The 144,179-nt window shown below is 30.3% G+C and overlaps 12 protein-coding genes and 2 long non-coding RNA genes across 29 annotated transcripts; 11 read left to right on the top strand and 3 right to left on the bottom strand.

Annotated features, from left to right (window-relative positions):
* The first annotated feature begins 11,245 nt into the window (after window positions 1-11,245).
* Window positions 11,246-12,831, top strand: LOC137805921 (uncharacterized). The gene is made up of 2 exons (XR_011080278.2): window positions 11,246-12,105; window positions 12,303-12,831. It is a non-coding gene; the product is annotated as an uncharacterized LOC137805921 (long non-coding RNA).
* An 8,530-nt stretch (window positions 12,832-21,361) lies between these two features.
* LOC137805920 (uncharacterized) lies at window positions 21,362-22,548 on the top strand. The gene is made up of 3 exons (XM_090300149.1): window positions 21,362-21,382; window positions 21,705-21,927; window positions 22,106-22,548. The coding sequence occupies exons 1-3, from the start codon at window positions 21,362-21,364 to the stop codon at window positions 22,423-22,425; spliced, it is 564 nt and encodes a 187-aa protein (XP_090156275.1). The 3' UTR covers window positions 22,426-22,548.
* A 13,737-nt stretch (window positions 22,549-36,285) lies between these two features.
* Window positions 36,286-39,621, top strand: MGD2 (monogalactosyldiacylglycerol synthase 2). Its single transcript, XM_068608312.2, has 8 exons — window positions 36,286-36,902; window positions 37,643-37,815; window positions 38,056-38,217; window positions 38,315-38,456; window positions 38,525-38,749; window positions 38,833-38,895; window positions 38,975-39,049; window positions 39,136-39,621. The coding sequence occupies exons 1-8, from the start codon at window positions 36,639-36,641 to the stop codon at window positions 39,391-39,393; spliced, it is 1,362 nt and encodes a 453-aa protein (XP_068464413.1). The 5' UTR covers window positions 36,286-36,638; the 3' UTR covers window positions 39,394-39,621.
* A 6,286-nt stretch (window positions 39,622-45,907) lies between these two features.
* On the top strand, window positions 45,908-48,445 carry ARPC3 (actin-related protein C3). Of its 2 annotated transcripts, none has more exons than XM_068608311.2 (5): window positions 45,908-46,020; window positions 46,105-46,172; window positions 46,283-46,391; window positions 46,474-46,743; window positions 48,055-48,445. In XM_068608311.2, exons 2-5 carry the CDS (start codon window positions 46,170-46,172, stop codon window positions 48,195-48,197), a joined length of 525 nt encoding a protein of 174 aa, XP_068464412.1. In that variant the 5' UTR covers window positions 45,908-46,020; window positions 46,105-46,169; the 3' UTR covers window positions 48,198-48,445. The 2 variants fall into 2 exon arrangements, with proteins under 2 accessions (XP_068464412.1, XP_090157013.1); XM_090300887.1 differs by having other exon boundaries at window positions 48,033-48,328.
* A 2,975-nt stretch (window positions 48,446-51,420) lies between these two features.
* On the top strand, window positions 51,421-53,401 carry LOC137807592 (uncharacterized). Its single transcript, XM_068608309.1, has 3 exons — window positions 51,421-51,696; window positions 52,700-52,764; window positions 52,901-53,401. Exons 1-3 carry the CDS (start codon window positions 51,595-51,597, stop codon window positions 53,241-53,243), a joined length of 510 nt encoding a protein of 169 aa, XP_068464410.1. The 5' UTR covers window positions 51,421-51,594; the 3' UTR covers window positions 53,244-53,401.
* Window positions 53,402-57,080: 3,679 nt separating this feature from the next.
* Window positions 57,081-61,602, top strand: LOC137807591 (ubiquitin C-terminal hydrolase 22). Of its 9 annotated transcripts, none has more exons than XR_016519848.1 (5): window positions 57,150-58,212; window positions 58,357-58,481; window positions 59,379-59,442; window positions 59,538-60,037; window positions 60,457-61,602. XR_016519848.1 is itself a non-coding variant. In XM_090300886.1 (4 exons), the coding sequence occupies exons 1-3, from the start codon at window positions 57,332-57,334 to the stop codon at window positions 59,408-59,410; spliced, it is 1,038 nt and encodes a 345-aa protein (XP_090157012.1). In that variant the 5' UTR covers window positions 57,150-57,331; the 3' UTR covers window positions 59,411-59,442; window positions 60,457-61,602. The 9 variants fall into 9 exon arrangements, 2 of the variants coding, with proteins under 2 accessions (XP_068464409.1, XP_090157012.1); XR_016519852.1 differs by having other exon boundaries at window positions 59,320-59,442; XR_016519853.1 differs by having other exon boundaries at window positions 59,320-59,442; window positions 59,538-59,603; window positions 60,457-61,293.
* Window positions 61,603-63,984: 2,382 nt separating this feature from the next.
* TOC90 (Avirulence induced gene (AIG1) family protein) lies at window positions 63,985-69,753 on the top strand. 3 transcript variants are annotated; one of them, XM_068608305.2, is made up of 3 exons: window positions 63,985-64,331; window positions 64,891-65,027; window positions 67,105-69,753. In XM_068608305.2, exons 2-3 carry the CDS (start codon window positions 64,895-64,897, stop codon window positions 69,354-69,356), a joined length of 2,385 nt encoding a protein of 794 aa, XP_068464406.2. In that variant the 5' UTR covers window positions 63,985-64,331; window positions 64,891-64,894; the 3' UTR covers window positions 69,357-69,753. The 3 variants fall into 3 exon arrangements, with proteins under 3 accessions (XP_068464406.2, XP_068464407.2, XP_068464408.2); XM_068608306.2 differs by having other exon boundaries at window positions 64,007-64,331; window positions 64,894-65,027; XM_068608307.2 differs by having other exon boundaries at window positions 64,011-64,331; window positions 67,111-69,753.
* Window positions 69,754-72,547: 2,794 nt separating this feature from the next.
* Window positions 72,548-73,947, bottom strand: LOC137807589 (uncharacterized). The gene has a single exon (XM_068608304.2). It carries the CDS (start codon window positions 73,916-73,918, stop codon window positions 72,818-72,820), a length of 1,101 nt encoding a protein of 366 aa, XP_068464405.1. The 5' UTR covers window positions 73,919-73,947; the 3' UTR covers window positions 72,548-72,817.
* A 10,766-nt stretch (window positions 73,948-84,713) lies between these two features.
* Window positions 84,714-89,626, top strand: LOC137807588 (bifunctional purple acid phosphatase 26-like). The gene is made up of 10 exons (XM_068608303.2): window positions 84,714-84,831; window positions 86,802-87,035; window positions 87,169-87,369; window positions 87,467-87,578; window positions 87,654-87,880; window positions 87,983-88,121; window positions 88,250-88,470; window positions 88,605-88,726; window positions 88,803-88,964; window positions 89,416-89,626. The coding sequence occupies exons 2-10, from the start codon at window positions 86,862-86,864 to the stop codon at window positions 89,450-89,452; spliced, it is 1,395 nt and encodes a 464-aa protein (XP_068464404.2). The 5' UTR covers window positions 84,714-84,831; window positions 86,802-86,861; the 3' UTR covers window positions 89,453-89,626.
* Window positions 89,627-91,147: 1,521 nt separating this feature from the next.
* On the top strand, window positions 91,148-98,004 carry LOC137807587 (bifunctional purple acid phosphatase 26). 3 transcript variants are annotated; one of them, XM_068608300.1, is made up of 10 exons: window positions 91,148-91,371; window positions 91,812-92,040; window positions 92,174-92,374; window positions 92,581-92,692; window positions 92,868-93,094; window positions 93,715-93,853; window positions 95,649-95,869; window positions 95,967-96,088; window positions 96,260-96,421; window positions 97,763-98,004. In XM_068608300.1, the coding sequence occupies exons 2-10, from the start codon at window positions 91,855-91,857 to the stop codon at window positions 97,833-97,835; spliced, it is 1,443 nt and encodes a 480-aa protein (XP_068464401.1). In that variant the 5' UTR covers window positions 91,148-91,371; window positions 91,812-91,854; the 3' UTR covers window positions 97,836-98,004. The 3 variants fall into 3 exon arrangements, with proteins under 3 accessions (XP_068464401.1, XP_068464403.1, XP_068464402.1); XM_068608302.1 differs by having other exon boundaries at window positions 91,152-91,371; window positions 97,740-98,004; XM_068608301.1 differs by having other exon boundaries at window positions 91,369-91,553.
* A 1,259-nt stretch (window positions 98,005-99,263) lies between these two features.
* LOC137807584 (synaptotagmin-5) lies at window positions 99,264-109,708 on the bottom strand. The gene is made up of 13 exons (XM_068608299.2): window positions 109,617-109,708; window positions 109,198-109,493; window positions 109,064-109,109; window positions 108,856-108,976; window positions 107,931-108,052; window positions 107,321-107,422; window positions 106,764-106,838; window positions 104,944-105,023; window positions 104,380-104,530; window positions 104,055-104,285; window positions 102,518-102,814; window positions 102,330-102,443; window positions 99,264-99,533 (listed from the first exon to the last, which is right to left on the bottom strand). The coding sequence occupies exons 2-13, from the start codon at window positions 109,410-109,412 to the stop codon at window positions 99,387-99,389; spliced, it is 1,701 nt and encodes a 566-aa protein (XP_068464400.1). The 5' UTR covers window positions 109,413-109,493; window positions 109,617-109,708; the 3' UTR covers window positions 99,264-99,386.
* On the top strand, window positions 108,976-109,428 carry LOC137807586 (uncharacterized). The gene is made up of 2 exons (XR_011080558.2): window positions 108,976-109,109; window positions 109,198-109,428. It is a non-coding gene; the product is annotated as an uncharacterized LOC137807586 (long non-coding RNA).
* Window positions 109,709-127,088: 17,380 nt separating the features above from the next.
* On the top strand, window positions 127,089-133,693 carry LOC137807582 (Voltage-gated chloride channel family protein). 3 transcript variants are annotated; one of them, XM_068608297.2, is made up of 7 exons: window positions 127,089-127,465; window positions 127,576-127,776; window positions 127,879-128,056; window positions 129,388-129,650; window positions 130,383-130,652; window positions 130,757-131,888; window positions 133,237-133,693. In XM_068608297.2, exons 1-7 carry the CDS (start codon window positions 127,215-127,217, stop codon window positions 133,342-133,344), a joined length of 2,403 nt encoding a protein of 800 aa, XP_068464398.1. In that variant the 5' UTR covers window positions 127,089-127,214; the 3' UTR covers window positions 133,345-133,693. The 3 variants fall into 3 exon arrangements, with proteins under 3 accessions (XP_068464398.1, XP_068464397.1, XP_090157010.1); XM_068608296.2 differs by having other exon boundaries at window positions 127,159-127,465; window positions 127,576-128,056; XM_090300884.1 differs by lacking the exons at window positions 127,089-127,465; window positions 127,576-127,776; window positions 127,879-128,056; window positions 129,388-129,650 and adding an exon at window positions 129,926-130,064.
* A 299-nt stretch (window positions 133,694-133,992) lies between these two features.
* On the bottom strand, window positions 133,993-138,866 carry CRCK3 (calmodulin-binding receptor-like cytoplasmic kinase 3). Its single transcript, XM_068608298.2, has 7 exons — window positions 137,493-138,866; window positions 137,135-137,347; window positions 136,612-136,871; window positions 136,261-136,426; window positions 136,091-136,180; window positions 135,083-135,381; window positions 133,993-134,588 (listed from the first exon to the last, which is right to left on the bottom strand). The coding sequence occupies exons 1-7, from the start codon at window positions 137,752-137,754 to the stop codon at window positions 134,379-134,381; spliced, it is 1,500 nt and encodes a 499-aa protein (XP_068464399.2). The 5' UTR covers window positions 137,755-138,866; the 3' UTR covers window positions 133,993-134,378.
* Between the last annotated feature and the right edge of the window lie 5,313 nt (window positions 138,867-144,179).

Raw genomic sequence — 144,179 nt, 5'->3', positions numbered from 1 at the left:
TTTTGGATTATACAATCTAGAATAGAAACACAAATTTTAACTTAAGTATTTTTTTTTTAAGTATGGGGTGCAGGAAGAAACTTTCATCAATCCATAATTTATAACACTTTAATGAAATTGTATAAGATTTGATGTCTTTTTACATTTAATTTTGTTTTGTTGTCTTTTTGAAATGCATATATTGTTTAAGTTTCAATAGTCATCAAATCTAATGTAATTATCAGACATAAGTCATTTTTATAATAGAAATTAAATATAATATTATGTATATTATAGATATTATTTGATACTGTTTTTTAATTAGAATAGGAATCATGTGTATACATGTATTATTTTAAAAAATTGTATATATTTAATGAAATATTTTATTAGTACAGTTAAATTCAAATTTCATCGAAAATCAAAACATCATAATAAGTTTTTTTATCTCAAAATTTTACTTTTATTAATTTTAAAAATACATTTTTTTAGGCCAATTCTTGTACAATGCGGACTAATTAAATAAACTTTCATAGAATTACGTAGATTATGGTTTTCAATGAATGTAAATACATATAAACTTTCATAGAATTACGTAGATTATGGTTTTCAATGAATGTAAATACATAGGAGTAAGGTCAACTACATGTAACTGATTTTCGAACCCTAAATTCGATTTCACAAATATTTTTCTTCTAAGTATAATTTGAGTTACATTAAAAATATTATGTATAAGAGATTTGAAAATGTATAATATTAAAGTATGATGATAAATCACAAATAAATGTTTAAAAAATTATTGTTATTACATTGTATTTATATCAAATAATATAATTTGTGAAGAGAAAAAGTACTCTGATAATTAAATTTTGAGTACGAAACAAATATTAGTAATTCAAAATAACCAATCATTATATATTTTTGACCAAATATATAACCTAATTAATGTATTAACTTTAATTATTATACGTGTAACTGAATAGTTAGTCTATTTTTTTATTATGTGCATTTATGATTGTTTATAATGGTGTATTAACACATGAACATGTAAAAAAGCATATAGAACAATAAAAAAATATTTTATTTTATTTACATGTTTAGATTGTGTTTCAGATATATCTATACTTACAATATGTAACATAAGTATATACTAAATATTCAATTTAATTAATAAGATATGTGGTTTTAATGTATTTAAATGTGCATATTTTGAGGTGTTATAATTATAATATTAATCATGTTAAGAATGTTTACATATTGTTGTACAATTTTAGCAATTAAAATGTTATAATTGTATTGGAAGTTAAATTTCAGTACACTAATATAAAAATTTAGAATTTTAACTAATAGAACTTTGATGTATAAATTAATTAGTGATTGGAGTTAAGTTACGCAATGCAAATGTTCTATTAAGATTAAAAAAAAAAACTTTGATAAAGAAAAATAAGTTTGACTTTGTCCACCTTAACCCAAATAGAGGATCAAACTTTAACTATTGAAAATGTCATTCATATATTCTAATTAAAAAAAAAGTGTTACATCATATTTTGAAAGAAAACTTATTTATGTCACTCATATTTCTATTTTTTATTTTTAAAATAATAATTGTAGCCATGTTATTGACTGAGAAAGGAAAAATACATTCAGAGATAATGAAGCTCGTGTGTGATAATGCATAGTGATTGCAAACACATAAGCCACTAGAATTAGGTTAAAGATGGGAATTTAGATTTTTTTTTTCTATCACCACTCTGCAATGTGTGAACTTATTTGTATTTTCCAAAAATGGCAATGATGTTATAAATAATTTTGAAACTGAGAATTGTAGGATTATATTAATTAGTATTACTACAACTCAAGATGCTAACACAATTTTCCAAACACCTATTAACTTCCTCGGTATTATCCTTGTATCCATAAGTTCACATAATCACCATATTTTGTTCAATTTTTTTATTTTTATTTTGTTGTGTTCCCAATATATTTTCTCATTTTTCTTGTTTCAAAGTATTTGCAGAGATTTTATGCATTGATGATTATATTTCAAATGAAGAATTAAAACAGGTGAAATTATGTTGAGAAAAGACTACTAGATAATTTCATAAAACGTAATGAATTTAGTTAATAAAAATCCAAATCACATATATATAAAAAATATTGGAAACAAATTATAAACACTCTTAGTTAACAAAGACTAATCCTAAAGCTAAAAGAGACACAGACATGAACTTATATCGAAACAGACCTACAAATTCAAAATTTGATTAAAAAAATAGTAAAATTGAACTTACTCTATCATAGATTATGATATAAGAGTTTTGTAGTCTTCACAGTGAGGAGTCTAATGTCAGTAGTCAAACTAATGAGCGAGGATGTTATAATTTTAGAGAGAAGGAGAAAAAAATGAAAATGAAACTTTTAGAGAGATGTTGGTTTTTTAAAATGAAATAAGAATAACTGAATTTTCTATTTATATATTATTTTCATTTTAATAATAAAATATTTAGGTGTCATTTAAAATATATCACTTTTACTGTAATATTATTTTCTAAATCTTTACAAATTATATTAAATATTTTTTTAAATAATACTTCACTAACAATCTTTGTAATTTTTTTTTTTAAAAATGATATTTTTATTAACAATCTATTTCAAGAAATATCATATTAACCTATATTTTAAAAATTAAATGAAGTGAAGTTGAATAAATAATAAATACTTATACTAATGCTTCTTAAATTTGAAGAGTGCTATATAATATTTAATATATACATATATATATATATATATGTTACTGGTAGATTAGTTTTTATATTATAATAGTTATATATTTATATTTTTAACTATTTATTTTATAGTTTATATAAAATATCTGGTTTCTCTTTCTCTACATGTCTCCTTATTCTGTTGTTTTATTTTTTTATCAAGATATTGAATATTTTAAACAACAATACTTTACTATCAATTTTGTATGCTCTTTCAAAAAAAAAAATTGAATAAATTATGTTACTCTTAAAATTATATTTTTAAACAACTATAACTGAAATACACGTGTTCTGCATTTGTCCGTATTTTTATATGCACAAAAGTAATATAAATAATTTTGTCAGAATCAAAATTGAAAAGTTATATAATTATTTTATAGTTGAGGGATTGTAGTTATTTTGTAGAAAAAAAATATTTAAAAATAATACAATTATTTTAACTTAATAAAAATAACTTTTCAATTAAAATGAAAAAACAATTATACAAATTGTATTCTTTTATACAGTTATATAGATCATAGTTAACAAATATTGCAGAATAGTTTGTTTTATGATAGTTGGATTTTTATATCTTAACAAAGAAGCTTTTAATATGTAAATTATTCTTAAAATTTACATAAAACAAGATTTGTATTTCATTTAATATAAAAATATATTGAAATATTAAAAACAAAAATAATGCAACAAAATATAAAAACTGGTGCTAGAAAGAAAAACAAAATTAATTGTTAAGTTTTTTTTAAGTTTTTAATTAAGTATATAATCTTTATCAATTTGACCCATTAACAAATATCAATAAATCTTTATTCCTCGAATTAAAATAAAAGTTATAATAAAATTATTTAATTAGCCATTCTAATATCTTACATTCAAGAACATAAACACAATTATAATAATAAAAACATAATACTTTATTAAAAATAGGTGATATTATTTAAACTCCTAAATAAATAAATAAAAGAAGGTAGAAACCTTATAAATGTTCCATGTAACCATTTATTTAATTTTTTATTTGTATTTTTTAAGTATAATATGGTATAGAGTTTAAGATTTAAAGTTTAAAATTTTGAGTTTATAACTTAAGATTTAGAGTTTAAGATTAATATTCATAAAAGAAAATAAAGAATGTTGAAACACTCATTTCTCTTTCTATTACTATTGTAATTGTAAATAATAATAACTAACCTAATGAAAGTGGATTATTAATAAGATTGATTTCATTTGACACTCAAATGTCAAAATAAAATTGGGTAGAGATTTTCAATTTTAAATAAAAATCATACTTTAAGATAGTTATAGAATAGGTTTGTGAGAATGGATGAGTGTTTTGATGGTTCAAACGCACCAAACATATATATTCCACATAAGGCAAAAGCACCTTTTACTTTTTTATTTTTTCATGTAAAAACATATATTGCTTTTTCTATGTTTGTTTTGAAGTTTATTTTTGTTATATATGTGTAGACACATGCTTTGGTGTATTTCAAAAGAAGCATTGGGTACCCGAATAAACTTTTTCCCATTCCCCACTTTTTCCTTTAATTTTTACAAAGTAATTCAAACTTTGTGAATTATAATTATATTCCTTGTTGATGATACTTCGCTGTCATTCAGTTCCAATGAACCAAATCATGCAATTACTTTCTGACCCACCATTCTTATATTTTTATTCTCACTCAAATTATAGTTAACACCTTGTGCTTGATTTTGACCCTTAAATAGATTCTCTTAAAATCACCCTTTTTTTTTCAAATACATAAATACATTCAAATGTTAGACCAAATCATTTATTTGATTTCAACAATTATAAGAGATATTTTATGCACAACAACAGGAAAAAAACAACTTATACCAACCTTTTCCACATTCATGATTCCCTGGTTCCCAAAACATAATCCTTATAATTCCAATTTTTTGTTATATTCTCTATTAGTTCTAGAAAACTCAATAACACACATCACCAAAAACTAACTATAACTCCCAAATAATTAAAATATTAGTCACATCCAAATGTGAAATAATGTTTTAAGAATAAATGCTGATTAAATCTAAAATTCTAATATAAATGATTTCCTAGAGAATATAACAATAATAATAATATACGGTCACATTATTATTTTTAAATAATTATTATAAAAATTATAAATTTTAAATGACATACTTATTCTTTGGTGCCAAATCAAAGAAAATATCAGAGAAATAAGATCTACCACAATAAATATCAAAACCACAAATTTTAACAGGTTAACGTAAACCTTATCTAATTCACTTTATAGCAAATAAATTAGATAATCCAAATTTCAATATTAGATAGTTAAGTTGAATTGATTCCCATTAATTTTTAAATAAAAATTAATAAAAGAGTGACTTTAATTAGGCTAAAACATCTTAATAGTTGAAACATACTTTCTTACTAAAAACGACATTATAAACATTAATACTTTAATTCATTAACATCAATAGCTTCACAAGCCAACAAACAAGTACTGATAGGTTAGCAGCACAACACAGATACACTGTCTTGAAATCGGATTTCATTAAAGTCATTTTAAAACCATAGGTTAAAATTCTAGCCAATTCAAATAATTTATTAAAAAGTTAAACGAGTATAATCAATGAAATTAGTCATCCAACTAAAAAGGTTTCTACATGTATTGAGTATTACTCTTCAGACATTTTTCAATTATTGTTAATCAAAGTTCATTAAAAATATAAATTACGAGTATAATGAACGAAATAGAATGTGAATATACCAAATACGAATTTATTTAAATAAGAGAGTTTTGGGAGTTAATTTATATGAGTTGACATATTGGTGGAACAGTAAGATGACAGTGACGGTGAATCTATTGTCCAAATGACGAGTGAGAGACATTTCACTAGTATCATGTGCAGACATTCACCAGTTCCAATTTGTTCACAAATCACAAGCTTGCAAAGACAGCTTAACCACACGTAAATTATGTATCTTCATCAAACCCCTATTAAACCCTCTTTGTTTGCTGTCACTTTGTACTTTGCAGTGTGCCATACGAAACTAACAGTATTTCATTATTCAAATGAAACTAAATGCTTAAAGTCTCAGCAATATTAACAACTTAAAATATTATTATACCTACCAGCAGGCACACAAGGAGAAAGGGTTCAGTGAGTGAAGCTAAGAATGCGCTGTCATGGATGGTGGAGGGTCCGAATGGGACCAGACACAGGTTGCTATCCATTTTCAAACCCACACATCTATCTCTGTTACTGTTACCTCTCCTTCACCATTTCTAAAGGTAGATCCAAATTATTTTATTATATCATATTCTTTAATTAATGTCAATACATTTTGTAATATGATTTAATAGTTTAATAAAATGATTTTTTTTTTAAAAATAAAAATTTTCATGTTAGACATTACTATGTAACTTAAATCTCAACTGGGCTGACACCTCAAATAACAACAATCATTTACCATCACATGAAAAAATATTATTAAATAAAAGAAAAAAAAAGAAAATACAAAGGGATTAGACCAAAACTCATATAACAAAAACGATACATAGGTAGACTATATTTATTCATAAAGAATTCTAAGAACAGACAAGGTGGAAGCATATTATATCAAAAAAAAAGTTATCTATAAAAAAATCATAAATTAGCCAATTTATCAGGACACGCATTTCCTTCATGAAAAATATGAGTAACGTAAATGTAATTTTTCCACGTAATTATCATAAAATGAAATCTTTTAAGTTTCATTGCAGTCTCTTTTAAGCTTTTGGAAGAAGTTTTCATTGGATTGGATAACCATAATGAATCACTACATAAGAAAAACTATAGAATGTGATAAAGCGAGATGAAAATGATTAAATTGTGAACGAAAATGGTGAGAATGTAACGTAAAAATAACGTCATTAATTGTTTATTGTTTTGGTATTTGCATTTGGAAACTAGTTAGGTTGGGAAGGTCCGGCATTGAAGAGTTACGCAGATCTCACCGACAATTGTACGTAAGCTACAGTTTTCTGCCGGTGACTCCATCCTAAGTGGCACCTTTTCACAATCAAATTTTTTAAGTGTGAGCAATTATTTTTCAAACTTATAATTGTTTTATATTTTTCTTATTTAGTAAGTTACTTAGTAATTCCACACGTGTAGCATGCTTATTGATTTCATGATGATAATTTTATACACACTCTTTTCTCTTAATTTAAAAAAAAAATTATGATAGAATTTAAATAAATGTGCATGGAGTGATGGTGTTTGTTGTGCTTGAAGAGCTACATTTACCTTTTTAGCATCACTTTCTTGATTATTTTGGTCAATGACTCCTAGTGGTTCGGCTGGGTTCGGGGTCAAGCTAGGAGCGCAAAAGGTGGTCAAGTTGACCAACGCTTATCATGTGAATCCAACACAAGGAACCAGGTTTTTCTTTTCTGTTTTATTTTCCTCACTTTCACACTTTCAATATGTATAATTAAAATATAATGTTTTTTTAAAGTTTCTTTTTCTTTAGATTGTTCTATTCTGTTTTTTTTTTCTTTTTCTTACTTTAACCCTTTTCATATGTAGAATCAAAATTCAATGCTTTTTAAACAAGTTCAAATTTTCCCAAAGCTACATTACATCAAGAGTTTGTGTATAACAAAATCCTTTGAGTAGCAATTTATGTTGTTTTGCTCTTTTAAAAAAAAAATATTTTCAAGGAATCAAAGTGTGTAAAATGAGTATTTGATAATATATTACACTTTCAAGGATAAACGAGTCAATGTAGTGATTTGGTGAAATCTACAATGATTCATCACCCTCCAAATCATTCAAAGTGAATAGGTAATAGTAGCCAACCTGGTGTGCTTGACTAAAGGGTTGTCAAGAGACTTAAGAAGAGAGATTAACATAGTGGTAGAGGTATGGGTAAAATCAGTGAAAATTTGATGGAGCCAAAATCATATTATATTAGTAGAAGGATAATAAAAAAAATGTGAAATGGTTTCCTCATGACTCCTACAAAGAGTACACATGGAGCACAAAGAAACCCCACTTTTTTTAACAACAATATCATTAGGAAATCTTCCAAAAAAAAAGTTTCCAATAACTAAAGATTTAGAAGGAGGGATAAAATTACTCAAAACTAAAGGACCCCAATCACAAGAAGAAGGAAGAGGAGTGAAAAAAACTAGCATTTTTTTTATTGAACACACATTTTTTCTCCAACATCCAATTAAGGAAATTAGGATCATGAGTAAGCACAAGATCACCATATCTTGATCAATACCTGGTAACCTATAAAGCTCTGAAGACAAAGTCCAAGAAGTACCATCCTAAGCATTAGCCAATTTAGAGGAAAGCCTGATCCTATCATGGTAATGAACTCCTGCAGTAAAAGAAATACATCTAGAAGAGTATCATAAGTCATTCCAACAAATAATTTGATTACCTCTCCTAATAGATAAAAAAAAAACATTTTCCAAGACAAAATTATAGAAATCATTAATTTCTGACCAAATAGAGAGAAAGTGAGAAGTATGGATTTTATGATATTTAGATTTCTTAAACCTGGATCTCATTAAAGCCTAATACTATATTTATTAATTAAAAATATTCGTTAATTATCAATGTTCTGGTATGGGCAAGACTGAAGATTCGGTCACTCTGACCGTGACTCGGATTTGTTGATCGAGACCGAAGAAACCTGGTCGAGACCATGAAACTTGGTCGAGATGAGGGAAATCACCACGGTCGGCTTAGCTGGCCGACCCATAAATCCATTAACATGCAAATCAAGGTCAGTGAAGCTAATCCGTCATTAAGGATTAGGTAATACACCCAAGTGAGATTCATTCCACTAATCGGGCCCAATAAGGTAAGCCTATTAAAATAATATAAATAACACACATCTCAAGGAGAAAGGTACGCCATTTATTATGGTGCACCTACCCGAATACTGATCACCCGCTTTACTGACTTGAGTGTAGGAGTGCCTTACGCAGGTACCGAGAGCTGAAGGAGAAGCACAAAGATGAGAAGGACCTCAGTCAAGCACCCAGCAACCTGCCCGACCGAAGGATAAAGACCAAGATTTCAATTGTTCTATAGGTCTCATCTCCTTAGCAGAAACAATTAAAATACTAATAAAAATAATAATACTTTATATTTTCAATTAGAAAATATTTCTATTGTAATTTTAATGTTTTAGAGAATTATTAAAAAACTATATTTTGATTAAAATTTAATTTTAAATTAATATTTAAATATGGTTGTATTATTCAGAATGCATATTGAATATATATTAAAATAATAATTTTAATAAACTTATAACATTAAGTTGAAATTTATTATATATATATATAATCTTTAATGAAAATGATATTTTTAGAGTGTGGATATCTTATTAGGAAAAAAAATTAATATGATTTTTTAGGAGAGATTTAATTGCACTCATCATCTAGTTCTAATCAATTTCAACAATAAATTTAAAATTAAATGAAAATTTAAAATTAAGAACAAATACTGGTAACTGTGGCATCGTTTTTTTTCTCTCATTCAAAGCAAACATAATGGTTCATAATTACAGTAGTGACTAATAATTATGAAGAGTAGATGGATTATAGACGGTTCTAAATTTGGTCCCTGAAACTCATAATACTTAATATATTTAATTCACAGATTCATAGGCTTATTAAATTTAGTTTCATGTGCATGTATTTGCGGTGACAACTTGATTTTTATTTTAGAAGATTTATATTTGGATATATTTTCACTATAAACACGAGTAACATGATAATTTAGTTTAATAAATTTTAACTAAAAAGTAAAAATAACAACAGATCTTCTTATAACAATATACAGTGATTAAAAAACTGCAGAAAAACAACAGGGAACAATTTTTATCAGTAAATTTGTTTAATTTTGTGGCAGTTAGTAAAAAACCACTAACCTTTTTTTCATTAATAATCTAAGCATGAAATTATTAAAAAAAACAGTTTTATTACTATCAGATGAAAATTTACCACATATATCATATATAAAAAAATACATTAGATTAAATTTAATAAATGCTATAAATGCATGTTTAGACTATATAATGCAGTTTACAGATTTAATTATACTATATAATACACTCTCAGTTCATACATGAACTACTTTTTCATAAATGTATTAATCAGTAAAATGTTTTTATGCACTTAAATATACTTTTGATTCATGCTTTCATAAATATGTAATTTTGATATTTGTAAAAAAATAATTATACATTTTAAATCTTTAAAATTAAGTAATTTTAATAAATTATTAGCATACCATTTAATTGCTAACAAAAGGTACTTATTAAGTAATAATAAAATTAATTACATTTATATAAGGTAAATTAATAAAATTTCTGATAGATAAATTAATATTTTTTATTAACAATTAATGATATATTAATATGAAAACCAAAATCTTTAATTTCCTAATAATTTTATATTCGCATAATTGTTAGATATCATATTTTATAAGTCAGTGGACTTAGTTTAACCGATAATAACTACATAACTCTTATCTGTACGGTTTATGTTGAATCCACGTGTTATCTAATTCGAAACATGCTATTAAATTAATTACTAGATAAAAATCATGTTATTTGTTATAATGAAAAGCATATCCACATTTAGTTTCCACTTTCTTCTAAACCTAATTATGCTTCTATGGCTATAAACAATGAATTAATTTATTTTAATTTCATTTTCTCTTTATTTATTCAGTTGCATGTTTACCTTTTGTACCTGCAATAACTATCTCTCACTCTCTGGCACTTGAAATCCTATAATTGTGGTATGATTGTCATTTTCGAAGAACATGTTTTTCAAAAGGAAAGAAGCAGATTGATCTAGAAAGGGTACCCACAGGATTGTGATTTGCAGGAAAAAGTTAATGAGATTAATTCCACACATAATAATAGTAGTTAAGAATTTTGCATTACCACTTTATCACAATTATATTCTGAACCCTTCGTTAATGATAATGCTAATATATTAAAACACTTTTGTTAGGAACAATAGATATTCCACACGTTATGCTCCTCCCAAACATGTGTACTCGAATTGACGCCACCAACTTGACGTTCAAAATCAAATTAAAATATCTCCCAAATGCTATGCCAAAGCCATTTAAAACATGCTAAGTGTATTTTTAATCAAACGGTTGTTAATTAATTAACAAAGAAACATCTTCCACGCAAGTTTACGATATCTTAGTATAATCGAAGAGATAAAAACCACATCGTATTGTTGTAAAAAAACATTTTCACATAAGACTGGTTTTATTAATTTGGTCCGAGAAAAAGTAAACGGTGGAAGTGAATGATATCTTTAGTTGCAGTTGGGGAATTTTTTCATTATCGCGTTATAAAATAATGAGTAGATGATGGCACTTTGCGTTGCTTAGGTGCTGGCACGAAATTCGGGGATAAGATTTGGTTTTGAGAGAACCAACCACAGACTTTGCGTCAGAAAACTGCTTCTTCCAAAACAATTTATTTATGAAAAATGAGATGAATAGTAATTATTATTTATTTTGAAATTGTGAAAGGGTTATCGGTTGTCTGTATGTTGCAAATTGAGTGGGTAGTGAGGATTTTGAAGAATACGTGTGGACATGGTGCATTCCCCCTTGAAAGGTTCTTGAGTTTTTTTGGGTATGTAACCCTTATCTACTCAGAATGATTCCATTCATTCATGCTAGTTACTTGTTTTTATTGATCACATCAAAATCAAAACATGTCACTACGCCTTCAATGCAATTTTTGAGACAATTCTTACACAATTCAATTCCCATTTTGATTATGAATGGTTCGTTTGGATTAACTTTGGAGTGTAAATTCATGTGTGAAAATGACCTGAGTTGGATTGGATTAGGCTTATACAAATTCAATTCAAAGATGATTCAAGAGATCACTGTAGTCAACGTTTGACAAATGAAAAAACAAAGAAATATGTTGTTTTGGTATATGGTTCGTGTAAGAAAAGGCAACTTTATGTGCACACTATTAGCGGTAGTGGTAATCTTGAATGTGTCAGAGTTCTCGCATATTTTGAAGATAAACCCAGTAAATTATTATATGGTATGGAAATTGATTACGATAGGTAGTTCTAGAAGATTCGTTGTGCAAATTATTGAGGAATGGTGATATGGTGATAAAATCCAGAGTGTTAAGAGCGTAATGAAAACTGTTTTGTTGTACAAGTTGAGATTGAGAAACGCCTGGCACAGGGAAATTGCTTTCAATCTGTGATCATAATTGTGGAAAATTGGATATTCTCTTTTGTACCTTTTGGATCCTTCCTTTGGACCCTACTTCTTCAAAGCATATTTTGGATCATCACTCCTCCTATGCTGTGTAAGGCTATTCAGTTTCTAGGGTTTACCCTTTTTTCTTCCTTCCTTCCTTCCCTTCTCTTTGTCACTTCTTTACATTAAATTACCAGATCTTACCCATTCTGTGTTTTATATTTTCATTTAGTTACATTAGCTTTTATTATTATAATCATCATCATTAGGTATATAACCTCATATGACTATTTTCTTCCTTTTTAGGATATGAAAAAATCATTCAAAATTTTCCGCCACTTTTCAATCTCTTCTTAGGGTGACTGCCAAGAAGCTTTGGTGTAGACTTAAATTTGATACTGAACTGTTTTTCATAGATACTGAAAGTGGAGGGTTGTGTTTTTCTATGGGCCTGTAGTATACCAAATAAACATTGAGATTTGGTCTGGACTGGTGAGAAGAGAATTTTGCTATTAAATAGGGCTTTTTATACTGCACCCCATGATTACTAACTACAACCCATACTATAAGCAAAAATATTATAATACCCTCCTTTATTGCATAACCATTGGATTGAGAAGAAGATTTGAGAAAGTGAATTTGGAGTGATTTTAGAGGAAAGTGTAAAGAAAGTGAGGTTGTTTGGATTATGGTATATCAAAGTGAATTTGTGAAGAAAGTTTATTGAAGTTTGTGAGTGATATGATGGTTGTAAAGAGAATTTTATTTTGTTTAAATGTGTAAAATAGAAGTTTATAAATTTATCTTTTTCTTAAAAAATATTTAAATAATAAAATATGTGACTTTTTTTTATAAACTTTAGTTAATTAAAATTTTATAAATATATATAAAAATATTTTCATAAAATCAAACCAAATTAGAATTTTATAAATATATATAAAAATATTTCATAATGCTGTTATTATATAAATTATCTTTTATTATAAATAATTATATTTATTATTATTATAACTAATTATTATTATTATTAAATAAGTTTATAACATCAAAAATAATATTAATAATTAACACTTTCTATGTGATTTTCTTCGTATCTTCAGGTTTTCTTGGCTGATAAATGTCTGGTAAACAATAAAAACAAACGAGAATAATCTATGCATTTCTTTCTTCGTGTAGAGTGAATAAGAAAGAAACAAACCATAGGAGGAAGAAAAAGAAGGTAGAAATAAAAGAGCAATTTTAATCCTTTAACTTTTGTAACACTGTCTCAAACATTCATAATTAATTATATTAATATTTTTATATTCTTTTTTTTTTTGTTATAACCGATTAAGGAAAATTTAATGGTAAAATAACTGTTATTGCAAAGATAGTGCCGTTCCAGAGGAATCAAACACAGCATTATAATCTTTATAGTTAAGGACCAATTTTGCTTAATATACAATTTATTGGATATAGTTAACTTTGAAGTAGTAAAGGAGGAAATAAAATATTGTATTTTTTAAAAGTTTTTGAAAGTAGGATAATATTATTTTATGGAAAGCATTGCTAGATTTTTATCTTAATTTGATTATTACAAACTTAATTTTAAATTTATAAAATTATACAAATAAGTGTTTTATTTTTTTAAATAAATTAATATTTGATTAAAAAATTAATATGATTAAATAAATGATCAAATTTAAATGAAATGCTAGCCTGTTATTTGATAAAACTTAAAATATAATTAATATAAGGATAAAGTTATAGCTATTATATGATAGCAACGAAGGACCAAAAACTTTTTTATATATTTAAATGCAAAATATATTGTAATTTTTTTATTCTTAACAGTAATATATAGCAAATGTTATCATATATATATATATATATTTTTTTTTTTATAAAGTTTTCGTGTTAGGCATCACTATGCAACTTGACATCTCAGCTAAGCTGACACCTCAAATAACAACAATCATATGCCATCACATGAAAAAAAAAATTATTAAAAAGAAAGAAAAAAGAAAGAAAATACAAAAATATGGGGGGACGAGACCAAAACCCATATGTTAACACAAACGATATATAGGTAGATTATACCTATTCATAAAGAATGAACATACTAGCTGGGAGTCTATTATACCAATGAAATGATTCTCTATGAATAAATCATAAATTAGCCAACTTATCAACACACACATTCCCTTCACGAAAAATATGAGTTACCCTAAACCTGATTGTCCCACAAAAATTAAGACAAGTATTCCATCGATTCTGAAGCATCCACGGAACATTAGTCCTAGCAGTAAACGCAGCACAAACCAAGACAGAATCACTTTCAAGCCAGACATTAGTAAGCCCCATTTTTTGAGCTTCCTCCATAGCATGTATAACTTCATAAAACTCAGCAACCAAAGCAGTTTGAACTTCAAGAAACGCTGAAAAAACACCAATAAATTCTCCCATACTTCCACGAAAAATACCTCCACAAGTAGCAAGACCAGGATACCCCCTAGCAGCCCCATCAGTATTAATTTTGACCCAGCCTAGTGAAGGAAATTCCCATCTAATAGGAAGAGGACGAAGAACTTTACCACTACGAGTCTTAATACCGAAAAACTTAATCACGTTGAAGTCCAACATATCATTCTTCATTGAAGCTTTAGACGAATTTCCCACTAGACAAGTTAAATCTTTAATTATCGAAATAGCCTTAGAAACCCCAATCTTATCATGAAATCTAGCATAATTCCTCATACGCCATATCATCCATATAGAAAAGGTTATCACCGCAAGCTTAATCAATTTAACCAAAGGACTACCATCACTCTTAATAAAAGAAAGTAGATCATCCTTATTAGAGAAAAGAGAAGTAAGAAAAATTTGTTGAACCCAACTCCAAATATGCAATGTGTTAGAACATTCAAAAAATAGATGTTGAATAGATTCCTCTTGCTTTTCACAAAGCGAACACATAGAACATATATGCAAACCCTTATTCTGAATATGTTGATCTGTAGGAAGTCGCCCATGAAATTTTTTCCAGAGTACTAGAGTTTTGGAAGGCGGAATAGATGAAGACCAAATGAATTTACCCCAACCACCTGGAACTCCTGGTTCCAAGAAAAAAGTCCTAGCCGAGTTAAGAGTGAAACGACCAGACTCATTTAGAATCCAATTAGGAATATCCTGTTCCTCTCTAATTATGATATGATTAAAAAAATGAGGCATCTGCTGTAAAGATAAGGGAATATTCCAATCACAACTTGTCCAAAATTGAGAGACTGTATCCGGAATGCTAACACCATCAGATAACCCTGCAATATTCGCTAAAGAAGTAGTAGAGCACCATTTATCATTTAAGAAATTAATAAAAGAACCTGTACCAACAGTCCAAGAAGTATAGTCAAGTATGGTAGAATAAAATTGCTTAATTCCAGGCCAGAGAGAGGAAGATCTATAAACCGTTCTAAATTCATATTTTGATTTAAGAACCCTGGCTTTCAAGAGTAAAGACCAAGGTTGGTCGCTATAAGCAAAGTTCCAAGCAAGCTTAAGAAGATATGCATTATTTTCATGATGAAGATTAATAATATTCAAGCCTCCATCCTCAAGAGGTGAACAAATTTTCCCCCAATTAACGGTAGCAATACCTTTTTTCAAAATATCACCAGTCCAAATAAAATTCCGACACCACTGCTCAACTTGCTTAATAAGTGAAACAGGCCACTTATACATATTAAAACTATAAGCTAGAGATCCAGTAATCACCGTATTGACCAGCTGAATTCGACCCATCATGCTAAGAGATTTACCTTTCCAAGATGCTAGCTTCAATTTAACTTTATCAGCCAAAGGTTGAAGAAACCGACACTTTGAAGCACCAACAAAGATAGACACTCCTAAATAAATGAAAGGCAAACAACCATGACTACAGGAAAGAATATTTTGAATTTTGGTGACAAATCTTGGAGAATTATCCATGGTGAAGAAACTACTTTTAGAGTTATTAATATATTGACTAGAAAAATCACCATATGTTTTAAGAAAAGAACTCAAATTTCTAAGAGACTTAATATCCCCCCTACAAAAAATAAATATGTCATCAGCATACAAAATATGAGAGGGAGTGAGATAACCTTGCGGACTGACCATATTTAAAACCTTCTTATCATTCACAAGCTTAGAGAGACCTCTACTAAGAACTTCCTCTGCAAGACAAAAAAGTAAAGGAGACAATGGATCACCTTGTCTTACCCCTCGACTGCAAGGAAAAAAACCCACCAAACTACCACTTATTCTTATAGAAAGCATAGCTGAACGGAAAATTGTACTAATCCAACCGACAAAAGAGGGGTGAAAACCAAAGCGTTTTAAAACTAATAATAAGAACTTCCAACTCATAGTGTCAAAAGCTTTATGAATATCAACTTTGTAAGCCACATTACCTCCTTTAACCTTTTTAGAAAGCATGTTAATAGCTTCAGAAGCAATACCAATGCAATCCTGAATCTGTCTACCCTGCACAAATCCATATTGATTAGGAGAAATGATTCTAGCAGCCACAAGTGCAAGCCTATCCGCCAGTATCTTGGAAATAATCTTAAACTTGAAATTAGCAACAACAATTGGCCTATAATCTTTAATGGAATCAGCACCCTGAACCTTTGGAATAAGAGATACCACATTACGGTTCATTCCAGGGAGAACCCAGTTTTGTTTAAAAAACTGTTGAACATCATTGCAAACATCTGTCCCAATAATTTCTCAGCAAGAATGATAGAAAACACCACCAAAACCATCAGGTCCAGGAGAACTATTACCGTTAAGATTAAAAACAACATTTTTAATTTCAGAAAAATCTGGACATTTAGTCAACATCATATTCTCCTCATAGGAAACCATCGCAGGAATATAAGTACCAATAAAATCTTCCATATTATCAGTATCCAGAACATTAGAAATAGACTCAGCATAAAGATTTTTATAAAAGTCCAAAATATGATCCTCAATGATTTTAGGATCCTCCGTAACCTCATCATCAATCCGGAGACGATGAATCCCACTAGAATTATTTCTCCTTTTGACCACTGCATGGAAAAAAGCAGTATTTCGATCTTCATCCTTAAACCATAACATCCTAGCCTTTTCTTTCCAAAACAAATATTGACAGTGAAGAGCATGATCAAACTCCTCCTTAGCAATCTTTTCTTGACAGAGAAGTCCATCACTATCAGACAAACTAACAATCTCTAAGCTTTTTTGAATACCAAGAAGGATGCCCTGCTTAAGAAGAACTCCATTATAAACATTACTAAAAGAATTTTTATTTCAGTCTCGGAACTCAAGTTTCAACCTTTAATGTTATCATATATTTAGATACAAAATATATTGTAATTTTATGATTATGATTTGTTACACACAAAAGATTGTTATATTTTAGTTACAAAATATTGTGATTATGAAAATTAATTTTCTTTATAATTTTATAAAAGTAACCTAGGATACATGTGTAATACACACCTGTTACTCTATCTTCTTTCGCTCGTAGAATATGAATATTAAAATATTTTATCGTTTTATTATTACTATTTCATCAAAATAGTGAATTAGTACATAAAGTTTTTACAATATTAAAGAAATTTTATATTTTAAAAGTTGATGAAGAAGTATGTATCGATATGTATTTTATTTTATTTATATATTTCAGATATATAATAGATGCGTTATAAATCCCATTTTTTTTGTTTGTTTGTAATGAAGCTAATATGGTGTTCAATAAATGGAGACTAAGAACAATGGTAACTGTATTTGAGGAGCTAAATTTGTAAAAGAAGTAAATTAAGTAAAAGTTAATTTGGTGAAAATATGACATATTAAAACTAATAAAAAAGATGTTGAGAGAATAAACATGATTTTTTTTAAGAAGTAAGCGATTAAAAATATAGTTTATCCATCAGTATAAATGAATGTCATGTACAAAAATTAACCTGACTTCCACATTGTTAGTTAAGAGTGATAAGTAAATGCTCAAAACTAAAATATTAATTTTAGTTAAGAGTTAATTTTAGTTTATGAAATTTATTTTTTTTTGTTCTAAAAAATGTTTATATAGAAGCTCATCCAAAAAAATCCGAATTAATTTGTTCTAAGTTAATCTTAGCTTCAAAGGAATTCATATATTTTAAAATACTTGTGGAAAAACTTATTCATATAAATCCTAAGATAAAGATGAGCGTTTTGAAGAAGTTTATACGCAAAACTTTTTATTAATATTTTAAAGCTAATTTCAGTTTATGAGTTTTTTATTCTTTCCTTAAAATGTTCATATGAAAAAGGTTTTTAATAAGATAACAAAAGACTAGTTTATGTTGTGTAGCTTATCTTGATCACACTATCGAAACTAATTGCTCCCAAAAATACACAGAAGGCGTGAGGAGAAAGACAATATAAGTATTACCTAAAATTTCACAAAAAAAAGTGGGTGAAAAGAGTAAAAGGAGAGTTTGCAAGTAAGACTCTTTTATTCCTCCACCTCCATATTCAGAAATAGTTTACAGATAATCTGAAATATATTTTTAAAAAATGGTATTTTGGATTATATAATCCGAAAGTCTGGATTTGAGAGTAGCTTTTAGATTAGGTAATCCGGACACACATTTAAAAAAAAACTTTCAAATTATGTAATCTAGAAGCTAATATTATATTAGAAAAGACTTTCAGATTATGTAATCCGGAAACTAATCATGCATCTGAAAAACGGTTTCTGGATTATGTAATCTAAAAACTAATTACGAATTTTAAAAAAGACTTTCGGATTACATAATTTGAAATATTGCAGAGGGGCATTTTTGAAAATTCAAAAGTTTATTGAGGTGAAAGAAGAAAGGTGCAGGAAGAAACAGTGCACGTAGTAAGCCCTTTGTTGAGTTATAAATCATTTTTAGCACAATAAGATTTGGGCAATTTCTCCCTCCACCATATCAATTTCAGCATGCACCCAATCAGCTCTAGAAGATGACAAAAATATCCCTCCTAAATGATGAAAATAATCTTACACAAAAATAAAAAAAATTATTTTTAAAACTTTTATCTAAAATATTTTGGATTTCAATTTTCGGAACATATTTTTGAATTCTGAAATTTTTTTATCCAGAATGTATTTTTAGTTTTGTGTTCAGAATTTTTTTTCCAACATGTATTTTTTTTATTTCTCAATTATAATTATTATTTTGAATTTTTTAATTTGGAATAAGGATAGTTTTGAAAATTTTAAAAATTGATATGGTGGAGGTTAAAATTGATATGGTGCAGAAGGATAATTTTGAAAATTTAAAAAATTGATATGGTGGAGGTTAAAATTGATATGGTGCAGGAAGAATTTGCCTAAGATTTGGTCTCAAAGCCCAATCTCTATTGGGTCAATTCTTTCTGTACGTAGCATAGATTTTTTCTGCAACTTCAGAAACATAAAAATTTCTATTTTATCTTTTGCACAATGGAAGTTATTCTTTTTATAGATTATAATTCGGAAGTATTTTTTTTTGAAAAAAAACCTTTCCAATTACATAATCTAAAGGTCATTTTACTTTCAGAAATGGTTTAATATAATTTTTTTTAAAAGAAAAAATAACTTCTAATTTACACAATAGAAAGAATAAAATAGAAACTTTATATTTATGAGAGTAAAAAAAATGTATGGAGGAGGTGTAGGAATTCGCTTCTCTGTTGTTCTATCAGCACATCCAGCTTAAGTAATTTTCAATTTGTCACAGTTGAACATGCATGAGCTTTATCTTCCAAAGTTAAAGTTAAAGAGGGGGGAAAATAGGTTACTTAATATAGATAATTACACTTATACATAAATTCATTTAATTTATTTATACATTATATTATTAAAAAATACATACATCTTATTTTATGTATTATTCCTATTTTTTTATGTTGAATAATATTTTTTTATAAATTACAAATTTTGATAATAATTAATAGGCTGGATCACATTAAAGACAAGTTTATATGTAAGTTTTTTTTTATAAAAAAAAAGTAAATCAATTTTCAAATTTTGTAGAGACGTTAACACAAATTTCCCACATATTGCAACATGCTTGCTTAATTTTAAAGAGTAATTAAAGTTGGATTGATATGAACAGAACTAGAAAATGTGCACAAGGCACACTACCATTCATATAAGTGTAGAAAAAAACTATTACACCATAAACCAAAATTTTGTATATAAGAACTAATATTTGGACAAAGTTTTACGTTACATTTAAAATAAAATAAAGATTATTTATTTTGGGGTCATAGCCCCTTTGATATATAACGTAGCTTCATCCTCGTTTATCTCTCTTTTCATTGATTCAGAAATAAAGTTAGAAACTAGTCCACACACATGCACTTTCTATAAAAAAAAAACATTTTAAATCGTTCTTTTTTTTTCATCCCACACAAAACCTTTTATTTTGCTTTAACATCGTAAAACCACATATGCACTTCATAAACTTTAAACCCATCTATAATTGGTGAGGTCTTTTAAGCCATGAACTCCATTTAGATAATTTGCTTTTACTATTTTTACAAGATTAATAATTATTATGAAAAAAATAAAAACAGTTTTATGAGTCTAGCCAGACTCAAAGGGATTAACATCCTTATTCGTGTTCTTCTTCTATGGGTATGTTTTTTTTTCATTCCTTCCTTTTTCCTTTTCTTTTTTCTTTTTTGTTTTGAATTGTTGCTAGCATAGTATTGTAATGTAATGTATTGTGAAATTGAAGTGGAAAAATCAAAATTCTTTTATTTTCTTTGCTTGTTTTTGGAGTTTCTTGAAAAGGTTCCTTTGATGAACACCTGAGAAAATGTGATGTATCTGCTAAGCTTATTTTTAATGGAATTTCCATTTTTACTATCTCATATTAATTTGTTGTCCTTGAAAAATAAACAAATAAGGAAAACTAATTAACTTGCATGGGCAATATGTTAACAATTGTTTTTAGCTAGTTTAAATTTTAGTTTTTTAAATTTCTTGATTTCTTTAGATGCATTTAATTTAAAGGATGTTATATGGTAATTGTTCTTCATTTCAAAAATAATTTTTTCTTTAAATCTTAAAAGAATGAATGCAAGACAGAAAAAAGATCAATGAGTTTATTTTGCTATTTTTTTCTTCTCTTGGATTTTTTTTTTCCACTTTTTTGAACAAATGTTATGTTTTACTTCTTCCTTGTAAACTGCATTAGAAAATTATCTCTTTATATATTTTTTTCCTTCTTGAATTTGTGTGTGTTAGTTTGTAATCCTTGATGTATGTAAGAGTACTAACGATTGTTGTTGTCACTTTTTTAAAGCCAATATTATAAAAATAGCTTGATGCATTTTCCAACATGGAGCTATTGTCAAATGAGGTAATATGTTATTCCCATTCCTTTAATTATAAATTAATATTTCGAAAAAACTCCACGAACATACTTCCTTCATTAATTTCTTTTATCTCGTTTTACATAATTGATAATATATATATGTTCTCTAGCACATTTTTAAAATAAACGCATTTTATTATTGATTGGTTCAATTAGTTTAAAAATCACAGGTTTTTTAGGTTTCACGTTTTATTCTATAAGTTGTGTTTATGATTAATATTATTAGAGAATGTGTTTGACGAAATGTGTTAAAAAGTATGTGATTAAAAATCTTATTTGTTCACTGTCTTTTTGTTTTTTTCAAAAGCCTTCACATTCAGATGATCATGGCTTACTCCATTTGCCACCTGCATTGGATATAGCAGATAGATCGGTGAAGCTACTTAATACCCATCCAACAATGACAAATCATCATCATGGTCTTGGTCGTTCAATATTTTTGAAACAAACACGACATTATTATGGGCATCAATATTTTCGACGTAACTCTACCAACAATCATGCGAATGCATCGTCTTCACGTGGCAAGGGTATTTCTTCACATTCTAAACAACATGCAAATGTCTGTTTAATGATTATTTTTAAGATGCACAAAGTTAATAATAACATTCTTAGTATTGTTAAGGTTAGTTAAAAACAGTGTTTTTATGATTCATTCTGTATTTGCACTTTAGAAAATTGATTATTCAAGCTTTTTTTTTTCTTCAGAATATAGAGAGAAAGTGTTTTCAAGGCCAGAGAGAATTCCATCAAGCTCCTTGGGGATGGATGAAACATCATCAAATAAAACAGAGATGGTTTGTGGAATCTGTGAGAAACTTCTAAGTCAAAAAATAAATTTTTTGGGGAATTCAATCTCTTCTAGTGAGCTTTCAGTTGTGGCAGTTTTAGTATGTGGTCATGTTTACCATGCAAACTGTTTGGAGCAAAGAACTAGATTTGAAGATCTACGTGATCCACCATGCCCCCTGTGTGCAGGTTTACTCTTACAAGACCATGACAATAATAGTTCCAACAAGATCATATGATGTTACAACTTTATGTCGATGACACTGTTTATGGAACATATATATAACAAAATGTAAGATGAGTCATTTTGTTGTTAAGTGAATTATGGTGTAGCTTGTAAACTAATTCTTAGAATTTGTCAATTAAGAGTAGTATGTGTGATTTCTTTTAAAATTCTTTTGTTTCAAAAAGAATACACAGTATATATACAAGAACTTAATACTTTTACGATTTGAGTCACGATGTAGAAATTGTAAATATTCTAGAAATTTGAACATATAATGGATGAAACACTTCTTTGATTTCCCTTATTCACGCCACCTGGTAAAGTTTTTTTAAAGTGTATTTTGAAAAACTGTCTAAAAGGAAAAAGATATCCTTAAATTAAAATTAACTTATGGATATTAAAAAATAAAAATAAAGAGTTTCTACAAAATAACATACACATAAATTAATTTTAATTAACTTATAGAAATAATTCTTTAATTTTTTTATGAAAAATTATATGAAAAAATTTATGATGTATTTTCAATGAATAAGTGTTCTGACCAAATTGTGATTTACTCAACCTCGCCCAACACTCAATTCTTTTCTCTAAACTCTTTCCTGTTTACACTCTGCCTTCTCCAAAGTGTCGTCCCATTCTCCTCTGTTTTCATTCCCTTTTATCCTCTCCTCTGGCGTCCCTTGGATCCTACATGTTCTCGTCGAGGACTTCACGTTCTCTTCCACATTTCTCACTTCCTCTCTTGAAGTATCTTTATGCTATCCTGATACAGTTCATGATCTAACTTTGACTGGTCAGCCCGACGTAGCCTGTCAAGTCAGCAATCGAACCCTAATCCTTTAGTTGACCCTTAAGGTCGGTAATTAATCCAACTTGACCGAAGGAAGTTTTAAAATATCTTTAAAAAAATATATAATAAAGAAATTTGTAGAAATTTAAAAGATTTTATAATATGCTCTAGTTAATTTAAAGCAAGTAATAATACTTAAAAAAGACAAATAATCCCTTAATGAATTGATATCTCAATGTTTGGAAGAGGAAAAAATGTTTGAAGGAACCAGAGTGAAAATGGTTACATTATTTTACTTTAAGGTTGAGTAAAAAATTTCAAATAGTGAAACTTCATGATTATTCAAATTCATATTACTATATGTTTATTTAAATGAATTTATTTTAAATTCAAATTTATACTTTTTAGATTTTAAATTGTATTCATTTAATCAGATTTGGATTCAACATAAATTGAATAGTTTTTTGAATTTTGAAAATCTAACTTTTAAGTTATTTTAAGTTATAAAATGTTAGGTCGGGTTAGACCTAAGTAAAATAGTTTAAGTCAAGTTGATCAAGTCTTTAAGTTATGTCGGATCAAATCCAGATATAACTAAATCGGTCTAAACTTAGATCGAGTCAAGTTGAGTTGATCCACTTCGAGTCGAGATTTAGATTAAGTCAAGTCAATTCGGATCCAAATGAAGACAAATCAAGTTAAGTGTGGTCAAGTCAAATTGGACCCATGTTGGATCAAAATATTGAGCCTACATTGAGTTAGAGTCATTTCAAATTGAATTAGTTTGATGCTCCATTAAGTGATTAGCTCGATCTGATATCACATTTAATCTAGTTAACAAAATAAATTTAATTTAAATTTAATTCAATTTAAATTTAATTCATTTAGATTAATCCCACCTCGAATTTAATCTAATTGGCAAAATATATTTCATTTACATTTAATGTAGTTTAAATGGAATAGAAAAAAAGTTCAAATCAATTTGATTTAATTAAAATAAATCTAAATTTTAGATCCAATCAGAATTTTGAAAAATCTAATCACCCATACTTTTCTTGAAGCATGAAAACAATAAAGTACTTATTATTTTATTACATCACAGAGATTACATTCTTATCTCATCTTTTTGTATCAATCAATCTTTCTAAAATGAGAAAACAAAATATGTTAGTATCATATCCTACATTCATTCAATATTTCAACACAATATCTACATTCATTCCAGACAGTAACAACTAATGAAAACTCACGAAGAAGAAAGGATAAGAGAAAAAAAAATCATAAAGAAGGAAAAATAAGCTAAAATCTTCACATCTTCTCATAATTTATTTTTGTCAAATTGACCGATGAATCTACATTGTTATTTTAACTATTAGTGATTAATAAAAGATTTCGAGTGTATTTTGTATGCTTGTACATTTTTTTCCCCATACCCTGTAAATCCATGTATCATTCTCTCAATAATTTGACATAATACATTTTAGTGTTTATTTAATATTTTATATAAATTAAATTAAAATATATCCAGTAATATTTGTAGATTAATTTCTAACAGTTCCACTCGTGCAACTTGATATATAACTAGCAATTATCAAACCCAATACAATAATAATGGTCACCTTTAAATGCTGCTTTTGCTAATTTTTATGTATCAATTTAAATTATCTAAACCTAATCAATTATTATTAATTTTCTCTTCCTTTTTTCATTTCAAACAACCTTAAAATAAGGACGAAGGTTTTCATTAAGGTGAAAAGGAAGGTAATAGCAAAATATTCAATCTAAATCTAAATAAATGAATTGAATTTAAAATTCATATCCATTTTAATTACATATATAATTTTTTTAAATTTATTTAAAGTAAATTAAATTTATATTAAATTCATTTTATTAATTAGATTAAATTTATTTTATTAATTATATTAAATCTATTTTGATATAAATACAAACTAATTTAATTTAAACTGAACCTAAATCAATTTAACATGAACGCGAACCAACTCCGTTCAAGATCCAGTTCAGCTCGACGGGTCCGGAGCGAAGAGGTATTAAATAGTACAGCGATTGATTGGTCATGGGAATTGCTTCCAAACATGAATGAGTGTATCACGTCGACTTTTTTGCTTTCATAAAGCAATCACAGGCTGGAAGCCAACGCGGCGTTTGCGAGCAAAAAATCATTATACATTATAATAATTTAATTGTTCTTTTTTAATTTAATATGTATTATTGTTGATTACATTAATCAGTTGAAAAAAATACATGTTTATAATATAATTATAGTAATTAACTAAACATTTTTATCCTCTTTATGTGATGACAATTAATGCTTAATACTGTGTATTTGTTTTTAGTAGTTGAAGTGCACTCATGGTCAAATCACTCCACTAAAGAGTTAGGGGAACCAATTCTGTCAAACCTAAAATAGATTCTCCACTACTATCAGTGTTTTTTTGGGAATTTATAAATTATAATAACATTTGCACTACAATTTTAGCAGAATCCATGGCATATTCCCTGCAACTTTAAATTTCAAAAGTTTAAGGATTTTTTCTTTTACTTATATTGTTAGTTAAATTTGATTGTAATTCTTGTAATTTTAAATTAAGGAATTAATGATCAAATTTAAAGAAATGCGTAAATTTAATATTTCTCTCAGATTTACGAATAGAACAAATTGTACTACATATTAATTTTATGACATTCTCATTAATTTTATCTAAATAATATATATTTATCTTATCTAAATAATATATTTAGATAATATATCATGTAGTTAATGTATATATAATAAATAAGATAAGAAGATTTTCCAAATTTCTGTATTAATTTCTTAGTTTTTTTTCTCTAGAGATTTATCATTTGTAGTTTCTTCTTTTGTGTAACACACATTATTATCACATATTATAAAAATAATCACAAACAAAAACAAAAATAAAAAAATTAGGATAAACTAATACCTTTAAAACATTCAATATAATTATATAGATGGTAAACATTCAACAATCATCTCATGTCTCATAATTTACACTAGAACATATTAATCAACGATCAAATGTCTATTACAAATTCCCACATTCATGTCAGAAATTCATTAACATACAACAATAGACACTTGAAACTCTTGAAAAACTCTTGTGTTGAAATTAGACTTAGAGATCTATGTCTCTCATACCACTAAATTATCCCCACAACAAAGTCTCAACATAAGGAAATACATCCTCATATGACATGGTAAATTCCTTATGACCTACTTGATGCAATTCTTGACACCTGAACATCTTTATCTATGTAATTTTAGTGTGTTAGGAGAGTTAGGATCATCTCTTAGTCCCAAAACCAATACACCCTCATAACATCTCAACATAAAACTTCCTCTCTAGGAATAATCATGTCTACATCATTACACAAGCTATATCACCACCAACCCATCAATGATTTTTATTCATACACATATATCCAACTCAAATTAAATACTAATAAATTGAAATTTATCAATCATAACATCATACAAATGTTCAAACACAATATATTAGTCAAAGATAACAATAAAGTGAAAAATAAACTCATTTTAGCATTTAAAGATGTTTAAAAACATGTTTGATCAAAGTTCATAAAACACCTTTTGTCCAACAAGCAATTGGATCGTCCAATGAATTGATTACACACTGCAATTTGCTCAACTGTCATTCTGCTTGCTCAGCCAAAGACATCATCACAACCAATTATTTTTGGTCGTCCAACGAACAAAATGTTTGCCCTACGACTACTCCACTCCACTGTAAGTTTTTCATAAAAACACTACGGCTATTGTGAATTAGCTAACTCAACAGCCAAAGCAATCAAAGTTTTCTTTTAAAAGGCTCATCCTACAACTAAAGCTCTTGAGTTTTAATTTAAAATAATTTTGCCCAATGACCAAACCCTTGGGATCAAATTTGCGCAATGAGAATGACTCGTTGATAAATGTCATAATTTAGTAATATTTCATATAAAAAGATAGAAATTTATCAATATTAATTGATAAAATAGTTATATTTCAACCTCTAATTTAGGAATTTGAACCTTTTTACATATTTTTGGATTATGAGATGAATAAGAACACTTTATTCCCAATTTTGTGATATTTTTAGAAATTTAATAAGAGGTGAAGTGAACAAATATATTATGAATAAATATGTCACTTAGCCCAAGTCTAATTAGGTTAAATAAAAGGCGTGAGACATAACCCAATACATCATTGAGATCATTGGGAGGAACCAAAGGAAGAAAACCCTAAAGAAGGCAGTCGTCAAGGAGAAACACTCTGGATCTTCTTTTCTTGTTGTCCATGTTTGTAATGGCCACCATGAGTGACTAATTCTTTTATTTGGGATTAAGAGTAATTTGTTCAAACTCTTATGTATTAAGGTGATATTTGTCTATAATATTTGTTCTTGATTGATGATTGGTATTATCATTTATTCTCAAAGATCGAATTATTCATGATTTTGATTCTTAAATTTGATTGAAAAGTACTTATTAGAATATGACCATAAATGATAAAGCTTAACATATTTGAATGCTAGGAATAGATTTGAAATGTTAAATTTTTTATAACATCTGATCTGTTCGTCGTAATGATAAGAAGTTTTTATAAATATGTGAGGAATCGAAATTTAGGAGACTCTCTTAATAGAATCTTTAGGAATGATTTTTATATATGCATCAATATCAATCAAGATTGAATATTATAATGTTTTAAAAAATATAGAAGAGTGAGATGGATGAACGTCAATCCCAATTTTCCCAATTGACTCATACAAATCTTTTACTTGGCTTTATTTAATTTAACAAACTTTTACATATTCTTTTATATGTAGTGAATATTATACTTGAGAGAATTTAAATGTTCTTTATGAGTTCGATATTTATCTTTAGAAACAAATTATTACTTCCGACTCAGTATACATGCCGTGAAAAAGAGTCATCAAGTTTTTGGTTCCGTGACCAGAATAATTTTGTTTAAAATTTGAAAGTATAATTTGCTATAAATATTGTGAATATTTTTAATGTTTTTGTATTTTTAAGATGTCAATATTTTTTAAAGTTTTTTTTATGTGAATATTTTAAAAAAAATTATTTTTTTAATTTTTAATTTTGGTTAGTGTATATATTTTATTTAGTTTTTTATTTTTATTTTTATTTTTACTGTATTTATTATTTTATTTTATTTAGGTTTTGTTTAGTGTATGTATTTATTTAGTTTTTGTTTTTATTTTATTTAATTTTAATGTATTTATTATTTTATTTTATTTAGTTTTTGTTTAGTGTATTTATTTTATTTATTTTTTTAGTGTATTTATTATTTTATTTTATTTTATTTATTGTTTAGTGTGTTTATTTATTTATTGTTTAGTTTTGAATATTTTTCTTATTTTGTTGTTATATGTTTTAGTTTATTATTTTCTTTTACTTTATTTTTTAGTTTTTATTTTAAGTAAGATTTTGTTTTTTCATATATTTCTTATACGTTTATTGTTTTGTTTTTATTTATTTTAAATAGTTTGTTTATCTTTTATTTTTAAAACTTAGATATTTTTTCTTTATATTAAGTTTTTTTTCCTTTATTTATTTATTTTTAAAAAAATATAGTTAATTTTTTTTCTTTATTTTATTTTTTTTGTTTTCTTTTTTTAAAAAAATAAAATTAATTTTATTATTATTTGCTTTTTCTGTTAGTCCTAACATTGATTGTTCTATGATTTCTGATATTAAGAGGACATGTTCCTAGAGAAAACAACTCGGAAGATTAGAAATTAGAAAAGAAAATAAGTAAAGAAAAGTTAGAAAAGAATCTTCAACCACGTCTACTACTCATATTGAGATAATTCAAGAAGAAAGTAACATGATTGAGGAATGACAACCACCACCTAGGAGAACACCTGTTAAATCCTATGGAGTAGGGGAGTTGGAGGATCTAATGTCACACAAAAGCTGGGTAGTCAATGGTCAAAGGTTGAAGCCTTATTTGGTGGTGAAATTGGAAGGATCATAACAATGGTTTGTTGAAGGAGCTATAAAGAAACCGACGTCAAGCTATATGATGTTAAACAAACACTTGTTGGGAGACAACCCAATATTTTAATTATTATGTTTAGTTTTTTTGTTTAAGTTGTGTGTTGTGTGGTGAAACCATGTTTGATGATTCCATAATAATTTGGATAGTATGTTGCATGACCTACAACGGTAGATGAGGATTTTAATTGTGGGGCAATTATTAATTAGACTTTGTGTTTAAAGATTAGAACATGAACTGATATAGACAGTGGTTGAAAAAAAATGTGATGAATCCATATTCAAATTTAGTTGAGTCTGTGGTACATAAAAATTACACAAATTAAACTAATTAAGTCAAGTGAGTGCGTGTGAATCTTAAAATTTTTGAGAGTTTCAGTGATGAATATTGACCGTTATGGTTGCTTATTTTATTTTATTTTATGTTACATCATAAAAGAACATGAAAATGATTAAGGCATTTGTACTAATTTGAAATCCAGGACCAAATAATCAACCTTTATTTAAATTGATTATATATTTATGATAACCCTTTTTGAGCTAAGAATGTTTTTATTATTATTATTGCACCCTGAATCTTAACTGATATATTTTCATACCTACTGACATGTTTAAGGAAGGAGAACATAGATGAAATTTGATATATAGAAAAGGGATAGTTGGTTTTAATTGTTTTAAAGTTTAAATATTTTATTTGGTTGGAAATAGAAATAATATATTTCTATTATCATTGATTGAAAAAAGAAGAAAGAAAAAAAAAGAAAAAAAAGGAAAAAAAAGTTATGTTCAAATCAGGAATAAGTAAAAAAAAAATGGGAAAAAGTATTAAAGTCAAAGAAATTGATAATTAGATAGCAATATGTATTGTATTTGAATTGTATGTATGTTCTTCTTATTTTAAATGTGCATTTTGTTATTTGGAATTCAAAACCCAATTTTGGATATGCACATCCGGAATACAAAACCCAATTCCAGATATGTACATCCAGAATATAAAACCCAATTTCGGATAACGATATCCGTAACACATTTCTCTACTACGGACATAGGCGTCCGGGAGTTTCAACTGCAAATGTTAATTACTTACAGATTGTTTATATCCGGAGTGTTTAACAATGACTTCTAGACGCTTGCATCCGTAAGGTTAAAATTAGGCTTCCGGAGATCGGTATCCGTGACCACCTCAGCTTGAATAAAATGTGAAAAACCATCTTAAATGTCTTCTTACCTCACAATAATGTCAAATGACGGACCTTACACTGCAAACGGCCTGTCCACCACCACCTCTGCAGCTCAAACCACCACCAAAGAGGAAAAGCAAGTTTCTCTACACCATACACTGTTTTTCAAAATAAAGAAGAAAACGACATAATTGGGTTTTAAAAAGTTTGTCGGGTGCAAGAAGCAATTGATTGGGTGCAGGGAGTAATTGCCCAATTTTCAACTTATATGATTTCACATTTCTTGAGGCCCAACACTCTCCCAGAAGCCCAACACTTTCTCATAAATCCTAAACCCTAAAGCCCAACACTTTTTCCTTCACCACAATCCTAACTATTTAAGAAGTTATTATTATTATAATTCTTATAATCAAAACTTTTTTTCGATCTAACATCTTCTCACGTTTCTCCCAACCATCTCTCCTTTGCCACAACCCTAACCCTCTCCCTCTCACACCTCCCCAAACCACCGTCCTTCACCGTCTCCGTGCCGAACCAGAAACCACCGCTCGCGTCGTTCCTACATCAACTATCGCGACGCTAAGGTCTCACCCTTGCTTTCTTTCGTTTATTTGTTTCTTTTCGTTTATCTGTTTTGTTTCGTTTATCTATTTCTTTTCGTTTATATGTTTCTTTTTATTTTTCTGTTTCTTTTCGATTATCTGTTTTTTTGATTATCTGTTTCTTTTCGATTATCGGTTTCTTTTTGATTATCTGTTTTAGATGTTTACTGTTTAATATTTGAGTGTTCGTTTATACTGTATTATTCCAAAATACAGATTATTGAAATAGACTTAAATTCAATCCCAAGTATCATTTTCTATATTTGATAAGTTAGTTTTGGTTTTGGTTGAATCAAACCTAAATCTCTGAGTTTCTTGTGAAATATTTAATTTAGTTATGAACAAATTCTCAACATTATTTTCTATACTTAATGAGTTTTATAACAAATTATCTTAATTAGAATTGTTATTTGTGAGTTCGACATTCGTACTCTACAGTTGATTCGGTATAGTTGCCGAGAGAAATCAACAATTATATGTTATATGTTATGTTTTTATAAGCTATGTTATGTTTTATGTTATGTTATATATGTTATGTATATAATTATATATAATAATATAAGAAAATCATAACTATTAATGAATAAATTTATAACACAATAAAAGTATTAGACTTTTAAATATTTTATATAAAAACATATAAGTTATATTCAGATTTATTTTACGTAATTATTGTTATTGTACTATATTATAAGTAATTATATGCAATTAATTTAATAATGATAGAATCTCATGACATGATTAGTGGATCTAGATAATTTGTTTATAATTTGGAGAGAGAAAGTCATCCTACACTTGTACATGAAGTTTACATAGAAGAATAAAGATATTAGATATTTTCATTTACTTTGCTTGAGGACAAAGATTCTAGGCGTGAGAGAGTGGATAAATATTTATGGACTTTAATTGATAAAATAATTATAATTCAACCTTTAATTTAGGAATTTGAACATTTTTACACATTGTTGTCTTTTTACATATCGTTGGATTATGAGATGAACCAGAACAATTTATTCACAATTTTTGTGTTATTTTCAATAGCTTAAGGAGTGATGAAGCAAAATGAATAAATATGTCATGTACCCAAGCCCAATTACCTTAAATAGAAGGTGTGAACGCTATATCATTAGGAGGAAGGAAACCCTAAAGGAGATAGTAGTCAAAGAGAAACACTCTGAATCTTCTTTTCTTGTTGTCCATGCTTGTAATAACACCATGAGTGACCAATTCTTTTATTTGGGATTAGGATTAATTTGTTCAAAATCTTATGTATTGCGGTGATATTATCTATAATATTTCAGTTCCAGATTGATGATTCTCAGGTTTTTAATTCTCAAAAATTCATCGAGCAAGTCTGCATAATTTCCATAATTCTTAATTTGTCAAAGTGACTCAAATTGCTTTTTTAGAACATTTTTTACTTGTTTTTTAAAACTTACTACTCTAGTTTGAATCACTTACTCCAAATTCAAAATTTTACTATCTTACACAGAAAAATATACATCAATGGTCAAACAACCATCATTTTCTTAAATTAGTGTTAAATCAACTTATGCATATACACTTCAGGAACAATGACCATTTCATCAATCACTCAAATTATACTTTAGCATTCGCAACCAACCATCAAAACATGCTCACTCAATTTTAAACACAAAATAATTTTCTAGTATCTACTCATTTAAGTAACAATTTATTTCACACAACAAAACAACCTTGCAAGAGGAAATGGAGCATGTGACCATGTCTCCTTCACACCCATATAATCTAACCTAAGGTGCTTTTGAATGGTAAAACTAACTTCCATTACTTAATTAGATGATTAGGTACCCAAAACAAGCTTCAACTTCAAAAGACACATAAATGACCTAACATGCAACACAAAATCCTAATCAACAATCAAACCACATCACTTAACCTTGAACTAATATTGACTAATCCTAAAGTCAATCACATCACATGCAATATACATGTATATAGGTACAGGGAAAGACGCACAACTGATTCAAAGGAAAAAATGAGTAAAAAGAAACTTACTCTAAATAAAATTTTGATAAAATAGTTTTAGTTCAATCACTCTCTGAAGTCCAAAATTGAAGTATGATTGTCAATCTGATAAATAATGCAATCATAAATCTAAAGAGAAGAAAATAAAACACTTTTCTAGAAAAATAGTAGTTATATTAAAAAAAATTAATAACTTTTTTTTTCTATTTATAATAATTTTTTATTTTAATAATAAAATATTGATGTGTAAGTTTAATTATATCATTTATACTCTAAAGCTGTTTTTTAGGTTTAAAAAAAATTTAAAAAAATATTTACATATTTTCAAAAGGTTGGAAATTAAATCATTAATATGAAAACTTAAAAAAAAAAGTTAAAAAATATACCAAAAATACATTTTCCCCGTTTTTATACCAAATTAATTAATTATTTCTCAATATATCTTTTTTTTATATAAAGTTTTCGTGTTAGGCATCACTATGCAACTTGACATCTTAGCTAAGCTGACACATCAAGTAACAACAATCATCTGTCATCACATGAAAAAAAAATATTATTAAAAAAAAGAAAAAAGAAAGAAAATACAAAAATATGGGAGGACTAGACCAAAACCCATATGTTAACAAAAACGATACATAGGTAGATTATACCTATTCATAAAGAATTCTAAGAACATATTAGCTGGGAGTCTATTATACCAATGAAATGATTATCTATGAATAAATCCTAAATTAGCCAACTTATCAGCACACGCATTCCCTTCACGAAAAATATGGGTTACCCTAAACCTGATTGTCCCACAAAAATTAAGACAAGTATTCCATCGATTCTGAAGCATCCACGGAACATTAGTCCTAGCAGTAAACGCAGCACAAACCAAGGCAGAATCACATTCAAGTCAGACATTAGTAAGTCCCATTTTTTGAGCTTCATCCATAGCATGTATAACTCCATAAAACTCAGCAACCAAAGCAGTTTGAACTTCAAGAAACGCTGAAAAAGCACCAATAAATTCTCCCATACTCCCACGAAAAATACCTCCACAAGTAGCAAGACCAGGATACCCCCTAGCAGCCCCATGAGTATTAATTTTGACCCAGCCTAGTGAAGGAAATTCCCATCTAATAGGAAGAGGAAGAAGAACTTTACCACTACGAGTCTTAATACCGAAAAACTTAATCACGTTGAAGTCCAACATATCATTCTTCATTGAAACTTTAGACGAATTTCCCACTAGACAAGTTAAATCTTTAATTATCGAAATAGCCTTAGAAACCTCAATCTTATCCTGAAATCTAGCATAATTCTTCATACGCCATATCATCCATATAGAAAAGGTTATCACCGCAAGCTTAATCAATTTAACCAAAGGACTACCATCACTCTTAATAAAAGAAAGTAGATCATCCTTATTAGAGAAATGAGAAGTAAGAAAAATTTGTCGAACCCAACTCCAAATATGCAATGCGTTAGAACATTCAAAAAATAGATGTTGAATAGATTCCTCTTGTTTTTCACAAAGCGAACACATAGAACATATATGCAAACCCTTATTCTGAATATGTTGATCTGTAGGAAGTCGCCCATGAAAATTTTTCCAGAGTACTAGAGTTTTGAAAGGCGGAATAGATGAAGACCAAATGAATTTATCCCAACCATCTGGAACTCCTGGTTCCAAGAAAAAATCCTAGCCGATTTAAGATTCTCAATATATCTTTTACATCAAGAATGCACGTACTATCATAAATTCATATGTGCGGATTAAGAATATTTTTTATAAAACATGTTTAAAAAATGGTTAAGTATATTTTTAATTCTCCTACATGAGAGTTAAGCTTGTTTTTTATGATTTAAATTTAAAATATATATTTTTAATCACTGTAATTTAGAAAACTGAAGTAAACCGTTCTTTATGAGCTGTCGTTGTTAGTTACCAAATTTTCAATGGTATTTATGATGGAGGAAATAACAAAGATATTTTTCAAATTTTAATTTTGGAAGACCTAACACAAACTTAAGTAACATTTGAGAGAGTAGAATTACATTTGTTTTTCAAAAAACTTATTCTTAATCACATATATATTCAATTTTGAACATAAAAAATATTTAAAAAATAATAATATTAAATGCAATTTAGATTTATTCATGAGACATATTTTTTTATATTTAAGACTAAATAAAGTATAGTAGATTTTTTTTATCTCCAGAGTTCTTTTAGGTCATTTTATCCTATAACCCTCAAAATTATCTATATTATAAATTCTTTCATTTCTAATAATGAACTTCATTTTCCAATAAAATAACGCAAATTATAGTTATTATTAAAATAAAGATGGCAGCACAACATATTTTTCTTCCTATTGTACCAAATCACAAATAATCTCAAATTCAAAAGTGAATAAACCCTATTCAAATTTTCAAAATCACCTATATTTCAATTTCATCATCACAAAAATTCTCAACCAATAATATTTTTCATAATCAAAATGATCCCAACATGACACAAACCCATAGATTTCAATATCAATAGCATTCATATAACTAGAATCAAATAAACAGTTTCATATTTACTCAAAAGTTACTTTTGTTCTAAGTAACACACCAAAATTTATAACAACTTTGTAAAAATTGCAAAACAACCAAAATACAAAGCAAAGGTTAAATTGACTAAGAAAATATTAATTTTCAACTGACACTATCAGACCAATAATACTAATTAATTAAAAAAATATAGAATAAATTGAACTCAATCTATATTAGAATCCTAATGGGATAAAATTGTTTTATACTGTGCTTCTTCTATAAAATAGGAATTTAAGAATTTAGAGTAAGAAACATGTACAAGAAAAGAAAAATAAAGAGGGAGAAAAAGAAAAAGAAAAAGAAAAAAAATGTACCGTTCGTCCTTCCATTACCAATTGATAGTTTACATTATACGTCCTTTCTTGCTTATAAGGCATGGCTAAGATATGGAGGGCAAAACAGTCCAACCACCTATTTTCAACAACCAATCAACGAGAAAACATAAACCCATAATTTTCAGCTGAAAATCCAAACGACAGTCTCCATTTTCATTTAACTCTTTCAGAGTCTCCGACATATAAGTTAAATATAGACTACGAAAGAAATTAATGCATTTTACATTTTTATAATTTGTAAAAAAATAAAATTGCATTTAATTTCAATTAAGATAGTTTCATGAGACCTGTAATAATAGTGTGTGGCGTGAAATGACAGATATTTGAAGGACGAAGATAAAGTGGTATTTGAAAGAAGACCAAGATTCGAATCTTGCGATGAGAACATTCGATTAGGAGAGGTAAATCCAACCGCTATCATGTGCTGATGCCAAAAATTCGATGGCATAATTCTCTACCATTATTATTTTATAACACCAGACAAACCAACTAACGTTACAAGCCTCTCAGCCACCCTCCAATTTTGCTCTCTCTTTCTCTCTTTCTCTCTCTTTCCCTAACAACACTCACTGCCACTCTCCCTCTTCCTCTCTCGGCCGGTGAACCCGGGCCAGTTCAATTGGCGGGAACGGTTGACCGTTACCTCACTCTTTCTTTCTTTGTTTAGACACATGGAGGTTTCCGTTGCGGCCTCGCCGAGAAAGTCCATGGCGGAGAAGGTCTTCGGAGGGTACTACGGTGGGAGTACCGCCCAGAAGAAGCGTGGCAGTGACGCTCGCGGCGATGACACCGATGGAGGCATGGAACTCATGGAGATTGGCGCTGAAAGGACCAAAAACGTGCTGATTCTCATGAGCGACACCGGTGGCGGTCACAGAGCCTCCGCTGAAGCCATCCGTGACGCCTTTCAAATTGAATTCGGTGACGAATACCGGGTAATCTTATCGCTCCCTTCGCATTTCCTTAATTCACCTTTGTTGCTTCTTCTGGACTTGTGTAATTGTGTTGCTTCTTTGTTCATTTTTCAAAAAACAAATTACGTTACATTACTTTCTTTTTTTAATCTTTTTAACCTATTTTATTTGTTTTCCTCTTTTAAATTTTTTTTCCGGTCTAGAGTTTTCTGATCTGAGATGTTTTTGTGTTTTTTATGAATTTTTTTTTTATGGAATTTGGTTTCAAAGTTTAGCATGAACATTTATTATAGTGAAACTTCGATTGAATTCAAACTTCATTTGGATTTATTAACTCAATTTGTTTTATAATTAGTTATTTATACTTTTTATTTAGTTTATACAGAAAAGGAAATTGACATGGGATTAATTAAACTTAATTATGTGGATTTATTAATATCTCTGTACCCGTATCATGGATTATATATAAGACGAATCATAATTCAGTTTATTTAGTTCATAAATTAAATTAAACAGATCATTATCAAATCTCTAACTATTTTTGGATTAGTTCCGGTATCTGTACCCTTACTTTTTGTCATGTCTTGCACTATGGTCGCACACGGACTTTGTCGCTACGTTTCAATTATTTATTTATTTTTTTCCTTTTCTTGGAGTTATCTGCGCAGTGTTTTTTGGGAAAGATAGAACTTCGTGGCAATAAGAAGTTTTTGTTTCAATTATGTTTCGTTGCTGGTCTAACCAAACTTTTCAATTTTCAGATTTTTGTTAAGGATGTTTGGAAGGAATACACTGGGTGGCCGTTGAATGACATGGAGGGGCAATATAAATTCATGGTTAAGCATGTGCAGTTATGGAATGTTGCGTTTCATAGTACTTCTCCTAGATGGATTCACTCTGTGTATTTGGCTGCCATTGCTGCATACTATGCCAGGTACATTCCTATTCCCTCACTACTCCTTTTATGGTTAGCTTTGATAAGTAATTTTGACTACTAATTTTAATGGTGAAAAGGGAAAATGTCTTTTTGGACAAGTTGGCATTGCAAAAATGATCGTTCCCCTTTACCCCGCAAGATAATAACGACTACTATTCGTTTCTGTAGCTGTAAAAGTTTTATTTTATGTTCGTTGTGTTCTTATTTATAATTGCTTCTGCACTCTCTTTTTCTCAGGGAGGTGGAGGCGGGGTTGATGGAGTACAAGCCAGATATCATCATCAGTGTCCATCCCTTGATGCAGCATATTCCATTGTGGGTTTTGAAGTGGCAAGGTTTGCAGAATAAAGTGGTGTTTGTCACAGTGATCACGGACCTTAGTACCTGCCATCCTACTTGGTAAAATTTCATTTTGCAGTTTTTTTTTCTTGCTTTGAAGTGAAGTCCATTAGTCAACTTTTACACGCTCTTAGTCATACTTTCAAGCTATTTTCAGGTTTCATCCCTGGGTGAATAGATGTTACTGCCCTTCCCAAGAGGTGGCCAAGAAAGCCTCTCAGGATGGCCTTGAGGAATCTCAAATCCGCGTTTTTGGCTTACCCATCAGGCCTTCTTTTGCCAGGGCGGTTCTTGTGAAGGTATGCATGTTAAAGTTATAGGTGCAGTTTTGCTTTCATTGTTGGTGCTGACTCTGTCTTTTATATAGGATCAATTAAGAGAAGAACTCGGGTTGGATCCGAACTTGCAAGCAGTTTTGCTGATGGGGGGTGGTGAAGGAATGGGTCCTGTCAAGAAAACTGCAAAGGCTCTGGGAGAATCACTTTACGATAAAGAAGCTGAGAAACCACTTGGGCAGTTAGTCATCATATGTGGTCGTAATAAGAATTTAGTGTCTACCCTTGAATCTCTGGAGTGGAAGATTCCAGTAAAGGTAAGTTGGTTCTTGGTTTTTGTACAGCATGCAGATGAGCATAATGGAGTGCAACTCATTGAAACTTTTTCTTGTTTTTACAGGTTAGAGGATTTGAGACCCAGATGGCCAAATGGATGGGAGCCTGTGACTGCATCATAACAAAAGCAAGTTATCAATGTGCTCTTCATGTCCTCCTTCATATTTTGTTAGCATGTAGGCTCATTGGTTCGTTGAAATTTTCAGGCTGGACCGGGTACAATTGCAGAAGCATTGATCAGAGGGCTTCCCATAATTCTCAACGATTATATCCCAGGACAGGTGAGTGGTTAAATTGCCATTCAGTCTTTTCTTTTATTATTTCTACTATTCCATATTGATTCTGGCTGTAATTGTGGTAACAACAGGAGAAGGGTAATGTGCCGTACGTGGTAGACAATGGAGCTGGTGTCTTCACCCGTAGTCCTAAGGAAACAGCAAAAATGGTGGCCGAATGGTTCACCACAAAATCAGATGAGCTGAAAGCAATGTCAGAGAAAGCACTTAAATTAGCACAACCAGAGGCTGTGTTTGACATCGTGAGGGACATTAATGAACTTGCTCAGCAACGAGAGCCAGCAAATTTTCCATACTTGTTGACCTCATCGTTTACTAGCCTAATCTAATTGATTATTTGTGCTTCTTTCATGGTAGCTTTCTCCATTAGAATTGACTTGTACAGTTAGCTCTATTGATTGTATCATTCTTTATCTCTGCCTTGGTTTAACTGTCTTAAGATTCAATTGTGGTAAACAAGTATGTGTTTGTCTGGTTGTGAGTAGATGGTTTACCTGTAACTGCAAGAATGTTTGAATTCTACAGTACATTTCAGTCTAATGATCTATTTTTTTCAATTTGTTTATTTTATGGTTATATGCTTTGGAAGCGTACATCATATAAATTCTTGCTAAGGGAAAGAGAGTAGCTTCTTGTTACAACAGCTTATAAATGATAATCAAACTAAAACATGGTTGAAAATATGTTCAAATATATATATATTTAGTTTCGAAATGAATAATTTTCGTATTTAGCTTAGAAAGTTTTTCTGTCTATTATACTTCTTTTAAAATATAAAATTTCTGTAAACATTTCAACATACTAAGTCAATGATGCACTTGATCTAAGCAAAAATTTAAAGGACTTTGAAAGAAAAGAAAATTCCATAAGCAAAACCATAATCGTATTTAACTAGAAATTTTTAGATTTGTCGGGTTCTTAATAAAAAAAAAACATTAAAAGATGGGGTAAACATAGATGTGTGTAAACAAGATATATGCATGGGTGTAGATTTTCAATTTTAAGAAGCATAAGTCATTTAGCTTGAGTTGAAATAAAGGAAATTATATTTTTATTATAAGCATGAAAATGTTGGAATCGCATTAAAAAAAAAGTCAGCTATTAGACGTGCATTCTATATTTTGTATCTGCATCCTAATATATCAAATCTTTTCCAGCTCTAATGTATTAATGTATGTGTCATATCTTGGCTGTCCTGTGTATATAATAACGTAATTGTAATAACGATAATCAGGATCATAATTAGTTGGAATATCATTATATATATTTTCTACCTATCGTTATAATTTTAATTTTGAATATTTCTTTTAAATAAAGTGATCATTAGTTTTAAATATATAGAATTAAAATTTTTTTAAATGAGATTTTAAAAAAAATTATGTTTTATAGTGTAACTTATATAAACTGTTTTTATTAATTAATTAATATTATTTTAGAAATATTTTGAATTAATAGTAAACTAATATTTTTTAAACCATTTTACAAATATTCCAATTTATTAATTCAAAATATTTATATTTTATTTTTCATCTAACACAGATCCTGTTTTATATAAATTTTTTTCAATTGATATTTCTGAACATAAATTTAATATTTTTTTTATCACCTATAACAATTTTAATTAGGATTATATGGAGTTAAATTTTATTAGCAGGACATCACCATATATACATATAACAACTCTATTTTTTTAGCATAGATTTGGTTTCTTAAAACATATTTTTATACATATATAAACATTATAAAAAATCACTAAATAGTAACTAAACTTAAAAATAAAATATTTAGTATTATATTAATTAAATTAAATATTAATTTAGAAAGTAAAAAATTATTTATATCTAAATTTATATTTAAATAGGTATCTACATTTTAACAACTAATATTTTAGATTTTAAATTAGTCTCTATAAATAACAATTTAAAATTATTTTAAATTTTTATATTAATAATAGAAAATACTAATAGTTTTTTTAGTTTATAAAATAGCTTCTAATTTAATGAAATAGTAATTAATTATTTTGGTCTTTAACATTAATTTCTTCTTAATTTTTTCTAATAAAAAAATTATATTTTATATGCTATTTATTTTTATTATATTTATTAATTTTAATAAAAAATATTTAGTAAACAAAAAACAATATATTGCAATAGAAATTTAAAGACAGGAAGTTATAGTTAATAAATTCATATGTTTTAAGCATGAAAGGAATTTTCTACACACACATTAAAGATATTGTGGCTGAGATCTGCATTTATGCAGCCAACAACAAAAGAAAAATAAGAAAGAAACATATCGTGAAACAAATGATGATATCTTTATTTTATTTAAGAAAATTATATTAATATAATTTCTTAAGAAATTACTAAAATAGGTAGATTTTGAAAAAAAAAATACCTAGACCAATAAGTTATATTTAAAAGTACAATTTAACTTTATGAAAAAATATTCTTTGGCACACTCACTTTTTTTACCTGCATTCAACTGTTTTTTTTAATAATAAAATATTACTAAAATAAAATAATAATAATTTATAAAGTTATAACTTGAATGTAGAGAAAAATGTAGGTTGCAAACCATGGTGACTCTAACTTTATCCCTTCTTTAAATCTGTAAAGTCATATTTGAAAGTAAAACGGTACAACTATAACTATTTTTTCTTTCTTTCTGTTTTCATCTTTTCATGATCCCTCGCAATCAAATTGACAGTAAATGTCTTTATAGGTAAGAAAATAATGTAAATATACTTAGAAAAAAAAGTGATTATAAAGTAAAAATCCATTTTAAAATAATCCAATTAATAATCAAAATTTCTATTTTTTATCACATAATATTATCTATGATTTTTTTTTAGGTGTACAAATGTTATTTTTTGAAATAAATATACTTAAAATTCATAAAGGAAGTTAATTAATTCATAGTTGAGAGCTAGTTGAAATCATATCACAGTGTCGTAGGACCATAGTTATCACTTTCATAATTGATTTTTACCATTTTATACAAAAAAAAACATATATAAAGATATTAAAAGTTTACATAATTTCTTATGTATACAGGTTACATAACAATTTACTAGATTTTGGTCTATATAATCCATTGTAAATTATACATAATTGATTAATTATTTCATATACAAAACAACTTTTTTAACTGTAGACTTCTATAATTAGTTAATTATGTAGAACTCAATTAATTATACACTTTTTAAAATTATTGCTTTTATTTTTTTATCAGCAAAAATATTTGTCTTTGTAGCGAAATGAGAGGAAGACTTTTATTGCAAATCTTCACTATTTTGCACAGACTTATAGTTAATTATTTAAGCAATATAAAAAACAATAAAATATTTAGATATAGTTAATTATGTTTAAGAAATAATTGGTTAGGTAAATCTTCCTGTTTTTTAGCATTCATGTGCTTTTCATAAAAAAAACAAACTTGCAGTGTCAATTTTTTTTTTCTTTTGACTTCTCATTTTCCTCCCAAAACAAACAAGTCATTAGTGTCAAGAAAATATTTTATTTTTTTGCATTGGAATGATTTTAAATTGGTATAAATGGATTGGTGATTACTTCTAGCAGCAAGCAAGGTAGATAAGAGATATTTTAGATGTAAGTAATCTTGATGTCTTTCTCCTCATAAACCCAAGTTGCCAATAATAATAGAATACACTATACTTTGATAAGAACCCATGTAGGTTTAAAGCAACATGTAACTATATACAATAAATCTCATACCAACCCCTCTATTAATCTCTAGAAAAAATTTTACATATTAGTTTTATATGTCTTATTAAGAAAACGAAATAATAGACTAGAGAAAAGAAAAAAATAATTAATTAATTAAATAATTATTGATTATCTGAGTATTTTGACTGAACAAGTAACTCTAAAATACTTAGATGAACCGTTTTAAAAATTATATTATTTATTTGAAAAAAAAATTACAAAATGACTTTAAGTAAGATGAAGTTATTGGACATAATATAAAAAAAAATTTATGAAATTTGTTGGAATTCTGTGTCATATGTATAACTTTGTTTAATTAATTAAAGTTGTACTCGAGTGATACGCGACTTTAGTATATAATAATATAATTGAAATTGTGTTATTCGTATATAACTTAAGTTCTATTATTTTCAATGAAGTTGTGTTACTTATACATGAGTTTTTGTCTAATTGTAAAAAACAAAAAATAAGCTTAATACGTGAAAGACTTTAATTTTTTTATAGATATATTTATAAATTTTAAAAATTTATTTTTTATATTATTTTAAAGAGAGTGGTAAAATTTAGATTCATATAATAATTTTTTAATTGTAATTGTTTGAGATTATGATATTATGTAAATTTGTCGGAGTTAGTTGAATGACATGTAAGTTTGATAAATGAGAATATAAGAAAGCGAAAGATATTTTTTCATAATAAGAAAAATTATTTATAAATGATGACATATTATAGTCGATACGAGCAAATACTCCTATTGTGTGTGACCTTCATTTATATTGTAAGAACATTTTTTTGGTTTGTTATGATATAGGTAATCTATTTCGTTATGGATGTATCTAGTCTTTGGTCTCCAGATTTTTTACGTCTCATGTGATATTATGAAATACAATTGAGTTCAATTTAAGCAGACCAATAATCTTGATTTTGCAATGGATATAATTAAGTTCAGTGTGACTCATACACAACTTCAATTAATTAACATAATTAAATAAAATTGTGTAAATGATGATTTCAACAAAGTCTCTTTATAGCCACAACTTTCTCTTGGTCAGCAAATTCGTCTGACATGATGCTAAGTGTAGTATTTAAAATTTTAAATATACACTTATAATTTATTTTAAGTGTAGTATTATAAATTTGCATAGTTATTTTTTATACAACATTAACAATGGTTTTTCTCTAAAACATAATAAATTATGTTTTATAGCATTAATATTAATAGTTATAACACATTCAAATTATATGTAATAAAAAAATATTAAATTTTTTCTTGCACCATTTAAAATTAATATAAAATAATTGAACCAAATGTATTTAAACTCTCTTTAAATATTATCCCGTGGTGTTTTATTTTTTGTAAGTTTTTTATTACTTTAATTTTTTTTAATTTTTTTATTATTCCTTTTCAATCCTTATAATTAATTAAGAGTTAAAAATATAAAATATTAATATAATTAGATTACTTTTAAGTACTTAATTAAATTAATTAATATGTTTGTTTTTTTACGCAATATAATTTCATATAATATTTTTTAATATATTATGAAAAATAATATTATTTTTAAAATATTAGTTAATTTGTATTTATAAAATATTATTCAAATAAAATGATTATATATAAAAAATTATAATTATGTGGTTTTTATTTTATAAAAAAAATATACATGTTTAAGAATGTATTTTTTATCTGAAACAAAAAATCACAAAATCAATGAAGAATCAAAAACTAGATAAACACTTACATTTTCAACGGGCCGGTGCAACATAATTGTCAGACCTCTTTCTTCCTACACTTCCATACCTTCTTGCCACCCCATACTAAATATGAAAATACCATTTTATCCTTTTCTTTTCATCCCCTTGGATTTGAAATAATAAGTATCGATTATGTAATCCGAATAAATTTCGGATTACTTAATCCGAAAGTCAATTTCATATTTAGAAAAGACTTCCAGATTATGTAAGCCGGAAGCTAATAACACATATAAAAAAAAAACTTCCAGATTACATAATCCGGAAGCTAATCTTATGTATAGAAAAGACTTCCGGATTATATAATCTGGAAGCTAATTACAAAAGATTTCAGATTACATAATCTGGAAGCTAATTCCGAATCTAGAAAAAGACTTCCAGATTATGTAATTCGGAATATTAAAAAGGGTATTTTTGGAATAAGAAAAATTTATGGGGGTGGTACAAGAAGGTATGGAGGTGCAGGAAGAAGCAGCCTAATTGTCATTGCCATTGCAGTTCTAGCAAGGTCTCGCACTCAAGAACAAAAGAAGAAGAATGCAGAGGTGGGTAAGAAGAAATTGTAGGTTTGAATATAAATAAGAAGGAGTAATTTAGTATTTTTCACATATCCTATGAGGATGCAATTTAAATTTATGGGGTGCAGAATGCAGAACAAGTAAGGGCTGAGCAAGTTTGGGCTTATAGTAAAAGACTGGCCCGCAAAGAGTACCAAGGCTCTATTTACTTATAGGCAGATTCTTCCTGCACTCCTATGTTTTTCTTCCTGCACCCCATAATATTATGTAAAGACAAAAATAACCCTATTATTTTTTAAACACCCAAAATGCACATAAGACCCACACTACCCTCTCTTCTTCATTTGCCCACAGACTGCACATACGGATTTCATTTCTCTATGAACAGCGGTGGTGGCGCTGCTCCATCTCTTAGCACAAAAAGGTGTTTCTTTTGGTGGTGGTCAGTAGTCTCTCGAATTATGGTTTCCACAGTTTATATCTAGTATTTCAGACAATGTAGTTCGGTAATTTTAAGAAATCAAGAATTCACATTGATTTTTTCACATTCCATATTTGAAAATTCATAAATATTATGGAACAGGGAATTAGTAAATTTTCCGATCCAACAATTCGTAACAGAAATTAGACTTCCAAATTCAACAATTTATTAACAATTTTCTTCTAGAACACCTCTTCATCCAGAAAACAACATGATTCACTTCCGGATTAATAAATCCGTTAAGGCTAGTTTCGGAATTTTTAAAATTTTGGAGGTGCCGGAAGTAAAACGTAGGGTGCAGGAAGAAGAAGCCTTACTTGTCTCGCAAGTGTTGCGTTGTAATGAAGAATAAACTAGACTCATTGTTCTCAGATCCATTCCCATACATTGTTACTTTTTTCACAATCTTGATTTCACATCACCTACCAAATTTGGCATCTTAATGACTCAATTTACTTTGAACTTTCCGTTGTTTTGGTATACATTTATCAATTTCTCCACCTCATTCCAAACAATTACATATTTACATGCTTGAATTGATTTCTCTTCCTTCATTTACAGAAACACTTGGGGTTGCAATTGAAATCTTCTGAGCAATCCTTGTTCTTATCGTGGCCACAATAGTCATGGTACGGAATTCAATTAAATTAAATTCGTGCTTATTCAAAATTTTGGGCGTTTTCAATTTTTGATTCCCAATTGAAAAATGATTGCTGTCATTGTTGTTATCTATTGATAGGTTTATCACTCTAGTTTTGTGAATGAAGATGGAGTGAGTAGAGCTTGTGGGTGTCCTCTTCTTCCTCTCAAGAGCCACATCAAGGGACCAGCTCCTGTTTCAGATCAAGGTTTTTCTATTGCTTTTTGTTCTGTTCTGTTTTTCGTGTTTTCTGAATGTGGGATATGCTTTGACTGCGATGTGTGGTACAGATACAACTGATATCGTGGATGAAGCCATCACCTTCTTTCGAGCCAATGTGTTTTTCAGAAACTTTGACATCAAGAGCCCTGCTGATAAGCTTCTCATATACTTGACCTTTTACATCAACATCGCTCTCAAGAGGCTTGAAGGTTGCAGAACCTTGGCTGAAGGAACCAAGGCAATCATCAACTTGGGTCTCGAAAAGGTTCCTGTCCCTGGAGAGTCTGGCTTTCCATTTGCGGGCCTTTTCCCCCCTCCTCAATCAGACCAGGAAGCAGGTGAATCCTGTGATCACTATTCCTTCACCTTGATGTTCTTATAAGTAGACGCATAAGCTTAGTTTAATCATGACATTTAATTGCTTAAGTAGTTATTTAATTGGTGCCCGCCTTCAAGGTAATAGTTAAGGATTCAAAAAGTGGAAAGCTTTTATTGAGAAGTATGATTGTGGTTAATGTTACTAACAAATCTCCACTGTGATTTGCAATAAAAATAACTAATTATTGATTCCTTGGCCATTGCACTTAGGACAATAGTCAGTAAAACTGTATTTGAATAATTCCTTAATCATTGTATTTTAATTAATTGCTTACCCAATATTTGACACCATTTTCACAATTGCTGGCTTAGTTCACTTTAACCTCACATGACCAAATGAGCGTGTCTGTGCCTCAATGTGGGGGTGGCATTGTTTTAAAGACAAGAAATTTTATCAAAGCTTAATCTTTATGAATTTTGAGTACACACCCAACAAGTAAAGTCTAGTCTTTGGCAAATAATGAACTATTCAAGTATTTTCATTCGTCATAAGCTTTCTGAAAGTAAGTATGAGTGTATAACTCTAGCCATGAAGCTACATAGCTATATCGTAAGATAATTCCCAGAATACAAACATTGATTGGAGTGATACCAAATGTCCTCAGAGATCTGAAAAGATGACTCAAGTCTAGAAAACTGTCATTCAGAGAGGTTTATTTAAACTGCTAACTATTAAGTGACTTATGGCTGCTGTAATCCAAATTTTGCAGTGTTGTTCAGGTTCACTACTGCTTGGATTCCAACTAAAAGAAATAGAAAATATAGGCATATATTATAAAATAAACTGTAATATGTACTCCCTTGATGTGTAAAAAATTCGTTAATGGAAACTTCAGTTGTATTGCTTTCTGCATCTGAGGAATTTTCAGCTTGTATTTGTACCAATATATGTAGGATTTTTGTTTCCTTGTATATATTTGTCATTGAGCCTTTTGAAGAGTCAAGTCAAGCGACTTTTTCATATTTTTTCAAAGAGCTGATGATCTATCATTGTCCGAACAGTGTGTTGAAGCTCATTTAATATGGACGTAATCTATGTTTATCTGTGCAATTGTCATTGCTTTACATGATTGATGATTAGAACATTGTTCACATATTGAGAATTTAAATTGCGCATACTAGCTTAGATTGAACTTTTATAAATTGTTGTGTTTACCCTATCTGATGCAGTTGCAATTTACTTAACCTTTTTACAGACTACACACATATACATATGTTTATTTATATATTCATATTTCTGTATTTCAAGCTTTGTGATATCAACAATGCAGAATTGTTCAGAAATTATTTGAAGCAGATAAGGGAAGAAACAAGTGGGAGGTTATTAAGTGTTGCATACAGACCTAATGGCACTCCAAATAAATGGTGGTTGGCATTTGCAAAGAGGAAATTTATGAATATAATCATCCCTTGAAGTGTTGGCGATCATGCAATTCTTAAACCATAGGTTTTGCTGTGAAAAATACACTTAAAAAAACTGTTGATCTGACAATAAAAAAATATAGTGATTATTGAAAGGCATGTTGTTAGTTGTCTGGTTTTAAATCTTCCATTTTGATTTGATTATATTCAAACTACTGTTTGCTGGGTAACACCCATTTTCACAATTCTTTTAGTGGTGGTATAATGAAGTCAATAATCATAATCGGGTTATGTCCCCAACCTTGCCTGTGCAAATGGTGATGACTATGTTAGTTGTGTTGTCTATTAAGTATTGCAAGACTTCATCAGTTACACCTCAGCTTCACATTACCAGTATAATGAGTGTGCACTATGATAGCTGCAAATTTTATTTCAGGTATTATTTTTCAGATATGTACTAAATATAGTTCAGAGTATCTGTTTCTGTATCCTGTTCTTTTTTTCTTCTTTCCATTGATAATCTAGGTATTTCTGTCCATTTAGGAAACTCTTTGAAAAAAAAATATTTTAAAATAATTTTATATATAATTTATAAGGATAAAAATTAGATAATTTTTCATATCCTTGTCAACAAGTTTTAAATTAAATAATATGCATTTAAAAAAAAGTATAGATCATATTCTTAATAAAAAGGCTATTGCATATTGAAATAATGTAAAGGAAAATCTGAAATCATTCATTATCAAATGTCAATTAAAAGTGGTTTGCTTCTATTGTAATTTATAGTTGCCTCTGGAACAATTAAGATAATTATTTATTGGGCAATAATTAAGACAATTAATTTTATCATTATCAAAAGAAACTTTTTGTTCATAAATTACAATCTACTTTACTTGGTTTATACCTTTTAGTTTATAACATTTTTTTTTTATATTTTAGATTTTTATTCATTTACTTATTATCCTTAAATTCTTTTTACCTATTATTACATGTTTTTAATTTTACATAGACAAAAAAAAATCTAAAAAAATAGTTAATACTTATTAAATCGACTATATTAAGCAAAAATATTTGTCCAAATAAAAAAATATTAAAAAAAAAAAGTATTACAAATTTTAGTAAAAAATTAATTATTTAAAAAAGTTACCTAATTATCTTTTCCATAAAAGTACAATTTTTATTTACATAATAACATTTATGTAGTAGTATATTTTTACATTTTACTAATTGTACCGGTCGGGTCCGTACGATACTTGGAGGCTCGATACCCGATCAAGACTTACCATACGATCGAAATCATTACGTCTAAATAGAGGATTAACAAGATCAATCAATGATTGAGCACTAGGTAATACATTCTTAATTATGATCCAAATCCTTAATCTGGCCCAATAACAAATTATTCATGATAATCATATAAATAGGCATAGATTTCAAGAATCAAGTACGTCATCATGCAATACTAATTGCACGAGTGTCGACTTGAGTGTCAGATTGTCTTTTGCAGGTACCAGTTGAGTCTGGATTTCACGGAGACGAGGAGTGGATGAGCGAGGAGAGTACGGAAAGATTGTGTGAGCAATAGGAAGGAAAGGTGGACCAACTGACCGAGAAGGAGAACAATCGTTCTCTTAGTTCCAAACCCATTCGAGAACACTAATTAATTTATTAACTAGTTTTACCATATACTTATTTAACAAATTAACTTATTAACTTTGAACTTGTAAATTAAGATATCATATGTAAGAGTTAATTGTAAGAGTTAACTTATAAATTAGTATGAAAATCGTTTCAAATAATATATAAATTTAAACTAAATATATTAAATAAATATTTTAATTTTTCAAATTTTGGAATAAAAATATAAAATCATGATTAGTAAGAGATATTATATATTTAAGAAGCCATAATTAATTAATTAATTAATTACGGATAAAATATGGTTTTTTTCATATATATATATATATATAATATATGTTTTTTTTTATATATACAGTGTGTATTGTAAGTTGTCTTGTATATATGCGAACATTGTTGCATGAAAATACTAAGGACTTAATCTACAGTAAGCTTCTCAGTATTGTTGTTTTTGTTTTTTAGTAAGGTGACTTTTGCATTATTTTTTAACTATAATATTTTTTTAAAATATATATTATTATTATATATATAATTTTATTTTTTTTAATTGTTACCTTAAAATTCAAAGTCACTAATCAAAGATATTTTCTTATCAGACTACAAAAACTTGTGAATCCAAGGGCTTTAATCACACTTGTTTTGAGAGTAAACATTATTGAAACGACTGTGCATTCATTATTCATCTATTTCTTCAACCAAGGATAATTAAAATATAGTTTAACTGAAGAAGATTCAACTATTTTGAATACTAAACAAATGGATATTTAAAAGAATTAATTAAAAATTTTAATTTGTGATTAAAAATATAATAAAATTATAGATGTGGCATGAACAAGTGTCAAATTTGTTCTTCTTGACCTAAAACAAAAGTAACAATATGAAAACATTATGGATAGAATTCGGAAATATTTTTAAATCTATAAAATATTTTAAATAGAAATATCGAAAATTATTTTTTAATTCAGAAATATCGTTATAATTTAAATTTTATATTTTAAGAAAAGCATATTTTAGATTATAGAATTTGATCATGTAATTTTCTTAAACTAGGCTAATGAAGTTGTGGACACTACATGTCAAAGCCCAAGCCCAACTCACATTATCGTGGATTACGTAATCCGGAAGTCATTTTTCAAATTTATAATTAGCTTCCGGATTATGTAATCCATAAACCTTTTTTCAGATGCATGATTACTTTCCGAATTACATAATCTGGAATTCTTATTTAGCTTCCGGATTATGTAATCCGGAAGTCTTTTTTTAAATGTGTTTCGAATTACATAATCCGGAAACTAGTCTATGGAATGACAGAAAAGGATAAAAATGTATTTTCATATTGTGTATGGAGGTGGCAGGAGAAGATATGGAGGTGCAGGAAGAAATAGTCCAGAAGCAATGTAGAAGTAAAAAAGAAGTAGTTGAAAAATGTGCCTTGATACTTTGCCTCATTAAATTGATTTGCTCTTAATGATGCTGTTGTGAAGTGTGCACCCCCAAAAAATGGTCCCCTCATAATTGGAGCGTAAATTAAGGGCAAAAGAAAATAAGAAAGGGCCAAAGCCCAAAGATGCACAAGATCCAAAGCCTTGAATCAAATTGCAGGAAATTATTATAGCCACTTCCACAAAAAAAAAAAAAAAGTGGAAGTAACGAAATTAGGAGTGGCAATAGAAATAGCAATAGCAATAGCAATTTGGTTCACAAAAACCCTAAACGGTAGAGAATGTGGGGTTTACTATAATCAGTAATCAGATTCGGACCAAACCCTTTGACTTCTCTTCTCTCAGCTTCAGCTTCATACTGTTTCTGCAATGGAGCTTCAGATTCCAATTCACACAGTTTTCCAAATGCCCTCTCTTCTTCAAGCTGTGGCAGCTGACACTATTCTCGCCGCCGCGCAATCTATGGCTTTGGTATTTCTCTCTCAAAACCCTCTCTTTTCTTTCCACATCATTTACCCCTTCAATTTAACGTTTTGTACTGTGTGCGTTACTATGTTAACAGTTAAATACGCGTTTTCAGAAATAGGGTTAAGCTGTTTAACTGATTTGCATGCTTGGAATACCGTGCTTAGTTAGGTCAAAGCATGGGTTCCTTTTTGCATATAAGTGTTTGCCATGAACTCTAGGGATTATCTACAATTATGTTTCATGTAACTGTGTTGAATGTTCTCCATTTGTGTTGTACCTCCTGTTTTCAATTTAATGTTGTTTTCTCCCTTCATTGATATTTTCTTTGTGTGCTACAGGCTGTTTCATGTAATATGTTGTCACTAGTACATATGTTATCAAATACATTGTTTTTGTTTGTTCAAAGTACAAAGTATTGCCATGACAAAAAGTATGTATGGGTTCCTACTTAAGATTTGGGATGCTGGTACATTTTGCTACAGTGTGATGGGATCTTACATGACTGATCCCTGCCATGTCCTTGATACTGTGTGCAATTTCTCAACTCTATGACCAGTGAAGGCCAATGGGGCATTCTTTGTTCTTTTTTTCTCAGTTTTTTAGTTAGTTTGACATTAAGAAAGGCAGTGTACTGGTCACGAACAGGAAGTGTGGGGATTCTCCTAATGCTCAAAACAAGCAACACATTAAAAAAAAAACAAATTATCTCTTATTCTGCAAAAGAACTACCGTCCACCTATACTCCCCCATTAGGTGTTCAGTCTATCAACACTTCATTTGGTCTTTCTTAGAATTTGAGATGATATAAACTGTTGACAACTTGCAAGCTATATTTCAAGTATGTAATTTTTGTCATTGTTGCTTTCTTGAATATCTAAATAACTTACGGTAAATGTCTGCAAATGTATGTTATGAGTTTAGTCGGTTTCAGAACTATTCTTGGTATTTATCCTGTATTGCATTGAATTCAGTTGACATTTTTAATTTACCTCTGTTTTTCTTTCAGATTGGATATCTGCTGACTAATGTCACAAATCCAGTGTCAACAAATTTGATCCCCATTGGTGGAAGGTAAGAATTAGCTGAAGTACCTCAATAATATAGAAAACTTTACTTTTTCGTTTACATATCTCCTAATCTTGGGACGTCAAATCTACCTCATTTCAAATTGTTACTTATTATTATGTCGGTGTTAAATCCTGGTCAGGTTTCCCTTGGAAGACCTTTCTTGGAGTAAACATGCTTATCTAGAAAACAAGAATGACAGTGAAACTGAGGATGATGAGGATGGTGATGAGGAAGAAGAAGTAAACGAGGAGGAGGATGATGATGCAGAGGATGAAGAATACTCTGGTGAAGAAGGTGATGAAGAAGGGGATCCTGAAGATGATCCTGAGACTAATGGTGGAGGAAGTGATGATGGGGATGAGGATGACGATGATGATGACAACGGTGATGATGAAGATGGTGATGGGGAAGAGGAAGATGAGGATGAGGAAGAAGAGGAGGAGGAGGAAACTCCCCAGCCACCTTCTAAGAAGAGAAAGTGAGAATTAATATTAGTAGGAAATTGTCTTCGGGGAATATGCATTTGAGTCGAGTCTAGTGATTAGGACAGATGAATTAGTAACTTTCTTAAGTAGACTTATCTTGCTTTATTCGTGTCAACTATGATAATCATTATATTAATATTTCCCATTGTTTCCAAGACTTTACCTTCTTCCTGCCAGTTATTATCTTTTGCCGCTACCTAAACGAAGTGTTTTTTTTTAAGTATCAATTGCAATTCTATCTTGGATCATTTGGTTGGTTTCTCCATTCGATATGATCTCAATTGTAGACTTGTGAATCAGGCAAAAACGCTTCATTTCAACTAAGCATGCTTAAAAATATGTATTCATAATAAAATTCAAATAAGATTCTCAATCTGATATCTGTTTTCTTTTTCTTCTGAAGTAATTTTTTCCAATAAAGAATGAGTTATTTGATTATGGTTCTTGAATAGGATCCTAGTTGATTTGACCGAAGAGATGATAGTTGCTTTTATTTTGTTTTTTCTAGATTAGTTCATTTGTTCTAATCACGTAATTGCTGGTATGTATCATTTGGTAGTTTTACATGTAATAGAATAGTTGGGATCATGATTCTGCCACTGGGGTGTTTATATTTGTAACTATTTACTAGCATCAGGCAATGTTGATTTGGTTAAGATGAGAAATGCAGGTGGCTTTGTTCATTGTGTTCAATGCTACACTATCAAGAGTGGAGTTTGGTTAATGCGTCTCAAAAACCTCCACTTAAGCTTGATTAATCAATTATAATAAATTTAAATTAATATGAAGGAATGTTCAATAAAGTCATTTTTCTTACAAATTCAATATATGCATCCGTTAAAATAAATACAATGGAATCTTAAGGAAAATAGTATTGAAACCAAAACAAGAAATAAAACATACTCAAATACTTTATCCAAAGAGAGAGAACAAAATGTCTTTATATTCAAATAGACAAAAAGATAGTCACTATTTTTAAAAAGAGAAAAAAAATATCATTAATTTTAAATAAAGGAAAGAATGTCATTATATTTAAAGAGGGAAAGATTATTGTCATTTGTGCAATGACATACATGATTTTCGAACTTGATTTCTTAGACTCATTAACTTTTTTTTTACTTCATATAAAAAAGTGTAATTCTTCGTATAATTAATATTGTTACATTTCATGATATTATTATTTTTAATAAAAGAGTGATTCCCCCACATTGATTCTATTTTGTAACCAACAATACAAAACAAATATTGTTAGACTATATAATTTAATAACCAACTATTGTAGCCCATAAATTTCTTGAAACGCTTTTTCATACAAAAAAAATACATTTTCAAAAGCACTTTTTATGAATTTTATGCTCAATTCTAACCAACTTTTTGTGTAATTGGGCTCCCTTGATGGAAGTCCTTTTTGTAGTTGCTAGTTGCTTCTCTGGACCTATTAATGGAAACTTTTTGTGGAATTTATTCAAAGGGAAATAATATTTTATTTTTTATATAATTATATTATTGAAGACCACTCCTATGTATATGATGAAATGTAATTTAATGTGTTTGTGATCAATTTATGGCGATATTATATTGAGACTCAGTCACAAATTGATTTCTCTAATTTGTTTAAGTAACTATTCTTTAGAGAAAAAAAAATATGAAATTACTTTCTTTTATGTAACTACTACCTCATAGTCTCAGTAATTAAAGAAAATTTTGGTAAAAATTATTTTTAATGTTTAAATGATAGAATCTTGTATAGATCGGAACAAAGCGAATGAATGACAAATTTAAATAGTTGGAAGTTTTCAATTATGATTTTTTATTTAAAGCATACACTCAAGTTTTGTTTAAAGCATATTTTTAGCATTTTATTTTCCAATAGTAACTTCTAATTATTTTTTAATTTTCATTTAAGGAGTTCTTGCAAAGACGATTTCAAATATTTTTTTTCTTTTTCAATCTTATTATGTTTTTATGACTTGAACAATGTAAATAGTTATTTTGTAATTGGATATATTTTATGTTATTTATTTTTTAAACTATGTATTTAATTATTTATAATTGAGTGTAATTTAGATAGTTTATCATTGTAATTTAAACAAGTATTTAGTTAGTTTAAGTTATTAGGTTGATTATGTTGGATAACTTTTTATTATAATGATATGTAAATGCAAATTGCATTTGTAACTGAATGTTTTTTATTTTTTAAACTATGTATTTACTTTTAATGTAGTAAAAAACTTTAGTTTAGTTAACTAAATAATGAAATTGATTATGAAAATGGAATGAAATTGCAAAAGGATTAAATCAATATCACTAAATTATATGTTATCATACACAATTAAATTATATAAGAAACTATTTATTATTGTTTATATGGATTTATTTATCATTGTTTATATGGATTTATCATTGCGACCTTTGTTGCTATAATAAAAATATAATTTTGACCTAATTGATCCATTTCTTTATGGATTATAGTAGTTGTTCGTATTTCTGGTTTTTATGGCACATGTGTGGGTTAGAAACGAAGTTTAAACCTTTATATGTTGATTAATAATCTTCGTTTCAGAGTAGATAAAATTAATTTTAATTTTTGTAAGTCTTATAAACGTTGTGTAGACCATAAACTAGGTCAACATACGTTAGCAGTTGCAAGTAACAAGTAAAACAATTGATTATTACATGAGGATAAAATAGTCAAAGAGCTTGAAATGCCACTACAATCATACCACCAATCATTTTATTTGACTGGTCGTCGACCAGGTTGGGGAGTTTCTATTTCTACACACCAAACTCTAAATTATGTTGATTATAGTGTTGCACATGACACTTTGTCGATCTTTATTCATATTTCTTGAGTAAGCTTGTGATATCCTCAAAGTATTGATGTCTAGCTCGCAACATGCACTCTACCTTCATTCCTCTTTCAACAAACTATAAATTTTTTGTTTCAAATATTGTTTTAACAAGAACAGAAATTGGTAAAGATTGTGTTCCCTTTAAAATAGAGTTCATGTATTAAGCTAAGTTAGTTGTCATGTCCATACCTCTTATCTTCATCAAATGCTTAAGTCCACTTATACATTTGATTTATGAAACTATATAACAAAACTCTTACCTTATTGTTGGTAATTTAGTTTGAAGAGTGAGTTATTTCATTTCATAATCTGAAAAATATAATTAAGTAGATAACAAAAATTTCAACCACGTAACATAATATAAATGTTAATGTGCAAAATCAACTATCTTTTCAACTAAATTTTTAATTTTTTTTTCTTGAAGTTAGATGCAATACATTCTATGCACTATAATCTTCTTGGATAAATTATGTATGTAAAATACATAGTTTAAAAAATTAAAAAGCATTCAATTATAAAATAAATAATTACATTTTTAAATAATAAAAAATTTAAAAATTAAAATTAAAAAGATTGAAATTATACTTGCAAGCACGACTTTAATAAAAAAAAAAACTTAGAACATAACTTGAATATTAGATTTTTTTTTTCTAAAAACATATTTCATTCACTTTAATTTTAATGTGAAATTGAGAAAAAAATATTAAAAATTATCTATCCAAGCACCACGATTTCTATTTTGAAAAAAAAAAATTAAAAAAAATTCGGGAACCTAAATATTTTAAAATCTTTTTTCCCAACGAACTTACCAATTTTTATAATTTTTTTAAAAAATTATCCATTTCAATAAAAATTATGAAAAGTTATTTCACTTACATAAATTTCCCACTTTTTGAATGGGATACGCTGTTACTATTATTTATCGTCAGATAAATTAAATTATTCATTAATTTGAAAATAGAAAATGTATAACTGAAATATTGATAATAATTATTTCGATTGTTACAAAAATAGAAAGGAAACTGTATAAAAGAATAACGGAAGAGAAGTAGGGAAGAAGAGTAGGCAGAAAGGAGTGAGCAGAAGCTGAAATAGGGAGTGGAGTCTCGGCCCCCACAACAGAAAGGAGAGGAACCTCATCAATCTCAATGCGTTACTACAATCTCACCCGTTCATTCTCCCATCCATGAATCTTATGCCCACCAAACCTAGGTTTACCACATTATCAACGCCATGTCCCCCAAGATCAACGCTCAGATTTCTCCCCAGCCCTGTCCCCACTTGGCCGAGTTCCGCCGCACCTCAACTAAGCCATTTCTCGCTCTCCATAACTGCCTCCGCATCAAGCCTCCCGGCGGCCGTGCCGCTCTCCGCCGTGATCCCGACGAGGTCCCCCGCTGCGGCGCCTGCGGCCTCTCCTCCCCCTCCCGCCTATATGCCTGTGTCACCTGCGCCGCTGTCTCCTGCCACTCCTCCTCCTCCACTGGCTCCTCTCATGCCGCTGTTCACGCCGCCTCAATGCCGCCTGGCCACCAGATCGCGATCGACGTCGACCGCGCCGAGCTCTTCTGCTGCGCGTGCCGCGACCAGGTCTACGATCGGGACTTCGACGCCGCCGTGGTGATCTCTCAGACTGCCGCGTCCACTCTTGGCGCTGATCCTCCGCCTGCCATCACCTCGCCTCATCCGGAGAATCTCCGGAAGAAACGGCGAGTGGATTACCGGCCTTGGGCGCCAGATCTGCGCGAGCGCGCTCTGATCGGCAGCTGCTCTGGCCCGATCGCTGACGATACCGCCGATCCTTCGCTGGATTTGCCGCGCGGATTGCGCGGGCTGAACAATTTGGGAAACACGTGCTTCATGAACTCGGTGTTGCAAGCGCTGCTTCACACGCCGCCGTTGCGGAATTACTTTTTGAGCGATAGGCATAATCGGTTTTTCTGTCAGAAAAGGAACAACGGTGACGGAGACAGTGGTGCTACTGGGAAGAGAAATGGCAGCAATAATGGGAACAAGAATGCGCGGATATGCTTAGCTTGCGATATGGATGCTATGTTCTCTGCTGTGTTTTCTGGAGATCGCGTTCCCTACAGCCCCGCTAAGTTTTTATACAGGTGCGTATGGTGATGGCCTATAAACTGTGATTGAATAAAATAGTTATGTTTTTTAAAAATTCTTATTTAGGATTTAAGTTTCTCTTATGTCAATTTGTTATAGAAAGTTTAACTGTTTGACTAGTTATTGATGCTATGTTTCAGTTGGTGGCAGCACGCAGCTAACCTTGCCAGTTATGAACAACAGGATGCGCATGAGTTTTTCATTTCCATGCTTGATGGCATCCATGAGAAGGTGGAGAAGGGTCGGCGTAAGCCAGATACTGAAGGTAATGTGTTCTGACTGTGACACCCATTTATTATTCTTTTCACCCTCTCTGAAGTGCTTGCTACTGTTATGATTTTTTTTGTTCGGAAAGAGGGGGTTTCTTGTATAAAAGCCACTTATTCTAGTATCTTATGGGATATTCAATTCAAGCGTAATATCAAAATGAAATTAAAACGTGCGAGGAATGTTGACATCTAACTTTGTGCTACTATAATCTCTTAGCTGGTTCAATTTTGGTGTTATACAACAAATCATTTCGTAGATAATATCAAGTCTACCAATCCTGCCTTGCTTAACATTGGTTTGGAGTATTTGTCTAACTCTTGTGGAAGCTGTGGTCTCTTTGTTGTTTTGGCTCATTTTTAAAATGTGTATTTTTAGTGGTGGTTCATAGGGCCGGGGTATTTTAGTTGTATGTCTTAAAAAATAATATAGGGAATATTGTAACACCAGTCTTTTTATCCTCTTATTGCCATCAAAGAGACTTCTTTAATGACCAAAATCTATGTTTACCTAAACATTGATCCATTTTATAGGAAAAATATCACTGTATGGTTAAGTTGTAATGAGTAAAGATATTGAGCGCTAGCATTAGATTGTTAAGAACACAATCTTTATATGGTGTAAGAACTTAGAAGTCAATATGTTACCTTTTTTCAACTTGTAACAAGTTGGTGAATTAGCTCAGATTAATCATAGTTGCAACCAAACTGATTATAGAAGACGATCAATAGAGCGCCACTGTCTTGCTATCTTCAATGTCTTTGACATTTTTTTAATTTCAAAGTAATTCAAAATACTATTTAAGATAACAGAGTTATCATAATATTTAAATGCAGGGTGAGAGTTTAGGTCTCTTGCTTGTTGCCTAAGAGTTGACAATTGCTCAAACATTTAGGGCTAATTTTCAACCACAACCTGCTGTCCTGATGGTGTTAGCTGCTACGTTCCTGTGAGTCCGTGTAAGTCAATTTCTGCTTAGCCTATTCGTTTCATCATTCAGGAGATTCTAGACCAAATGATGTTAATGTTAACTCCACCTTTTTACCTTGTTTAGGCTATAGTTCCAAAGCTTGTCGTATCCTGGAGAAAAGGTTGCATTAGTTTTCCAGCCATAAAAAATGTCAGAACTCTGAGTTCTTTGAAAGCTGAGCTAAGATTTTAGCCTCGAAATATGTAGTTCTTTCTACTTTTGGAGTGTTATTCCCACATGGAAATACTCATTTTCTTGCCTCTGTTTATGCTTGTGGCATTCCTCTGTTTCAATGCAAGACCTATTTCCTTATTCTCTCAATTAGAGGCTGTCAAATTTAGTGGGTTGACTGTTCAAGAATCAATTATGTTTTTAAGATAATGTGTTTTGTTCTGGACTCCTTCACTCTGGAGGACCTAGGGATAATACTAGGTATTGTTCTCGGGTTGACTGTAAGGTGCAAAGGTCTCACAATATTTAGAGGCTATTAGATGCTATATTACTTTGGACAAAAAGACAAATTCTTGGCATGCTTGGCTTGTAAGATCAAGACAAATTCTGACGGCTGTAAAATTTTAGTTCCAGTAAGTCGTGATTGTCGACAGTAATCAGTTGATCCTGTATTCTGTCTTTTATCTTCTGTATTTCTAAAAATATTAAGAAAAAAAATGTAAATCTATTTTGTGTACAAAATTTCCAAGTTATTTAAATTGCAAAGAAAATGAGTTGTTTCTCTTTGGGCATTTCCAGAAGTCTAATTTTACCCCAGGATAATGGTTGTAGAATTAGGAATCCTTTTGGCAATTTCATTCAGCATTGAACACCTAAGTTCTAATAGCAGGGTGGTCTACCTAAGTTCTAATAGCACCAAAGAAACAAGGAATTTGTTTGCTACCTTCTTTGTTTGCTGAATTGTACAAGATCTTCAATGTAAGGTCTGCTCTTAAACTGATGTCATTTTATTAAGCATCTTTGTCTGACAACATTTTCTCCGATATTGCAGGCAATGGTGACTGTTGTATTGCTCATAAAGTATTCTCTGGTATTCTGCGATCAGATGTTACATGTATGGCATGTGGTTTCACATCAACTACTTACGACCCATGCATAGACATCTCACTGGACTTGGAACCGAATCAAGGGGGTTCTAACAAAATGGCTACTGCAACATCAAATCATTCTTGCAATGGTGAGGCTGATTGCATGAATTCAAGCCAATACTGTGGAACATCTACCTTGACTGGATGCTTGAAGAGATTTACAAGAGCGGAGAGATTGGGAGCTGACCAAAAATTTTTCTGCCGGCAGTGTCAGGTGAGGCAAGAAACACTCAAACAGATGTCAATAAGGAAACTTCCCCTTGTTTCTTGCTTTCATATAAAAAGATTTGAGCATTCTTCAACAAGAAAGATGTCCAGGAAAGTGGATCGATACCTACAGTTCCCATTTTCACTGGACATGTCACCTTATCTCTCATCAACAATTTTAAGGAGTCGATTTGGGAACAGGATCTTTCCTTTTGATGGGGATGAGCCTGATGGTTCAGATGAGTTGTGTTCAGAGTTTGAGTTGTTTGCCGTTGTCACGCACACTGGTAAGCTAGATGCTGGCCATTATGTTACTTATCTGCGATTAAGCAATCGATGGTACAAGTGTGATGATGCTTGGATTACTCAAGTTGATGAGCACATTGTGAGGGCAGCACAGTGTTACATGATGTTCTATGTACAGAAGATGCTTTACTATAAAGCAACTGATAAACAGGTCGCCTCATGATTCGAATAAGAGAAGGTCCAAATCATTGATATGCCATGGTTAATATCAATTTTCATTCCAACGATATGCCATGACTTTCACATTCATACATGAGAAACACAAAAACAAAGGAAAATATTATGCATTCGCATCACAACTAGCGAAAGAGGAATTTATAGTTTCAAGTTGGGGATAGAAACCAGCCAGAATTTTTTAGGCACTCCAACTTTTTGGAAACTCGAGGGACATGGATTTCTTAAAAAATGTTATGCTCTTCCCTTTTCCTTCCCTTGCTTCATCAGGAAAAATTAAATACTCATTAAAACTACAATTGGATGGATATTAGAGGTTATGGATATATATTTAAATATCTATACTATTATCTATGCCCAAATATTTGTATGTATCACTTGTTATCATATTTAGGCTTTAGGTTAATTTTATGATATATTTTCTTAAAACTCAAAGTATAAACTAAATTTCCTTAAAACTTGTTTAAATATATAAGAATGAAATCCATCTATTTTATTCTTGGTGAATTGTATACTATAAAAGCTGGATCGGATAGTTAAATATTACACTTTAATAAGTTTATTATTTTGAATATATTTAAATTAAAATACATATAATTTAAATAGTATATAAAAGAAAATTATTTTAAATAAAAATAAATATTTGTTTTAATTTAACTAAAATTAAATATTCTATTCGTGTATTATTCAAACAAGTAATTTTAAAAAAATAAGTTTACCATGAAGAGAATTAAATCACATAATAAAAAAATTAATAACATTTTGTTCTTATAAGGTCTTATACGAACTACAATTACTTTTACTTCAAGTCTCATCAAAATTCATCGGCTATTCAGTTTTTAAGTACTTAGGTTTACTTTAATTATGTTCATGATCTCACGGCTTCATAGGTGAGAGAGAAGGTGTACCTGTAAAGACTTTATGATGATTAAGTTAGTTTTCGTCTTAAATGTGTCATAAATAATTTTATCTACTTGTTCATAAAGTTATTTATTTATATGATTGGATATTGGGTTTTGTTGGTCTTATTTGACTTATTGCTTATAGTATTTGGCATATTGTTCTTGCACCATATCATTTGTGATTGACACCCAACATGTCAATGTGAAATTACTATATGTATTCTTAATGAAATAAAAATTAGGTTAAAGTTAATTGCACCCAGTAAAACAATAAATTTTCATAAATTTTTTTATTTCTGTATATATCCGTAATTGTGTGTATTGTGTTCCAGATGTATATGTCCATAATAGTTCTGGATAATTATGTTGGGAAGTATATTTTGCTTGATTTGTTACGGATGAAAAATCTGGAATGTGCCCTGGCCAATCCCTTTAACTTTTTCTTTGAATCTCATGTGGCCCCTGCCAACACATGGTAGTGTCCCATTCGTTGGAGGATAAAAGGGTCCTACAAATCTAACTCTCTTAGTTCAATTGATTTGAGGAATGCAACCCTTTCTTTCCATTGCACTTTTACGTCCAAGATTTTTCAGAGTGCTTCACCAAACTATTAGTTTGCTAATTCAATGGCAATTAGGCACATGATTTCACAATTTTATTTTGTCTTTTCTAGTTGCTTTTGGATTAAAGTCCATAACATTAATTTTTTTAAATTTGTTTAGTTTACTGGTTTTTAATCCATTAAAAGTACCAAAATTATCATACTGCCAAAAAAAGAGTTGAGGATGATAACTTCCGGATATATATCCAAAAGCATGGTGTGCCTTCCGGATAAAGATGTCCGTAATTAAAGAGTACAATTCCGGATGATAATATTCATAGACAAACATGACACTTTCGGATACCAATATCTGTAGGCAAAACTAACACTTCCGGATGTCAATATGCATAGACAAAGCTGACACTTTCGGATGCCAATATCCATAGGCAAATATGTGACTTCCGGATATTGATATCCATAAGCAAATTTGTGATTTTCGGATACTAATATCCATAAGCAAATCTGTGATAAGGACAAAGTTGGGTTTAAGAGGTTAGTTGGGTGCATATCGAAAATGATATGGTGTAGGAAGAAATTGCCATAGTAGTTCTATTATTAGACTCAAACCTTGTTAGTGTGACTGGGTCACTAATTAACATAAACAATATAGATTTAATTTTAACTTTATCATGTTAATCTTAAATTATTCTTAGTTGAAACATAAATATACCATAAAGACCATCTTGATCAACATTTAATAAGTCGTAAAGTTGAAACCTTAATTAAATTTCAGATTAATAATACTTAATCTAAAAGTCGAGAGGTTGACTGTGAGACCAAGAAATTAAACTAATTTAAATAATATAAATATTAATCGATTAACCTTTAATTAAAAAATTTGATATTAAAAAAGATAAAACAATTCATTTATTTATAATTTATATTAAATTCATTTAAATAATATAAGAATTAAGATTCTTGAACTAAATTAAGCATACTGGTATTGTATCTCATATATATATATATATATATGTTTATTAAGATCACTTGTAATGATTATTTGTTTTTTCATTAACACAACATTTAAGAATGATAATAAAAAAATAGTAAATTTTAATTTTGGAAAGATAAAAATAAATTAAAAAAATTGGCTATTAAGAATGCTTGTGGTGAAGGGGTTGGTGGTGCGCAATATTTTAGCATCTCAGTACAGACACTTTTTGTTGCCATCTTCCACTTAAAATTAAAAGTAAAATGCATAAAATATTAAATAAATAAAAAAATAAAAAAAGTAAATAAGAGGACGAGGTGAACGACTTCTCCATCTGTCTTACTCTTATCTTCAAATCTCCATTTTCTTGTTCTCTTCTCCTTCTTCCTCTTTTCATTCTACTCACACACCCCTTTCCAATTGCGTTTTCTTCTCCCTAATTAGGGTTTTCTCGCGCCCTTTCTTCCTTCACTCATTCTTGCCCGACCAACTCTTCTTCTTTTTTCTGCGAGAATGACAGAATCTGGTTGCCTTAATGATTTGACCACGTCGATTCGGCTCTTTCCGGGACCATAAATTGCTTCTTTGGATCTCAGTATATCCTCGACCTTCGCATTTCGTGTTAAGCTTCCTTGTGTTTGATGTCCAAATATCAAAGTGAGCGCCTCCATTAATCTAACCTTTTTGCCGTTTTCATTGCATTCTTTATTCTTCTCAGCATTATTTTATTTTATTTTTCCCTGTTGGATTTTAATGATTACTGCAATTCGCTTGCTGATCTCTGTTTCATAGTTTTTTCACGTTATTTGTCCTCTGTCACGTACCTCGTTTTGCTCATTTCTGCCCATTTTGTATATGGCTTATTGAAATAGAGTGTTTTATGATCCTGTTTCTTAATTGCACCGACACTGATTAACTTAAGTTTTTTAATAAAAAGGGTTTATGCTTTCAAGATTGACCGGCAATTGGCTAGGCACTCTGTTTATATGTTATTGATTGAATCCTTTCGTAGACGAAAATCGAATCGAGGATCCCCTGTTAAGGAATCATATTCTTTGTTGATTGCATGTGATGAATTCTTTGACTGATGTTTATGATATGTTTTGCGGCTTTCTTTTCTCTTCAAGAAGAACCAAGATCTCTCTTTGGCTTTTCGTTTTAAATTATCATTTTCTAGTTGCTTGGAGTTATGGAGTTCTGCTTTCTTATATTGCAGTAGGATGAAAGGTGTTCGAGATTGGGTTTTCTCTCAAGTTCTATCCAAATCACTGGCCTCGCCTTCATCATTATCAGGTGGTAATAATTTTTATGCTGAAGAGCACCGGATTCAGAATGAAAATTTTAATGAACAAGGTACAGCCCTGATTTTACTGTTTGTGTCTTCAAGTGGAGTCATTGAAAATGCACACAATTTTATTTTATTTTATAATAAAAATGCTCATAGTTAACTTCTCAAAAGATGGGGTCATAGTGGAATTCTCCTCCCAAAATGGTGATTGGTGAAATAAGACGGTAATAGTAGGGAACTCGTTTTTCTCTGTTATTCCGTGCATGTTAAGCTCAGCAGATATATAATTATATAGTAAATAGTAACACCTTCAAATTGTGTAGTGCTGTATGCACATCTTCGTATGCCACGCTTAGACTAGTCACTAGTATTAGGTGTCACAATTCTTAGAACCAGTAGGAAACACTGTGACATGGTTCACCACCATACATATAGAGGAACTGTGGAGGTTATGCTTGGAGTGATAATAGAGTTAGCCTTTACGGTATAATAATGTATAGGCAAATATATACTTACTATGCCAGAAGGCTACGGTCTGTATTCAAACTCAAGAATTTGAGCTAGGTAAATGACCATTCTATCATTGAATGATTTGTTATTTCCAGAATGCAAAAGAAATTTTCTTATCTTAGCTTAATAACAAAATTAACTTCTCAACAACTTAAATTTGTGCAGAAGGGGCTACTGGCCTCCCCGTGACATTGATAGCTGCTCGCTATTTCTGCAGGAATTGTGTTAAACTTAATAGTTTGGACACACTAAGGGTGTGTTTGTGATAACTTTGAAAATTAGATTATTTCAATAATAAATTATATGTAATCAATTATTGTTATAACCAATTATAATCAAATTTAGTTGTTTTGGTAAGTGTTCTGAAGAATGATTTTCAAGATAATTAATTTTGTGCGGAGACTACAAAAAAATTCATCCTTTTCAAAGTATTTATAAGAAGGGCAATGTATGAAGCTGAAGGAGAGAAAAAAGTTGTTGAGAAACTTGAGGTTTTTTTTTATAGGCAAATGGGAAATTTTGGAGTAATTTCCGGATAACATGTTTCAGGTGAAAAACAAACTGTTGAAAAATAATCGTATTCTACAAACGTCTGGGTACATAAAATTAGTTTATTTTTTTTAAAGAGCTTGTTGTAAATTAAACATTTTTTTCAAGGAAATATAATAATGCTCAATAATTTTTTCCAACTAAAACACCTGAAATCAATTATTTAAGCTATCTCAAACATGCTCCAAATATTATTTTTAAAGATTGAAGCAATTTTTGGAACAAAAATTTGTTTGTGATTTCAGTTGTATGTTTCTGACTGTAGCTAAAATTTGTAGAAAAAAGATGAAAAATAAACTGCTTTTATGAATCTGAAAATTTGTAACTTAAGATTATTTTCCAATAGCCTTTTTTCGGTTTTAGTTTCATACATACTCTTTTTGTTATGTAAAAATAGATTCTGGTTTGTACCAAACGATATTAGTTATCTTAAAACCATTTTCCAACAATTTTAAAATACAGTTGATTCTTGAAATAATTTATTATTTCTTTACAGTTTTTTCAAACGCACTCATCTAAAAGGTTTTGTTGAAAGAATTATGGAATTACACCAGAATCTCTTGCACACAACGCCTACACAGTCCTCTGCCCCAACACGGAATCTACTCCTTCAAACCAACACCAACAATTTAATATGCAGTCACACAACGCCTCAGAGATCTGCCACAAATCTTATTTAATAAATACACACATAATGGTCATACAACTCAGGAGTTATTGTGTGTTACTAAACACAATAACTGTCCTAGCAAATTGCTGCCGTTATGAATTTACCGGCTTTTTGCAGCTTGTTCGTTCTTTGATGTTTGGAGAAATAGGAGATTTCTTCTTTATATCTAGTCCAGGGAACGAGTAAAATTTCAAGATTATGTTTTCTTACAGTTATAGGGATGCAAGATAATGTGTTTGGAGTTGATATGTGTTTTATTTTGTACACTTCTGTGGTTTAGGATGATTAAAGTGGGTGATATTCTGTACGTAATATAATTTCTAAAGCAATATTTGCGCCAAATCTTATTTTTGTGAATGTAATGTCTATTATCAGTACAATTTAGATAGAAGTAAGACATGTTTTTTTGCCAGGTTCAGATCACTCAGCCAGTTCAGCCATTCCTTCTGACTCATCAAATTCTTCAAATGGTGATCAGAGCAATCATCACAGTTCATCCTTGCAGCTAGTTTCAGATACAGGGGTCGATCACTATCAAGATAACACTAATGGAAGACGGAAGGATACTTTGGCCAAGGTTGAGGATCTCCAGGTTAAATTCTTCCGATTGCTACAGCGCCTTGGCCAGACACAAGAAAATCTTTTGGTTGCAAAGGTTCTCTATCGGATGCACCTGGCAACTTTGATTCGTACCAAGGAATCAGATCTGAAAAGAGTTAACCATAGTAGCAGTAGAGCCCGAGCAGTAGCAAGTGAACAGGAAGCTATTGGTGTGCCTCAATTGGATTTCTCTTGCAGAATACTTGTCCTTGGTAAAACAGGAGTCGGTAAAAGTGCTACCATAAATTCTATATTTGGTCAAGAAAAAACCACCACCGGTGCGTTTCAACCAGCTACTAACTGCATCCAAGAAGTTGTTGGAAATGTCAATGGTATTAACATAACATTTATTGATACCCCTGGTTTCCTGCCTTCCTCCACTAACAATATGAAGAGAAATAAGAGGATCATGCTTGCTATAAAGAGATTCATTAGAAAGTCCCCTCCAGATATTGTTTTATACTTCGAACGGCTTGATTTTATCAATGCTGGTTATGTTGACTTCCCACTTTTGAAACTCGTTACTGAAGTATTTGGCTCTGCGATTTGGTTCAACACCATCATAGTTATGACTCATTCTTCCTCTGCCATTCCGGAAGGACCTGATGGGTATACTATTAATTATGAGTCATATATTTCTCACTGTACTAATATAATACAGCAGCATATACATCAGGCAGTGTTTGATTCTAGGCTTGAAAACCCTGTACTTTTGGTTGAGAACCATTCTCAATGCCCTAAAAATATTATGGGAGAGAAAATTCTCCCAAATGGTCTAGTTTGGAGATCTCAACTCTTGTTCTTTTGCGTCTGTACCAAAGTTCTGGGCGATGTAAATATTCTTCTCAAGTTTCAGAACAGTGTAGATCTGGGGCCAACAAGCAGTACCCGAATTCCTTCTATGCCCCATCTCCTTTCGTCCCTTTTACGCCATCACCCTATATCCAATCTAAGTGGGATTGATGATGAAATTGAGGAAATATTACTCTCTGATAACGAAGAAGAAGAATATGATCAACTTCCACCCATACGGGTGTTGACAAAATCTCAGTTTGAAATGTTGTCTGAGCCTCTGCAAAAAGATTATCTGGATGAAATGGATTACAGGGAAACTCTTTTCTTAAAGAAACATTTGAAAGAAGACTATCGTAAACGCAAAGAGAAGCTACTCTTAACAGAACAGAAGTTTTTGAACAGTGATAACCCAGATGATCAACAGGCACCTCCTGAACCTGTTTTGTTACCGGATATGGCTGTTCCTGCAAGTTTTGATTCAGATTGCCAAAGCCATAGATATCGATGTGTTGTTTCTGACGATCAATGGCTTTTGAGACCTGTTCTTGATCCCCAAGGATGGGATCACGATGTGGGCTTTGATGGTATAAACTTGGAGACAACTACAGAAATAAAGAAGAATGTAAATGCTTCAGTTGTTGGACAGATGAATAAGAACAAGCAGGATTTCAGTATTCAATCCGAGTGTGCTGCAGCTTATGTTGATCCACGGGGCCCTACTTATTCTGTGGGTGTTGATGTTCAGTCCACGGGTAAAGATTTTATATGTACTGTTCGTAGCAACACAAAGTTGAAAAACATAAAGCACAATATTGCCGACTGTGGTGTTTCTTTAACATCTTTTGCAAAGAAGTACTATGTCGGTGCAAAACTTGAGGATACTGTGTTTGTTGGGAAGAGATTAAAATTTGTCTTGAATGCTGGGCGCATGGAGGGTGCAGGACAAATGGCATATGGGGGGAGTTTTGAAGCTAATTTACTAGGGGAAGATTATCCCGTAAGAAATGACAATGTAAGCTTGACAATGACAGTCCTCTCTTTCAACAAGGAAATGGTGTTGAGTGGAAACTTACAATCGGAGTTCAGGTTATCTAGAAGCTCAAGAGCATCTGTAAGTGCTAATCTAAATAGTCGGAAAATGGGGCAAATATGTATAAAGATAAGTACCTCTGAGCATTTACAATTTGCCTCGTTTGCAATTTTCTCAATTTTGAAATTCCTGTCACGTAGAAAGGCAACTAGGAACGTGGTGAAGGAAGGGATGGACTAAAGTCTGCTCTCGTTGTTTACTTACTGGTACCAACAATTTTTTGTTCAAAGAAGACAGGAAAACAGTGAAGCATTCTACATGTCCGCTGTAAAAGTAGACAAAAAGTTAAAATTTGTTTTTACTTTACTTTTTAAAGAGGGTAGCTGAAATTTTGTTTTCGTGATACATTCGATGCCTGTTTTTGGAAATCTCTTTAGGTAAGGCTGGCTGGCATCTTGAGCGTGTTTCAATCTGTAGATTAGTGATTAATAATCAGCACCAGGGAGCTTCGAGTATTGTTGATCTTCATTTCTAGTATAATTAAGTCATAACTGTACAGTCAAACACAAAATGTCTGTATTTTTTTGAAATTTCTGTTATTTGTTGAAGTATTGGTAAGTTAGACGTGATTGTGTAACTATTGTTCAGTAAGAGTTTTTGCAACGAGTAGAATGTTACAAAGTTTGGGGTATATGGTAATCATAATGAAGGTAGTTGATTGCAGCTACCTGTTGCCGAATAAGCTGTATATTTTTCCTTTTCACCAAAGAAACATGTTGGACATTTTATAGGACATTTCTTAATGTCGGTTCAAGAGGGGACTGTTTATTTTTATTTTTTAAAATTAATAACCCAAATACTTATATAATTAAGTTGGATCAAATATGCATGTAATGCTGTCTCTTTTGGTAGTTTTAGTTTGCGAAGAAGTACTGGTCCCACTGAAGTTAAAACAAAACATTGGATTACAATATGCTCGTTAAAACATTTGGTTCCAGGGATCAACCGTTATGTTTGTTTAGGAACAGATTGAAACGAAAGAAGTAATAAAGATTGAGAGTTGTTTTTAAAAGTTCAGCAAGAAATTAAAATATTTTATAGAGTTTAATTTTCATTATTATTTTTTTAATAAACCTCATGTCAACTAATTGAAAAGTATCATAAATATATTTTTAGAACAATTCTTTCAAAAATCTAAAATTTTTTCATATATAATGATAGAATAAACCCTTTGAATTCTTAAAGCATTTTATACACGTTATTCTACGGAGTTTGAGATACGTAAGAAATATACTTAGTGGGTATATTTGGGTCCGTATTAGTTTGAGGTTTTTTTTAACAAGTTAATCATTTAAACTATATAAGGAATAATATATTTTATTTCATCCTATTTTTTGTTTTTAAATTAAATTTTAATAATTTAAAAATATCAATAAATTTATATTATAGTTTGAGTTATTCATCATATATCAGAATATATAATTTGGAAAAAATAATTCTCACTCCATCTTTTTTGTGTTGGAAATTTTCAATATTTTCCTTTCTTTGGATATGTACTTTTCAAATTATCCCAATATGCATCAAAAGGTTTTCTTGTGTTCTTTTTCACAAACTATCTGCACTCTAAAAATTGTCCTATTATGATGTGAATTTTCACAAACTTTGACCTCTTCACCTCTTGTTCTAGTTTGTGAAACTGTGATTAGGATTATCATCTTCTCCTGCTCCTCTTGTTTAGTCATCAATGACGTAACCAAATATCATGTCCTTAGTATGAAATCTAATCAATAAAAAACATTTCTGTTTGCTACTGATCTTGAAAGCACAACAAAGTCTTTAATTTTAAGGAAAAACAATCCAATATTATCCATCAAATTGTGAAATCATCTCATTTGTCTTATTTTCTTTTATTTTCATTTTTTAACCAAACATAAGGATTAGTATCCTGCCACGAAAATTAATAGCATTTCCGTGGAGGTTTCCTTCTATAATGCCAGTCTCTACACGCAACTATGGAGATTTGACTCCCATTAAAACAACCATGCCACTCATTATTGAGGTAATTATAACTCGCCTTAGTTACTAATATAAATATTTATAACTTTTTCCACCACAATTTATCTCTATTTAATTCTCATTTTTATTTTGATTTGGATTAAATATGTTTTCTTTATTTATTATAATATAAAATTGATTTTGGAGTCTAAACCTTCCGTCTAGATGTTTATAATATAGAAATGATTAAATCATTCTATATATATGAAATTACTTCAACTTAACATTTCAATACATCAATTCATTAAAGCATAGTTACATTGGATATCTACAATCAAACAAACAATGAATTTTAAAAAAATTACAATTATTTCACATATATAATAATTCATTTTAATCATTTTTACAGTATAAAATTTGGATGTTTAAAAGTTTAGATCACGAAAATCAATTTCAAGATATAATAAAAAATAAAAAACATATTTAGTCATTTTAATTTTATTATTAAAACATTTTTTTTATTTTGAAATGATAAACACCTAAAATTTATATAATATTATAAATTTCTAATTTCTAATTTCATAATTTGATTATTCAAACAATCCTTTTAAGTCTAGTCAAACTTCAAAAATTATAGAAATTGTATCACATCCAGTAAGAAATTGTCATCACCCAAGAGTCTTCTTAAACCATATAACCTCATAATCTTTTTCTGATAAAACCATCACATCCAACCACAGTTGAGATGCTTTGACAGATACAATTTAATTATTTAAATCCTTAAATTGAATTATTTCCTTTTGTTCCAGTTCTTAAATACATGTTAGTTCTATCTTTGAAGTGATATGCCATATTTTGCACCAACGTAAGTGATGTGTTGCAATTTATTTTTTATTTTTAAATTTCATTGATTCTTGAGAGTAAAGTAAAACATATTTTGATGGAATTTACTCAAAATTTCCACAAAGCAGTTGGTAGCATGAGCAGACATAGAAGTTTAATAATATCCTTAAAGTTGGTAAATTTTTCACAAATATTTTGAAGACATGAAAAAAAGTGAAATAATTTTTTTCTTAAAATTAAATTCTTCACAAATATTTCTTTTTTCACAAATTAATTATAATCAATAAAAAATTATTTTACTTATTTTATTCTTAAAAAAAAATAAAAAATGAATGATTCCAACTTCTTCACAAGCATATGCCATGAACGATTCCCTTCAGAATCCTGATTCCTCAGAAGACAACTCACTCGCCCACCTCTTAGCATCCACAATTAATTTTTGTCATTATTATCATTCATCGTCAGGTCAAAAATCTCCATTAAAGCCTGGCCCAATAAATAACAAAGCATTTTCAAGCCTTCAAACTCAGCATCAATTAGTTTCAAATTGAATAATCCAATCAGTTGGACTAATACTAAAACTGTGCAATGAATTTATTTCAAGGACAATTGAAATGCATTATTCATAGTGAAGAAAGAATCAATAATTACACAATTTATGAACTAAATTGAATTCCCCTTTCCTAAAACTCAATCTTTACCTACACAACAAACAAACTCAACACAACTCACTAACTAATATGAAACTGTTCTGAGTTCTGAATATACAACATCTTTAGATCCCGGGAAGAAGAACTCAACAACTTCACTACTTCACTATCCATTGTGTTTGCAGAAAATATATGTGATTTGAATGAAATAGTCTAAGGCGAAGAACCCCACAAAACTTCAGCTGCAATGGTGGCAGCTTCGGCATCAGAAAGAGAGGCTTCTCTAACTCTAACCAGAATCTCCGGTTTAAAAGCCCTCTTTTCTCTCTGTCGCAACCCTTCCCCAACCTCCAACTGCACCGCAAACCTCGCCACGCAGCTCGCAAAAGGGTGTCTTTCCAAAACCCCACAAACTCTTCCCTTCCCAATCTCAATCAAATCGTCACCGGTCTCCGACCTCTGCAACTCTACCAGCTTCTCCACCAACCCCTCCTTCACCATAGCATCCACCGCTTCCTTGCGCCCGAAGTACCCGATCTCCAACACGCACTCCAACGCCAGCAGCTGCAGCTGCAGATCGCGTGAACTCAACAGCGCCATCACCTTCGGAATCTCGCCGTTCGATTCAATCTCGTCCACCAGAGGGGACCTAATGGACCTGATCAGCGAGCACAGCACCTCCACCGAGTACATAGAGCCCATCGCCACCAAAGCACGCACGGTTGGGCCCATCATAACCTGGCCCACGAACACGTCTTTATTGAACCGGATCAGCGCCGCAACGGCCAGACCGGCCTGCTCGCGAGCCCGGTCCGCACACTTTTCATCCAGGAGAACCGTTTCCAGCGACGAGAAGAGCTTGAGTTTGAGAACCAAATCCTGCAAGTCGCGGTTAAATCCCTGGGAGATTCGGTCCCGGAACTGAGTCAACAGCGCCATCAACTGGTCAATAGCATCGTCGGGGTTTCGTAGCGAAGCGGAGAGAGTGAACAGCGTTTCGCGGTCGATCCATGCTTGGATTTCTGACTCGATCGAGACGGCGAGCCGAGAGAGGCAGTGCGTGGAGAGGGGGCGCGTGAGGAAGGATCGGAGGCCCTTGGAGTGGTTGAGAGAGTGTACGAGGGTTTTGAGGCGATTAAGGTAGTCGGAAAGCGCGCAGAGTTTGGGGTCTGACGAGGATAAAATGGTTTGAAGCTCGAGAAGCGCCTTCACCGCCGGAGAATCAGAGGTGTGGTGTTGTTGGATATGGTGTGTCGCTTCTTTCAGAGCTTCCAACACTTGCAACATTCCTGGCGCTTTCTCACTCTCTTCCATCGATCTCTCTTTCCACTCTCTCACCAATCCCAAACTCCTTTTATACTCTCAACATCAACTTTTTCTGCATTCTCAACTACTCTAACCAATCACCTTTTTTTATTTTTTTTCTAATTCTTATTCAAATCAAAATTAATCTCCCTGCATATTTTTAGTAAAAGTGGATTGTTTAATTAGTTAGTTTCATATCTAAAATAGAGTAATTATATTTTTGTTCTTGTAATATTTTATCTTCTAATTGAAGTCGGGTGTTTTTACATGTTTGAATTAATTACATGCCTTGTAATAATTATAAATAGTTACATATATGATACTTATAATTTATTATAGAATGATATTGGAATTAACATTCATTGCATTTAAAACTATTTAACAAAGGAGTCTGCGATGTAATAAATAGGGGGATTTAAAAGAGAGTTTTTTACGTCCAAAACATTTTGTACTATAATATATTTAATATGAGTATTCTGAAAACAATTTGTCAAATTTTGTTTGTCTTTTTTCAAGTCATTAGATTTATTATATATATTATTATTATGTGTAAGAATTATTATAATATAATTCATTTACATATGTAACACTTTAATATGTTTAATTATACATGTACGATTTTTTTCCCTTTATATTATCACATTTAAAATATCAACAGACTTCTATTGGATTACTAAAATATACATGTTCTAGACGAATTCTTTTTCTAAGCCCTTTATTGAGTAAAACATTTTATTACATCATCCTATAGTTTCTATTGTAGAGAATATGTGCATTTTTTTTTTCTGGTATATATATATATATATATATATATATATATATATATACATGGGTGTTATTATTATTATTATTATTATCTTAAATTGAATTTAACTTTTCAGTCTTAAATAACCGTGTGATATTATAGTTTTTGAATGTAATATTGTATTTTATAAAAAAGAATTATATATTTATTATTTTATTTTTTCTAAAATTAAAATAATTGCGATTTAAGATTTCTAATTAATAATATTTTTTATGCATTGCATATTCGATTAAAAGTAAATTTATATCTATTGCCTTCAACATTTGAAAGCCTATGTAATAAGTTTAACTTAATTTTATATTTTGTAGGAATCTAATATGAATATTAAGATAAGTGTATTAAAAGATCAGAAACAAACACGTATTGTTCTGAGTTGACTAAGTTCGTAGGTAGTTATTGTTTTTTGTTATGTGCCGACAATACAACTCAATTTAAATGATTGCATGAAAAACGTGGTTGTTATGTAAGATTTCTCAAATTCTAAAATCTATAAGTATATAATAAATTTAAATTTTATCTACAAAGATTAAAAATAATTTAAAATTTTAATATGTTTCTTCTTTTGAAATAAATACTTAGGAGTTAAAATTAATTATAGTTAAATTTTATTTTTAAGAGATCAAATTATAAAACTTTTCAAAAAAAATGCTATCAAAATAATTTGTCCTATTATTATTATTCCAAGAATTTATAGGCACATTTTTCATCAATTTTTATTCAATTATGACCTGTCTATTTTATTTTGACGAGTTTCTAAATTTAGTTACATTGCCTTAGTACAAGATTTCGTTTAATGTAGAATATGTTTGAATAACTTTCTCTAAAAACAAAAAAAAAAACATTTTTCTATAAGATAAAATTAGTTTACCTATACATTAAAAACAATAAAATTTTAAAATTATATAAAATATTTGTTATCAATTAACTTATGTATAAATTCTTTATAAAAAAATTCCATCGTATTTCTTTGATGTTTCCTTGGACTAGTTGAATCAATTGATTCCTATTGTTGTAAAACTTTGGTGATTTTTTTTATAAAAACTTAATAATAATTTTTTTATTTTTTTTGAATTATGTTCAAAAGAAACTTAATTTCTAAAGTTACATATAATTTTTTATTCATTTAATATAGTCTCACATTGCTTAACATTTAGATTATGAATAATTTATATAAATTTTTATTTTTTAACTCACTTATGTATTTTTAAAGGATAAAATTGTAATAGAACTTTAAGTCTCAAAACGGACAATACTTCATATGCGGTGATTAACCATAGTAACATCATCTTAAAAATCTTGAGATCGAAACATTAGAATAATTAACCTTAATGATGTCAGTCGACACAATTTTCAAAACACATCCCATATCCATCTATATCTATTTAAAGGTAATTATTCTTTTATAGAAAATAATAAAATAATATTTTTTAAAAATTTACTTGTCAAGAAATGTTATTTAGAATGTATTAAAAGTCTTTTAAATTAATTCTAGAATTTTTTTAAACTATATTTCACAGATCATAATCTAAAATTAAATTTGAACTATTTTAGAACACTCCATACTAAAAATTATCATTGTTAATATTAGTTATAGATTGATAATTTTGGAAAAATAAATTTCCCAAAAATATAATTGTATGTCGGTCTAGTATAATTACTTGCATTTGTCATCTATATTCCAGAAAGAAAAATGTATTTGTACAAAAAAAATGTGTCGCGGAAAAACTAAATTTTTGTGTGATGATGTTTTAATTTTACATATTGAAAGAGAACATTACATAATATATCTAAATTAATTTCAAAACATTATTTTATAATAATATTTTTTGTTATGAAGTGTTTTCTTAAATAATTGATAATATTTTAAAATTTATGTTAGATTACCCATTTTAAAATATAATTTTAAATTCTCATTCTTAAATAATTTTTTAAAATATTTTTAGAATAGGTAAGTTAGAAACTTTTTCATACAACCTTTATAACAGTAGTATAAGAAACAAATTGGGGTGCATAAAACAATTACATATTTAAAGGCACACCTGGAATTAACAGGCTCATTACCGTTTACGGGCTTTCTTATTATGGTCCATGGAATGACTTATTTTTAATAATTTAATTTAATTCTATTTCTTTAATTAATAAATTTAAATTAACATAACTTAAATTATAATGGCATCAATTAAAAAATACTTTAATAAACAACCATATTTACTAAAACAATTTCAATTTTTTATTGAAAAATTTAATCACTACTTTTCATTATTAGCTCCTACTTATAATTTTAATTACTAATTTAAAGATCTAAACCTGTTTTCTAAATTTTAATTCCAATGAAAATATTAAAATCTATTTTAAAATCGTCTTCTCTTCTCTTGTACAGTCCAACTACAAAAACAAACAAAGCGGGGAACTTTTCAGTAAAATATATTCTTTTATTAAAAAAATTATGTCAAGAAAAAAAAATTGATGTAATTTTTTATAATGTTTCAAATTAATACAGTTATTTAATGTTGTTTTGCCAATAATGTAATTAGCGAATTTTATATTATAATTTTATAAAGTGTTGTTGTAAAAAGATTTTTTCATATTTAAAATTATAATTATTAGAATTGTGAATCCTGAAAAGGACGGTTTTAATAAATGATTGAAGTTTAGTTTTGTTAACAAAAATATTACTGAAAATGTGTGTGTGTATTTATATTCTTGAAATAAAAAGAATAATATGTTACTTCTACTAAATTTGTTAAATTGTTATCACATTAAATAATTTAACAAAAAACAATACAATATTTTTAATTTCAATTTTAGGAAAGATAAAATTTCACCTCCCCATATAAATGTTTTTTGTGGAAAGTCATTCAGGACCATTAGAGCAAAACAATATTTCTAGTAATTGAATGAAGTGAATAAAATTGAATCATTACTTCTTTTTTTCACTAATCTTTATTATATATATATATATAAACAATTTTTTAATTTTTACCAGAAATAGATGAAAGAAAATCGTGAGAATAAAAATGGAAAGTGAGAATATACACTACAAGAAAATAATTAAATAGAAATTAATTTTAGAGAATAAAATAATTAATTACTATTTGATTAAATTAGAGACTATTTTATAAATTAAAAAAAAATTATTAGTATCTAAAGGGGTTTATATTATTGATAAAAAATTATAAAATGATTTTTAAATTAGTATCTAACCATTGACTACCAAGATTTTAGTTACTTCATACTTTACATTCTAAATTAGTCTATATATTAGTCTCTAAAAATCTAAAATATTAGTCGTTAAAACTTAGGTAGCTAATTTAGATACAAATTTAAAAATCATTTTATAAATTTTTATTAATAATAGAAATCACTTTATATATAAACAATTTTTTAGTCTCCGAATTAGTATCTAATTTAGTTAATATAATGACTAATTATTTTTAACTTTTAAATTTGGTTACTATTTAATAATTTGTTTTAGTGATACTTGATTCAAGGAGAATAAGAGTTATAATAAATAGTGTAGTCACAAATAATTTGGTGAAGAAGCATAGTGATTAAAATGTTTAATCAAGATAAAAGTGTGAATATTTTCTCATTTAAATTAAAATACTTATAAATATAAAATTTTAATTATTTAATAAAATTAATTATCTCTTTAAAAAAAATTATATTTTCTTTTTAAGATTTTGAGTCTTTTTCATCCGTTTTAAAATTAGAGTTTGTCATAGTGGAACTAACACAGAGTAGAAGATATTTTCTAGATCATATTTGTGTTTATAGTAAGTTTTTCTTTGAATATTTTTATTGCGCTGTTTGTATGTGAGGTTTGGAGGGAAAATATTATATCTAATAGCCAAGGGTAATAATACCTTTAGTTTGATGATCAAATAATAGGTTTCAACTTTTGTAGTAAAAGCAAAACTTCTGTGACTTTGAACACCTCAACTTTTAAGGTAATGGGAATTATACTTAATGATCTTTTGATGATGAATTTAGAGTTGAATTTTAGGTTAGCTGTGGAGATTTTGTATAATACCTATTATGGTGACATTTGAGTTTTGCAATTTGAGATAATTTGAAATATTGAACTCTTGCATATTGAATTGGACTTTTCCCTTTGAATTAGTTTTGAAATAAAACAAAGTCATTGGTCGTATGTTATAAGAAATAATGTTATATGTTGGAGTAAAAATGTTATTGGTGGAATTATGAGTTTTAAGTTATAGATATTTAATTTGTAGTTTTTTTTAATCAATTACTATCTTTGGAATGTTGATATGATGGAAAAATTATAGATTTTTAAATATTGAACTAAGGTTTGTATTGACACATGGATTGCAAGAGTAAATTATTTTTTTCAAAAGTCAAATAGGTATTGATTTAAGAATTTAATGTGAATGAATGTTGCATTGAGTTGGAATGGGTGGAGTATGATGAGTGAATAATTTATCTAGAATGTTGTAATGTCAGGAGGTCGACCCATAGTACATGGAGAAGACACTTCGTGGAAGCAATATAAAGTTTGAGCGCTAGGTGAAGGTAAGTTGTCTTTTGGATGAGGAGTAAGTTGGTCATGTGATGAGTTTAACATGAATGATAATTTTGTTATTGAAATTTTAGAGAATTTGACCAATTAGCTTAATGAATTTCAAAACTTGTTTTTTCGGTACTATGAACCCTCTTACGTTAGTTTTCTAATAATTAAAACTACCTAGTAAGATAATTTGAGAATTAGACTCTAATAAATACGACACTTCCTAGTTTAAAAGGGACAATTTTATTCACTAGCTTAGAGTCATTACTTTGAACCAAAACAATTGCAAATGTTATAATGGAAGTGATAACTTTCTAGTATTGTTTTGGTTTTGTTACATGACACTCGAGTGGAAATAGAAGCAAATCAATTATCTCTCATTTGTGAGAATTTTGCAATAACGAAATTTTCCTTGTTTAAGCAAAATTGATGCTGAAAGTTTATGTTGATATTGAGTTAATTTTCGCTCAAACAAAAATAAAGTAGAAAATCACATTTACTTTTGAGTCAATTTTTTTTCAAAAAAAAAGAGATTCATTCAAGCAAATAAATTTTCATTCAAACTAAAATTTAAAAAAAAAATACTCCTTTCATTCTAAAAAATGTGTTTCTTTGATTGAACGAGTACAAGTGTTATATGTAAATGTATAAAAAATATTAAATTGTGTATATTTAATTAATTTATTATTTTTATTAAAGTAAATTATGTTGTGAAAAATGTAGTTGAAAATTATATATGTTTGTAAAATATATGAAATTAAGATGTGGAGTGATATGTTGAATTCATGTATTAAAAGTAGAGCTTAGAATACAAATATTTTGGTTTCACTATGCATTAAATAATGAAAATTGAAATCATAGGTGATAAGAAGCTAAATGGTAGTTTATTGGACACTTAAAACTCCATGAGCTTTGAATTAAGAATGTCTTAAACATACCATGAATCCATTTGCCTTCATTAAACCCAGTGGTGCCCATGGAGATGTCACTCTGAAGGAAATAAATCAACGTATTCTGTCTCCACCACCTCCTCTCAAATCCAAACTAAGTGTTGAAGATTCATCAACTTACCCAAAATCAGCTTTTTCTGGGAAGCCCGTTGTTGGAAAAACAAAAATTCACATTGAAGGGGGAAAAGGGAGCATCGCAATTATGAGAACCAAAGGCTAAAGGCTTAAGTGTTTAGTACTAACTTTTTGTATTGGGTTTGGCTTCATTTTGTGCATGTAAAATACCTGGTAATTTAATAGTTGGTGTTTCAAATTTTTGTTCTTATTTTGCACCCATGATAACACCACCTTAGTGTTTTGTATCCTAGTTGAGGATCTAGATGACTCTAAGTGGCTTTTCTCTTCGTAGATGCTTTTGTTTAAGCTAACTCTGCTATGAAAATTTTGCTCAACACTGATATCCTATATTATGATATTATGATATAACAATATATATAAACCTAGTTGGTTTAATGTTTTTATAAAAAAAAATATTACTTTACAATATGACTTATTTGATATTGTATTCCGTAATAAAACATTAGTTAATATTCTTTGGTGAATATATTTTATTATACAGATCCTTGTATGATTTATATCTATATACATATAAATGTTCGATGAATGAATTCAATATATGTCCATGAAAATATATGGATAAATATGAATAAATTAAATAAATTTTAAAAATATATGTATATAATTTTTTTTTATATATGCATATATGTGAAATTAAAACATGATCTTATGATATAATGTGTGTGGTTTGTAATATAATTTGATGGTGATGATTGTGTTATACAAAAGAGTTATGGTGATAGGTGTAAAAAAGATACATAAGTGACAGGTAGAAGAAAAATAATAATTATGATTTTTTTTATTTAAAATTTTAGTTATGTATGTAAACTCTTAAAAAATAATTATTTTGTTTAAAAATTGATTATATATATATAGGTAAGTATAATAGTTTTTGAGATATTAGAGATAAGTAAAATAAAACGTGGTTGTTAAATTTATTCTCATTGTGTAGTAAACAATGTATCCACATGGAAGAAAAATAGCGATAGAATAGAAAAAAAAGTTAGGAGAAAAATGGAGATGAAACATAGGTGAAAGTAGATGACATGTGTCTTTTTGGATCTAACAAAATAAATCTACATGGAATGGGTTCATGTGGTCTATATATTCATGATTTTTTCTTCTTTTTATGTTTGCATTCGTAATTTGATGTCGACAATGATTCGGTAAATAGAGAGAAACTTTATGTGTGGATACACAACTCTCTACGTGTAAAACAAAATCTTTTCTAACTTAAATACTCCTGTTTTCAATCTCTGAATTGCAAAACCTTAAAATGATTCGGTAAATAGATCAGGCATGGAACGAAACTAAAAAAAAAACATTTCTTAAATATTTTTTCAAAAATTGACTAATTTAGAACTTAAAAAATGCTAAACAATAACAAGTTATCAACCAATGATATCAACTATTAATTATTTTATTATATCTCATGATAAAAAATTAGTGGCTCACCAATAGATCACGTATAAGGAATCGGTGATTAAAACATTCATTATAAATGAAAGTTAAAATTCTACATAGGAAATTTTTTTTGACGCGAGACAAGAAATGTCTAATAATTTTTAAAAAAATTAAATTTAAATTACTGGCTGTGTGTTGGCCACAGTATATACATGACAAATATATAATCTAAAAAAAAGACATAATATTATATATTATATTTGTGATGAGGTGTGGTACCGTGGATATGCACATCGTTATAGAGATAATTATTATTAGTAATTTTTTATTATTGTTAATATTTCTAAAGTCATAATATTATTAAAAAATGATTAATTTGATAAAGAGGATTGAAAAGCTAACAAGTAATATTTTTTAAAGGTTTGATTGTGAAAGGCGAGACAAACAATAGGTTACCATTGCAAATCCAAGTTACGAAAACTCAATATTCCGTAATAGTCGTCTCTCCATAATAGTGAACCTCTTTCCTGCCTCGCGTGTAAGAAAGATTGCATCAAAAATCATAGACAAAAAATTCTATTGACGAATTTGGAGAAGCTTAGATGTCACATTTGTGATGAGAAAAATAGGTGATTCGTGAAGAAAAATAAGTTGTTTTGCTCCTTATTCACATCTTCATCCAGATCGTCCACATGAGGCATTCGAAGATGATCGTCCACCAAATGGAGGTTAGAGTTACAAATTGAGTCATTGGTGAAGAAACTGTGACTAACATTTATCCATATTTTTTTACAAAAAAAGAATAAGAAACTAAATGATAAGAAAGAGTAACAAATATAATTTTTAAGAGAGATGAAAATATGAAAAAAAAACAACCTACTCCTCCAAAACTTTTAATAAATCACTTTACATTCAAAATTTAAAATTAAACTACTCCACATTCAAAATTTAAAATTCTTTAACTGCTTTTTACAAAGTGATAGAATTAATTTTAAATATAAAAAAATATATTTTTTAATTAATTATAAAAATAATTAATTAATTATTAAATATTTTAAAAAATAATAAAATGACTAAAATATCCAAAATAAATATTAATATAAAAATAAAATTGATAAACATCAAATTTTATTTATTTTTTATATCTGTATTTAGTAATAAATTATAATATGTGGTGCTTTTAGGACCAATTTTTTGAAAACATATTCCTTTGGTGTCACGGGAAAAGAAAGATAAGACCTGTGTGCAGCTCGTGATAACGCTTTCAATTTTATTTTAGTTTCTTTTCTTCATTAGACTCAACTAAGGGTTAAAATTAATAAAAAATATAATTTAGTTTCTTTATATTTTTTAATTTCTAATATTAACGAAAAACGATTTTTAAATGACAAGAGTTGTCTCTAAAATTATAAACATTTTTTAAGCGCTCATTCAAAATATAAAATCAAATTTCTATAAATAAATCATTCAATTCTTCTATGAACATGCTTTTAGGAATAATTTTTTGAAAACATATTAATAAAAAATATAATTTAGTTTCTTTATATTTTTTAATTTCTAATATTAACGAAAAACGATTTTTAAATGACAATAATTGTCTCTAAGATTATAAACATTTTTTAAGCGCTCATTCAAAATATAAAATCAAATTTCTATAAATAAATCATTCAATTCTTCTATATTTTTAAATTTTATGCTTTAAAATTCTAATTTTAGTAAATATTTTATTTTAAATAAAGTAAAAAGATGAGTATCACTTCATTAAAACCATAAAAATATTTAAATAATTTATTTAAAACAACTAAAACAAGAGAAAAGAATAAGTTTTATCTTGTTAAAATGTATAAACATGTATTTTAGTTTCAAAATTAATTTTAAAAATAGTATAAGTGCAATTTCTCCAAACCTATAATATTATTGACATACAACTCAATAGGATAGCAAACCAAAACCACACATTTACTAGAACAAAATTGTTAAGAAATGGGTGGTATGTTTTTTAATCATTTTTAAACCTTTGACGTCTTATTTTTATCATTTGGAATAGAATTTTCAATAATATTACCCTTTTATTTTTTTTATTTAAAATGTATTAGTTTAATTTAATTAATGTTAGAAATTGATAAATATTTTTACATAAATTATTGATTGGAAAGTTAGATATATAAATAAGTAGCGAAAAAAAATATGGAGAAGAGACAAATTACACATAAGTATGAGAATGCAAAAGAAGAAGTTAACACATGAGTTGATGACTCTAAATACACCACACACATACACATTGTCTTTTGTCCGCATCCCATTGGTTTCCTTAAAGCAGATGATTCCTTTCCATTCAAATTGTAAGTTAGGAAATGTGCACAAAATTCTCTAAGGCCTAAATAAGTACCAAACACACAACCAAATCAAAATTTTCACAACCATATATATATATATATATAATCATTCGTAAGATAAACTTTGTTTTCATTTCATCCTCAAATATATTCTCTAATTCAAACACATCCTAAAAAAATATTTAAAATTTAAATTTATTTTCTAATACAAACATACTTAAAAACATTTAAAAGTAAAAAAAATCAGTCAATTTGGTTAGCATGATAGTAATTTTAAACTCAAACACCATGATAGTGTTTTTTTTTAAAAGATTAATATATAAATATGAAAAGTATTACAATCTGGTGTGATATTTGATTAATCACCTTACCAGACTAGATAAAAAAAAAAAAAACTATTTTGGCCCTTTATAGCCCATCAAATTAGCACCAAACCATGTAAGAGAATCTTAATTTGAAGAAATTTAAAAAAAATATCATTGAATTGATTTGGACAGAAACAGTGATTTGAATCATGTGGGAAATTAAAAATGATTAAAGGACAAAAATAATAACAGAGTAGTATTGTCTTTGTTGGGTGTGGAGCAACGAGATGAGGACATTGTGGCTCCAAATGAGAGTTGGGTGTGGGACAGTGTGGAGCAAGCAGATTAGGACATTGTGGCTCCAAATGCACCAACCACTTCATCCTTCCTTATAAATCAATGCATGTTTTTCTTCTGTTATCATCGTTTGGCTTCTTCAGTCTTCTCTTCTCAGCACACGCTTCATTAGCCAAGGCAAGTCAACCCTCTCTCTCTCTCTCTTTGTTCTTTTATATTACTCACACTTCTTGCTTAAACAATGTCAATTTGTGATTGCCTCTTTCTTATTTTTGTTAAAAGGTTAAGGTTTTTATTTGATTACATAAATCCATACATACATTTTAAATTTAACTTAATTTTATATAACACACTTTTTTTTTTTACGTTAAGATTGTGTGATTATATATTTATAAATAATATAATCAATTTAATCAATTTAATCAATTTATTAAATTTAAATTTTAAATTACTGATATTATATTAAAAGTGGCTTTAAATTTAATTGAATCTAATAAAATTAAATTTTACACCATTAGTTATAAGTGTTAACAAAAGGGTTGTAACACAGCCACATAAATGAATACACTTTTTTCTCAATTGGTATCCAAATGTCCAAAAAGAAAGATGAAAATAAAGCTCCAAGTTCTAAAAACTAGTAAGTCAAATATTAAAAAAATAAAAACAAAACACTTTTATCGTGATAAACTTTACTAGAAATATATATATAATATAATGTTTATAATTTAGTTATTAATTATTAATATTTATTAATATATTTTTTATATTGTTATAATAAAATGAATAATTAAAATAATAAATAAAATAAATTTAATTTTGATCTTTAGAGTAAAAATAAACTTACTCTATTTAAAAATCTGATCGGATAGAAATGGTCTTTAACTCTTCAGCTACAACGTGGCGCGATCAAATTTTAAAATAAATGAAGATTGGAAGAGAAAATTAAGAGAAAAATAAAAAAAAAGAATACCATGAAAAAAAATAACCCATAAATTTGGTTACACTGGAAAAAGTAATTTATTATATTAGCAAAAATAAGTTATGTTTTCAAATTTTTTTGTAAGTTTTTAGTTAGTTGTTTTTGTTATGATAGGTTCTTTCAAACAAGTTAAAAGTTCACTAATATCTAATATATGTGGATTGTTTTTATTTTTTATGTTTTGAGTTAAACTCAAATTGAATTAATCATGATACACATTTAACATTTTCTTTCTTTCTAAGATTGTGTTCGACATCATATATCTCAGAGTTACACTGCTGCTCGAGTATCCAACAATCATTTATTATTATATAAAAAAATATTAATTAAAAGTAAAAAAAAAATATAAATATGAAGGATTAGAACAAATACATATACATGAACAGGAACAAAAAACCTAGAATTAATCATGATAAATTAGAAACCTAGAATTAATTATGATAAATTAAGTGAAAACGATTTAATTTTTACTAGAAAAAAAGTATGAATCTACATTCCATTGAATGCTCAAAATAAATCGGTCTTCCAATCTATTTTGTTATCTTCTAAAAAGCAAAATGGGTGTTGGAGAAGAAGGGTGACAGAAAAAAGCAAACATGATAACTTCTAAAAGTTTAAGACAAAAAATATACAATTACAAAGGTGAATTAAAATAGTTTCAGAATTTATTTTAAAATCATTCTAACCGATAAACCCCTCTTTTCAATTAGGTTTTATTTTCAACTTTTAAAAAATAAGTAAGTAGAAAATTATAACCACTCCAAGCGGAACTAAGTTTTCTAAACAATTTTTTAGGATATTTTAGACTAAAACTTAAGAAACGTGATAAGTAATAAAGGTGTATGAAGACTAAAACTAAAGTTTATTTTTCCTTTTCTTTTTCATACACGAAATTATTTCTAAATTTGTAAACAAATCATTGGTTTAATCTTGTTAAAATTATAAACCTGGGAATTCAAGTAATCAGTAATTACACTGATTTCACCATACATCAGAGGGGTGTTGTTGACAGTAAAGAACGTGTGATGGATGGTTATGGGTGGGAACATTGGAATAACATGAGAAGAGTTTTACCTTGAAACATGTGATTTGGAAGTGAATTAGTTGAGTGAAATACTTAGAGTATGCTTGAATGACATTCATTGGGATTCTTGATTCTTGAATGCAGATAATTAGGACTCTGCAAGCTGATTAAAGGCAGCATTCTAGTCTCTGGAAATATACAGGGATGCAGACCATGTTGCTTAAGTTTGTTCTTGCTTCCTTTGTCTTGTTGAGTTCTATCAGAGATGGGAGTGCAGGGATGACTAGCTCTTTCGTTAGGACAAAGTGGCCATCAGAGGACATGCCCGTGGATCATGAAGTATTTGCAATTCCAAAGGGTTACAATGCACCTCAACAAGTAACTCTTTCAAAGATAACAAGGCCTATTTTTCTTATCTATAAGCTGATGAGGATCCTAATTTGGACATGTGAAGCAGTTTCAAATTCTAAAGCTATTCCTTTTATTCAGTGATTGATTAATTCCACTGCAGGTGCACATCACGCAAGGTGATTATGATGGGAAAGCAGTGATCATCTCATGGGTGACCCCAGATGAAGCAGGACCTAGCCATGTACAGTATGGCACATCAAAGAGTAACCTTCAAACTAGTAAAGAAGGCACAGTTGCAAACTACACCTTCTATAACTACAAGTCTGGCTACATTCATCACTGTCTTATTGAAGGCCTTACGGTAATATTGTTGATCCAATTATCATCACTCGCCTTATATTTGCAGTGTCAAAACTAGAATGTGCTCATTTGGTTAATTCAACCATTTCCCATTTCAGCATAATACTAAATACTACTATAGAATTGGAAGTGGTGATTCTGCTCGAGATTTTTGGTTCCAAACACCTCCCACAATTGGCCCAGATACTCCCTACAAATTTGGGATCATTGGTAAGTTGTCTGTTTCTTCACATGCATATATATATTATTTTGAAGTTTGTGGCTCTCATAAATGAAAAATTGCAGGTGATTTGGGGCAAACGTTTAATTCACTTTCAACCCTTGAGCATTATTTGGAGAGTGGAGGACAGGCCGTGTTATATGTCGGAGATCTTTCTTATTCTGATGAGCATGAGTTCGAAGATGTTGGTTTACGGTGGGATACATGGGGGCGATTTGCAGAAAAAAGTGCAGCATATCAGCCATGGTTTTGGAATGTAGGAAATCACGAAGTAGAGTTTATGCCTGAAGTGGTAACTCCTAAAAAATTTTATTACAAAATTTGTTGCAAAACTATGTTTATGTTGATGTTGAGACGTGAACTAGTTTTGTGTTGCTCTTGTTGAAAATGTCAGGGAGAAATAGTTCCTTTCAAGAACTATCTTTACCGATATACTACTCCCTATTTGGCCTCCAACAGCAGCAGCCCCCTCTGGTATGCAGTGAGGCGTGCATCTGCTCATATAATTGTGCTATCCAGCTATTCTGCATTTGGTAACTACTACCACTACTAACCAATCTTCTCCTCTTTATCTACTTGTTAATATATATATATCAATTCCTTAATTAGCTGCATTGTTTCATGGTATTGTTTCCTAATAGCGATCTTAATTTGTCAACAGTGAGGTACTCGCCTCAATACATATGGCTTAAAGAAGAGCTGGCAAGGGTTGATAGAGAGAAAACGCCTTGGCTTTTTGTGATCGTGCACAAGCCACTCTACAGCAGTAATGTAGCTCACTATATGGAGGGTGAAGCCATGCGATCAGTTTTCGAGAGCTGGTTCGTCCAATACAAAGTTGATGCCGTCTTTGCAGGACATGTCCATGCTTATGAAAGATCAGTATGCTTTTCTTCTCTTTCTGCTCATTTCTTTTGCTCCCACCCTTTACACCACAATATATACGTTATCTTCCTATGCTATGGTATCAATAACTCTATGATACACTGTGTTGAAATTTTATGTTTTGCTTTCAGTATCGCTACTCCAACATAGACTACAACATAACAGGAGGTAGAAGGTATCCCGTACCAGACACATCAGCACCTATATACGTAACAATCGGAGACGGAGGAAATCTAGAAGGTCTTGCCTCAAGGTAAAGTAAACAAATCATTAACATTTGTTTGTGTGATGCATACTTTAATAGTTTGTGACTATGGTTGGTGGTGCAGTTATTTGGACCCACAGCCAGAATATTCTGCTTTTAGAGAAGCAAGCTATGGACACGCGACACTGGAGATTAAAAATAGGACTCATGCAGTCTACAACTGGTATCGCAATGATGACGGCAAGAGAGTACCAGCTGACTCTTTGGTTTTGCTTAACCAGTATTGGTAGGTTCATTCCACCTTTTCTTTTGGCACACCTATCAAAGTGCCAGCCAAAAATATGATGAATTGCATGTTGTCATTACATTTGCACAAATAGTGAGACACAAATTTTAGACATTCTTTGTTCCACATGCATCTTATGGCCTACAATTTTCTCCTCAAATTAACATCTGTCTGGTGGAGGCTAATCATGACAAGTATAAAAAACATCACAAGCCAAATAACTCTAACTAATCATCATTCAGTCACTTGCCAAATAGAGTTAAAACGGGTTGATGCATGGAACCCAGCCTTTTTTTTAGCTTTTCTTGCATAACATAATTATATAAAAAAATGATAAATTTATTATTATTTCTAATTTCTAATTTAGTATATAAACCCATGAAATATGCATATATAGATTTTTTGTCCTTGAAAGGAAAATTGAAAGACGGTGGAATTGTGGTACATGCAGGGGAAGCAGTGAAGGAAAACAGAGTGCGTGTTATTGATGAAGTTGGCAATTGAATAGGAATAAGTATAGAAAAATAAAAATAGGCCTTTGTAGTGTGCGAAACAAAGCTTGTTAGAAATGGTTACGTGTGAACTTGGCTTGTTTGCTTCAATGATTGTATTCTACAAAAGCCACTATTAAATAAACGCGCTTTTAGCATGAGAAAAAAAAATCGTCACCAAGATATTATTATCTGTTCATATCTATTAATAATTTTTAAGCGTGAATTATATTCATAGAATAATTTCAATTTTAACTTTTATTCTCCATCTATTTCTGATTATTCGAATTCATTTCTTGTTTTACCTTATTCATACTTTTATTAATTAATTATCCTTTTATTAATATGATATTGAATTTCTGTAACTCGCTAGAAGATTAGTTTCAAAATCAAAAAATTCATGGAGTCAATTAATTCAATTTAAGAAATGAATATTGAATTTACGTAGTCCAGTTAATAACATATGAGAACAATAATATAGTCAGTGCTAAAAAATATATTAGTTTTTTTAGCTATATATTTGACGTATCAAGTTATTTATAAGTATTCAACGTGCAACTTCTAGAATTTAACGTGGATCTTTATTTTGACTATCTTATAAAAATAATAATTTAATATAACTATAATAATTAAAAAAAAAGTTAATATTTATTACAAGTAAATAAATAAAAAACCGGATAAGTGAGTCCATGGACCTTATTCTCAACCTTACATAAGCTGTACAAGGTCATTTATTTACGAAAAATTTATTATCTTTTAAGACAAATAATTCATATTAAAGAAGTTTTAGAATTGTGTGAAATAAGTGAATTTATCCAGTTGAGGCATGATTGATTGAGAAAGGATGATCTTACGAGAAACGTTAGTTAGAAAGAAAAAAATACATATTTTATTAGAATAAATATTTTAAATTATCCTAATAAAGCCTTTTCTATAAAATATTTATGATGTATTTAAATAAAACTTCTAAAGAATAAAAATCTCCCATAGACAAAACTAATTTGGAAGAGGCGCATATTAGACATTTTAAAGTTTAATTTTATTTTTTTAAATATTTTTTGGAAATATTTATCTGAAATGACACATTTTATTTTCAAGGAAAAGTTACAATTTAGTTGTCGTTTATATTTTATCTGTAGTTAGTCAAATATTTAATTTTAAAACTTTTATTTAATTTACTTTTTACATTTTAATCGATTTACTATTTTTACAAAAAATTAAATGAATACGTGAGATTTAGAGTTCTATCGAATTAAAATTAACGATAATAACAAAATGATTACTTTTTTATAAAAGTTAAAGATCAAATCACAAAAAGAAAAAAAAAGCAAAACTCGTATAAAAAAATCAAATTATAATTTTAATTATGTATTATTTAACTTATATATTATTATTATTATTATTTATTTATTTAAAAAATGTAAAGATAGAAGGAATATCTCCGTTCCGCCTGGTGAATAGTAATTTTATTTATACACAGTGAATTTATTATTTTTATAATAAACATTTGAGAAAACAATGATAACAATTTTCTTACAATAAGAAAGGCAAATATAATTTAACATCTCTTTTTCATATAAAACTAGCTAATAAATCTATTATAATATAATAATAACAATAATAATAATAATAATTAAAATGTATTTTACTAAGTGATATATTATATATAAAACAAGTAATTATATAAAAAAAAACTGAGTTGGGAAACAATTATTAGAGAGAACAAGAAATTAAAGTGAAATGATTGAGAGTTATGGGAAGAGAAGAGAAGCAGGTGGAGTAGTTATCGTGCACCATCCCTGTCCATTCCTTCCCTTCCAATTCACTCTTTCATCAATTATTCACTTCTCCACTCTTCTTCCTCTCCTTCCCTTCCCTTCCCTTCGCTCTCTTCTCTGCAGATACTTCATTTCAAGGTAAACATCTCTCTCTCTCTCTCTCATTCACCATAATATCATACATCACTCGCTTGTTTTATGATTGGATTCGCTTCATTTTCACGAACCTACCGCTGTTCAAAATTTAAACGGAAATTTCGAAAACCTTGTGCAAGACTAACTTCGCCTGTTTTATGATTTGATTGACATTTCAACGCAAGGTGTTCGCTTACGTTAAAATTGATTGCTCGTTTAGATCCGAGACTCAGTAGATTCAAGTAGAGGTCAACGCTAATCAGAGAGCCTTTTCAATAGTAAAAAACTGTGAAAATAAATAAATGAATCAGCATAAGGGATAATTGGAACAGGATAGTTGAGATTTACTTTGAAATAAGTTATTTCAATGCAGATTACTTCAAAATATATGTAGAGTAATGTGTGCAAAGTATGAGTGACAATCGTTGGATTCTTGGATGCAGATGGTTATGACTCTGTAGGCAGAGAAAGACAATCGTCGTGCCCATGGAAAGAAGAGTGCAGACCATGTTGCTGAAGTTTGTTCTTGCTTCCTTTGTCCTCTTGGTTTCTATTAGAGATGGGAGTGCTGGGATCACTAGCTCCTTCATTCGGTCAGAGTGGCCTGCAGTTGACATCCCCCTTGATCATGAAGCATTTGCAGTTCCGAAGGGTTATAATGCACCTCAACAAGTAAGTCATACAAGAATAACAAGGCTGATTTTATTATATATTCGCTAATAGTATTTAGTGAAATTCTGATGAGGATCTAACGTTTTCCCTTTTATTCAATTAAACTCTACTGTATTGACTAATTCCACTGTAGGTGCACATCACGCAAGGTGACTACGATGGAAAAGCAGTAATCATCTCATGGGTGACCCCAGATGAACCAGGGCCCAACCATGTACAATACGGCACATCAGAGAGTAAATTTCAAACCAGTTTAGAAGGCACAGTTACAAACTATACTTTTTATGAATACAAGTCGGGATACATTCATCATTGTGTTATTGAAGGCCTTGAGGTAATTGTTGATCAAATTACCAGACTAGAATTATCATCACTGGCATTTTACTTGAAATGTCAAAAGTAAAATCAATTCAAAACTGAAGTCTAACGCATAATATACAATATGTTCTCTTTTTCAATTAATCTCGTGCTTGTTAATTCTCATCTTATTTTGTGTAGAATGTGTTCATTTAATTAAAATCAGTGATATCCCCATTTCAGTACAAGACTAAATACTACTACAGAATCGGAAGCGGTGATTCTTCTCGAGAGTTTTGGTTCGAAACACCTCCTAAAGTTGACCCGGATGCTTCCTACAAATTTGGGATAATTGGTAAGTTGTCTGCTTTCACACGTTCGTTCTTCTAGAAAATAGTTTTCTGTATCCTCAATTGTAGTTTCTTTCTATTTTTATTTCGCAAAATGTCTATCAGGATGTCCTTTTTCTATAGATTTCCCGTAAGTTTTAATTTGGCTCTCATAAATGAATCATTGCATAAATATTGCAGGCGATTTGGGCCAAACGTTTAATTCTCTTTCCACCCTTGAGCATTATATACAGAGTGGAGCGGAGACTGTCTTATTTGTTGGAGATCTTTGTTACGCTGATAGGTACGAGTACAATGATGTTGGTTTACGGTGGGATACATGGGGCCGATTTGTTGAAAGGAGTACAGCATATCATCCCTGGATATGGGCTGCCGGAAATCACGAAATAGATTACATGCCTTACATGGTAATGTACTAACCTGAGTCTGTCATGTGGCTTAGTTGTTCTTGTTGAACTGAATTAATAGAATGAAATGAACTAATTATTACGGGCCAATAACATAATAAACCACCATCATGGTTTCAGCTTTCCCTTTCTTTTTTTGGAATTGAAAAGTATAAGAAACATGTTTATTTTTATTCTTCTTAACTTTGTGTGCGCTGGTTTGTTCCTTTTCGTGAATTATGCATGATCATCTGCAAAATATGACTTAGCTGACTCTCAGGTCCATCAAACTATTTGGTGCGAACTAGATATCTTCTTTGATATGCCATCTTATTATTTCTACAGTTTTGGAGCAACATCTTTTATATGCCATCAAACACTAGATTATTTTGTGTAGCTCTTAAGATATCCCAAACTTCAAGTGGCAAACAACTACTTGTTTTGTACATAATAAGATATTTCTTATGTATTTGTGAATGGTTGGCACAAGAACAGATGCTGAAGTAAATATTCATGAGATTTGTTGTAACACTTCACTTTAAGATCCCAATATTCTCCCGTTGCTTATGTTGGAAACTTCATACACTTTGCATTCAATGTTAACTTGGCTCCAATGTTCTTATACAAATATGCTTTGCCAGGGAGAAGTTGTTCCTTTCAAAAACTTTCTTTACCGATATACTACTCCCTATTTGGCCTCCAATAGCAGCAACCCCCTCTGGTATGCAGTGAGGCGTGCGTCTGCTCATATAATTGTGTTATCCAGCTATTCGCCATTTGGTAACTAATCTCCTCTTTATCTACTTATTCATATTCCTTACATGTTGATTTGTTTCAATTCAATTTTGTTCAGGTTACAACAGGTGTAACCGTGTGTGTATATATACACACACAAATAAAAGAACTATCTTTAATCTATGATAGTAAAATATGAAATGGCTATCTTTTTTTTATATTTTACCTAAAAGATAAACCTGTCTGAAAGATAAACTAAAAATTATGAAAGATAAGCTACAATAGAAATTGAAAGATAATTTTTCTATCCTAAATATAATTGTATTTATTTACAACATTACCTCAAGTTGATATCAATCATTCCCAATTGGCTTCCCAAGGAAGTACTCTAGTTATCCCAACCAACTCCATTTCAAAAAGCGTCTCCTTCAAAGCATGTTTTCTATCTAATCATCACTTACAATGATCACATAGTCTACATAAACTGGGAGAAGAGGGAATTTGTCATTTGGGGAATACTATACAAAAAGGTATGATCACCTTGACTTTGTCTATAACTTAGGGATGTCATAGCCTTGGCTAATCTTACAAATCATGCCTAGAGAGACTGGTTGAAACCGTACAAAGCCTTCTTGAGCGTAGAGACCTTGTCCTTTCCACCATAAATCAAATATGGGAGAAAAACTTCCTTTTCTAAGTCTCCGTGTAGGAAAGAACATTTTTAACATCAAATTGCTGCAAATCCCAGCAAAAATGGGCAGCTGGGGCAAGAGTTATTCTCATAGTATTTATCTTTGCTACTGGTAGAAATATCTCTTTATAGTCAATTCCACAGGCTCATGTGTACGTCTTTTCAACCAATCTCACTTAGTATGGATATAACATCCCTTTAGATCTACTTCATACTGTTCATACTATATACCACCTACATCTATTTGCCTTGTCTTTTTGGGTTGTCAACAATCTCCTAGTTTGAGCTTCTCTCCAATCCCATCATGTTATCATTCATGGCTTGACCCCACTTCTCATTTTCAGAGCATCTTGGACTAAAGTAGGAGTTTTGATTGCATCAATAGCTGCAATAAAATTCTGATACTTATGAATTACGGGCACATATGTAGAATAGTATGTTGTTGTGACCTGCATTCTTTGGATACGATATTTGTTTGACACTCATCAACTGTGTCACACTTTTTTCTTTTTCAGCACAGATACCTCTTCAATATATCTTTGGATCTTTTCGATGCAGTTTGAACTGTGATTTAAGAAAGTATAAGTCGTAACTGTTCTTGACTAAAGAAAACAACTTATATTATAAATAATACGAGGTCATATATAAAACGGTGTTACTGTGTCCTATATCTTAGATATTAACAATGTCCGAGTGTTATATTTGGTGTTCGTGTTGGAATTAGTGCTTCATAGTTCAAGAGAGACATTTTTTTTCGTGTTTGTCTCTCTTCGTTTCATTGTACTGATAAAAGAAAAAAAATGAAAACAAATAATATTCCAAAGACAAGTAATGCCCAGTTGGAATATGGTACCAATATAAGCAACCAACATTTGATTTTTCCAGACAGGAAAAGGGAAAAAAAGAAAAGGCTTTGACTTCTTTACATTAGGACTCTGGTGCCAGTTTGTTAGGAATGGTGGAGAGCAGCATTCTGAAGTTTCCAGGTCTTAAGAATGTTAGATGTTGTTACTTAGAGCTGTACTATTGCGGTTGAAAAGTCACTACCATTATGTATGCTTGTTACCAAATTTTGTTGTGTTTGGTCTTTTGGAAATTTTCTATGCTTTCTTTTATGGTATTCTATGTAATAGTGATCTTTCATTACAGTAAAATATACCCCTCAATACATGTGGCTTCAAGAAGAGCTGAAGCGGGTTGATAGGGAGAAGACTCCTTGGCTCATTGTGCTCATGCACGTGCCACTCTACAACAGTAATGGAGCTCACTATATGGAGGGTGAAAGCATGCGATCAGTATTTGAGAGCTGGTTCATCAAATACAAAGTTGACGTGATCTTTGCTGGACATGTCCATGCTTATGAAAGATCAGTATGTTTTTCACTTTCTACTCATTTGTTTTGGTCCTCTCACTTTCAGTCATCTAATGTCGGAGTGGATTTTTATAATTTTTCTGTCATGCTTTCAGTATCGTTTCTCCAACATAGACTACAACATAACAAACGGTAACAGGTATCCCTTACCTGACAAATCAGCACCTGTTTATATAACAGTCGGAGATGGTGGAAATCAAGAGGGACTTGCTTCAAAGTAAATTAAACAAACTATATCTAATATCGTATTTTTTACCATTGTTATCTTGGGTTTCTATTTAATCCTTTATGAATAAGATTCAATTTTCGTTAGAGGTTATGATCCGGAGTTACCGTTTGTCAAATATGTCTTGTCATATAAGTTTTAATTCTATCCTTGGTCGTGCAGGTTTTTGGATCCACAGCCTGAATATTCTGCATTTCGTGAAGCAAGCTATGGACACTCTACCTTGGAGATAAAAAATAGGACTCATGCTATCTACCACTGGAACCGCAATGATGATGGCAAGAAAGTACCAACAGACTCTTTCGTATTGCATAACCAGTATTGGTAGGTTCACTCCACCTTTTTTTGTCAGCTATCAAGTGGGTGGGGAAATATGTGATTATCTTGCTGTTGTGAGGAATTGAAAGTTGTAATTGCATTGCATTTGAACAAATGGCGAGACACAAAAAGTAGACATTCTCCGCCACATGCATTTTATTCAAGATGATAATGGTAGAAGTTTAATATCGTTATGGCCTGCATTCCAATAGTAATTTTGAGGGTTGGTTTGTGTGGTGTTTTCTTCTTAATGGTACAAAGAAACTTGCTTAAGTGAACCCCACGAAGTTCAAAACTTATTTTGGTTGACAAGAATCACAAGATATGCAATACATACAACTTAGCAGAGTGATATTGAGAAAAACTGGACTTTTACCTAGACTAGAGATAAATTCTGAATGGAGTACATGATTGGGTTAACAACTTTTACCTTTCAGTTTTGTAAAATTAAGTCTAAATTTAAGATATTATCAGAGTTTATCTTTAATTCATTAAAAGAGTCTCTTTTATACTATTTATGTATCAAACGCAATTGTGTTAGGAGTGAGAGAGTATATTGAGAAAAATTCAAGTCGCATAAGATTATAGATAGAAACTTGAGAAGAGTATATAAGAGTAAACCTCATATTCTATATTACCGAGTAGACTTCTGTAAAATCATGTAATCTCCTGCTGATTAGTCTTAAGCTGCCTAGAGGTCTTCGCTCTTTTGTGACATCTCGGTCTCATCTTGGGTCCAGGAGAGGCGAATTAGTGTTCAAGAGTACAATCAATGCAATAATAAATATACAATAATATTAGTAGTGAATACTTTGGAGTAGTGGTCTATTTATATTATTTTAAATGAGCTTATCTCATTTTTAATCTAGGTTTAGTTATTGTTTAAACATGATTGGTTTTCAATACTTATTTTTGTTTGATTGATTATGCAAACACTGTATATGGTTGCGGTTGGTACTTCTCGATAGTTTCGTGTGTTCTTATTTTATTAGATCTTTTAATATTACGCATAAACCTTCTGGGTTTATTAATTGTGTAGTACATGTTCTATATATCATGTGCAAAATATGCATCACATTTAATGGGTCATGCATTCGATATTTGGAGAATCATTTCTTTTAAAGCTCCGACAAAAAAGGTTGTTCCTAAATTAAGGTAAAAATATTGATTTTTAAACTTTTTCTAATCACTTTTAATGAGATAAAACGGTAACCTGATTAAAGAGTAGCTTTCATTCTGATTCTTTGAAGAGATATTTAAATCAATGATGTAATTGCTTGTTATGATTCATCTGACGCACATTCAACGAATAATTGCAACCCAGTTGAGTTCTGGTAATGCATGCAGGGGAAGCAATCGGAGAAGAAGAAAACTGAAACATTTTCTATTGACAGTTATGGATGAAATTGCTGACATGTAATTCGGAACTTTGAAGCAGTGTGCCCCTTGGGAGTGGGCAAAATGAAAGACCATGGAAATGTTATATGTATTTGGCCTTTATGTACTCTAAAGAGTATTTAATGAACTTGCTTTTAGCAGAAGGAAAAATATGAGATATTATCCGCATATTGTTATGCTTCCGTTTCAAAGCGTTGTGTTATGTCAGGTCAACATTTTTTTCTTATATAACAAAAGAAAATCACATAATTTATATTTTGAGCCACAAAAATTAATTAACCTTTTTTGGAAGAAATTATTTTTAACTATCTTAAAACACTGTCTTTCTAATTTCAATGGACAGTTACATTATGATATCGTTATACTCTCATTTCTTATATTCTCACTCGAAACTTAATCTTATATTCCCAATAAAATGGGGGTTTCTCATATTAAGGTTCAATTCCTTTGTCTAGTTCTTTCTGTTTCTGATGTATATATAAACAAAAACTTACATTATTTGGTCGATTTTTCATTCTATTCAAACTTATGAAATTGAGTAAGGATAGAGATCCAAAAGTTTTTGAAAATATATTTTCAGTAAAAAAATTACGAATTTGGTTCAGGGACAGAACAAATTGAATTCATTTTATTATTATAAATTATCTGGTCCATTTTTTACTTTATGCTTTTTTATTCATCGTGTTTTTCATTAGTAGTGCTCTATTACAAGTCAGATTTTGGTTTTTTGTAATTTGTCGGTTAATTCCAGAATCGATAAACTCATGGAACTAAATAATTTAGTTCGTAAAATATTGTATATCAAATCCTCATAATCTGATAACCTATGGTAAGTTGAACATGAGGACATTTTCTTAATTTGTATTTCATACTAATGGAAATTCGTTTATGTAAAAAAATTTAAAGAAAGAAAAAATGGTGGTGTTGATTGGGAAAAAAAAGGAAAATTGTTGTTAGGGACTAAAATATAAAAAAAAAAAAAGTCCTTTAGAAACTAATATTTTAGGTATTGAGACCAAAGCATAAATACAGTTCAAATTTAAAAATAGAGCACAATGACATTTATATCAAGCCACGTATTTGCCATGACATTAAATAATATTTGACACGAGAAACCAGAACATAATTATGTTCTGTATAAAGCTAAGAATAAACTTTGGGTGAGCAGTAAAATGTAAAGATTATATCTGAACCTTTTATATATAATTTTAATACAATAAAAGTAATAAAAATGGCTCAAATATTTCTTTTTCAGATAATAGTCATCGAGCATGGAATTAACATTTTTTACCATATTCATATTTACTTAGTGCAATTAATGCTACTTCAATAACATCTAACTATGCTAGATAATTTATTTCCAGCAAGGCAGATGATAAAAGCAACAAAAACTAACAACTACGCAACCACAGGCTGTTGATTTTACATTTGAATACTAATAAATGACGGGTGATGGAAAATAATATGATAGAAAAATTCGTATATCCTTATTGTGTTTGACAAGTATATACATTTCCGAAGTATAAACTACAATTAAGATACGATACAAGATGTGCGAAGGTGGATGGAAAATTTAGGCATCACGGAAAATTGGTTGCGGCATCCACTTGAGATGCAAATTCAAATACCCAGATTTGCCACCATCTAGCTCAAAACGTTCTCTGTACTCTCCTTCCAGTATTACCCTAGTAAGCGTCAATATGCACCTCCCCATATAATCCTGCACCATTCCGGACGGAAACAACAAACCATCAGAACTGAACGATCCAATACACTTTAACTTTAACCTCTACCCTATTTCTTTCTTATACAAATTACATTTATTTTTAAAACTTTCACAAACTGACACAATTTCAACCATCTATAAAATCCCTTAAAGTGAGAAGATTAGTAGACTGAGAAAATGGAATTTTAATTTTTTTTCTAGATTGGGAGATTGAGACGCCAATTAGATATGAATAAACATATGAGAAAGTATAACACTGTTTCTAACCCAAAACCTTAAATCTTAGCCTTGTGTTTTTTTTTCTTTTATGCACTACTCAACTTTCTCATTTCTCCTCAATATAACATTTTCAACTTATATTTAGATTTTTAATAATATTTTCAACTCTTACTTGATTAGTATTTCCTAACCGTTACCTCAATCTAATTCTTTATGATACACTTCATGGACTTTTAGTCAATAGTTTGCCGTTACTTTATGATGAATTAAAATTGAGCTTCATACAAGTTTTGACTCTATACAGTATCCTATTTTTTAAACCTTACAGAACGTCTTATTTTCAAAAACGGCTTGTTCGGTGGACAAAAGAAGAAAATAGGTTGAGATAGGAAAAAGAATGAATAATAATAATAATAAGCCTGCAAACTATAGTGCACACCAGAAAACCTAGAACATAAAAATTACCCTCGTAGAAAAGTGGTGGAATTTACAGGGAGGCCAGTGAAGATAGTGATACTGGGTGCTAGTGTAAACAGCGATAGTGTCAGTGTCAATGTCGTGGTAACGACAACCGTGATGAGGTAAGAGTTATAGTAGTCACAACATGTATTATGACAATAAAGGTGGTGGCAAAAATATCATGATGAGATTGTTAGTAATCATAATGGGTAGAAGTTACAGCAATATTAGTTATAACAGTGATACTAAAAACAATAATATTGATTTGATAGTAGTGATGACATTAAATGAAATTGTTCAATATACACAAGTCATATTTCAAGGATTGAGGTGGAAGATCTCCCAATATGCCCACCGGAACAGACCTAAATGTAAGTCTCTCCTTTAACTAGTGTGTAAAGGGTCTTTGGTTTGTTTTGGAGGAGAATAATATCCGAATTAATCAAAATTAATTAGATGGTTTCAATTTAAATGCGAAAAAACTTTCTAACAAGTCTCAATCAAACCAACACGATTGAAGAATTGTTTGATTCAGGAATTCAAACGGATCAAAACTAATTTATTAGATCCAATTTTCAGTAGTTAAATAATGAAAAAAAGTAAAGTAAATTGAGAAAATATATTTAATCCTACAAAAATAAGCAAAAAATTATTTTATCCATCTAATTAAATTGAAGTAACATAACATATCCTAATGTCACACCACAGGTTTCGCGCTTTGCAAAAGTCTGTGAGTAGTAGTACGAGGTTTTCCCCTTGCATATATGCACAAAAATCTGTTCTTCTAACTCCAACACAACCAACCAGTCACCAGGGCTGAACTTATTAGTGTGCGGTAATTATTATTATTGTTGTTATTTTGACATTGCTTACCTTTATTCAAAGATATGAAACTATAACTTCTTTTGTCGATAAATCTTGTGTTACTTTAACGGTTTTTTAAATTTATATATAAGTACCTGATAATTTCAATTTTTTACTGCATTAGAATAAATATTATACATTTATAAAAAAAAAGTGAGATTTATCATATTTAGAAGTATAAAATTACCAAGGTTAGTTTCATGATTATATTAAAAATAATTATTTCAGTGGTTAATAACTTTACAAAGTGTTCTATTAAAAGTTAAACTTAATAGCACCTCCAATGGGGTTACCTGTATTTATTTTTAAAGGCAGGCAACTTATAGATATCATTGGAGTAAATGACACCTTGAAGTTTTTATAAAAGTTACTTAGATAAGAAATAAGCAAGGTCGCTTAACTATTCTAAAAAAAAAAAAGTAAAGTGAAATAGGGATTTTTGAGAGGAGATAAATGAGACCTAGTAAAGCTAAGTTAAAAACTCAAATTAGATTCTACTACTGAAGTAATTAACCATAAATATACGATCCACTAAAGAATTAAGAACCTATTGAATTCTTATATTAGATAGATCTTCTACAGTATCATATTTACAAAAGGAGAGGTTTGTGTAAATTTAAAATATAGCAAGGATTTTGAAAAACACCCACCGAATAAAGAGGTATGGGTAATTTAATCTTAAATATATTGTCGCTTTAATGATGTTTAATATTATCTCGGTTCCTACGTGTGAGACTCTTTAAATTTATTTATTTCATTTTACAATAAATGCTATAAATTATTTAGAATGGGAGAAGATGTAAATGGTTGAGTGAAAAGTATTAAGTATCATATAATATTTATAGGGGTGTTTCTTTCAAGCCTGCCTATCTAAAATCGCTCAATGACCGAATGTCCTTCCACCCCATTCAATGACTTGATGTCTCTCCATTACCTTTCCTTCCCACCCTCTTTGTCATATGAGCAGTGTTGCTTTTGCTACAACCCAAATCTTTATTTTTGCCCTTACTCATTTCCCACATTATCTAACGTAGAAACGCCCAACAGTTTCATTAATTCAATAGTTGAGGCCCATAAATTGACACATCCATAGACTTCTTCTAACCTCCGTTAAGTTATTTTGTTAACATATAATTGGCACTCCACATAATTTATGTTAAAATTCAATACTAATTCACTTGAAATCATCAAGACAATAAATAAAAGATAATATTAGAAACAAAATTCAACATAAAGCGAATAATTTACCTTTCCAAATGTGTCGTGGTCCCAAACTTCAACAATTAGCATATCATGTAATCCATCCTCTACAACAAAGTCAAATGTTTGATTCCAAACTGGATTCAAGCTGTCATTCACAACCTGAGAAATTAACAAACTTTTAGGCCAAGTTCATAATATGTTGATAATTAATTTAACCACAAAACTGCGAATACCCTGGTTTTATTTTTTGTTTCTGCTTTCTTCAAGGTAAGAACAACAAAAGGATCGGATTTCCCCATGAAATCTGTTGCGGGCAAGTCTTCAGCCGATATTACAGTAACAGAAAGGACTCCTCTAATAATAACCTCCTTTTTCTTCGGGGTAGCTGCATTTTCATTTCCATTAGACTCCATTCCCTTCGTTGCATTTTTAAGAACCTTTTCCAAAGACGTCATTGAGTAGTTGGGAGCAAATGGGTTTGTAAAGCTATTCTCCATGCCATATGGACAGTACAAGAGCTCCAAGTGTACCTAAGCAGAAAGAACAATAATGTAACAAGTCAGATTTAATTGGTTCCTGTAAATTCAATATCTTCTGACAGTGTGAAAACGTAGAAAGCACACAAGTGAAGAATTCCTCTCGATAATTTATATTCAGTGGTAATTATCAGCCCGTTGTGAGGAATTACACCAAAATAAAACAAGAAATTGCAGTACAGAATTTACAAAATTACAATACAGAGATAAGAGACAAGTCAAAGGCAACAGAGAGAGAGAAGTTCACAAAATACATCACGCCCCCAAACCTCTTCCCCCACTACACATATTATTATTAACTGTTCCTATACCGCAAAGGAGACTGAGTCACACTTTTGCTATGCCTAACCGCATTATTATGCCTACTATCCTCCATCTTACAACATATTTCACTTAATCAAGCGAAAGTTTGACCTTGTTCTAAAGTCTCCCAACAAAATTATGATTACAAGTTATGTTCAACTCAAAATAAGCTAATACAAACAGGTTTAACAAAGAAGCAAATATCTTTATTATACCATCCATACAATTGAAAATATGTTCACAATTGTATACAAACTAGGGAATTATTATAAATCCATATTTACTGGTACTTTTGATCCATGAAATTCAAAGCACCTACACTTCAAGAGAGAAGTTGGTTTTGTCAAACATAGGGTTCAAATCAATACCACCTACTGACAACATTGAAGTTTGAACAGTACTTTCAGGAATTAAAATTTAATATTATAGAATGAAAAAAAAAAAAATAACCACTTCTTTTATATCAACAGGGGCATAACGTGAATAAGACCAGCCTAACCTAAAGCCCCTCTTGATGACAAAGCTTGATTGACTTGACACCAGGAACCACACTACCTTTTGAATGATGCACTTGCATTCATCCTATACTTTCGTATATGTGTATGTGCTTTCATGCTTAGACTTTAAATATTTAGTTATATAATAATTTTAGCAAATGACCAATTTGAAACCGTAATTTCAAATAGAAGTGCAAATAGGAGATATATGACAAATAAGTGTTTCAAGTTCAGCTTTATCCAGCTCTAGGTATGCCACTAAAATGATTGCATTTTGCTAACCTATTTTCAGAAAACACAGGATAGCTAAGCATTATTATTGTTAGTGGGGGTTCAAAGGTAAACTCTAAAGTCAACAAAAATATCTCTCCTTAACCAAGAATCTTCAAGCCTTCAACAGTTTCAACATAGCAAGTCATGCATGTATTTCTCACCTGCCCTCTGTTCTTGTTATCCCTTTGGATCTCCAGATCCTTGACCAACTTCAACCAAACATCCTTCACTTTGCCAGGTTGAAGTTCATCAAGTCGTAGCTGAGCACAACCAATCAATTCAGATGACTGTAACCCCTCAGAATCATAAACTTTCACAGTTATGTGTTGAGTGGACACGTCTTCAACAACAAATTCAAAGTGTTCATTCCAAATTGGATTCAAATCATTGTTCTGGAGGGATAAAACAAAATTAGGTATTTCTTCCATAACTGAAATCCAATAACTTCTCTAGGAAGATATAGAGAGGAAAAAGAAACTAACATACAATTGTCTTGCTTTTCTTCATTCTGTCGCGTAGAGGCCGTATGTATACGACAGCATATGGATCTGATTTTCCAATGATATCCTTGTTTGTTAATTCCTTTGCTTGCACAAGCTTTACTTCTAATATACCCACAGGCTTCAACTCCAAATCACTGAACAAGAAAATAAAGCTGTGAGGTTCAAAATAAAAACCTGTTATTTAATCAGCTGAGACCATAGTGAAAGTAGTCCCGTGATCAAAAATTCATTTGAATATTTAGAAATTATCACATAATTTGTTTTGTATCTTATGAAACGGAGTATCTCAGATGGTCTCTCAGTAATTCCTAGTTCTGGTGTAATTTAATTTGGATTAGGAGTAAAGTATTTTGTGGTTGTTGAAGAGAGAACGTTATTAATGTAAATAGGGTCATGGACTTAACGGTTTGTATTGTGAATCATATCCTTCACACCAATGTCAACATAATTTTATTATTCTGAGTATTTTTCTTCCTCCCTCAACATCTAAACCCTCTAATTTTTAACATAAGAACCAGAAGAAGAAAAAAAACTGTGATTGATTTACCTGTAATCTCCAGGCAAGATGGGTACAACTTTTCTCACAGGCCATGTAATAGAATCTTCAACAGCATCACGAATTGCCCCCTGTAATAATTTAAAAGACCTAATCATTATTAAACATCTGAATTTCAGAAACTTAACTAATTCATCTAATTAGAGAGAAAGGGACAAAAGGCATAAAAAAGAAATAGGAACATGTTGGGATCCAATTGAAAGGTATGGGACTTTTGTCCCGCAATGAAAGCATGGGATTCTAATGTGGACACCGTGGAGTTTGTAAGGCATTGGGCTCTCCAACTACAAGAGGGTCTCTCAAAGTTAATACTATTAATTGGTATCAGAACTTTCCACCATGTTTATGTCTATCAAGTTCAAACAAGAGGCGCAAGTGGTGGCATCAATTTGTACGGGCACTGGAGCTGTAAAGCACAGCGGGATGATTAAAATCCAATTGTAGGCGTGAGACTCAATCTCATTGTATGTATAGGATCAGTGCAAGGTTTATAAATCTTAAACTCTCTAACTGCACTGGAGCTGTAAACTGCAGTGGCATAATTAAAATCCAATTGTAAGTTGTAAGGTGTGGCACTTATACTGTATGTATAGGATTAAAGTGCCAGGTTAGTAAATCTTAAACTCTCCAACTACAATGACTAGCCTTTGTGAACTGGTTTTCTCGAGGTTCATATCATAATAAGCTCAGGTGATTATTCTGTTTATGAAAGATTAAATATAGTACATTACAATAATAAATTTTATAAATGATATGAAAGATGGCGCAGTACCAAATATATATAAGCAGCAAAAGTAACAGAGGTACATGTAAACATAGAGGAATGAACACCATAATGATTTTATTTACATTTTCTACATATGAAAGAAAACAATTACATAAAACGCCTCATACGGACAAAATATTGTTTATATAGACACTTAAAAGTTCATTTCAAAAGATTTCACAAACTTAGAATGACAAAAATACCTGACATAGAGTACAAACTTAAAAATAAACTCACATGTTGCAAATATATGCACAAATTCAGTGGTCTAGATTTTCTAACTTAATACTCAAATTGTACAGATAACGTGTTCTAACAATGAAGAGATGAAAAAAGGTTGAAGATGGGAAAATTGATGGAGAGGAATCGGGATGCAATTATAAAAGCTACATGTTTATAATTTAAATTTCACATTCATAATTCAACATCTTTCATAATTTAATTTAACAAGTTAATACAAAAAAAAAAACCTTTGGAATGTTTTATTAAAAAAAAAGTGAGATGAAAACCTACCTTTATTTCTTCACTAATACTTAGCAGTAATGATATTTGGTGAGTAAAGCTGAACTTCAGTTACAAAAATTGACTTCAGGGCAATAGGCTTTTCTCTAACCAACCAAAGTAAAATGAATGTGAAGTTATGGCCATTTTTTCCAAACAATGGTGAAGAATGAAAAAAATCTTCTATCAAACTTCAATAAATGGTAAATAAATAAAAATTGAATGACACAGTTAAAAAATCTACTGGAGCTGATATAATTAATTCTTTAACGAACATTTACATGCTGTGTATTAGTTTTGTGTCATGGTTTTTATAAATGAAAGGGTAATAAAAAAACATAACATCTACTTAGAAGACAAAAATAATTTAAAGTTACAAGTTTCTGCATCAATACCGAAAAAGCTTTCAAATAACATAGTGTGCTCTGGCGATTAACATGACATATTCATCATCAGAGTCAGAGATATGTTATGCTAAAGCAAAGAAAGAATCATGAAAAGATACAAATGGGTATCATTAACAGACAATGGGAGTAGTCCAGACCTCAATTGCATCATATAATCCAGGGATTGCTGAAATGTCGCCGCCGATGACTTTAAGAGTAAAATCCAACTTTTTCTGAAATTTAAAATTTTCTGAAATGATTAAATATATTACATGTGGTACCGTTCATGAGGTTTAATTTCTTTACAGAAATATGGCTTGACAAGTGTTACAGGCATGCATAAAGAAATGTGAGAAGGAGGGCATTGCATGTGGCTGTATTAGAGCACATTGAAGAGAGAGATACTACGAGGACAGGAACCATTTCCATAATTAGTAACTGTAACCATCAATTCACCTAATATGCAAGAATAATTAAATACAAATCTAAATCAATCACATTCTATCCATGAGACTAAGCAACTGTTTTAACAATTATTTGTCTAGATCTCGCAAAACATATAACATGTTTGGTTGGTTTAATTAAAAATGACCTTAAGAGAGTGTTTGTCCCCATTATAAGACAAAAAAAAAGAATATATACATTGAAAGTTTGTCCTAATGTAGATGCACTGAGAAGAGTAGGAAATTATCTGATTGAAGAAGAGATATCATACCTTCTGCCTTAAAGAATAGCTAAGAGCTCCAAAACCAGGAAATTCATCAACTAAAGGCTTAAAGATCAACCTAAAAACACCAGTAAATCCAATATTTTTTACCTGAAAAGGGAGTATGAGATCACAAAATCAAGTATATTCTTTCAAAGAATAAACCTCACAAACTTAATGTATATTACTTAAGCAAAAAATTACTGATTTCTAATCAGAAAGCTTTTACTCACAAACATTCCATGCTTTTTTATGCATGCTAATAATAATGCAAAGGATGAAGAGAATTTTTCCTTCACCTAGTCAAATGGTCTTCTATTCTCATAGTTCATATCAATGGGGTGCCACTAATGAAATATAAAAGAACAAGCAAATCCAATATAATATTCAGTTTAGGAGCTAATTGGATAAGATCTCTTGTTAAATTGGAAGAATTCGGGTCTTACAATAATTTTAGTGAAAAGAAAAGGCACAGTTTGGCTTGGAGACTTCAAAGATAAGGACAGGGGGAATATTAATACAATAACCTGAGCAACTGATCCATTTATAGCATCTAACCAGATACTGATAATAACAAGTAACCACACATGCAGTGGCAGTAAAAAGTTGAAAGAGGTACCTGCACTGGTAGTGCAACACCAAGAAGAGTTTTAATATCAAGTATAATACTTGGATTCCCATCCCATTGCATTTCTAGCTCCATTGTAACACCATCCCCTCCATCCTCAATTATAGACACACCTAAAAAAGAACATCAACAAATCAGAAGCTCCAAAGAAATGTATGACGTCAAAAAAATTGAGTAGAGATCCTTAATAAAGTAAAAATGATGGCCTGAAATGAGTAAACAGAAGAAACCACTTGTGTAACTACTTTTGCATAAGCTAGAAGCAAGGGAACAATAAATAACCTCAAGTTTGAACTTGTTAGGATTCTATGCAATTAAAGATACGAGCTTGAAGGCATGCCTCCTGGGCTGGGGCAGCTAAAAATAGGAATGGTAAAATAGAAGCACAATGGAAAGGCTACCATTTCTATTATGCTTGACCAATGGTGGAAATTAGAGAAACCCACTTTAATGTCATAGAAGCAGAGGTAAAAGCTCGTAGGGTTGGTGCAAAAACTGAAATCTAGTTGTCCTATTTTCAAAATATGTTACGCGTGTTATACAAGTATCAAATCATTTATGTGTCTGCTCTTGAACTTTTAGCATAGTTGGTTCACGATAATTCATCTACATTTTTGTTTTACTAAGAAAATATATATTGTATGCGGTCCCATTTCATATCTACGCGGTTTCCACTCCACTCAGCACTGCAAACCAGTTCCCCTACAGTCCAAACCCAGCTAAAGAAATCAAAAAGGGAAATCAAATTAAAGTGAACAAGTCTTAGACTGTTGACAAATCACAAATACTTCTAAGTAAGCACTATCTAAGCTTTTATTCAACGAAAAGGAGGGGAACCAGTCAGATGACAACAGTATCAATTGCACCATAGGAAATGCGGATTGCCAAAAATCCAAAGCAATTGGATCGAACGGACCTGTGAACTGTGGCGCCACAGTACCAAGTGTAAACTTGGAAAACTTGAGAGAAGCCAAAATCACGGGTCTATATTGTTCAAGAATGGGTTCCACCGACGTCTTTATGAGCTCAGAAGCAGCCTAGCAAAACCGACGCATGAACAAAAAAACAAAAAAAAATGAACAACCACCACGAAAGCCACATCTGAAGCATGATCCACGAGCTACCTCATTAACAAAGGGCCAGATCTTGGTGAGATGCGAGTTAAGCCAAGTCAACTGAAAACAATAACACAACAGCGTGAGTCCAAGACCGAATTTGAGACGACGAGTTATAGAAAGTACGTGTTGAGAGAAGAAAGCTCAACTTCTGGCTGGAAGAGAAAACGACCCAGGAAGGGTAGAACTGAGGCGGCAAGATCTTTCTAGAATCTTCGACGGTCATCCTGGCGAAGGCGGCGATGGTGGTGGCGAGCTGGGAGCGCTGGGCGGCCCGAGCATTCTCGCAGCGGACGAAGCCTACTATGATGCCGAGGCCCACCACAATTCCGACCACCACTCCGAAAACGAAGCCCATCGGGAGAGTGTGAAAAGCGTGAGACTCGTGGGCTTGTTGGGTTTAATCAGAATCCGAAGCGTTGATCCTGTGACCTTTTGTCTGATAGTGATAAAAACAAATAAAAATAAATAAAGTTACTGTGGTGATTAGTTGAAGGTGGTTAGAAGGACATGAACGGTTTGATTTGTCTGAAGAAAGAAAGTCAGATGAATATGGAATTACCGCATTGACTTTAACTTTTTTCTTTTCTTATTTAACTTTTTAAGGTGGATTTACTCTTATTCTCTGCCGTCCAACCAATCCAATACCTCATCGCAATTTTGCTTCTTCGGATAAGCTACTTTTCAATTGACTCTGGAAACATTAAAACGGAAATTAAGAGAAAAAGAAAATGCTAAAATATAATTTGTTCATTTATTTATATTTTAGGTTGATTTCTTAAATTTAAATTTATAATTTGACTGTTCTATCGCAATATCTCTATTTAATAAAATTATGACAATATTATGACTATATTAATTTGGTCTATCAATAAAAGTATGATAATGATTTTGTCATTCTTCGTATATTATTTAACTAACAAAATTTCAATAATAACATTTTAGGTATTATTATGATCTTTCACTAATAAAAGTATGATAATAATTCTCTAGTTCTTCATATTTTGTAGTGTTTGGTATGATATTTATTGAATGAAAGCGTAAGTTTTAGTATTTTGTATAATTTATAACAAATAATAGTGAGATAATAACTCTTTAGGTTTCTGTATAGTCTTTAGATTGAGTTTTCTTTTGATTCTCTTCTTTTTCATGTGAGTTGTTGTCTACTTGATCTATTGTTGGTAGAGTCATTATTTAAGTTCCTTTTCCAACCAAAATCAAATAATGTGATGGGTGAACAAAAGATAACATGGTTTCGAAAGTAATGGTACAACCTCTACATAGTGATAGTGAGATTAAGTTCAATAGGTGAAGATGACAAGGATAAAGAAGAATTATAAATTTTTACTTTTTGCAACGTTGTAGTAGTACAACGATGTTACTTTGATGTATTAACTTTATGAAATTTGTTTCTTTATCAATTGTTCTTATAATGAGATTTGTTTCTTTATCAATTGTTCTTAAAATGAGACTGAATATCTTCTGGCGAGTGTCCTTCTATCTTATGTTGTCGTTCGCCCTTCAGATCCGAAAGGTGAGATACCTACAAAGACACTCTAACGCTCAAGTCAGTTGAGAGTGGTATTATGTCTAAAGGTTCAAAACTAGAAATGTCATTACCTTTTGTCATGAAGTCTACCTCTATTTATACTTTTCTATTGGGCTTTGTATTCCACGCGGTTTAGTGCAGGCCCAATATCTCTTTAACCATGTTTTATTATCCTTAACCTGTCTTTGACTTTAATCATTAATTAGGGAGAATGATTGAATGATCGAATTCCCTAACCGCCCATTTGGGTAATTAGCTCCTACTAGGACACAGACCCCCAGGCTTGAGCCTCCTTGTTGAGGCGAAAAGTCTTTTAGATTCTCGCGTATTGAACCGTGTGCTTGGGGATTCTGGAACTCCGTGTGTGGCTCTGACGCATGGCTGACGTGTCTTGTCAACTTTGCGAATCATCACTTGATCTGGTTCATTCCTTTGTTTTGATCTAATGGGTCAAATTTGTTCGATGGTTCGTATTTCGATGCAACTCCTTAGTCTATAAATATGTGTAGTGTGATAGCTGTCGTTTTGCTGTCAAATTAATATGATTCTAGCGTAGACTTGTCTAACACTAGAGAGATAATAGTATAATTGTGGACAAATGTCCCCAAGTCGTCTCCCAACGAATCCAATAGTAAAATCAGTTGATCAGGGTTTAAAATCTATCTGCAAGCAATAAAAGTTAGCAATAACAATAAAGATGAAAAGGGGGTTTGAGATAGTTGTGCAAAAAATATAAAAGAAATTAAAATAGCAAATAAAAAGCGGTTGATCCCAAGTTCTTCCACCATTGAATTCTTCACAGGTTCTCTAAAGATTAATCTTTTCTCAATCCTCCAACAGACCAGATTGAACATGCGCCGATCTGATTCAACTGAAACTCACTAGTAAAGCATGCGTCTACTAGTTTAATCAATACCCACTTTGTTCCATGCGTATACTCCATGGGAATGCTTACCTCCTCTCCCTTGAATCATGCGCCCAAGAAATTAATTAGAACAATGCGAACTAACTAAGAAACCAAAGTTTAAGATAAGGAAGACTCTCAATCATGCGTTCAACACAAAAACCAGTTTTCTAGGAGATTAGACAATAAAAACAACTGCTATAGAGAATTAAAAATCGAAACTTTTATTGGAACAAAACCTCAGAACTCAATGGGGAATTACAAAAGAATCAACCAAAAAGGTTTAGCCTTCCATGCGGAGGCAAAACAAAAGAATTACTAAGAAGAAAATAAACTAAGAAAACCCTATGAAGCTCTCCCTTCTCTCCTTTATGCTTGTGTCCTTTTATAGGCTTTTCTGCTCCAAGGATCTTGGGAAAATATTGCAGTTTAGATTTTGTAAACAATTTTACTTTCCATAATTCTTTTTATTTTGCAGAAGATTTGCTTCCAATTCTGTTTCTGGAATCTTGTAGCTTTTATTTTCTCTTTCTTCTCCTCATAATATTTTTTCTGTTTTGGTTCAAGAAGCAACTTGGATTTTTGCATATTTGGCCCATTCACAAAGGTAGATGCTTCCTCCGAAAAATTTACTCTAAAAACACAAAATTAACAATAATAATAGTTAAGGCCCAAATAAACCCAATTATAAGAATATTAATTAAAACAATGGATTTATTTATTATTATAGTCCAATAATCTATGAATAAGGCTAGTGAGTGTGAATAAATATATGCTCATCAGTGGTCCCCTGATTTTCCTGATTCTTTCTCATTATCCTTTCTTCTCCAACATACCACCACGTTTTTAAAAGAGCTTTGAGGTAACCATGTCTTCTTCCTTGTTTGGTAGTTCGACCTGTCGGGTTCTAGGGTTCTCGAAAGTATGCTTCCACGCGACGTTGCCCATCTTTCGGAGACAGCCTCAAAAGCCTCTAGTTCAGAGTCTTCCCATATTAGCGACGAAGCTAGTGTGGGTGGGCTACCTGAGGACATTCGCCTCTCGGTTATCCCCGTTGAGGGTGCCGCAAAACGAGACCTTCTACCTCGCCGACTTCCTCAGTATGCCTGGGTGGATCCGAGTGTGCTAAAACATACTTCCCAATTTGAAACTACTACGTCGCTTAAATCTTTTAGCGTCAATATAGATATGTTAGACCCCGAGTCGCCGGATGGGGTTGTTTCGCTCTGAAGGTTTGTGCCATCTGATGTCGTGTGTTTAGGGTTTGATTCTTTGGGTGAATATTTTTTATTTTATTCTTGCTTAATAATCAACGTCCACGTCCGTTTTCCTTTTGATACTTTTACCGTCGACGTGTTGCGTGCCTTGAATGTGGCACCTTCAAAGCTTCATCCGAATAGATGGACTTATATCCATACTTTTCAGCTTTTATGTCTTTATCTCAATTTAAATCCCACCCCTCAAGTCTTTCTAACTATGTATGGTACGAGGTCGGGTTGCCAAGTAGGATCGTTGTCCCTTGTTAGCCAACCAAGGTTGTGCTTGTTGACTCCATTTACTTCTTCTTACAAAAACTTCAAGTGAACTTCTTTAAGGTTGTGGTTGGGGAGGAGGGTCGTCAATTTTTTACGACGACGACGCTCCACACTTTCCCTCTTATTGGACACGCGATCCTGCACGTTTTTGTATATGGTTGAGGTCATCACTGACCCGCGAGGACCTGGAAACCTTGTCAATTTTAGACAAACTCCTCTGCAAAATCCCTACTCGGTTGCTGCTACAGGTTTTCTTGTCGCTCACTCGGCTTCTTGACATTGTGGGTATGATTTTGTTTACTTTTACGCGTTTTTGTCTTTATTGATACTCTGTTTTTTTACTTTAGCATTTTGCAGCCATTATGACTTCTCACGCTTCCCGTGATAGCAAGCATTTTCTGAAAGAACTTCTGAAGTAGCGAAAGGCTAGTTTCGGCTAGGGTCTGACCATTCAGCCCGAAGCAGCGACTCTTTTGCAAACCGTTTTGGCAAATGATGTCCCTTCCCCCCTTCCTAATAACCCAAGCTCGAGGAAGCCTCATCGAGAGAAGAAACGAAAGAAATTCTCTCGTCCTCACTCCAACAGGTCCTCATCCGGGAGATCTATAAGAAGGTTCGTGTTGATACCGGCTCTAGCTCGGCAAAAGGCTTCCTCGATCGCGAGCTATACTTGAGTGAAAAGGTTTCAATACCTTTGAATTTGGCTGAGAAGAAGCTTTTTATGTTGGCGTTTATGACTGAGTTGGCGAACTCTTTCCTCAAACTAAGTACTCGTGCTATTGTTCTCGAGAAGCGCATGGGTTCAATGTTGAAAGAAAGGGAAGGAGCAAACGTAAAAGAGTTGGCAAAATATTTCCTTAAACTTAGTACTCGTTTAAATTTTCCAGGCTGTATGCTCCGTTACCTAGGTCTTCGGTGATTCGGAACGGCCCTTCCCAATTCACGACGAACTTTCCTTGAGTCTTGTCTTTGTGGGCCTCCCCCTTTGCTCTCAGTACCAAGTCTCCCAGGAGGAATGACCTCGGTTTAGTCGGCATTCAAAGATTCCTCCAATATTCTAGACCGTCTTACCGTTAGAGGGGTGTAGTGTGAGAATCGAAGTGTTCTCGAGAGTTCTTTGGGCTTTTAGGGCGGTCGCACACTGCCGGGTACCCCCCTCTCGACTTTTTGGTTATTGACATTGTTCGTTAGCTTTGTCTTGAACTCTCGCATTTCTTCCAATTGCATGAATTTCACAACTCTTTGCCTCAGCTCGTCCATGCTTCCCACTGGTTTTATATATAAGTTGTCAGAGAATAGACCTGGTTTAAGAGAGGTCACCAGGTGATGTAGTGCGACTTCTGGACTAAGGTCTCGAATATTGAGGGTTATCTTTTCGATCTTGTTCATAAATGAACGTAGTGTCTTAGTTCTCTCCTGCCGTATGTTAACCAAAGCGAGGGAGGTGAGGTGATGGGGTTTGCTTGTGGCGAACTGGGCCTTCAGAGAAGCTGGTGGCAAGCGAGTGAACCAATTTAGTGCGGTTCCCTTCAGAGAAGTGGGGAACACTCAACATAACAAATCATCAATGGTTATGTATAAGCTAATTTGGGTGACATAAGTGTCAACATGTTCATCGAGATTTGTGTCGATGTCATACTTATTTATTGTCGGGCTTTTCCAAGTTGCCAATAAAGACACTTTCGTGATTGCTTCGGTGAAGGGGTGCCTCCGGGACGACATACCCACGATTCCCCCTGAGGCTGTGTAAATGGTGCAACTCGCCCGTGAGTTGTATTCTCCTTCTACACATGTTTGGGTTTTGTGTTCAGTATGTCTTCGGCTTCCAACATTCTTTTCGGTCGTCGGGGTGTGCCCAAACTCCAATTTCTTCATCATCATTCGATTCTCGGCCTTTAAATCTCCTATTTCCTTCGCGTTCTTCTGTTTCATGTCCTTAAACTCTTTTTTTATTTATTTCTAGCATCAAGGTCATCGGATCGATTGAGGACCACACTTCATTCTTTCTGTCGTTTCCTATCATGCTTCGTGTGGATACCATGCGATTTCTTGATAGGTTTTTCTTTCGGTCTCACGGTGGATGCCAAAATGTTATTACAATGAGATCGAATATCCCCTAGCGAGTGTCCTTCTATCTTTTGTTGTCATCCGCCTGTCAGATCCGAAAGGTGGGATACCTGCAAAGACACTCTAACACTCAAGTCATTTGAGAGTGGTAATATGTCTAGAGGTTCATAACTAGAAATGTCATTACCTTTTGTCATGAGGTCTACCTCTATTTATACTTTTCTATTAGGCTTTGTACTCCACGCTGATTTAGCGCAGGTCCAATATCTCTTTAACCATGTTTTATTATCATTAACCTGTCTTTGACTTTAATTATTAATTATGGAGAATGACCGAATGACTGAGTTCCCTATATGTCCATTCAGATAATCGACTCCTACTAGGACATTAATATTTAGACATAAATGTGTTTTAACTGATGTTGAGGGCAAGAATAAAGAACAGTGAGGCAAGTCGACAATTTTAACTAGTGCAACATTACACTAGTGCAGTGATTTTAGTGGAGCCAATAGATAAAATATTCAGAAGTCTTAGACTATGTGTAAGGATGATTCATTGATTCTTTCCATCATTATTTCATTAAATCTTATAATTATTTTTTTTTCAATATTTAGACATAGTGTTTTTTAATTGGTGTAGATGACAATAATAAAGAAAAATAAGACAAATCAACAATTTTAACTGGTAGAATAGTATGAATGTCAATTGAATCCATTAGATAAAACATTTTTTAAGTTGTGCATGAGAATCATCCATCAATTTTTTTTCATCATAATTTCATTAAATCATATAAAAATTTTCTTTCTCCATATTAAAACATAGTGTGTTACTATATGGTATTCAAGTCTATGTCTAATGGTGCTTGAAGTTCAAAGTATTTTAATAAAATCAACAAATTCATTTATAATTATATTTTATAATGGTAACTTATAATTGGAATACATTTGAATTCTTGTAAGGAAATGCTTATTATTACCTTCAAATATATGTTTTTAGAATCCAATTCATTTCAAAATGAAGAATAGTTTTTGATAACTTTAAATTCAATACGAGAATCATAAACAATTTTAGTTTTGGTGATGTTCTATTTAATATTCTTTAAATTCCAAAAGAATACAATATATTAGAAAAACATAAAAAAAAAACTGTATTGGTCTATGATAATAATAAGGCTACATCCATTTGTTTAATCACTATAATTAAGAAAATTTACTAATTTTCAAAAATTTAAGAGAGACTCTTAAGAAAATAATACAACTTAAAATATTTTTAATCCTACAAGATCTTCTAACACAACTTAGGAAATTTTATCATAAACACACACTCACTGATCAGGAAATAAAAACTGCAAAAAAGAAAACAATTGGAACAATATTAGATGAAAAACTTTAGCTTAGATTTTTTAAAACAGTAGTAAAAGATTATATTCAATATAAGAGAGACAGGTATGATATTGATCGTTAAATCTTTAAAGAACAACTCTATGATCTGTGGCTTTTAGTGTGTAAAAACTCTTGTAAAAAATTGAAGACTTATTTAAGTTCTAAAAAAATTCATGTTTTAAATAGTAATTTTAGTAAATTAAAAGTGTATTTTAATTAGCTAAAATAAAATAAAAACTTCAAATCTTAAAAAGTTTAAGTGATTTTAGTAAACTAAAATCAAGTTTTAACAGACTAAACGGTTCTATTTTCAAAATCCAACCAGATCAAGATTATTTTAGTTGATTAAGAAGCAACTTTAACCAACCAAAATGATGCATATACAAGAAATGTTCATTTGTGGCTAATTCAACTTTTGTGCCTAAATTTGTTTAGTTAGATTAGGTAAAAAATGAAAAAATTGTTTCTACTAAAAGTGATAAATATGTAACTTATTCCTAAGAATCAGTATTAATTATCTAGAACTTTGTGTAATCTCAATTATGATTAAAATGACAAAAATATTATTGGAAAATAACGACCTTAGATAAAAAGAGGTGTAGATAAAAAAAAATACTTTTATTGTCCTCTTCTTCTGAAATACATTTTTGATTTAGATTTTTAGAACACATTTTTTAATTTAAAAAGGAAAATTCTAGAAAGCATTTTCAGATTTTGTATTCTGGATTTTATTTTTTAGAATGTATATTTTACATTTAGATTTTTCTTTTCAAGAATATGAAATTTTGATTTTTGAATTGTATTTTTTTATATTTTAAATTTTAAAATTCGAAATTAAAAATAAATTTCTAAAATTTTTAAAGATAATAAGGTAGAAGTTCAAATTGATACAGTACATTAACAATTTACTTTTTAGAAATTCATTACTAATTTTTAAAGCCCTAAATTTCCACAAAGTAACTATCACATAAAAAAAAACAAGGGACAGAAAAACTCAATATTAACTCAGAACTAATACAAAAAATTCTTAATATATGCAATCAAATTATTATTTATTTAATTAGTAAGTTAAAATTTCTAAGGTGTCACATAGCCTAAATATAAACTATACAAAAACAAAACATAAATGAAAATGAATGAGCCTTAATCCAAGTGTCATGCATATATCACAACACCTAGATGATATATGATGTTCCTTATTAGTTTAATTGTTTTTTAAATAAATTTATTTGAGTGTTTATCCAAACTTTAAAGAGGAATTTTCTTATATCTATAAGAGATTGTAAACTTCAATCTCATAAAAAAAGAAAAAGAAAATGAAAGTAAGATATATTAAGGATGACTATATAAATTGAGGATAGGAACAGTTTTGTAGTCGTGTGTTTCTATTAATCAATATTATTTGCTTTTGAATTCAGATTTTTTTATGCGTGTGGAAGTGTGTGAAATTCCAAAGTAATAACTTATGTATAACTAATTACTAGTTTTAGGGAAAGATAATTAGCTTAATTTTCGGCTATAACATCTTGGCTCAATTCCCTATCTAGTACCATTTATATCTTTATATCCTTATCTAGTACCTTTTTGTTTTTATTTCCCTATCTAGCACCATTTTGTTTTTATTTCCCTATCTAGCACTCTTTTATTTTTTATTTCCCTATCTAGCACCATTTTAAAAATAAATAAATAAATAATAAATTATTATTTTTTTAATAATTTTAATTTTTGAATGCATTAAAAAATAAATATTTTTAATGTTTAAAATAATTAGAAATATAATTAATGAATAAATAAATGAATTTTTACAAAATAAAAATAAAAAAGTAATAAATTAAAAATGTTTAGTTTAAAATTATTTTTTTTTAAAATGAAGAAAATAAAAAATTAAACTATACAACAACATAAAAGTTGAATCTATAAACATAAATTAGTATTTATTTTTATTATTATTAATGATATAATCATGTTAATTTTAAGTAAAAAATACAGGACATAATTATTAAAAAACCAAAGTCAATTAGTATTAATTAATAGTGGACACATAAATAATATTGAAGTGTTTACCTAAATGCAAAATTCTAAAAAAAACTAATACAAATGTTACACTTAATGCTTAAAAATGAGAAGAAAAAAATGCAAAAATAAATAAGTCTAGAAAATAAAAACAACAACAATAAAATAAAAACAAAAACCATAAATAAATAAATAAAGATTGCAGAAAAAATAATAATAACTAAAAACATAAAAGGTATAAAATAAAGGAAAAACAAAATAAGATAAAGATAAAAGATATAAAAAAAACAAATAAATCAAAACAAGATAAATATAATAGATATAAGACGATACTAAATAAGTATATGTTGATCATAAAAAGGAAAATAAATGAGAGATGATCATTAATTTAATATGTTTCTAGTTATTATTATTTTTTCTGCCATTCTTTATTTATTTCTATTTATGTTTTTATTCATTAATTATATTTCTAACTATTTTAAATACTAAAAATATATTTTTTTAATGCATTCAAAATTAAAATTATAAAAAAAATTACTGGATTGTGCAATTCTCGTCATTAATTATGTTTCATTTTGCACAAACTATTTAATGTACCACTGAAGAAAATATCAAATGAATGATCATCTTTTATTTATTTTCCTTTTTATGATCAACATATACTTATTTAATATCGCCTTATATCTCTTATCTTTATCTTGTTTGAATTTTTTTTATATCTTTTATCTTTGTCTTATTTTGTTTTGCCTTTATTTTATATCTTTTATGTTTTTAGTTTTTTTTTCTGTCATTCTTTATTTATATCTATTTTTTGTTTTTATTTTATTGTTGCTGTTTTTATTTACTATACTTATTTTTTGATCTCATTTTTAAGCATAAATGTAACATTTGTATTAGTTTTTTTTAGAATTTTGCATTTAGGTAAACACTTCAATATTATTTATGTGTCCACTATTAATTAATACTAATTGACTTTTTTTTTTTTTTTATAAATATGTTCTGTATTTTTTTACTTGAAATTAATATGATTACATCAGCAATAATAATAAAAATAAATACTAATTTATGTTTATAGATTCAACTTTTATGTTGTTGTAGAGTTTAATTTTTTATTTTCTTCATTTTTTAAAAAAATAATTTTAAACTAAACATTTTTAATTTATTACTTTTTTTTTTGTAAAAACTCATTTATTTATTCATTAATTATATTTCTAATTATTTTAAACATTAAAAATATTTATTTTTTAATGCATTCAAAATTAAAATTATTAAAAAAAAATAATTTATTATTTATTTTTAAAATAGTGCTAGATAGGGAAATAAAAAATAAAAGAGTGCTAGATAGGAAAATAAAAACAAAAGGGTGCTAGATAGGGAAATAAAAACAAAAGGGTGCTAGATAGGGAAATAAAGATGTAAATGGTGCTAGATAGGGAATTGAGCCATAACATCTTACTATTTTTATTAATTAAGTTCATTAACCTCTTTATAATTCTATTTGTACTTTTGCTTTGTGATGTAAGTTCTGAATCATATTTCTATTGTTATTGTTACTCAGTTTTGTGGAATTATACATGTTATGGAGGAATTTCTCTAGTAAAATTAGGTGTATGGTTACTCATATTTTTTTGAAAGGAAATGCATGTGCTGATAAATTGACTAATTTATAATTTATTCATAAATAATTTTTTCATTAGTATAATAGGCTACTATCTAGTTTGTTCTTATAATATTTTATGAATATATATAATCTACCTATGTATCTCGTTTTTGTTAACATATGAGTTTTAGTCTAGTTCCAATTTATATATATATATATATATTAATAATATTTTTTTCATGTGATGACAAATGATTGTTGTTAGCTGAGATGTCAAGTTACATAATGATGTTTAATTTAAAAGTTTTTATTTCAACGATAAATAGTATTTTAAACATGATATATATACATATATGATCTAGTTAATCATATAATCTTACCATTAGTGTGTTATTAAGTAATCTTAGTTATACAGATTACACAATGGTTTGGACATTGAAACATGTCGCTCTGCACAGAAGACAAAAATTATTACGTGGTCCTCACCTCGGTGTAATGTTGTATTGGACAACACCGTTGGCTTCAATCCTCTTCACTTGTTTGTTTTATTCTTAAATTATTTATGCTCTGGGACCATTAATAATGGAAGAATAATATCCATTCACTTTTCAAATACCATGATTAATTAAGAGCTGAAACATGTGACCTCTCAATCACACGACCCCATTGGCAATATTTAAGAAGAAGAAAAAAACTCCGTTAAAAGATATAATATTCAATTTTTTCTCTTCACATTTTAATAGTGTCTGATTATATATAGGAACTTATTTTCACTATAAACCAAGAATAAACTGCACTTTTCGAAACCACCATTTTAAGATCATAATATAGACGAAAATGAAGATGGAATTATATGGAATATTCTAGAATCCAATAAATGAGGTAAAATGAATGGACTAAGTGGCTTAGGTGAGTGGAATAGAGATTTATATGCGACAATAGACGAATCATTGAATAACTCGATCCAACTTGTAATCATTAAAATAAAGTATTTGATACATATGTAATTAACTTCATGTTAATTGATATATATGTTCTCTATATTCAATCATAATGAATAATTACAATTATGTTTAGTTTAGTGCAAGTACGAATGAAGATAATTTTTAATTAATAAAAAGAGAATGGAAAATGAAAATATATTTACTTGCTCTAGTTTAAAAGAAAAATAAAAAAATGTAATTTTATTTAGCTTTTAAAAAAGAGAGAACATATATAAAAAAAAATATGTTTTCTAGAGAATATCACGTGTTCTTTGTGAATGTTATCATGAATCACATTTATATGTTATCTATATTGTTGTTTAATTTAATATGCACATAAATATCTCAGATCCCCGTCCTCATCATTAGATTCCATTTCCATGACTCTCCTTCACCACATGATTTGTAATAATGAAGATATTTTTGTTTTCTTTTTTTATTTATTTTATCATTTACATTCTCTTTCCACTCTTTTATTACAATTTCATTATTCTCAACCTCTCTCACCTATTGTTGTTGATCGATCACCAACCCATAAGAAAGGGTCGAATTAGGTTAACGACTAATTAAACATGGACCAGTTTACAAAAAAATAAAATAAAAATATGTAATTTATAAAATTAATTTTAAATAGATAAATACCACAAGTGGAAATCAGAGTGCCACATAGAGGGAGAGTGTTTTGCTTGGATGGAAAATGAAGTGAAAAAAAATACAAAACGTGACAGTTTGAATAAATAAAGAGTAAAAAGTAAAGAGAAAATAAATAAGTAAATAAATTTATAATTAGTATAATAAAATAATTATTTTATATACTAATAATTTGAAATTTATTTTTTAAATAATTTGATGTAATAATTTTTTAAAAATATAAATTAAAGTTAAAAATATAAATTACTATAGAATTTTATGAAAAAATTATATTTTAAAATAATAAATGTTAAAATAAGTTACTTTAAAAATATATAATTTAATTATTATTTTAATTTTTTTATCATAATTATTTATTAAAAAAATAAGAGTTAAAATGTTTTTAATCCCTATAATTTAATTTAATGCGAAACTGATTTTCATCGTTATAACTCAAACTTTAAATCTCTTAAGTATTTGTAGTAGAAAAACTATGAATTTTTGTCATTTTTTTTAAGTAGAAAAAGTTTTTCAAGGTGAACTAGGATGTTAATTTTTTTTTATCGCTGGTATGTATATTATAATACCGTTAACATTGAAAATTTGTTTGTTACGATAAAAAAAACTAATAAAAACCTATTTAACCCAAAATATAGTTTTTACTACAATATTAATAATACTCAATTATATTAGAAAAAATATTATATACATGAATATATTTATAACATAGTGAATTATCTTCGTAATTGATTATATTATACATTTTTTTATTTGTTGTATTATGCATCATACAAGAATGTATGATTCTTAATTTCAAATGAATAAAGTTTAATTCTTTATAGTTAGTTATATATGGCAAATTCTACATGCACTTTCATACTTTTTACTTGCCTTTTCAATTTTTATTTTTTTTAATTTCAACTATACTTCTTTGAGTATGGTGAATAATATGTTTTTTTTTTCATTTTCAAGTAATGATGGTTGCTTCTGGTGGTTGATGATGAATGTTGGTGATTAAGGTAAATTTGTGGTATTTTTACTGGTGGTGATTGTGTAGTTCACTTATTATACAATTCAAAAATCACAAAACTAAAAAAAAATCAGCAAGGTGCAAAAATGGAGGACAAAACTCAATTTTGTTTATCTTTGCACTTTAGAATAAACTTTTTGATTCTAAGGGTTCACAATTTGCTTCAAATTGCACTAACAATTTACTTCACGAAACCATTGCAAGTGTAACAATAGTTGTTTTCTTGATAGAATTTTTGCGATGTTACCTGAGGAAAAACTTTTAACTACAAGAAATCTAAACCCCTGGGTAAGTATACATTATATTATGAAATAAATTAAAACATGTCAAATGATTAAACTATTTTCTTAAACATTGTTGTTGAATAAGAATGGAAATATTGTTGGATGAGAGATATGGACTTGAAAATGAAGTATTGGGTGTATGAGGTACAACTAAAATTATTTTAAAAAAATGAAACTATGCTTCATTTATAGTTACTTATTTTTTTTTTATATTTTACAATTAATATGGAGGTGAAGGAAAAAATATGGAGGTGCAGTGTACAAATCACCTTGAAACTATTTCATTATTTCTCTTTATCTTGGTTTTACAAAGTGTTATAACTTTAATTTTTTTTAACCTTTTCTTGTAGGTATGATTTTATCACTGTAATTTTGTAAATATATTTTATTTAGTGTGATGTAATAATTTTTCATAATGAATCTTTTGAGTATCAAGATATATTTAAGTTAAAAAAATAAGAAAGATGTTTATGAATTATAATTATTTTAAATTTTCCCTTTATACTCATTCAGATGTGTATTATAATATTTATTAGTAGAAAAAAAAAAAAGTAAGGAAAGAGGTTTACCAAGCATAAGTTTGTCTCCTAAGACAGCACATCCCTCAAGCATTACTTCAAAAAATTTAAATAATGAATAATAAACACGTGACATCACAAGCAGAAGATTTTTTTTTTTTGAGAAAAAAAGTTATCACCGTCAATGTAGAAAGAAAGAGGAAAATAACAATTGCAGACAAAAAAAAAAAGGAGGAATGAACCATAAACTTATGAAAAGGGTTACCTTTTGAGTGTTTTTGGTTTTTGGTTTTTTAACTGGATTTACATTTAAAGCATCATTTGAATCTGTGGTTTATGTGATTTCTATCTTTTTTTTTTGCACTTGAATCAGAAACATAAAAGAGATGTTTATTTTTTATTTGAATCTGTTTTTTCCAGCATTAATAATGACAGTGGGTATTTAAATAAAATGTTCCAATTAAGATGCAATATTACAGAAATAATAAATTAAATTTCCATTTGAGAAAAAAAAATCTTAAAAAATAGTCTTTTTGCAAGACTATATTTTTTACAATAATTACACCGACATTATAACAATAGATGATATTATCAAAAAGTATAATAGTTTAATATTCATTTTAGAATATGTTATATATTATGCTATGGTAAATTTTAATTTATGACATCTTTTGACTGGTTATATTCAAGTAACATTAGTTTCTAATGTTTCTATGGTTAGTTTTTTTTTATTATAAAAAATTAAAAAGGAATTAGCCAATTAAGATATGCAACAAAAAGATGAAACAAAATTTGTGTAAAGATATGATTGTAAAAATTTCTGACTGGTGAACATAATATGATCGAGTTGAATTTGTATTTTTTTATTCTGAATATGAATTCATCTCTTAAAGGTTATTGAACAAGTTATAATTTATCTAAATGTATCTTTGTCAAAATGTATTGAGTTTAAAAATTGAAGGATTTAGCTAATCAAGTTATATCACAAAAATATGAAACAAAAATCTAAGAAAAAATATGTTTAAAAGTTGTAAAAGATTGTAAAGGTGAAAATAATATCATCAAATATAATTTGTGTGATTTTGTATTAATGGATATTGCATTCCAATATGAAATTATATTTTACAAATTCCAAGTAAATATATAATTTGCAAGTTTTACTCATAAAAGGAAACTCTTTAAGGAATAAAGAATAAAGGTAAAAATTAATGCAAAATCATAATGTTCATGTAACACACACCAACACTTTGAAGACAATGCTTAGGTCTCAAAGGGTGAATGGAATTCTTCTATCCTCAAAAAAAAGTCCTCAAACTATAATGAAGAGACAATTAAATTGTGAAAAATTTGGAGATGTCTTTTGTTTAGATAGTATTAAAATACTTAAGATTGTTTTATCTCTTAGATGAACAAAACTTCAAAGATGTATTTTTCAATGAAGATGAAAGTCAAAGATGATAGTTTACATAAATTTTTATTTTGTTAAACTTTTTTAACAATTAATTATTTCTCTTGTGTTTTCATATTATAAAATATGATTATTAAATTTTAATATTCTTATAAGCATATACACCTGCACTATATAATTTTATAATTTAGTCATATATTTGTGTCTGTATTTCATAATCTACAACTTGTATCGTTTATGTGATAAGACAATGATGAGGGATTACTTGAGTGAAAAAAAATTGTAGAAAAGAGAAAATTGATGGAACACCACTCCCCTTTCAACTCTTAAATAATATAATAAGTGATACTATTTCAACATTTACCTAATTGTTTAAATAATATTAACATCTAAATTATTTCTCTCGATTAAATAAACTATAACTTAAATATTAGAAAATATATTTATAACCAATTTCATACACATTCTTCGAACACCACAATAACCATTTGACTTATTTAAACAAATTTTAAATATTCATTTTCACTTAATTATTACAACATTATAGCTCAAGTAAAATTATATTTTAACTTTGATAAAACTAAGTTAAGTATTGGATTAAATGATTTCAGAGTAAATTTTTATGTGAAGTGTTTTAAATTTAGGTGGCATTATAAAATTCACACAATAAAAATTAGTGGAAACAAAATTACTATCCACATTTTTTTAATACACTATCTTATTTATATAATTTATAATTTAATTTTTTATATTTATTAAGTAATGTGTATATATATGTATGTATATTACTGTTTTTTTATATTTGATATGCAGTTTGTATATGAATTAAAGCAACGTTGAATAAGTAATACATATTGCCGATTTATATAAAAAAAACATAATTTTGAAATTCAAAATATTAAAAACTAAAATATATTTAAAGATAAAATTAAAACATACAATATATATATATACACACACAAAATAGATTATTGTTATTATAAATTGTAAAATAAAAATACATTTACATTTGACATATTTTAATTTGCTTTTCATAATCTTTAAAAAATGCACCAACGTATTTTTGGCATACATTCATATTATACTATTTATTATATATTGTATAAAAGTTCACTTTTTAAATACAATTTTTTAACCTCAAATTATATATTGATAACAAATATTTTATACAAAAAAATGTCATATCTATCAACACTGCTTAACTTAACATATATGTTACAAAATATATTCTAATTATAATTGCGTGCTACTTTATTTTTATGATTTAGATAAAATTAGTATATTTTCATTTAATCGCAATAATGTTAACTAACGTAAACTGTGAAAGTGAAGCTGTTAGATTTAGATAACAACATTACGTTAATTAAATATTAAATATAAATGACAACCTTCATTTAATTTAATTTTGTTTTACTAATTAAATAAAACTTGAACAAATGAAATAAAAATAGATGAAAAAAAATAACATATTCTTTTACATATATTGATGTCTATTAATAAAATTTGAGTCTACTAAAAGAAATTAGTCCTCAACAACCTAAAAATTAGATTAAACTTTCTTGTAAAAAAAAGTGTACATGTTTATATGCCTAAGAATGGACCAGTTACGTTAACTTAAATAAGTATTTATTCAATGAGAAGATAATATTTATTTATTAAAAACAAAAATAAATATTATAAAAATAAATATTATAAAAATAAATAAAATAGATAAGAACATCAATAAAGCTGAAATTTATTTATTTTATTAAAAACCAAAATTTAAAAAATAACTAGGAACAAACTCACTCGATATATCAAATAAACAACAGTAGTAAACAATTAAGAAAAATAACATTGTATATTTCTACATTGTCTACACCACATCAAAACAAAAACCTTATTAAAAATTACCCAAACTTCCTCCCAATAAATAAGGAAGTATATTCAATGGCATGTTAAACCAATTAAATATCAAGAAGAAAAGTTGAGTTATACATATAAATTCATCTTAAAAGAGGGTTAACAATATCATTAAAAAAATATAAAACTCTTAAATTTGGAATCCTTTATAATAATTTAAGCATTAAAAAAAGTATCAAAGAGTATACATCATATTAATAGAACACCATTAATAACCTCATTTCATGCCACGTCAGACTTTGTCAAGGGAATTTCCTTTTTCAACCTATTATTTGGGAAATTACGCTCTCTTTTGTACCCTAAATAACAACTTCTCGTACTCCTACTCCATCCTCAATTATTACCCTCTCGGTGGATGTTTCAGCCTTTCTTCCATTTCTTTACGCTTGTTTCGGTCAAACTCTCATGCTTCACACTTCACTACCCAACTTTTAACACTCGCACTTCCCTCCAATTCCCTGCCATGAACCGCCCCCATAATGGAGACACTGAAACTCTCCTTCGTCAAGCTCTGCTGTCTTCTTCCCAGAGATCCATCATCAACTCCACGTCCCAGGTTGCTATTGTCGGCGTCAATGTCAGCCCAATTGAGAGCCTCGATTATGAGTCGGTTTTTCCTCCTTTTTTTTCATCTGGGTATTGCGCTTTTGTCCAAAGGTGAAATCTTTTCCGTGACTCACCTCTCAAGTCTCGTGCTTTCCGTTTTGGGTGTGCAGGATTTTTGAGAACGAGTTCTTCAAGCAGGATTGGAGGAGCAGAGGGAAGGCTCAGATATTTCAGTACATTATTATGAAGTGGCTCTTGTGCTTTCTCGTTGGCGTGATCGTTAGCCTTGTTGGCTTCTGCAACAATCTCGCGGTTGAGAATCTCGCTGGCGTCAAGTTTGTGGTCACCTCCAATATGATGTTGGAGAAGAGGTACCAAGTTTTAAATTTCGCCCATTTGTTTTCTTTTTCTATCTGTTTTTTCGTTTCTTTTAATGGATTTGCTGAGTTTTGGAAGCTTGGAATTTGTCGCAGGTTTCAGTTGGCCTTCTTTATATTTTTTGTTTCTAATTTGAGTCTCACGCTTTTTGCCTCCTTAATCACGGCTTTGATAGCACCTGCAGCCACTGGTTCAGGTATACCTGAGGTGAAGGCTTACCTAAATGGTGTGGACGCACCTGGAATATTTACTGTGCGAACTCTTTTTGTTAAGGTATACAATAAACTAACACGATGCTTATTTAGTGTTGGGTTTTGCCTATACAATAATGTGATATTGGCTATTATGATAATCATATTTCATATGATCTTGATGTTTTTTGACCCATGTTTGCATATGAAATTAAAGTATGGAGGAACAGTAACAACACATTCTCTAAAACACTATTTTTTATTGAAGTTAATGTTGGTCTCTTGTAATTATTATCACTCGTAATAGAGTAGGTTCTATTAAATTCCACCTATAGTTAAAGAGTTTTGAGAAGCATACTGCTACCATTTTTCTTGAAATGTGGGACGTTCAAAGTTTTTGGTTCCTGGTGGAGTATGCAAATGACGTAAACACTAGATAGTAATGAAAGATAGAAATAGGACAATGGATCACCAATATTTGGTCAATTTATACACATTGTTGAAGTCACTTGTAAGTTCAAAACGGAATCCACTTCCCATTCCTATTATCATTCATTGGCATTGCTATTGGCACTTCACAAAGTGGTGTAAATCTTGCAACATTTTCCGGCGGTAGTCAGTAACTTTCCATTCTATATTGTCAATTTTTGTTTAGATATCTTCTTGTTTATCTCTGGATAAAGTTAGGCAAGCAACTCATTTCAAAAGTTTTTAACATACACTACTAAGTTGTTAAGAACTATGAAGTGATGAAAATTTATGCAACTTCTGTGGTGAGTAAATGATCTTTTCAAGTACATTTTGTAGCCATATTACCCATCATTTAATTACACGATCTATTCTTTCTTATTGTCCTATATTTTTTCCTGTTTTCCCCTATAAGTTATTTTCTTGTTCCCCACAATACATGATTTAATCCTCATGAACATGTTTAGTAAACAGAGAAAAAAGATGAATGGTTACCTCGACTAATATTTTTTGTTAGCTATGATAATATCATCACTAGGTGTATATTGCTCGTCTAATTAGTGTGAAATATTCTTTTTGTCACATATATTTGTGCTGTCAGCTGTGACATCTAAATATTATCTAATCTAAATCTAAATACCGTACACATGAGGCAGGCAATCCTTATATCAATGTAGTCTCCTCTCCACCTTCTATGGCGCTTTCAATATTCTATCTTTTATTTCCTCCCTTAATTGATGGAGCACGTGTTGTGATAGAATTCTGAAACTAATATTAAATTTTTATGTTTCTCCAATATCATTTTGTTTCATAATATAGCATTGGTAACACTGTCTCTTAATTAACTAGTACTCTGGATTCCCTAATTAGATTCTGCCATCTTCAAACAGGAATTGTTGTTTTGCCTGAAGAAGAAATTTACTTTCACGTTGGTTCTATCTACAGATTATTGGAAGCATTACAGCAGTTTCTTCGTCACTTCTGATCGGGAAGGCAGGGCCGATGGTGCATACAGGTGCATGTGTAGCAGCATTGTTAGGTCAGGGTGGGTCGAAGAGATACAGGTTAACGTGGAAATGGTTACAGTTTTTTAAGAATGACCGGGATCGGAGAGATCTAATAACATGTGGATCAGCGGCTGGAATGGCTGCTGCCTTCCGGGCCCCTGTTGGTGGTGTGTTGTTTGCTCTAGAAGAGATGGCATCTTGGTTTGTTTGCCTATCTATTAAACATTACAATTTTTCATGATTTTTTGCTTGAGAATTGGAATCATATTTTTGTCTTTGGAATTGTTTTTGTCAATGATGTTGTGAAGGTGTTTATTTCCTCCTTCCCTTTAATTTTAGTGATAAAAATATGTGCCTTTAATTTTGTTATTTCTTGAGCTGCATATTGTGGTCGAACTTCTCCCAGTATAATTGTATTCTGCATCATTTTGTTTATTCTACTATGGATGACAAACATGTTAAACTAAACTCCTCTGACACTGGTAGCACCTTTTTCTTATCAAGCATAACTTTCTTTGGGTTTGGGTGGTTTGTTAGGCATATATTGAACTGATGATGAGGCTTTCAACCTCTTATCTAGCTTCTGTTGCCCTCACTGCAGTCCTCATTCTGCAGGTATCTTGTTCTGTCTTTTTCCAGTAGACCAAATAATATGTAATAAGTGATATTCACACTGAAGGCTGCTGATTAATTGTCCTTATGTGTTTCTGTACAAGCGCTGGTTGAGATCCTCCAGCCTTCAGATGACAATTGCATTGGCTTCTTTTGATTCTCTCCCAGTTTCCCCATAGTTGTGTTCTTATAAATGGCTTCTGTTATTGTTTTTTAGAATTGGGTTTCATTTAGCTACAGTGGATGAATTGTTATGTTTATTTTTTCAATCTTCAAATCCATAAGTGAATTTGTAATAAATGTTTAATTTCTGTCCTATAGGTGGAGAAGTGCCCTTCTGTGGAGAGCTTTCTTCACAGCAGCAATAGTTGCAATTTTGCTTCGTGCCATGATTGACCTATGTTTAAGTGGTAAATGTGGGCTATTTGGTAAAGGGGGACTGATAATGTTTGATGCTTATTCAGCAAGTATTTCATATCATTTGGTGGATCTTCCTCCAGTGTTTATTCTTGGTGTTATAGGGGGGATACTTGGCAGCTTATTTAATTTGCTGTTGAGCAAAGTTCTTCGAATATACAATTTTATCAATGAGTGAGCTATCTTTTAGTCATAAGTGCATTCAACAAATTAAACTTCTCCTTACATTGTACAATACATTATACAAAGCTCATTCTTTCCATCATTTACTTTTGCAGGAAAGGAACCATTTATAAAATTTTGCTTGCTTGTGTACTCTCCATTTTTACATCCTGCCTTCTTTTTGGTTTGCCATGGTTTACATCTTGCCGACCTTGTCCACCTAATCCAACTGAACCTTGTCCTACTATAGGCCGGTCTGGTATCTACAAGAAGTTCCAATGCCCTCCTAATCAATACAATGATCTTGCAAGCCTTATTTTCAACACAAATGATGATGCTATTAGGAATCTATTTAGCAAGAATACTGATGACGAGTTTGAGTTTACATCAATGTTAATCTTTTTCATTACATGCTTTCTTCTAAGTATCTTTAGCTATGGAGTTGTTGCTCCCGCTGGTCTTTTTGTGCCAGTTATTGTTACTGGTGCATCTTATGGACGTGTTGTTGGAATGCTGCTTGGCAAAAACTCCAATCTTAACCATGGTCTTTTTGCTGTACTTGGTGCTGCTTCCTTTCTTGGTGGATCCATGAGGACAACAGTTTCTCTGTGTGTAATTATTCTAGAACTAACCAACAACCTGTTATTGCTGCCCCTAATCATGATGGTGCTATTCATATCTAAGACTGTCGCAGATGCTTTCAACGGAAATATATATGACATTATAATGAAAGCGAAGGGTTTGCCTTATTTAGAAACTCATGCTGAACCTTATATGAGGCAGCTAACCGTAGGTGATGTAGTAACAGGCCCACTGCAGACATTAAATGGCATCGAAAAGGTTCGTAACATAGTGTTTATTCTCAAAACTACTGGACATAACGGTTTTCCTGTTATTGACGAGCCTCCTATGTCGGAAGCTCCGGTGTTATTTGGCATAATCCTTCGTGATCATCTTCTCACGTTGTTGAAGAATAAAGTTTTTATATCCTCACCTTCAGCAACCACTGGCAATGTCCTCAACAAGTTTTCAGCCGATGATTTTGCAAAGAAGGGTTCAAGCAAAGTTCGTCTAAAGATAGAAGATATACAGTTATTGGAGGAAGAGATGGACATGTTCATAGATCTACATCCATTTACTAATGCTTCTCCTTATACTGTTGTGGAGACAATGTCCCTGGGAAAGGCCCTTACACTTTTTCGAGAGCTTGGTTTAAGGCATCTGCTTGTGATACCCAAGATTTCTAGTGTAAGTAAAATTCTCATACCTTGTTAATTTTGATCAAGAAAGTTAACTGCTCTAGTTTTGCTTAAATAGGGTGCTAGCTTTATTTGAGTATGTGCACATACTGTTTCTTTGATTTCTTTTTCTTATAAAAAGGTGTCAGGCTGTCAACCCAGTTCTGTTTGTATTCATTATTATTATTAAGTGAATATGTGATGAATTAAAGTCTTGGGAGTTCTAATAGGAGAAGAAATTTTGGTGAGAAAGAAAAATATTTTTGACATTTTCCTCTTTTAATGTGCAAAAAAATGAATTGATGTTTTATCCTAGTTCTTAGGAACTTCTAATACGGTTTACCAATCAGAATTTGTGTTATACTATAGTAATAGACAAAACTTACACACACTTCCATAGACATAATTGGTGTTATTCTTCAAGCTGAATTAGAATTTTATCTCAGGAATCTGCATTAACATTTAATGGAATCCTTTAGTTAGGCATGTTGGTTTTTGAGCTGAAACTCTAATTCTATTTGGAAAACAACTCTAATAACAAGTAAATTTTGTCTTCTAGTAACACCGCAAGAAAATTATCAAATTGCAACTAATTTTAGATACCAAAATAATTAGTTATTGTATTAAATTAGAGACTATTTTAGAGACTAAAAAAAATATTGGTATCTAAAGTAGTTTTTATTATTAATAAAAATTTATAAAGTAGTTTTTAAATTGGTATCTAACTATTAGCTACCAAGGTTTTAACTACTAATATTTTTTATTCTAAAATAGTATCTAAAAGACTAATTGAGACCATTTTGAAATCTGAAATATTAGTTAGCTAAAATCCTAGTAACTAATTTAAAAATTATTTGATAATTTTTTATTAATAATAGAAACTACTTGAGATACAAATAATTTTTAGTATCTAAAATAGTATCTAATTTAGTTAATATAATGACAAATTATTTTCGGTCTCTAATTTTATTTGTTATTTAATGAATTTTTTGCAGTGTAACTTCCGTAATAAAGGATCTTATTAAATGTCAATATAGATAATTGACTAAAACTCCAATTTCAACTGGAGAACAATACTATCAGAATATAAGGAACTGCATATAATTTTTGTCTAAGTTAATTTTATTATATTCAACTTACATTCACAAACTTTATTCATCAACACCTGATGGTTGGTAGTCATTGACTGGGTTGCTATTTCATTTTCTGTACTAAATTAACAATTGTTAGATAGTTCTATTTGGTAACTTATTTATGCCTTGTGTAACATTACATGCTACTTATTAGTTGATGTCACCACTTCGTTATTACTGTTCTCTGATGTTCACTCATCCAAGTTTTGTGCATTCTAACTGCAGAGATCACCTGTGGTTGGTATACTCACTCGGCACGATTTCATGCCAGAACATATTTTGGGTTTGCATCCCCTTCTGGCAAGAAACACAGGGAAAATATTAAGATTTTAGCACCCTTGTATAGGGAACATAAATTTGGGCATCCGAACAATGCTCACATATTCTTGCTAAAGCTTTAGGGCACTGACCAAGGCTTCCCAGCTCAATTATTCTTGTGTTGCAGAAAGAATTCTTATTCATGAAACGAGATTACTAGTAATAGTTTTCTTCCATCTTCAGGGAATCCAGAGCTGAGTCATGGCAAAATAGTCTGATTCAGTGAGCCGTTTTTCAATTATTGCTCATTGTTCTACTTTGTACATAATTATGGTATGTAATTGCCTGCCATAAAATTGTGTATTGTCAATTGCATGAAGCTGCATAAAATAACGATGGCCTTTCATCAAGGGGATTTCGTTTACTTTAACTCCATTATATTGTCATAATAATTTACTAGTATCTGAAGTGCTTCGCCTCTCAGTCATAAATAGTAGTTTATTCAGTTTTTCAATGGATATGTTTAGGAGTAAAATTTTAGATGGAATGGGAGAAAATATTTTTTTCACTGTGTTAATTATCATGTTTTAGAACCAAAGAATTATCCTTTTTTTTTATGGTTCAAAAAGATGACAATACTGTTATAACGCATTGCAGCCAAGCCATTTAGCAATTAAGTTCTGAAACTCGCCAATTTTTTTGTAGCCAATTTTCACTATGACATGGAAAGTAACACAATATATGTTCCATCCTTTGAGAACAAATTCATATTGTACAAAATCCACCGCCAACTTTACACAGACAAATACTTCAGTGGCAAGACAAGGAAGTTCCTCGTCGTACATTTTTTCTTTTGTCGAAGTTTGTTTATTCAGGTATTGCTTTCTGAGCCAGTTGCATTTGATTGTCACTTCCTAAGTAATGTTCACACTTCACAATAATGACTCAGGCAGTTTACTGTGGAATAAGTCACCAAGAAAGATTCAAATGACATCACTTCATTTCACAATGGTTGAAACACCTTTAGGTAGGATAGATAAAGAAATAAAATTCTTAAAAGGAAAAAGAGATAAAGACCAACTTCACTATATCATCATCAAATACGCTACTTATGCTCTCCCTGCACTCTTGAGGTAATCTGCCCTTATTGCCCACAACTGCTCGCTCACTGATTTCATGTCAGGTCTCTCTGTTCTAATGGGTGCTGCACATTGAAATGCCAAATCAAACATCTTCATGAGAACATCTGTGTTTACTGCTTCTTCCATTAAAGGATCCACCAGTTCCACCACAATTCCTTCGTTGTACTTCCTGATGGCCTGCATAAAGTAATTTTTTGACGATGATAATGCATGAAAATTAAACTCTTAAATTAATTACCAAGTGAACTACAAACTCAATCTTGGTGGACAAAATATAGGGCTGGACAACATAATTTCTAGTTCACTAGCCAATCTTGCATTCACAATGCTTTGCAGTACTATATTTAATCTTGCCCATGCTACTAAACCTATAGGCATATCCAATAAGTAAAGGTGCCACTAGAGCTTTTCAAGGGGAGACTACAGTCAGTTTTCATGGTAACTTGATAAGTTAGTAGCACACTGAGTTTCATGTTGGCAGTGGAAGTTTTCTTAAAGAGGTCCTTGACTTAAAGGTTGGTGTTGGATGCTGGCTTAAAATGCAACATCATCTTTTATAAGCATGTCAAAAGTTAAAATAGACTATTGAAACTTAAAAAAAAAAACGAAAAAAACAAAAACTAATCTTAAGTAAAACAAAACTAATCTTAAGGAAAACAAATTGAGCTTACCCATCTAAGTGTAACACGCTCTTCAACAGTTTTCTTCATCTCAACGGGACGGCGGCCAGACACAATTTCTATAAGCAAGATTCCAAATGAATAAACGTCACTTTTGGGAGTGAGTTGGTATGTTTTCATATACTCGGGGTCCAAATAACCAACTGTTCCCTTCACTTTGGTAGAAATGTGTGTCTGATCAGCGTTTACAGGCCCTAGCTTTGCAAATCCAAAATCAGCAACTTTAGCTCGCATGCGTTCTGTCAGAAGAATGTTGGATGATTTCACGTCTCGATGGATAATTTGTTTTTCTGTTCCAAGAGATGACAAAAAGATTCAATCGGCAGATATATAGATATTGTTAGACTATAAGGTAATCATGCTGCATGATTATACTAGAATTAACACAAGTTAAAAACTGATAACCTAATGGCCACAATGTCAAGGCAATGAAATATGTAACTATCCTTACCATGTGCGTGTATAGGAAACCTATCAAGTGAGACTGATGAGTGAATCTCAATCTTATAACTCAAATGGATAATATAAAAACTAATTAATAGCTTGTTTGGTTTCTATGTTTCTGATGTGATTCTCCACATTTTGGATACAATTTTAGAAGCTAATAATTACAGGTTTCACATCAGAAACGTGATTCCTCCATTTTAAACGAGTATCTGTACAGCTATAAAACAACATTGACTATCAAGTATCTCTCTGTATGGCTAAGGCTATTAACTTCTCCCACCTCTCACTAGATATGCCCCTAATATAAGATTGATTGCACAGAAATATGTTGAAAAGGTACTTAGTGATCATTACTTGAGTATAATGTCGTGTTTGTTTCAATAAACAAACAGCACATAAAGCCATATTTAAGGCATTTTTCTATAAACTCAAAATCTCAAAAGCATCTATTTATACTCTTGATGTGTGTCGCGAAGAAAATCTTACAGTGCGTTTGTAGGCAAAAGAAAATGTAGAAGGAGAACAAAATGCACATAATACAGTAATCACTACCTGCATACTGATGCAGATAGGTCAAGCCATGAGCAACATCATTTGCAATTTCAAGTCGCTGATTGAAGTCCAGTGTTTTTCCACGCATACCTGCCAATAGTATAGCATGATATTCTATAAGATTCAATATTCAAAGACAGATGTTGGCAGATAACAGTGCATAGTCTTACCATCCAAATGTTCTCTAAGGTTACCATTTGGCACAAACTCTGTAATAAGAAGGCGTTCATTTCCTTTATCAATATAACCTAGTAGCTTCACCAGGTTTCGATGATCAGTTTTGGCCAGAAGTTGAATTTCATTGCTGAATTCTGTTCTCAAACTATCAAAATGTTCCTATACGATTTAGCCATGTCAGCATGTAGAAAGTAAGTACTTCTATCATTTTCAGTGGTACATTACAGTCAAAGCATTTCATAATAGAATTTTGATGCATAATTTTTATAACAAAACAGAATCCAGAACTTGAGCATTCTAAGATTAGAGGTAGACTTTTAAACTACATACTAAGAGTTACTTACCTTTTTTGCACGTTTTACAGCCACAACCAGGCCATCTTCCAACTTGGCCTTGTATACAGTACCAAAACCCCCTTCTCCTATTTGCAATGTTTCTGAGAAGTTATCAGTAGCTCTTGCAACTTGGTTCAGATTGAGATGCAGTGATTGAAGCCTACTGAGTTTTGGAGACATTGAGAATCTGGACGGACTAGCTGGCACCCGTAGTGGACTGGCCGGAATCTTGTCAGTAACGGAGGCTTTGAAGGAGGAAACCGAATCCACTACAAGATCAAAGTTGTCCATAATTTATTAAGTGAAACTGGAAGCATAGACTTAAATAATAATAAGGAAAGAAAGAAAAAGAAAGCATATATAGTAACATAGAAACTGAAGTTTTATGTTAATATAGGAATAAGATTATTGATCACAGCATGTCAGAATACCCATATCTCAAATTCATAACATGAATGCATATGCCTAGCCTGTAAATTTTCTAGACAAACTCCAAAAAAGGTGGTAAAAGTTTACAAAAACATCAACTCACTTGAATTGGGTTCCTTATTCAGAACAGCATGAGAAGTTGTTTTCCTTCTCTTAAAGAAACAAGGACAAAGAACAAGACAACATACAAACAAAGCTCCCCCTGCAGAAATACCAACCACGTGGGCTGACAGAGGCTTAGAATCTCCTTGCGATTTGGATTCACTATTTGAATCCGTTTTCAGAAGTTTCCTCCCTGCCTTTAAAGGAAAATCCACTGCAAACAATAAAAGCCAACATAAAAGTTATAAGAAACGCTATTCTCAAAGATAGACATTACAAGTGGAAATCTACAGATAATGTGCATAACTATCTCTGGCAAGCGGAAACCATACTCAAATTAACATCATACTGGACCATACCAAAAGAAACATCCGTCACACATTTGACACTTTCAAAGTAGTCCTTCACATCACACCCCTTTTCAGTATACAATTGGAGAGCCTCACAGAAAGCAACCTTGTTCACCACATTGCCGTTTATGTAGAAAAGCTCCTGACCATGACTAGAATATGAATGTGCCACCCAATCAGTGCCACAATCCTTTGACTGTAAGACAACCTCAGAACAAAATATTGTTGACAATTGCAGCAACAGAACCAAGAATAACGCAGAAATAGCCATTATGAACTAAACACCGCAATCCAATAGGAAAGCATCTCCTTGTATTAACACAGAAGCAACCAGGTGTATAAAACTATCAAACGAAACCAGCACAGTCCTGCTCAAGCATCATATTTAGCCTAAAACACAAATCATCTCCACAGTTCCAAAATAATGACCAGCAGAACCCAATTCACCAAATTGGGCCACCATGAATTGAATTGGATTTCTGAATTAAAAAAAAAGGCAAGATCAATTCCTGACAGTGAGAACAAAAGATGACCGTGAAAAAGGAGTTGCTTGGATGAAGTTACAGTTGTGCAGTGCTTCCTGAATTTCTCCAAAACCTCGATCACCCAATCCGACAAAAAAACTCAAGGTGGCAGCTGGCAAGTGATCCAAGACAAGACCTTGGAACTCACCAATTGTTGTTAGAATTCAGACTACCCAATTCACCCAAAAAGAAGAAAAGACAAAAGAGCAAAACTTTCCACCGAGAACCAAGGAAAGGTGGGTTTCTAGGAATCTGGGGTCGTGCAAAAGAAGAGACGGTGAGCTGGAAGAAGAGGCGGCTATGGAAAAATGAAAATAATAATTAATAAAAGTAAAACCCAGTTCACACTTCACAATTGTTCTACGCAGTGGCAGACTAGCAGATAAGAATCAACACTGTTTTTCACAAATATCAAACTTAGTTTGAACATACACACACATACACATAGAGTGAGAAACAAAAGAGAGAGAAACACAATAAAGAATCAGCTGTGGACTCTGACGTAAAGCCAATTGCCGGCTCCACTTAATATACTGCTATATAAATATTATTATTTTTAATTTCATATGAATAAAAAAGAGAGATAAAACTTTTCATAATAATTATAGCATTATCGCTGGTTCAAAACGAAACTCAATATAATGTTTTCTAACATTCACCATCATGTTTTTTCTTTATTTTTATTCATCTCAATAAATCATTCAAAATAGAAAGTAATATTAAATATTATAAACAAATATATTAATAAAAAATAAAAATAAAAAGTCTCTACCAAACTTTGTGTATTATGTTGTATTTAACACCCAAATATTTTTTTATAATATACATTATATATTTTTAACCGTGTGGGATAAAGTGTGAAGATGCCGTGGTTGACCGTTGAGCTGAAAAGGAAGTTAGTGTAGAAAGGTTATTGAATTGCTAGGAAAGTATCCGGAGGGCCTTTTTGGGATTCTGAGAAAATGGTTTTCACGTGTTATTGAAAATGCTACTTTTCTTTATCAGCTTCTTACTCTAACTTACTTAAAATCACACTATCCTCTTCTTCTTCTCAACCTACTTAACTCTAACTTTCACAACTTAAAAAAGGAAACTCATGGAATAATCAAATATTAGTTAAGAATATTTTTTTTAATAAAATATTTATTGTATTACTGGATAGCTGAGAAGGTCGCGAAAACTGAACAGTTGGGAAGGTCTAATGATTCTCTTACTCTAAATATAGTTCGTAAATCTACAATTAACCATAATTAAGTCAAGTGAATGATAAATTATAATTAAGGCATGATTGGGCCCTCTGCTGGACCCACGAGCAAGCCCATGATAGCTGAGGCCTATGTATAAATACTAGAGGAGACTCAACATCAAAGGTAATTTTTCACTCTCAACTCACCTACATGTTGTACTCAGATAACTTGATTGTCGAAGTGCCTTTGCAGGTTCCCCTCACTCATCTCGGGTAAAGGAAGAACAAATTGAAGATCACTGCACCTGGAGGCCGTGAAGACCGGAAGACGAAGACAGAATGAGTCACTCTAAGAGGAACCCGACCTTGTAAGATTTGGCGCCCACCATGGGGTTGGGAAGAAACCTTTCCAAGTGTCCACATGGTAACAACAAGGAATATGACGGGAAACAACAAGATATGCAAGGAGGTGTTGAGACTAGCCAACCTGATCCAATGGTGTTGATAATGCAAATGAGGAGGAAGATTGAGATGCTGGAGAAGAAAAATGACGAAGAGATCCAAAGGATGAAGAGGAAGAATGAGGAAGAGATAGCGACCTTGAAGAGGAAAAATACTCGGATGAAGCAGAAACTTAATGGAGATCCAACAGTCTAAGAGAATATAGAAGGGGAGCGTCCCCAAACCAAAAACACCCATTCGAGAACTGAAGAGGCCGAGAGTTCTTATAAAAAGAATACTCAACTGACATCAACAAGCACCTCGGGAACCCTCGGCGAAGTCCTTTTGTGGAATATGTCATGGAGGTGCCCTTGCCGAATACCTGGAAAAACCCAACACTTGACAAATATGATGAAACTACCAACACGGATTAACACTGGACTCATACATAACACAAGTCAGTTTGTACACTGTGGAAGATGTGTCGAGTATTCCACACCTCTCTTAAAGGAACAACTTTAAGTTGGTTTACTCGTCTGCCAGCATGCTCTATTGATTGTTTTGATACACTTGTGACAAAGTTTGGAGCTCAATTTGCTACAAGTCGTTAACACCACCTCACATCCATCGCTTTGGTAAACATTCGAAAAGAGAAGACAAACTCCTTATAAACTTTCATGGAAAGGTTGGCAAGGTGGCGTTGAATATACGCAACCTAAGTCTTAAGGTAGTCATGCATCACATGGTTGTTGAAGATGGTTGTTGCCCCTTCAAGATTGTGTTTGATGAAGACTTGTATGTAGTGTTTGATGAAGACATTTATGTACTTTCCATGTATTTGCGCTTTGCTTTAAGTATGTCTTAGTTAGTGCTTAGAGGTTGTCTAAGAGTAGCTTTTTGCTGAGTAACTCACCTCATAACCACTGGCCATGTGTTAAGAACAAGCATAAGTTTTCTAAAACTGTTTTTCACATGTTTTACACAAAAACACGTTTTACTGCATAAAAATAAATCTGTTCTTTTCTAAATAAACAGATTCATTTTTTTCTCACTGATGCCTTGGCTAAGTCTTGTAAAAATTAGATTTTGTGCATCAGGTATTTTGACTAAGTCTTCTTCTTTTCAAAACGACTGAGTTTTAAATTGTTAAACTTTCTCTGTTTTCGTTTTGAAAAATAAATCTGTTCATCTATTAATGAATAGATTCTTTTTTTGCCTCTGGTGCCATATCATACTTAAACGTTTTTTCAGTTTTATCTCAGCACCAGAATGGTTGACTAAGTCTCCTCACTTAACAGATTCTCTAATTGTTTTTGAAAATAAATCAGTTCATTTTATTTTCAATCTGTTCATTTTATAACAGCTTTAACTGTTTTTCAAAATTCTGTTATAAGCTGGCTTTCTATAAAATGCAAACTTGTTTTCTGAGTTTAACAACGATTCAAACAGTTCATACATTTGCAAAAAACAAGTTTTGACAGCAGAGAGTTAAGTGTTTTCAAGGATTAGCATTTGTTCTTCAAAGATTTCAAAAATCACAAAGTGCTTGTTCTTGGTTTGGTTCCAAAAGCTTGGTGTGAGGTGCAACTACTGTTCTAGCAATCTTGCCTACTGGTTTAAGGCAGATCTGTGTACCCTCAATCAGGTGTAGTCGTTTCACATCTCGTTCTTGTAATAGTTTGGTTGAACCCTCTTCTTGATAGGTGTTCTTGAAGAGTGGGTGTGTGTATGCTGAAATAGGTTTTTTCAGCAAGAGTACCTAAGTTCTTGTAGGTTTCAAGAACAGTGGGAATTGTACTTGGTTGTACAGGTTGTTAGTGAATTCCACCTGTTGTTGGTGAAGACTGGATGTAGCTCAGGTTGAGTGAACCAGTATAATTGTTTGTGTTCATTCTCTCTCTCTCTCTGCAATTTCGTTTCTGCATAATTGATAAAACAGCAAAGAAATAAATCTGTTCAATTGAAAATAAATCTGTTCTTTCTGGGCACTGTGCATACTGTTCTTGATTTCTGGAAAAGGTGTTTGAATCTGATAAGAACATATATAATCTGCTAAAACCATTGGAACAGATTGACTGTGATAGGATGCTCAAGAAACTGTAAATGCTATTAATTGAACCTTAAACAAACTGCTTAAAGTTGAAGCTTGCTGTTCTGTGATTCATTGTTCTTAATTTCTGGAAAATTTCTTGACATCAAGAAGAACACTCATAGTCTGTTAAAAGCCACTGGAACAGCTTGTTTGCAAAGGTCACTCAATTAACTAGCATGCTATCAATTGAACCTTAATCACTTGCTTGAAATTGAAGCTTGTTGTTTTTGTGTTTCACTGTTTTTCAAATCTGATATCTGTGTGTGTGCTGCTGGAAATTCTCACTGCATAGTCTTGTGATTAACCTTGCTGTATTAAAAGCGTTTCAAACAGAAAAACAGTGCTGAAATAAATCTGTTCATTTTCACATAAATCGATTCATTTTCTGTAAAACTGGGTTAAACACTGTTTCTGCGAGAAAGTTTTAAAAGGTCAATTCACCCCCCCTCTTGAACTTTGGCACTATTAAACCCAACAATTGGTATCAAGAGCTAGGACTTGTATTTTAATCAAGTTTGTTTGTAATAATGTCTGAGTTCAATGTGCTTTTTGCTGAAGGTTCTGCTGTTAATAGACCACCTATGTTTAATGGAATGAATTATGTATTTTGGAAAGTTAGAATGAGAATTTTTATGGAATCCATTGATGCATTAATTTGGGAAGCTGTGGTCAATGGACCTTATGTGCCAATGCAGGTTGTCAAGGATGAACAAGTGGAAAAGCCAAGATCAGAATGGAATGAGACCGAAAGGAGGAAGGCTCAACATGATCTTGTGGCCAAGAACATCATAACCTCTGCATTGACAATGGATGAGTTCTTCAGGATATCTCAATGTAAGTCAGCTAAGGAGATGTGGGAAGTCTTAGAAGTGACTCATGAAGGTACTGAAGATGTGAAAAGGTCAAGGAAACATGCACTCATCCAAGAATATGAGTTGTTCAGAATGCAACCCGAGGAGAGCATTGCTGATGTGCAAAAGAGATTCACCCACATTGTGAATCACCTCACTGGCTTGGGAAAAGAATTTGACAGAGAGGAGCTCAACACAAAGATTTTGAAGTGCCTCGACAGAAGCTGGCAACCAAAGGTGACAACTATCTCTGAAAGCCGTGATCTGTCAAAATTGGAAACTGCTGCACTGTTTGGAAAGCTGATGGAGCATGAGCTAGAGCTTAAAAGACTTAAAGAGCAGGAAACAACAGAGAGAAAACCCAAAGGGCTTGCACTGAAAGCAACTGAATTGGATGAGATCAAGGAAGAAAAAGAAGATGCTGAAGATGATGATACAATCAGTCTTCTTACAAAAAGATTCAGCAAATTCCTGAGGAAGAAAAGCAAAAACAGGAACCAGCAGAAAAGAAGGTATCCTAAACACAATGATTCAAATTCCTCTAAATATACTTGCTTTGGATGTGGCAAAACAGGGCATATCAAAACAGATTGTCCAGACAATCAAACAAGGGACAAATCTGCCAGCAAGAAATCTGAAAGGAACAAAGGAAGAAGAGCCTACATCTCATGGGAGGAAAATGAAGTATCCTCAACTAGCAGCTCTTCAACAGAAGATGAGGAGAATAATTTGTGCTTCATGATGAAGGATGAGGAGTCAAGCTCTGAATCAGTAAGTAATTTTTCTGCTGATTCTGATAACTATGATGATTTGCTTGCTGCCTTCAAGGAAACACATGAGGAAGCCAATAGGCTAGCTGTAATATGCAATAAGCTGCAAAAGGTAAATAATGTGCTTGCACCTAAAGTAAAAACACTTGAGGAAGAATTGCATAAGGCCAAAACAGATTTGGTAAGCCTTGAACTGACTTGCTTGCATGCCTCTATTAAAAACTGTGAAAACTGCAAAAGATTGGAAAAACAAGTGGAATATTTGCTGAAAACCCTTTCCAATTTTACCAAGGGAAGAGAAAACCTTGAGTCTCTCCTTGGATCACAAAATGCTGTTTTCAATAAGAATGGACTTGGTTATACCCCTGGAAATACAACCAATGTCAAAAAACTTTCAAGTTTTTTTGTTCCAGCAAAATCAGTTTTTTCAGCTTTTAACAGTGGCAAAAAGGCATCTCATGTAACCTGTTTTTACTGCATGAAATCTGGTCATACATCTAGGTCTTGCATTGCTAGAAGACATCTTGTGCCTAAGAACTTAGCTAAATGGCTACCAAAGAGAAGGTGTTAATCTGTGCTGGACCCTATACTGAAAAAGGGTACCATTTGTAAATTTTTTATTCTGTTTTGCAGATTGGAAGCAAGAAAAACCAGTGGTACTTGGACAGTGGCTGTTCCAAGCATATGACTGGAGATCTTACAAAGTTCACCAGCTTAAAGCTCAAAGCAGAAGGACATGTGACCTATGGTGATAATAACCGAGGGAGAATTTTGGGCAGAGGAATTGTTGGAACAGGGAATTCAACAACCATTGAGAATGTGCTGTATGTAG

The sequence above is a fragment of the Phaseolus vulgaris genome, chromosome 3 (assembly GCF_051622355.1).
Source record: "Phaseolus vulgaris cultivar YP4 chromosome 3, ASM5162235v1, whole genome shotgun sequence".
Taxonomy (NCBI): Eukaryota; Viridiplantae; Streptophyta; class Magnoliopsida; order Fabales; family Fabaceae; genus Phaseolus; species Phaseolus vulgaris.
Note: the sequence above shows the minus strand (reverse complement) of the source record. Positions and strands in the feature narration are given on the sequence as shown.

Coding starts and splice junctions, on each gene's coding strand:
- LOC137805920 (XM_090300149.1), top strand. CDS start 21,362: ATGGAGCTATTGTCAAATGAG. Junction 21,383..21,704: donor TGGAGCTATTGTCAAATGAG/GTAATATGTTAT, acceptor TTTTTTCAAAAG/CCTTCACATTCAGATGATCA. Junction 21,928..22,105: donor ATCGTCTTCACGTGGCAAGG/GTATTTCTTCAC, acceptor TTTTTTCTTCAG/AATATAGAGAGAAAGTGTTT.
- MGD2 (XM_068608312.2), top strand. CDS start 36,639: ATGGAGGTTTCCGTTGCGGCCTCGCCGAGAAAGTCCATGGCGGAGAAG. Junction 36,903..37,642: donor AATTCGGTGACGAATACCGG/GTAATCTTATCG, acceptor TTCAATTTTCAG/ATTTTTGTTAAGGATGTTTG. Junction 38,896..38,974: donor GTGACTGCATCATAACAAAA/GCAAGTTATCAA, acceptor TGAAATTTTCAG/GCTGGACCGGGTACAATTGC.
- ARPC3 (XM_068608311.2), top strand. Junction 46,392..46,473: donor AGCTCCTGTTTCAGATCAAG/GTTTTTCTATTG, acceptor TGTGTGGTACAG/ATACAACTGATATCGTGGAT. Junction 46,744..48,054: donor TCAATCAGACCAGGAAGCAG/GTGAATCCTGTG, acceptor TCAACAATGCAG/AATTGTTCAGAAATTATTTG.
- LOC137807592 (XM_068608309.1), top strand. CDS start 51,595: ATGGAGCTTCAGATTCCAATTCACACAGTTTTCCAAATGCCCTCTCTT. Junction 51,697..52,699: donor CCGCGCAATCTATGGCTTTG/GTATTTCTCTCT, acceptor TTTTTCTTTCAG/ATTGGATATCTGCTGACTAA. Junction 52,765..52,900: donor TTGATCCCCATTGGTGGAAG/GTAAGAATTAGC, acceptor AATCCTGGTCAG/GTTTCCCTTGGAAGACCTTT.
- LOC137807591 (XM_068608308.2), top strand. CDS start 57,332: ATGTCCCCCAAGATCAACGCTCAGATTTCTCCCCAGCCCTGTCCCCAC. Junction 58,213..58,356: donor CCCGCTAAGTTTTTATACAG/GTGCGTATGGTG, acceptor GCTATGTTTCAG/TTGGTGGCAGCACGCAGCTA. Junction 58,482..60,456: donor GCGTAAGCCAGATACTGAAG/GTAATGTGTTCT, acceptor CCGATATTGCAG/GCAATGGTGACTGTTGTATT.
- TOC90 (XM_068608305.2), top strand. CDS start 64,895: ATGAAAGGTGTTCGAGATTGGGTTTTCTCTCAAGTTCTATCCAAATCA. Junction 65,028..67,104: donor TGAAAATTTTAATGAACAAG/GTACAGCCCTGA, acceptor TTTTTTTGCCAG/GTTCAGATCACTCAGCCAGT.
- LOC137807589 (XM_068608304.2), bottom strand. CDS start 73,918: ATGGAAGAGAGTGAGAAAGCGCCAGGAATGTTGCAAGTGTTGGAAGCT.
- LOC137807588 (XM_068608303.2), top strand. CDS start 86,862: ATGCAGACCATGTTGCTTAAGTTTGTTCTTGCTTCCTTTGTCTTGTTG. Junction 87,036..87,168: donor GTTACAATGCACCTCAACAA/GTAACTCTTTCA, acceptor ATTCCACTGCAG/GTGCACATCACGCAAGGTGA. Junction 88,965..89,415: donor GTTTTGCTTAACCAGTATTG/GTAGGTTCATTC, acceptor TGGTACATGCAG/GGGAAGCAGTGAAGGAAAAC.
- LOC137807587 (XM_068608300.1), top strand. CDS start 91,855: ATGGAAAGAAGAGTGCAGACCATGTTGCTGAAGTTTGTTCTTGCTTCC. Junction 92,041..92,173: donor GTTATAATGCACCTCAACAA/GTAAGTCATACA, acceptor ATTCCACTGTAG/GTGCACATCACGCAAGGTGA. Junction 96,089..96,259: donor CAAGAGGGACTTGCTTCAAA/GTAAATTAAACA, acceptor TTGGTCGTGCAG/GTTTTTGGATCCACAGCCTG.
- LOC137807584 (XM_068608299.2), bottom strand. CDS start 109,412: ATGGGCTTCGTTTTCGGAGTGGTGGTCGGAATTGTGGTGGGCCTCGGC. Junction 106,839..107,320: donor GCTATTCTTTAAGGCAGAAG/GTATGATATCTC, acceptor TTTAAATTTCAG/AAAAAGTTGGATTTTACTCT. Junction 102,815..104,054: donor ATAACAAGAACAGAGGGCAG/GTGAGAAATACA, acceptor CTTTCTGCTTAG/GTACACTTGGAGCTCTTGTA.
- LOC137807582 (XM_068608296.2), top strand. CDS start 127,215: ATGTTTCAGCCTTTCTTCCATTTCTTTACGCTTGTTTCGGTCAAACTC. Junction 129,651..130,382: donor CTAGAAGAGATGGCATCTTG/GTTTGTTTGCCT, acceptor TCTGTCCTATAG/GTGGAGAAGTGCCCTTCTGT. Junction 131,889..133,236: donor TGATACCCAAGATTTCTAGT/GTAAGTAAAATT, acceptor TTCTAACTGCAG/AGATCACCTGTGGTTGGTAT.
- CRCK3 (XM_068608298.2), bottom strand. CDS start 137,754: ATGGCTATTTCTGCGTTATTCTTGGTTCTGTTGCTGCAATTGTCAACA. Junction 136,427..136,611: donor CTGTAAAACGTGCAAAAAAG/GTAAGTAACTCT, acceptor TAAATCGTATAG/GAACATTTTGATAGTTTGAG. Junction 135,382..136,090: donor CTATCTGCATCAGTATGCAG/GTAGTGATTACT, acceptor CTCTTGGAACAG/AAAAACAAATTATCCATCGA.